This window comes from Mchenga conophoros, linkage group LG23 (genome assembly GCF_057382185.1).
Source record: "Mchenga conophoros isolate Kocher_MC1m ecotype Shallow Benthic linkage group LG23, M_conophoros_male_GT1.1, whole genome shotgun sequence".
In the NCBI taxonomy this organism is placed as follows: domain Eukaryota; kingdom Metazoa; phylum Chordata; class Actinopteri; order Cichliformes; family Cichlidae; genus Mchenga; species Mchenga conophoros.
The window spans coordinates 26,359,987-26,463,264 of NC_140547.1; the positions used below are offsets into that span (position 1 = coordinate 26,359,987).

Consider the following 103,278-nt stretch of genomic DNA (forward strand, 5'->3'; position numbering starts at 1 on the left):
TTCCACCAAATCCTAGAGGTGCTCTATTGGATTGAGATCTGGTGACTGTGGAGGCCATTTGAGTACAGTGAACTCTTTGCCATGTTGAAGAAACCAGTTTGAGATGACATGGTGAGTTATCCTGCTGCAAGCAGCCATCAGATAATGCCATCAGATATTGGTACACTGTGGTCATAAAGGAATGGACATGGCCGGTGAAAACAGAGAACTGCTCAAACGCAGCCTCAGTGGCCTAATGGATAAGGCACTGGCCTTCTAAGCCAGGGATTGTGGGTTCGAGTCCCACCTGGGGTGTCCCAATGCATTACAGCCACTATCTGTTAGATCTTTTAGATAGCCACTTGTAATTGCAGGTTAAGAGTTTAAATTTCAGCTTGTCCAGCTAGCTTTAAAGCACTGCTCCAGTATGTGAGGAGTTCGCACAGGTCTAGAATCTGGTTGGTGACAAATGTGTTTTCAGGTGCTGGTTGTGAAAGTAGTTGTAGAAAGTTGCTTGCTGTGGATATTTGAAACTAGTTACAAAGAAACATATAGTGCTGCACCAAAAACATCCTTGCAAGTGATTCGGTCACTAGCAGAGTGGGTCACAGTTGACTGTAGTTTCTACAGAAAGCACCAAGTTTTTGCAAACTCTTACCGATCACTTGCTAAACAATTGTGAAGCTATGATGGAGGCAAACAAAACCAGAAATGGAAACCATTCGCCTTCAGTTTAAAAGCTGCAGCTTTTCAAATGTGTTGGTTTCAATGGTAAGGCAAAACTTTTACTTTGAAGTGTAGAATGACATCAGTTTCAGTCAAACATTGCTATACCACCATTTGTCACTCTGTGATCCTATAATTTAATATTGGCATTTAGATGTCTTCAGACCAGGACTGTTATCAAATAGAGGTTGGAGCAGACTGGACAATGTTTTTTCGTGTCACATCAAAACACTGAAGTTGGCTTTGGCACCACCATCGTGTTGTTCAATGAAAACTCAAACTTTCAGAATACTTTGGTCACCCAGACTAAATGAGATGTTTTGATGATGGCATGAATTACAATAGAACTTGAAGAGAAGAACTTAGCAAAAAACTGATTAAATCCAAAGTGCCAGTACCACTGACAAATATGTATTAAATTTTGGTATCACCAACATAAGTAAGCAGCTTTTTTTTTTTAAACTGACACCATCTAAACAATTTGTTCAAATTAATCCAGTTAATTAATAAAGTTTGCAGAAGTCGTAAGAGTTCATTTAACTCACAGTTTTAATGTGGTTCAGGAACTTTTGAGTGTTTATTAGCTCCTTCTTGGCTTCTTTTGTGATTAGTTTGTGCCCTTTCTGCAGTCACGTTGTTAAAGTCAGCTCTTCTACTGCATCAAACTCCCACTGCTGAGTCACCAACTGACAGCTTTCAAGTCGGACTGTCACTGGGATTTAAACCATGTTCGTACTAATCCGGGTAATCCATGAATCTTCTTCTCTCTGTTTTGACCCTCCGCCTCTTTCATAACAGCATCTCTTTCCACTTTTTAAGTTCATAAATCTGAAAAGGGATGGTTTGACAGGCAATTTAGCTCTTCTGGGGTAACAGGGAGATGCTTGTAGACACTCATTCATATCATTGAGAAAAACAATTGTACCATATTTTAGTGTTTTGTTTTTGTTCTTTTTACTGTAAATGATTTTAAATACTGTTTTCATTGTTCCGTGATATTGTTAGTGAGGAACATGTTGCAAAATTTCCTCAACTACAAATGAATTAATTTTAGTCTGGACCACTACAGTCAACATTCATTCCTATTAATGGGTTGCAAAGTGGCTTGCAGAGGCAGCAGCAATCATGGGGAGACTAAAGCAGCCTAAATAACCAGTCTTAAATTAGACCTGCACATTGGATGTGTAGAAGGGTGTCAGTGGAGCTTTCAGATAAGATGATCTGCCACGACTGTCTTGAGCTGGACTTCACAGCCTGACTGAACTAACATTGTAGTGTGAGAGCAGATGTTGATTACATGATGATCTCACGCACAGAAGCTCTGGCTCCGAGCACAGAAGCCACACCCACTTAGTGTTCCAACCTTTAGAGATGCAACCAATCAGAAGAAAGTTGGCTTCAGGGACGTGTGGGTTTGTAGGGGGAGGAGCTACAATGACTTTAAATAGACAGTAGATGACTGATGACTGAGGGTAAAGGCCCAGTATAAGATTTTTTTAAAAGGGTCATTTTAAACTGTGAACCATCCAAACCTGCTCTAGCATACGATTTGATCCCAAGTGACTTGAATACCTTTGTCACTCTTCCAAGGTAGAAGCATTATTTCATGTGAACATTAAATTTCATGACCTTTATCAACTTCTCGGACTTTGTCAGGGTAGCTCATGGTTTGGAAAACTTTCTCGGCATATGCTGAGCAGCGTTCAAATCAGGTGCCAACATGTAAATCAACATCCACGGGGCCTCTTGTCCTTAATGCATCCGTGGCATTTTAACGTAGTCAGTGATATTTACAGAAACAAGTTCAAACATCTGCTGCGGACGCGTACAAACAGGATTTTAATGCCAGCTGTGATTTATACCTGCACAATATCAACAGAATTAAAATGTCACAGGTGCTGAAACCAACAGAGGTCACTGACGTACGTTCCTGTCTCACGTTCAGCTGGAAACTATCAGGTACTGAAGCCTTCAAATCACATTTACTTTCTGTGCAGTTTGAACGGCTGAATTGATCTAAAATTAACTGACTCATAAGCTTGGCTGACTCAGATTAATTCCCACCTTACACTAATGGAGTAAAGAACTGTGTGGTTATGAACATAAATTATGGATTACAATTAGGAGCTCATCACTCCCCCATTAACTCTTTTATCTTTACTTCTTCCCAGCCTCTTAAACTCTCAAGTGATACAGTTGGAAAGCTTTGGTTGCCATGGGAAGCCTGTGGACAGAGAGGGTTGTGGGTAATTGGTGTTGAACTCAAGTGGACACCGCTGAGGTTTCGGAGATAATGAGTTTACAAAGGAGGCCCCACAGAGAGGAGATGTGAGCGGGTCCAGCTCTATAGTGCTGATTTACATTACCGAGGTGGACTCTCTGGCCGAGCTCTGATTGATCGCAGAGTGAAGCCCCACATGAGATTTAGCCCCCAGCTGTAAAGTGTCTGCTTTTGCACTGAGGTAAGCGCCTCAGACCGCAGAGGAGCACACAGTCGAAGACAAATATTACCTTTTAAAAAGAAATGCAATCTTTAAAGCTGCAGTCATTTTCCCTTTGACATTTTTCAGCCCAGAATCTTCACATAAAGACTCACAAATCAATTTGAAACTTCATTTGGCGGCTGCTGGTAAAGAGAGTTTTATGTCTGTATTAAGTTAAACATGTATTTCATCTTTGAAAGCTAAAAGCAGAAATATTTGCTGGGTTATTATTTTGATCTGAATAGATGGGTAACTGTTTTTAATACTTGGATTAAGTCCTTGATTGCCTGAAGTCGAGAACCCATGAACATCACCACACCTCTCTTTAGATCCTCATCCATTCCTTTACCACAGCTGCCTTCAGTTGCTATTAACCCTCTATATTTCTATTCATGAAGCCATCTCTTGTAGACCTTGGCAATGATACTCTTTTCTCGTCCAGAGTGGCTTGGTTAGATGGGAAGTTCTCAATCATGGAGATAATTCTGTCATCATCAATTTTAGGTTTCTTCTCCGGACTTTCCTTCATTTTGCACCAACATGTGAGAGTTCCAGTGAAAAACTATGAAATGCATATTCAACACTTGGAATGAACTCCTGAATCAACCAAGATTAATTTAACAAATAAATCTAAAATGTTAGCAGTTATATAACGAGGTTCATTGACTATCCACTTGTTAAGTGATGACATATAAACCGTGCATCCGGTTCCAAATTACACTGTGTTCATTAAGGCTGTTGCCTTTTTAACATGTTTAATGCTTTGATTTGAACAAGCCCCTAAAAATAGTATATTTTACTACATATACACTATATATACAGTATATTAATGACTAACCTCATGTCGGGGATGGATTATCTCAGGTGTTCTCCTCACTGAAGTTATGTTTGTTTTCAGCATCTTGTTCCTGCCATGCAATTGCATGTGTCCCCGACCATTGGGAACCCTCATGTTAACTTTTATTGCAGTTGGGAAAAGTTAGTATTCATCCTCCAACTTTACTATGCTAATGTAAGTATATGTTTTTTTAATATACTTTAATATACTTTAATGTACTTATATACTTATAATATAGTTATATTTCATGTAACTCTAGAGTAAGCATATAACACAAGTAGTCAATATGAAAGTATTTTTCTATTAATGGAATCAGTTATATCCATGCAGTCCTTACTCTCTGTGACGAGATTCAGTCTTTAAGATTAGATTACAAAAATAAATGGATTTATTGGAACTTGTTAGGAACATGTAGCACTGGCAAAGGAAAAAGAAAGTAGGAAATACGTCTAGTGTAAGTGCATGTACTTATAAAGTTATGGCCTTTCTGAGCTAAAGTGATAGGACATGTAAAGGTTGATTTAGCGTCCAAATAATCAGCAGCACCTAATGAATTGATTAAAATGAAAGACAGGAACAGTTTTTATCCTTGAAACATTGAAAAGGTTGTTTATAAAGCATAAATAGCACCTCACCAGTCTGAGCCACAGTCTGTGTAAACCTCATCACACATGGACTCTATTCAGACCTATTTAAACTTTAAAATATCAAAATAGACACATTTTCTTCGGTTTTACAGAAATCTGCTAGTGTTATTTTGTCGGTCAGCTGATATGAAGAAAGGTGTTTCTTGAGCCCAAACAACTTTAGCAAGCCTTTCTTACAGCCTCTTAACCTTTAAATGAAACAAACAGGAATTAATCTGAATCTTAACTCGACTGCAGGAACATTGATAAATCTGTCAAACAAATACTTAAACATAGCTCTCTCTTATAAATGGGCATTTACAAGGTTATTCTATCTATTTACAGGGGATGCTTCAAAATGAATGGTGAGCTTTAGCTTGAACTGAGCAAGCTGCAAATGATCTGACACATTCAATAACAGCCATCCCTCATTTTCATTTTCCGAGATGAATCTGCATCTCTTGAAGCTGCTGCCAAAGGAGTATGCATCCATTTATGTGGGAAAAACATCATTACCCTCTGTTGCTCATGTTGCATCTTGACTGAGTGTCCTTGAGCGAAAATCCAAATCCCTTCCTGCTCGCTCTCTTTGTAAGTTCCTCTGCATAACAGCACCACAAAATGTGAAACGTGGTTGATGCAGAGGATCTAGGGAGAGAAATGGTAATCATTTACTAACCAGGGATTTGTGGATTTAAAGATTCAAAGGCTTCCCTTTCAACGTGGCATCATTTCATCATGTTGACAGAGTGGGTTTTGTCTGTATTTAAAATTGCAGATGGAGCTTTCAGTTTGCAATTGGATCAAAAGCAGGAGCACTTAAAAAAACTGAAAAACAATAGATATTTGTGGGGGGAGGAGGGGTTTCCAAATCTGGGTAGTGTCCAAACCTCAAAGGGATTGTTGAAATGCTTTATGGTTTGCTTAAATGCAAATTTACTACCGAGGAATTATTAGTAAATCCTGAAAAATGCTGCCTAAGGACAGAAGAAGCTACATCCACATTTCAGGTGTGTATTTGTGTGTTTGCCTGAAGATACAGGCCTTTAATCCACGGCCTTTCCATAGCTTCAACGGAGGAAATGATGAATAAGTAATTTCCTGTGAACAGGTTGTGCAGCCTCAAGTGTGGAGTCATCGTAAACGGACAGCTGGAAGCAAGAGAAACAGAAATGGGTTGTGAAAAAGAAGAAAGGAAGGGAACGTAATAGAACGAAGACAGCCGGAAGATGAATTATCTTGATGTCTCTGCAAAAAGTTTTATACAGCTGTAAAGAATTCCAGTGCATTTACAAGGCATCTGTTTGCATAGATAATAGAGTTTACTTTGTCTTTATTGTACCATGTGTCTACTATCGCCTCCTCTCAGGAATAATTAAACAACTTCTACAAACTAAACAAGGAAGCTTAACTGACCTTATTTTTTCAAATGGCAATAGTTAACTTTATCATGAAGGGAAATTAGTTGGGATTGAATATTTCATATAAAAACTGTGAATTTTGCAGACCAATCTATCAACCAAGATCTCCTCCAAGAGATGTTGAGTCTTTTCCATTCAGAGATCTGAGTATAATTGTAGGGAGCACAGAGATCTGCACAATATGAGGAAACCCAGCCAACACACAGTGGAGAGCTAAGAGAGGAAGTGAGGAACACAAAGACGTGACTCCGGCCACGAGCTAAAACGTAGCTAAAACGTAGCTAAAATGTAGCTAATGTGCAAGTTCAAAAAAGAAAACCAGTAATCAGTCATCTGCCTGTTTTTCTGTTCTCTTCCTCACTACCTTTTCCTCACGCTGTCAATCTCAATACTGTCATCATAACTCTAGTCCAACTATCTTCTTGCCTGCCTTCTTTGGACAAATCAGCCTCCACTTTGCATCGTTTAAATCTGTGGTCTCTCTCCCTTTCAGACTCTCCTTTGTGCAACCCACCTCCTCCCCATCTCCACCTCACAGACACCTCAGTCAGAGCTACATCTTTAGTGTCTAGATTCTGGGGGGGCTGTCCTAAATCCTATCTGGTTCCATTTAGCTAAAAAGGGTCATCAGAGTCTAATCACCAAATACCAAATACATTAATTTCTCTATCTTATTCTCAAGGAATAAGACTGGATATTTCAATGTCCATGATGGAAAGTCACAAATTCATTAGTTTTGTACCAAAATGACCTGCAGTGCAAAAGCACTAAGATTAAATTTTTTTATAACAACTGATAAACCCTGCTTATTAACTACCTAAATAACAAATAAACATCCACCGCAGACTGTTTTGTGGTTTTATGTTTATTATGTAGTTTATTCGCGCACCGGGAACTGTTGAGTCATATTAGTGAACCGACACAAAGTGAGTCCAGACACTCCATTTACATTTAACCAAACCACAAGACTTCGTTACAATAACCAAAGCAGTGCTTGCTGCCTAAAACAGAAGCAGGAGCTTGGTTCTGTGAGCCCTCCATCGACCCCGACCACCAAGTCCAATGCAGTTCATAGATGTTGAACTTAGCAATTATGTAATTGCGTAAAGGAAATGCAAAAAAAATATTTTAGCTGGATGTCCATTAAAGAGAGCTAAAGTCGTGGAACAACATCTTGCATGTACTCTTTTCCACGAGCTTCTGTAGCTTGATTTAATCACTAATTCAGTGATTGTTATTTGTCATGCTGTGGGAAAAGTAAGCCTGTGTCCAGGGGTTTTCCACAGTCCATTCATTTTCATGACCCTATATATGCTCATTCATTCATAAAATTAGCTAGGTATATTTCCCTATGATTCTAATGTTGTAGTATTTTTTCATCCATCAGAGTATGAATGAATTTGAATGTTAGATAGGAAGCATGTAGAAAAAAAAGTGCTGGCTTGAATGTATAAAGTGCTTTGAGTGCTCAGAGTAGGAAAGAACCAGCTATATAAGAACCAGTCCATTTTACATTTTAAAAATTTTCAGTAATTAAAAAAAACAAACTATTTTTCTATATTTATACATACAGAATTACAACATCTCTGACTATTTGGGAACACAACTAATCTTAAGAGAAGCTCTGCTGCCTTTTCTTTTTCTACTTTAAGCTCCTGCTTACTACATTTTCTCCAGGCATTCCTGTTTTTGCATGTGGCATGTGAAAAAACCAAATTCCTGGTGTTCCTTCCCATAACCAACCTGGCTGACAAGCAAACGCTCAGTTATTCTGATGCAAAGTGAGCCATGCTGATAGTGAAGCTCCTCGATAAAGCCATGAATAGAAGCCTCCTTTTCACGTCCCACAGTTCCCATTCAACCCACATGAATAGACGCGTCCAATCCAGCCTCGGTCTCTAATAAGTGCTGAACTACAGGGCAGCAACGGCTGCTCTGAGCGTGTCGTGTCCAGAAAACATTTACCTCTTCATGCAACTCCCAGCGTTCAGGGCCAGATTTCTCAGGGGTCGTCTCCTGTGTGGGAAAAAAAACCCTCAGTGTTTAATTTTTGCCTTTAATGTTCTTGAAATGTGCAAAACAAACTGCGCTTTTAAAATTCCATTAAATAATATCTTGCACTGCAATCAGCAACCTTTGCAGAAAAACATGAGGTGCTTTTACTGCCTCCCAAGACAGAAAATAATCTTCAAGAGAAATATTTACCCTGCTGCAATATATTTATACAAATTAAACAATAGACATCAGCAGACCTCATGGTTGCCTGTTGTTTTTTGTTTTGCTTTTTATTTTTGCTGAGGAGTTTTACCTTTATCTATATTTAACATCCCTGCTGGAAAAATTTGCTTCTAGTCATGACTACAATGATTGCAAAGGTAGATTATCCATCCACCCACCCACCCATCCATCCATCCATCCATCCATCCATCCATCCATCCATCCATCCATCTATTCTTATCCAGTTCAGGGTCACGGATCCTCTAGTGCAAGGGTGGGGAACTCCAGGCCTCAAGAGCTGGTGTCCTGCAGGATTTAGATCAGGAGTGGGCAACTCCAGGCCTCGAGGGCCGGTGTCCCTGCAGGTTTTAGATGTGTCCTTGAACCAACACAGCTGATTTAAATGGCTAAATTACCTCCTCAACGGCTGTGTCCCAATTCAGGGTCTGCAGCCTTAAAGGCCGCATTTTAAGGCCGATTACGTCACCGCGACGCGACGAAGGCTGTCCCAATTCGAAGGCTGCTCGAAATGCGGCCCTCAAATGCGTCCTTAATTCCCCTGAATTTTAAGAACGTGGCGGTGTAGACTTCATGGCCCAACATATCCCAGAATGCATAGCGCGGCGGTGGGTGTGGATAATTTTGCCGAAAAAAAACGGCGGATGAGGGGCGCCCGAAGAGTAAACTTTAAATACTGAATATTATGTCACTTATTTATGTGCAAATGTTTAATAACGAAGAACATTAAAACATTACTGTTGGCCACATGTCGGCAAAGTTATGTGACATTAGTGACGTTTGTACTAACTTGGTTTTAAAGCCTTTACTTTAAAATATACGCCGTTCAATAGCTGAGCTTAATCTTACAGAGAATGATCAAAGCTCATGTAGAAACAAACAAACAAATGAACAAAAGATTTTCTCCTTCATTTCTGTCAAACAAAGCTGTATGACACGTTTCCAGCTGTTAGTATCATGGTTGCTAGGCAACCTTTGCAGCGCAACGGAGGCTAGACCGTCCCATTTCACAAGCCTCGCACTTCCAGCCTTAGCGGTCTTTAAGTACGCGGCCCTTGAGGATCGTTGAGGCTGCGTACTTTAAGGCTGAAGACCCTGAATTGGGATACAGCCAACATATCTTGAGGTTCTCCAGAGGCCTGGTAATGAACTAATCATTTGATTCAGGTGTGTTGACCCATGGTTATATGTAAAACCTGCAGGAAACTGGCCCTTGAGACCTGGAGTTCCCCAGAGCATCTTCCAGTTTTCACAGGGTGAGAAGCGACATATACCTTGGGCAGGTCAAAAGTCTATCACAGGGCTAAAACAGAGAGACAGAAAATCATTAAGATCTACAACCAATTTAAAATCACCATTTGACCTAACGTGAATGGTTTGGATGATAGCAGGAAGCCGCAGTACCCGGAGAGAACCCAGATAGACACAGGGAGAACACAGAATTCCACACAGAAAGGTCCCAGTCTGTATTCAAACCCAGATTAAGGCGTTTTATTGGTAGAGGCTTCTACTTAAGTGAAGCAAATTACTATCATTTATTTTTTAAAGTTTTTCTACTGTAATTTTTCCCCAGGAAAATACTGTAAAAATCTCATGATGTTGTTTTTATTTTTACAGTATTTTTACAGTAATAGTGCAATTTTCCTCTATATAACCAGTAATTTGTGTAGTTTCTTTTGTGAAGAAAAATACTTCATCATATCTAAGAGATGACTGCCAATTGCACGAAACACTTCTAGTTAGCTGAAATCCTACAATGCATTGGTAAATTTGACATTTACACTATAGTACATTTGATCTAATTAGCTGATGTGGGCTCCCAGAATAAATTGCTGTTAAAAGAACTTGCAAAGAATATACAACCAACACCATGTGATTTTTACAGCGATGAGTTACAGCACATGCATGTTGGTAAAACGGCCATAGGTCTGAATAGTTGCTGTCTCTCTCTCTCTTTGTCTTAGCCCTGCAACAGAGACTGTCTGCAGGGTGTACCCTCTCCCCTCTTGCTCGAACAAGCTCCATTACCACCACATGGCCTGTTCTCATGCTGTCCTACCATGGAAGCATAGCATGAGTAGGGGTCTCTTTTTTTCCTCTTGTACTTTCCCCATTGTAGTGTACATTTCAATGTTTTTTCTCTGATTCTACCAATCTCCGACCTGTATCCCCATGTAATGTTTGTGCTATATGTGTAAGGGGGGGGGGGGTCCCATTTCACTGCAGGGCAACCTGCATGTGACGAATAAAGCTTTGATTGGTATTGGTATTGATTGGATGGATGGTCCTTGGTGCTTCCTTGATGACATGCAATTCAATGAAACACCAAAAGCTATGATTGGCCAAGGAGTTTGTCCAAGTCACTGCAAAAATCTTAGGAATCCAATCCAACATCTCTTACTGTACAAAAACTCTGTGTAGTTCAACTTCTATGTATGTTAGGACCCAAAAGAAACAAGCAACCAAAATAAGATCAATGTCGATCTGATTTATTCCATGTAAATAGCTAAAGTGTGTTTGCTTTGAAATAGATAGATCTGTGCCGCCATTTAAAGTGTTTCCCAAGGTGATGCACATGGAGAAAGTTTGCCTGGTCAATGTCAAAACTAGTACATAAAAAGAAACAAAACAGAAACATAACTCTAAATTCAAGGTCATCTTTCAATGCAAATTTCTCACTTTCTAAATCTTTTGGAGCATACATTTAAATAAAAAAGAAAACACACACACACAAACAAAGATAAATGTGAATAATTCATTGTTCAAAAAACAGTTCAGATTCAGTTTCCTGTAGTGCATCATGTGTTTTGTCATGTGGAAAAAAATGAAAACTTCAGCCTGTATGATTTAACTGCAGTTATTCACAGTCTGAGACACTGAAAATGTTTTTTAGAAATGCTTTTTGAAATGTGAGGGTCCAAGGTGACTTCAGCCCGCTTTATGGATATCAGCATTGCATTGATCTCCAGTCACTTCATAGCTCGCCTTACAGATATCCATCGCACCCCCGTCGGCCCCTGACAGAGCAGAGTGAGAAAGCATGCGATGTTTGGTCAGATAAATCACAGCGCTTTCATGTTTCTGAAGCTGCTGCAGCATTCATCATGCACAGAGCGATGCTTTCTAAAGTCCTGCCGGTTGTTTCTTTTTCTTTTTTGGGGGGATGTGACCAAACTGTGAAATAAGACGTGAATGCGAGAACTGAATAAGATAAAGAACTCGTGAATAAAACGTAATGATTCATCCTATCTTCGTGTTCACATGTGAAATGGATTCACACAATTAGCATGGCGTGCAAAGGTACAAATATGACGCTTTGAGGTTTGAGTGATAAACTGAAGGCAGTGGATACAAATCTGATGGGGTTTTTTTCTGAGATTAATTGGGGCATTGCATTTTAATTTCCTCCCTTTCTCCTTCTCCAGCTGTTGATCTAATTAGCGGGCTTGTTGGAGACTTTGGGTGCTGCCTTTAAAAGCTCCCTCAGGCATGACTGCAGGGGGAGCAGAGAGGCAACAGGATACCTCACTGCAGCATGTGGGCGTTTATCTCTTCCACTCATCTCCTCTGTTCATAAAGAGCTCTGAGAGTCCAGTTTGCTCAGCTTTTTGATCAAAGTCAGATCTTTTTGTGTTTTTTTCCTCAGTCCACTTTATATTCAGACTGGTAAAGGTGTTTGATTTGATCTTTTGTGTGTGATGGTGGACTTAGTCTTAAAAGTAGTCAGTCAGTGGGCTTTGGAATAGTTTAATTTATGACTGGTTAATTTGCTTGCTGGCTGACTAGCTGACAGTATCTCAACTACTGAGGTTTGGGATACAGAATAAATGCTATATCACTATATAGCATTTATTCTGAACTAACTAAAGCACAGTTCATTTTTTTCTGACTTTTCTGAATGTTGATCGCAATGTCACCCAGACCCCAGCAGCCACAGAGGGATTTTAGCTCGCTTACAATATTCAGTCACCAAACCATCTATGAATCGCGGCTCATTAGCAGAGGACCATCCTGCTCTATGAGTCATTAAGCCATCAGCTTTATTTATAGACAGCCTCAGTCAGTGCTGATCATTACTGACTCCTGGGACAGTTTTATTGTGTTTATTGACATTTTATTCTCTATTTATGGAAATAACAACAGGTTCATTTTGTTTACTGAAAATTGAAACATGTGTTGGAACTAAATAGATGAAACTTGGCTTCCTTTTATGTCACATGTATCATGGACATGGTAAGGGTTAGTCAAGTGGCATGCCACATTTATTTATATATTTATATTTAATAATTCTGATTCATTTCATGATTATATTTATTATACTTTTTTTTAAATTTTTTTTTAAATTTTATTCATTTTATTACTAATTTTCTTTTTTGCATTTTCTTTGGAATTTCTGTTTAATAAGATAAACTTTTTATTTATTATTTTTTAAAACATATTATGTTTTATTTTTTTTGTGCTTTATTATTTCTCTTCATCAGTTCTGTTTATCTTCTATTTTTTACAATTTAGAATTCATTTTACTACATTTAAGCTTTTTGAAGGTTTTATTATCACAAATTTGCCTCTTTTTCTTTTGATTCATTTTATCTAATAATTTATGTGTTTTGTTCCTTTTTACCTCTTAATTTTTTACTTTTGCCTAATTTTGATTAATTTCATTTTATGTTTAGTATACACTCTGCACATTCTAACTTTAAAGTTAAATGTAACTTTTTATTTAATAATATTTACTTTTTTAATTTCTAAATGTAATATTTATTTGTAGTTTATAGTTTATAATTTATAATTATTTATAAATATTAGCTTTTATTTAAGATTTTTCCATTATATTTAAGTTTTTACTTTGTATTTTATTATTTTACTTTTTTTTATTTTTAACTATTATTGATACTTTGATTACTTTATTCTATTTCTTCTACTATTGTTTGACAGTTGTTATTTTCATAATCTATTTTTTAATTCAATTTCTTAATTTTTGTTTCAAACTTTTACCTTGTATTTTTTATTCCATTTTTAATTTCATTTTAGTTGTGAACTTTACATTTCTGTTTGAATATGTGACAAATCAGACGAAAACAATTTTCATAAGACTGCTTCAGTAAAGTAATAGATTACTTTAGTGTAGCCATCCAATGTGCGCATGTATGTGCATGTGTTATGGCCCCGCCCCTCGTCCTGACGTCACCACTCCTCTCCAGCGTCTGTCCCCAGTCCTCCGGCAGAGCGGAGCAGAGACGGACGGTTCAAGGGAGTTGAGATCGCCTGTAATCGTTAAAAACTTCTCGGACTAGAAACAAGCTCTTACTTTTTCTTCTCACTAATTTACCGTTTATACAAACAAAAAATTGTTTTTTTTTTAAGGCAAATGTCGCTGGAAAAAAGGGGGAAAAGCAGAAGAAGAACCGTCGCGCGGCTCTCCATCAGCTCCACTCTTCACCTTCACTCGGACCGTTCTCTGAGCGCACGGGAATTCCAGCCAGCCGGGAGGTCAGTTCACATTACAACCAATTTTAGAATTACAGCCTCTGACTCTGTTTCAAAGTACTTAACCGCTCAGTTTAGTGGCTACCTCAGCAGAACTGTGCATGGAGACAAATTCGGCTTTACTCACATGATGATACACGTTATATATATTTATTCAGTTGCGCTGCTTCACACTGACTTTTTATCCCCCATAATGACTTTCTATAGTGTTTTACTAATATTTAATAGCATTTTCTCTGATAAGTTGTTTTAATGGTGTATAGTGTATATTGTTATTTTATTTCCTCCAACATTTTCATGTTTTCCTTCGTGACCTTTTTGTCTTATTATTTTATATACTGTCTTTAAAGCGGTGGTTCAAAAGGAGAAGTTCAGCAGCAGCACAGTAAAAAGTGACTGGAAATGGCAATTTGGCGATTAGAGCTTATTGTCACGCGTGCACACGCTGTTATGCGCGTGCACGGCCCTCTCCAGCACCTCTTTAGCCCTGTAAGTAAGGTCATCTGATAAGCTCAAAATCCTCTCCCTCTCAGCTTCAAGGTTTAACAGGAGTGTTTTCCATGTTAAACACTTCTGCAAGAGACCTTTTGTCCTGTTTTCACCTATTCCTCTTCATCTGCTTGTCCTCCTCCTCTCTTTTTGCCTCAGCATCCTCCTGACACATCTTCCTCCTTTTGCACTTTTTCCCTGACTCTTCTCTTGCTGCATTCTCCCTTTTCCCCCTTTCTTTTCCCTCTGGTATTCTCCCCCTCCTGTTCCTTCCCAGCCCTGCTGCATCCTTTTTCCCTGCTCTCTTCTCCCACTTGATTTTGACTGCCTACTCTTGATCCATCTCTTTACTCCCTCAAGTCCTCTTTCTCTTCTCCTCCCTATCCTCTTTTGTCCTTTTATTCACCTCTGTCTTATAAACCTTCACTCCCCCTTTGTATCCTCCTCCTCTGTCCTTTCCCTTTCCTTCATTATTTCCTGTCTTTTCCTCCCTCTCATTTTCCTCCTCTTCCGAGCCTCCTCCACTGAATCTCAGTTAACACACCTTGCCACACGAACCAATCACAATTAAACTGACATCACGTTCATGCTTCCCACACCATAAAACATGGCATACTTAGTTTTTATAGTCTGCAAATTGGTCATCATGACCTCGTGGAACGGGTTGCTGCCTTGAAGTTAGATAATCGCGTTTTTACACCTGAAGCTCTTCGGGTTGGTGAGGAAAAAAGTCCAAAAGCAACCAATTATATTCTCATTATCTCCTTCCTTTTAAAAATGGAGCTCTGTCACATTAGCACATCCTCTATTATCACTTTAAAATGAGCTAAACTCCTTCATGGAATTATAAATGCTGCTAATATCACCATTAGCTCCTTTTGCATTTTCCCTGAATAATAACTTTTCCCCATCACTCAACTCTTAATGCTTTGTAAAGCACCGCTTGGCTGTTTTCCTGCTGGAAATCGAGACATCGGAAGTGAGTTATAGCAATCAAAACACAAATTTAAGCGATTTGCCGCCCCGAAGCTGACCGGTTGACGTGTGCAAAGTGCCACTTCTTCTTAAACAGCCGTTTGCTGAAGAACCTCCTTCAGCGCGGAGGAGGAAGTGACACTAAAACTGAGCACTTAGCGGGCCTCGTTTACCTGGAAATTCATCCCGAGGGGGCGAGAGAGTGGCGATTGTAATATTTTATGGATGAATTTCTCCGGTGATGAACGGCGGCATTTGAGGGCAGAGCATTTCTGCAGACTAATGTACTTGACCACATGCCAAGAGGAAGGCTTTTTTATTTATTACTTTATTTCTGCGGGGCAGAAATGAGCAGGTTGGCGGAACGTGGTGCTTCTCTGTGTGCAGACTTAAAGAAAAGACGTTTTAAATGTTTTCTACAAAACAGAAGAAGTCCCAGTATTATGGTTGCCCATAATACTCCTTTATTTGCCTCGTCATCATATTATTTGGAGATTTTTCAATAAAGAGTTGAGCCTTTAATTTGATCATTGATGTTGTGCTGGCTCATTTTAAGCTAAGAGAAGATTAATTTAGGTAAATAAAAGATCCCTTTAATGTATTTAGCACACCGTGATATAACAATCAACTGTAGCCTTCGGTCTCATTGGTAGTTCAATCACTCGCCTTGAAGTTCAGAAAAGCTTACATTGGGATCCGCCCACTTTGCTTAAGGTTGCTGAAGATCATTGACTTCTTTTCCTGTGTGGATGCCCCCTGATCCATCTAGGGTTAGGGGTAGATTTAGCATTGTCATGTTTGGGAAAAAATTGATTATTTAAAATGTGGTTAAATTACAAGATAATCCTACTCTTAAACAGGTGGTTAGAAGTGACTCAGGTAGATGGACAGGTAGGTAAGAAGACTGTTTGGCAGACAGGCTGATAGACCGATAGGTGGGTAGATAGTCAGATGGATAGGCAGGTAGGTATGCAGAAAGAGTGATAAACAGGTAACTAGGCAGTTAGGTAGACAGATGAACATACAGATAGGTTTGCATATAGGTAGGTAGGTTGGTCGACAGATTGATAGATGGGTAGGTAGGTAGAAAAATCACACACATACCATAAAAAGTAAACAGATTAAATACGCAATTAGTTGCATATATATATATATATATATATATATATATATATATATATATATATATATATATATATATATGTATACAGGATCGAGGGATTACTGTAAATGGACTGACAGGGACATTTCCACTTACACTGGTGGATCAACAACTCAGCATCCAGAGTATCTTAATTATTCCCAGTAATAGAATCAGAATCAGTAAAAACAGAAAATAAATGGATGCCTTGCAAGTGTGATTCACTTCCACATTGGCTTCACTTTATACAGTCTTTACGATCAGCATTTTTTGGGGGCAGTTTAATTCCCTGTCCTTTCAGGCTCCTAGAAACATCTACGGTGGCCCACAGAGACCAATCATTAAACTCCTGTCCAATCAAACCAACTGAAAGAGAAGGTGAAACCACTAATTAGTGGTGACCGTTATCCTCATTCATTTTTAATTTCATTTGGCAGCATGCAAACTTCCAAGGACATCTTTGCCCCGGAGTTCTTGCTTCATTTCGACCACATCGCAGGTGTAAACACACGTCCCCTGGTGCATGCTGGGGGCAAAGCTGCATCGCCTCGGGCAGGCCTGGTCGCCACTTGACTCAACTCGACCTAATGTGTTTGCGTCTCGAGGTTGGCACTGAATTAAACCCGAGAGCCTGTTCTCAGTTTCCTGCAGAACAGATGAAAGAGCTGACATTTAGTGGAGCTTAAAGTCGAATCAGACTGGCTTTTTGATGGCTCCAGCTTCACTCTTTTGCCGAAAGAGGTGTTTATTTTTCACATTAATGGAATGTGGAGGTTTTATCTCATGTTTACTGTTTGAAGATTTAGCTAACAAGCCTATAAAGGTGTTTTTATTTCATCTTACTAAACTGATCTCCGAGAATTACAGCACAAGAGGAAGTGAGGAGCTTACTTTGGGGTGCTTGATCTTGATTTAGGAGACTTTTAGTCCTGCATTGATCTGACATTGCTGCCTACAAAAGATATTGTAGGTTAAGTTTAAGGCTTTGTTTTCCTGCCAGCAGATGTGTGCTGCCCATCAGAAACACCGATGATGGAAAAATGATAAAGTCTCCATGAGCATATGGCTGCTGGAAATAGTCATTACAGTTACATTCATCCACAGGGATTTGGACCGGCCCACTCTCGGCTAATTAAACTTTCGACTCCCCGATGTGCTCGCCGCTCCTGCGCTCCATCAGCCTGACCGAAATGTGTGGATAACTCGTAAACATTTTGACAACTCGCATGTGAATGCAATGCAAAGGCTGGCCAAGAAGCGCGCCGGCAGCTCACTGCAAAGCCTCTAAAAGATGCTGTTTTGGCATTTTCACTGCCTCTGAATTGGAAATTTATCTGCAAACATGAAGTAGAACACAAGTGGGAGAGATCATTTTGCTCTCTGTAGTTGGAGTTATTATTTCTGTATCTCCTCGGTTCTCAGAGGCGATCAAACAAGCTTGTTTCTCTCTTGTCCTTTTAATGACTTGTGTCATTTTCCTCATCAGATCCTAGATGGGGGTTTTTCTTCCCTGACAAAAGTTTGAGCTTCTAGCACTCCATTTTTCTCAGAGCTGAACCTCCTGCAGTGAACTCCCCCTCCCTCACCTGTATCTGTCAGAGCCATCCTCACCTCCCGCAGCATTTAGCACTGATCGTCGTGGCATTATATCAAAGAGAGGACACGGTATTTTTGTCTGCTGGCTTGTTATTGATAGCAGCCGAGCCGGCTCGCTGAGTGCTCATTTTTGAACAGGAAGGAGGGGTTTTATCGATGAGCCGCACGCTCAGGAAAATTAAATGTCACCTCAAAGGAGTTTGACCGGCTTTCAGCGGGAGCTTCCAGGTGAACATTTGCAGCCATTAAGCAATTCCCCCACTTTCTCTTCCCTGCACACTCCACATCTGAGAGTCCACCTCCGCTGCAGTTTTGTTTAATCTCCAGAGAGGCAGATGTGAAAATATCAGCAGGTTTGCAACGGAGCAGCTGAAAAACTCAAGGATAATAAACACACGCATGAACCAAAAGACTAGAGGAAGTTTTGGGGGTTTTTTTTCAGCTTTAATGGAGATAAAATGATTGTTCATTAAGGTAGAGTACTTAGTGTTTGAGCCACTGTAGTAGAGCTGAGCACAAAAAGAATAACCAGAGAACATTTCAACCTTGACAGTGGCGAGGATGCAAGAAGCCCTGCTGCTCAATATGCTACTGCCCAGATAGATAGGAGACAATGTGCACCCCCCTCCCTCCATCACCACCTTCAGAAACCATGGTGGGTATTGGCAGCCTCAAAGAATACAATAGGACGATCAGACTATTGAAATCACCCAACCCTACACTGCAATATCTTTTGTTCGCTCGTTCCTCTCCTTACATTCATCCTTCTTACTGGCACTAATCACTGACTTGGTTTCATCAGTTTATACTGTACTCTAGTATTCAATTGGGTTTTTGTCCCTTATTCCCAGTGAAATGCTGGCGTGTCTTAGTCCACCCCAAGAGTTTAGCTTTGTTTTCTCTCCTGAGAATCAGGCTAGAGATGCTTTTTTATCCTCTGAGATTACTAGGCAGTCTTCTTCTTGTTATAGTTTTGCTTTTCTGTCTTAGTGCAGAGTTTTTAAAACTTTTTTGTGCCTAAGGCCCATTTTCACAATTTCAAGACTTGCTTGTATTCATATCTGCACAAAATATCCTCAGATCACATCAGGTTTCAGGGAGAATACTGGAGCCTCTTTTTCACTGGAACCTATTCAGTTCGGCTCAACTCGACTTGGTTTCAGTCGTTTTCCATTACAATTGTGTGTGATGTTTGATGATTGAGAGTCTGGGCAGATCCTATGTGAAAAAGGTAGGTTATTCAAAACATTAGGAGCCGCACCTGTAAAACCTCTGTCATCTCTGCTTTTGAGCCTGGATCTTCTGTTGTCTTATGAAGGCATCTTTGACTGCCCTTTTGCCAGATCTGGATCCAGCAAGATGCCTTGTCGCCAGTCTACTAGCATTTACCTTGCCTCCATCACCTTATCCAACACTTTCACACTGTTCACAAATGGCATATCTGCCTCTGGAGTGGGATCTAGCGCTCTTTAAAATACATTTTTCCACACGGGGATTTTTACTTTGCAAGTGCCTTTTCAGCTTGTTTGGCGACTTCCTCCATGGTCTGAGAGCTGCTGATGTCACGAGACAGAAGTTGCATCGCCCTCTGCTACCAGTTTTTCTCCTTGCTTTAGGTGGTGGGACTTGTGCACTGGTGGTTAGTCGTGGTTTACTCCACAGAAGTGTTCATTACTCCTCACTGTCAATCAGCGGCATTGATGTGTCACACTTTAATAAGTCCTACCATGCTGTAACTGCAAACAGTCTGGGTTTAGCTGGACTTCCCCTAGAAAGGATTTTTAAAATACTAGAAACTGGTTGCTTCCTTGCCTTTTTTTGCAGTGTTATATCAAAATTGGTTGAGGCAGGACACTCAGACACAGCTGCATTTGGCTCAAAGCACACCATTTGGGAGATCCTTATCATAGGGTGTAGTTGGTAATGGCTGGTTTCCCCCTTGTGCTTTAGAGCGCCTCACAGTCCCTGATTTAGAAACTAGTCATAATCTGAGGCTGAAAACACCCCTCTTTGCTTAGAATAATATTCTGAATTCTGACTCATTCTCTTAATTCTGATGCTTCCTGCTATCAAATTACTGCTTAGTCAGCAGTGTTCGGCGAAAAACTGACACACAGCCATGTTTCTGACAGGTGAACAATGGCTGTAGGTTGATTTAGTCGAACAAGCCCCTGATGAGTCCATCAAATCCACCTCAGCTTCATCTGAATACTTCCTCAGTGGAAGGTTATACAATAACGGCATGTAACAATAATCGTCAATGCCAGACATTGTTCAAAGAGAGCTGAGATTTTCACATAGTTGAAAATACAATAATTTCAAAAGGAGTAGGGACCTTAGACAAAGTACTCAGTGTGCACAGATACACTGAAGTTGTGAATATCACAATTTTACACTGAGGATTAACCTCCAACCCAGATGAAGCTCAGTTTTTGATGCTTTGCTTTTGGTTTTCTTTCAGTTTGCAAGCTTTGATGCTGCGTGATGAGAGGGAAGACAGTTTTTAGAAGAAGTTTTATGTTTTAAACCAACAATTTTGTCCTCCAAAACTAGTATTGAGCCCTCTCAGGAACCTCTTCCAATAGTCTTTTTGGTTGAGCAGCTGCTCAGAGGAAGCAAAAAGCTGGTGTACTCTCAATAATGCATGTCAGTAGCTGCTAATAATACTGCAGCTAATTTGCTGTGTTGTCTTTAGTTGTGCGTGAAAGCTGCAAAGCATTACTTTATGAAAATGAGCTGCATGGAAATCCACCTGCACACATTACAGCTCTAATAATGACAATCAGTGAAAGGCATTTTCATGGCGCCTCCTGCAGTCTGTGTTGCTTTAATCAGATTAAAATGGCATCATTAGTGTGCAAATGCAAATGTCCCCACTGTCGCCGCTCGCCACGTCCTGCCGGAATAATAAAGTCTCGTGGGACGTTTTTGCTGCAAAACAATTTCTTGCCGCCCCTCTAATCAGATTATAGTCCTCTGTTGCCTGTGTGTGTTTTTCAAATTTAATCACAGCTCATTTCTGACAAGGAAGTTGGTAACTTGCTTGATGTGGTCTGAGATATAAAATAAGCACTGTGTGCAAACAGCCTCTGAGATTGGCCCGCAATTTTTTGCATTTCTGTATGTGTATGTTCAAAAATGCTACATGTCCTGAAGTATGTGAACAGAACTGTCCAAATATTTGATAATTAAATCAGTCTTTGTAGTTTTTCTGCATTTTTGTGGTTTTGTCTCAGAACAGGATTGAATGCAGGTATATTTTAGATATTCTCAATACTAAATGATGCCACCAGTACATAACAGACGCTTCAGTTTACAATTTTGTTTTGTTATCATCCATCCATTCTGTACCGCTTATGCATTTAAAGGTCGCGGGGGGTCGCATCGATTTAATCAGAGGTTTTGTAATGTTGGATTGCAATGTGAATATGGACCTGAAGCTGCATTAGTTTGGTGTAGAAAAACTCAACCACTACCTTTAGCCCACTCACACAACATAAGCTGTAGTTTCTGGCTAGTGTGATGACTACAGTTTCTTGGACGCTGAGTACTAGCTAGTTGTGAAACTCTTCCATCCATATTCTACCACTTATTGATGTCCAGGTCACGTGGGTAGCTGTCTAAGCAAAGAGGCCCAGCCTTTCCTCTCCCTGGCCTCCTTTAGTTCTTCTGAAGGGGAATTGAGGCAATCCCAAGCTGGTCAAGGGCTCACCTCAACTCAGGAAGCACTCAGGATTCATTTAGTCAGATACTCAAACCGACTCCAATACACTTTTTAGTGTATTGGAGTAAGGACTCTACTCTGAGCCCTCTCAAACGGTTGAGCTCCTCACCGTATCTCTGAGGGAAAGCTTGAAGGAAGCTAATATTGCCACTTATATCTGTGAAGTATCATTGAGCTCATTCTTTTGATTGTGGCTGTATGACCGGTCAGCAAGACTCCTGATATACAGTAACAGATCGATTTAATTTTTTTCCGTAAATCCTACGTCTAAAGGACTCCAGATGAAATTATACACATGCACACTTGGTATTAGTATTCTCTATAGTCATTTCAATTGTATAAATGTGCATTACACCATTTCAGTTTTTTAGATTACTTGTTCTTTTTGTGCGTGTGTTATTTTTAAGAGACTCCTTATTTCTTTAAATGTATTTAACTCTCTGTTAAATGAATATGTTACAACACTACAACGCTTCATGAAGCACTTCAGTCAGTCCACACTAAGTTTCCTCTTTTACCAGCTCACTGAGCTCATCCATGTTATTGTCCAAACACCTCCCATTCCGCATGATGATCGCTGGAACAGCTCCAACTCTGAAACCTTGTTGTTTCCTTCTTAGCTTTTGAGGATTGTGTCTCATTTCATTTAATAAAGATGGGCAGGGGAAACATATCTCCAAGCTAGTCAGTGAGCCTGTTGAGTTAGTTGCTAAGGGGACAATAAGTTTGCAGTGTCTTTTCAAAATGTTGCGCCATCTGTTTGTGTCTTGTAAAGGGTCTAGATTTAAATCTGGGTTGGAAAAGGTTTTTACATCCATGGTTTTGAGCAATCAGCTATCACATAAAGGATATCTAAATACTCTTTGTCTTTGGATTTGTGTGTTCTTTTTGTAGTTTGACTCGCTTTTTAGAAATATCTACTGTTTCATGCTGCAAAGTTTTGAGGATTTGGAAGCGATAGAGGTGGTATAGCATGCAAAGAGTTTTCTACACTCTGTTATTCCTGCGAAGAAATAAAAGTGAGGTTCCCTTGTTCTTTACAATATGTTCCTGACCTTCCTCACTGCCACTGTGACTCAGAACTTAAATCTGTTTTGGATTTATTTCTTTATTGCTTTTCAATTGTTCTCATGAATCACATCTCTTTTTCTCCCCGACTTCAACACACTTGCTCTTTGCATTGATTCAGAAAAACACTCCCTGTTCATGCTGGGGCTCATTTCTTTGCCAGCCTTATTTTCTGCTCCTGCAGCTTTGACCTTTGACTATGCTACTGATGTAGAAAATTAGCATTGCTTTTGGAAGTTGCACCAGATTTACTTGAATGCCTAAGTGAGTGTTCTTGAATGTTTATAATTGGCTGGGTGCTCCCATCCAGTCCCTAAATCCTTTATGTTTGTTTCCCATTCAGTTGAAAAGCTGCCGATGAGCCAACATTTTTTTTAAGTACCGGCCATGGCTGCCCATCGAATCATCAGAGTGACTAACAACAACCACATCCTGCCTCGATGTAAGTCTGAGGGGACGCTCATCGACCTCAGTGAAGGGGTGTCCGGGGCCAGTCTCAGCGATGTCAAAGGTCAGTGTCCAACTGCAGCCACGCCACTTTTGTGCAGTTGCAACGCGTTTGTTGCCCTTTGAGGTCCAAACCCATGATTCGTTTAAAAAAACGTTTCATTAAATTTCACTTGAAATCTGGAATTTAAATAATTTGTTTTAATTTTTATGCTTTTCATCTTTTTGCAGTTAAATTATTCAGCTAAAAATAGGTTTATTCATTTCCGAGTTCTTTCACTTCACTGGTTTCATCTCATTACAGCTTTGTTTACATGCTCCATATACGCTAATGAGGTGATCTAAATATAGTAAATTATGCAGTAAATTATGCGCTTCATCTGATCATACACACCTGAGAAAATATAGTTGGATTCAGATTATTAGAGACAAGCTTTTGGTTGTTCTGTGGGTACTGTGGCTATCTTATGATCTGTTTTTACTGAACCACTGACCCATTTGGATACAAGTCTCTCAGGGAGATCCAAAGTACGACTACCTAATTAGCTCAACTGGTTCATTATATCTGTCTCTGATTATGAGACAAGCACTGTTAACTACAGCACAGTGATTAAGTGCACTTACCTAAAGTAGGGCCAAACCAGTTACAAAACTCTTTGCAATCAGGACAACTACAGTGTAATCTCTTTTCCTTTTCAGTGCCTTCTCCGAGTGCCTTAAGGCTGGACACTTCAGCCTCCTATGGAGCTGCACAGGAAGTTGTTGCCATAAAGGATTATTGCCCGAGCAGCTTTACCACTCTCAAATTCTCCAAAGGTGATCGTCTGTATGTGCTGGACACATCAGGGGGAGAATGGTGGTATGCCCACAACAACACAGAAATGGGATACATCCCAGCCGCATATGTCCAGCCGGTCAGCTTCAGGAACTCTTCGCTGAGCGACAGTGGGATGATTGACAGTGCTGGGGAGGGGTATGAGGATGGACTAAAGGAATCTGGAGGTCTCGGAGAGTGGACAGCAGTGAGCCTAAGGCCCTCTCCAATTTACAACAACAGCCACTTTTCTGCAAACCCCTTTATCTGTCCCTTAGATCAAAACTGCAAAGAGGCAGATGTGAGACACTCCGCAGATCTCAATTTCTTTGATGCTCTGGCATCACCATCGACATGCTCCACCTTTAGTACTAGTACAATCGTGAACAATGGGTTTCACAGCTATAATTTTAACGGTACTAACCCTATCAGCCCCATCCAAGAGATTACACCTAACCTCCACAGGGATAATCCATTTTTCAGGAGTAAGCGTTCCCACAGTCTGTCTGAACTGTCCGTGCTACAAGCACAATCAAATGCAACCTTACCTTCTTCTGGATTCTTCACGGGCCTTAAGGCTCCGTCACCAGAGCAGTTTCAGAGCAGGGAGGACTTCAGGACTGCATGGCTAAACCACAGAAAACTAGCCAGGTCTTGCCATGACCTTGACTCTCTTGGTCAGAGTCCAGGATGGGGGCAGACACAGCCGGTGGAGACCAACATAGTGTGCAGGTTGGACTGTAATGGAGGGGTTGTTCAGCTTCCAGACACCCACATAAGCGTGCACATTCCAGAGGGACACGTTAGCCATGGAGACCACCAGCAGATCTCCTTGAAAGCCTTACTAGACCCTCCTCTGGAACTAAATAATGATCACTGCTCTACCATAAGCCCTGTGGTGGAACTCAAGCTCAGCAACATGGAGACCAAGTCTTTCATCACGCTGGAGATGAAGGTATCAGTAACTGTGAAGAGAGAGAGCTGTCACACTGCTGAAGTGGTTTGTGTTCGTAGTGATTTTAAAGAAGGGCCTTATACACCAATCCCTAATGCTTACATATACAAGGATACAGTGCAGGTACAGCTGGATAGTCTCGAGCCCTGCATATACGTGGCTGTTGTGGTTCAGTCACAGTACCTCAGCCACAATACAACTGTTTGGGACCACGTGCAGAAGAAGGTAACTTTGGGTGTATATGGACCCAAGCACATTCACCCATCCTTCAAGACAGTTGTGGCCATGTTTGGGCATGACTGTGCTCCTAAAACCTTGCTGGTAAATGAAGTCGGCCGGCAGTCTAGCTCAACTCCGCCAGTGGCCCTCCAGCTGTGGGGGAAGCACCAGTTTGTTTTGGGATACCCTCAGGACCTCAAGGTTGGTTTGTACTCCAACATGTCCAACTACCAGGTAAAGGCAAGCGAGGGCGCTGGCATGATTCGTGGATTTCAGGTAAAACTGGGGAAAGTGAGCAGACTCCTGTACATGATCACATCGCACAACCCCAGCAGTATCTCAGACTTTACTCTCAGGGTCCAAGTCAAAGATGCCCTCGATTGTATCCTGACTCAGTTCTGCGTCCAAACCCCACAGCCACCGCCAAAGACAGGCGCAAGGATTACAGGCCAGAGGAGGTTCTTGAAAAAAAAAGAGGTGGATAAGATTGTCCTCTCACCTTTAGCTGTCACCTCAAAATACCCCAAATTTCAGGAGCGGTGCATTACAAACCTGAAATTTGGGAAACTGATAAAAACAGTTATCAGACAGCACAAAAGTACCTATTTGTTGGAGTACAAGAAGGGGGATGTTATTGCCTTGCTCAGTGAGGAGAAAATCAAACTACGAGGGCAGCTGCGGACCAAAGAATGGTACATTGGATACTATCAGGGGAAGGTGGGGCTTGTCCACGCCAAAAACGTTTTGGTTCTGGGTAAGGTCAAGCCCATTTATTGGTGTGGACCGGACTTAACGACCACAATGCTGCTGGAGCAGATCCTGAAGCCTTGCAAATTTCTTACTTATATTTATGCGACTGTGAGGACGGTTTTAATGGAGAACGTTGGTAGCTGGAGGGCATTTGTGGATGCACTTGGATATGGGAATTTGCCATTGAATTATTTTTGTCGGACTGAGTTGGACAATGAACCAGAGAAGGTGGCATCAGTTCTGGAGAAACTCAAAGAGGAATGTACCAATATGGAGAATAAGGAGAGGAAGTCCTTCCAAAGGGAACTCATGATGGTAAGACAGAGTCATGGAAGTTTTGGTATTAATGTTACAGTATAACGATATAATGGATGATATTCTTGTTTGTCTATTGATAGATGGCTTAGACCAATCTTGGTGAAGCTAAATAGCTTAAAGGATTTTGTGACAGTTGGTGGAATATAACTTTATTTCTTTGTTTTCTGTAAACTGATTGAAACCTGAAATTTCCATAACTTACGTTGTTTTTGTAGTCCTTTATGTGTTGCATTTTTCAAGAACACAGACCGGTCATTTCCCACTCATAAACCTAGCTTGATTGATCTGCCTCACATAAGTATATCTGATTTTTATTGGCTTCATAATATAGACATTTGCATAATAAGCAAAAGATCCCTGATTTAATGCCAGGAGAAGACAAAGATTGTGGCTATCAGGGTGCTATTAAGGGTATCCAGTTTTTTAAAAATCTGCTAACCTGATAACCAGCTAACGAAAGCCCTTCCTGTCTCATGAATTACTACTTTTGTGGCAGTCCTCATTAGGGCTGCTGAATTATGGCAAAAATGCTAATCACGATTATTTTCACTGAAATTGAGATCTCGATTATTTGACGATATTTATTTAACAATAACAATGTATTGAATAATGACTTTAAAGATTGTCAAAAAATAATATAAAATAGTGTGCAAATACCGATAACAGTGCAAATGTTTGCAATATAAATGAAATGAAAAATGTAAACATTAATGTTTAGTGAACTTTGCAGTGTTGCTCTGTGGTGCAGCTACGACACTGTAGCTTACACACTATGTCTAATTGATCCACGTCTGACTCCCCCAACCCATAATGTTTCCACACCACTGAAGGTTTTTTTACCTCTCTTTTCAACAACGGCAGTCACTCTCCTCTCCAAATAACTTCTGCTTAGCTTTCCGAGCTTCCCTCGGGTCCTCTTAATCAACGGTTCCCAACCCCCGGGCCTCGGACCAGTACCGGTCCGTGAGTTGTTTGGTACCGGGCCGCGAGAGTTAAGGCTCAGGTGTGAAATGTATAGTTTTCAGGGTTTTTATCGGTTTTCAGCGTTATTTTGTTATCGTTTTGATCGTTAACTCGGTTTTCCTGGGTCTTTTCACGTGTGTTATGAATAAATTTCATTTTTTTCGGTACCGGTACTAGTTTTATTTTGTTGCATTTATCCGCGACACCTTAAAGGCCGGTGCATGAAAATATTGTCGGGCATAAACTGGTCCGTGGCGCAAAAAAGGTTGGGGACCGCTGCTCTTAATTGTTGTGACACGTGTTCGAAATGCAAAGAGGTGCGCTCGATTTGCCACACGGAGCAGCGTGAGAGTAAAGCACGAGGGAGGGGCTAATAATCGGCTCAGTCATTTTTAATGATCGTTGAAAGCCCAGATCGTAATCGTGATTAAAATTCGTTTAATTGAGCAGCCCTAGTCCTCATCCTGCTGCTTCTCCAGTGAGTCTGTCATCCAGTTTCACATCCAGTTTCACTATCTTGCTAGTGTTGGTCCTTGTTGGTCTGGAGATCTTGAGGAACCTCCAGCAGATGGACGACTGGTTCATAGTCAGCTACTTCAAGTTTACTGAGGCTGCAGAGCAAAAACAGGATGTCCAACTGCAACAACAGTGCTAATGAATTTGGAGTTTTGGACACTTGAATACCTGCCTAGGTATTCTGTTTGGCCAAAAAAAAAAAAAGACTTGCAGGGAATGTTTGAAAATGCTCTTTTCTCAGGCACTGCCTTTGAGTGCAAGACATTTAAACTTGAGTGCCTCCCATTTTCACCAACGTACCATGGCCTCATTCTCCAGGACTGTGCACTCAACAGTTGTGAAACTCCATCCTTTTTGTCTACAAAAGGTGAGCTTAAAAAACAAAAATCTTACACTGTCTATTAGAGAATGAGGTCTTGTCCACAATGGGAAAGTCATTTAGCTACAAACGTATTCAGAAATAGTAATAATGCTGATGACAAGTTTTGGAGCTCAAGGTGACATCTTGAAAAAAAAGCAGCAAATTCTCACATTTAAGTTGGAGGAAAAATGGACGCTTCGCTGCATAATCCCTTTGGAATAATGCAAGTTCACAATCGATACATTTTCCGTTATCAGAGCTATAACATAAAGGCGTGAAATGAGTGCCATTCCTCTAATCCTCCAACAGTTATAGACTATTGAAGAATATATTCAAGCTCAGCAATTCATGCACTTCATTAACATATCAATAAGTATGGGCTTTTATTCTGAAATGTGGCATATTACAAAGTGTGAGAGGGCTGTCAGTTGATTGCTGCATCATTAGGTTTGCTCCCCGTCCCTCTTCCCCGTTGTTTTTCTTTCCCTTTCTTTCTCCCCTTTCTTTCCCCAGTCAAGTCTGTCCCGTATTTAATAAGTGAAAATAAAATAAAATAAACAATAAAAGGTGAATCAAATAGACCATTACGGCAAGGCTGGGGTGGTCCATTTGGTAAAGTAAATCCGTAAGCCAAACGGGACAGGCAAAAAAAAAAAAAAAAAGGTTTGCTCTGTGGTGGCAAAAAGAATCATGTCTCTCAGCCAATCAGAAGAAGTCGCCATTTGATTTATTGCTTCTTTGCTGGAACAGCCATCAACATTATGTCTATGCACTACTGTAGTAGCCCACAGTGTGACACAGTCTTGGTGTGAACTGGAAGGATTTGAGAGTGTGTGCTCACGCACATGAATGGTAAACAACTCATCTTAGAGCCTGAGGTGGGCTCACAGTGGAAACGGCCATCACATGAAAAATGAAGGCGAAAATAAGGAAGAAAATCCTGTAAAGGGAAAGCACTGAAATGAACCTTAACATCTGCAGTTTGGGGTAGGAATGGCTCTGTGACGCACATGCAGGGCGGCCTTGATGTGTTTTTCTTCTCCAACATTGCTGGCACCCTGGGGGAAGCAAAAGTAGTCCTGAGACATTTCCATCACCAAACGGCATTATTCTGAAAGTACTTCTGCGACTGCTGCTTATCTGAGCAGAGTTGATGAAGCGTGCACGCGCTGTTGCTACAGCTCGGTGCGACTGCAGGTCACGGCCGCCGGAGCAGGTTGAGGTGAAACGCCTTCCTAAATGGGATTTAGAAGTGTAGCTGTTGCTCATTTTCTCCTGATGCATTCTCACTCACTGTTTTGTTTTGGGTTTTTTTTCCAGGGTAACTTGATTGTAGCTGTATGGCTGTAAGTCATATCATCAGCCCCATAATCAGCCATCCTGCAGAGGAGGAGCGCTCTTTTATGTTTCATAAAAGGCTTTTATTCTGGTGAATACCTTCAGCCCCTGTTTAGAGCTGGGCGATATAAGATTTTTTCATATCACGATATGTTTTTTTTTTTCATTTCAGGCGATAACGATATCTATCACGATATAAGCCAAATAACTATATTTGTAAGATTTAAATGTGCCGTTGCTCACAAGTAAAATGTGAAATAATCAGCAGCTTGTTTTTATTTAAATATTTATTTCCCATAATAAGTTCAACAGGGTAGATGTACTTAAGGAACATGAGACTTTTTCAGATAAATAAAGGCAAATATTGCAAACTACACAAAAGGCAGCCGCTAAAGCGTTTAAGTTTCAAAATAAAACAAACAAATGGTAAATGGCCTGTATTTATATAGCGCTTTACTAGTCCCTAAGGACCCCAAAGCGCTTTACATATCCAGTCATCCACCCATTCACACACTGGTGATGGCAAGCTACATTGTAGCCACAGCCACCCTGGGGCACACTGACAGAGGCGAGGCTGCCGGACACTGGCGCCACCGGGCCCTCTGACCACCACCAGTAGGCAACGGGTGAAGTGTCTTGCCCAAGGACACAACGACCGAGACTGTCCAAGCCGGGGCTCAAACCGGCAACCTTCCGATTACAAGGCGAACTCCCAACTCTTGAGCCACGATCGCCCCACAGACTAAATTGTCAATTCCACTTAGAAACAAAATATTAATTCTAAAAATAAATCTTAGTTTGTTTTACAGAAGAACAGACAAAATTTACTAACTTTTGTCAATATCAAATAAACTGAGAACTAAAAGGAAATTCTCAATCTCTCCTTGTTGTATAGCTGAGCTTTTCAAACAGTTTTAACAGTTACTTTAGTCTGACAAAAGCCGAATGACGAATTAGCGCTTCCAGTCAGAGACTGAGGCTACGTCCACACGTACACGGGTATTTTTGAAAACTGAGATTTTCCGTTTTCGTTTTAAAAAATAATCCCGTCCACACATAAAGGCAGAAATGAAGGAAAACGCTGCTATGAACATGCCAAAGCAGCAGGTGGCGCTAGATTCCTAACCGTGAAGAAATGTTGGCCAATCAGAAGTCTAGAAGCCTCGGTGGGAAAAAGTAAACAAAGCTGGGGCATAGAAGCAGAACCGAGTCGTATGTGTGGACGGACAGTAACTGTGTGTATATGTAAGCATTTAAACACTGCAGAGAGTAGAATTAACAGTAACAGTATTGTAGAAATTCATTTCACCGAAACAATAACGTGGCGCACAGTGTGACGCATGCACCAGTTTATTGTATTTCCAGACTTGCTTTCGGCACAATTTACAGTGCACGCTACTCTGTTTTTTGTCAGACTTGAAATAGCCGAAATACCTTCACACTACGGAACTTCTATGGCTCTTCCGTTCGACAATCTCTCCGGCATTGGAACCATCATCTGTTTTCTCTTCGGTCACACTCGGTTGATTTTTCTCACACTCATTTCCTCCATTACCCGGGTGGTACGGTGGCTGGCTGCTTCCCAAACAAATACACATGTGCGGCTTGGCACTTGTGCTGTACGTAACAAGTCACGTGACGTGAAGCTGCAGCTGTGATTGGCTCGGCTCTGCGCTACGTAATTTGGATTGGCTGGTTTTTTTTTTTTTTGGTTTGGTTTTTTTTAAGAGGACAAGAGCGGCGAGGTCTATCGCGATAGTTTAATTTTTCTATCGAGAAAAGGTTATATCGCGATACATATCGTTATCGTTCTATCGCCCAGCTCTACCCCTGTTGAAGCTTTCCAGTTTGCTGTGTGGACAAAGTGTGTCTTGGCTTTCTTATCTCTGAGCCAGACTTCATCCTTGACTCCACTAAACTTTTTTTTTTTTTTTTAAATCTTCGCAGAAAAATGAAACAAATACACGCACGTCTGTCACTGAAGTCCAGCAATTTCCTTTCATCACCAAGGACAGTTAGAAATGTGTCCCGCTGACCTCAATAGAAAGATTTGTCCACATGGTTTACAGAGTTAGACTGATGTATTATAAGGGTTGTTTTGTTTTTTCTGTGTGATCTAGCTGAATGCTGCTGCAGAAAAACAGCCTTTGACCTGTTTTGACCAACAACAACCTAAAAATGTCTGATTGCTAAGCTCTTTGAACTGAATTACACTTAAAGTCTCTTTGAAAACTGAAATCTCATAAAACTAGCCTGTGTCTCAGGCCTAAAAGCTCACTTTAAAAACATATTTAAAGATTTAAATAATACACTACCGTGCAAAAGTATTGAGCCAGCCTTGAGCTATTGTCTTGAGCAATAGTTTCTGGCTTTCTGAAGGTGTTTCAAGGTTTTTTGGGGACATTGGTTACTTTTTCACTAATTTCCAGTCCAGTCGTTGTACTTGCACATTGTTTGTTTAAGCCACTTAACAATTTAAAAAAAATATGACAGGGGTGACATAGTGTTGTGTTTACACATAAAAGACAACTTGGCAAAGAACCTTTTTTAAAATTGTATCTTTAGGCACTTTGTCAATAGCAGCCTGTCACAAAAGCACAATTTTCACGTTTCCCAAGTAGCTGTTACTAAACAAGGCAAACAGGGGGGAGCTGAGGTATCCCAAATTACACAAGAACTGGAGTGAAAATCTGTGGCAACAGGTCTGATGGAATGATGAATAAACATTTGATGTTTTTGGTACAGATCATCTTCAATATGTACAGAGGAGGTGAGGATCTAAAAACAGTGATCCCAAACACACTGCCAATGCAGTAAAATCATACCTGGATAGAAAAACACACAGTGGAGCACTATCAGTCATGGATCGGCCTCCCTGAGCCCGGACCTCAACATTATTGAAGCAGTGTTGGGTCATCTTGAACAGAACAAAAGGCAGAAACATCCAAAGAAGAGCTCTGAATGCCCGTCAAGAAGCCTGCAGAACTATTCCTGAAGACGACTTAAAGACGTGACAAGAAAGCTGCCTAAGAGAGTTTATGATGGTGCAAAGAAATTTAAAGAACATTTATACCTTTTAAGTACTCATTCATACTCTAGGTCAGTCTGATATTTAAATTTTGACTGTAACTTTTTGTGTTCCTCACTAGAAGAGGTTAAAGTCTTTAAGTTTCAATTTTCCTCTCTGTAAATTTTACTGCCTCTTTTTGCCCTCCACAGTGGATTTAAAGCATGGGCTTCTTTATAGTTTGATAATTCACAGGGAGCTGGTTGATGTTAATATGAGGTTAAGTATTGCTGAAAACAGCTGGCGGCAGTTGCAGCAGCTGGTGATGAACTGTGAAAACCAGGATAAATTAGGTTTATGTGGCAGAGAAACAGAAAACCCATCTCACAGATCCAAAATGATAGTAAATATTCCTCGTTTACATGCTTCAAATAATTTGTGTTTATGTATCAAAGAGTTTTTTTCTTCTCCTCTCGCTTAAACCAAAACATGTTGTTGACTAACTCTGCATTTGGATGATGGTAGCGTTGAAAAACACGAGTCTGATCTCAGTCCAAGCATAGAAACTGCAGATCGTCTTAGTGCCGGTGTTGGTATGCTTGACACCCTCATCTTTCATCAAATAAATAACCAAAGAGATACTTTATCTGAGTGAATACAACTTTGAAAGTTTAAAAATTTACAGATGATAAAAGGTGATGAAGTCAAAATATATGTTATTGCAGTACTCATCATATCACAAAATGCTAAAAACTACAGTAATATCGTATCGTGGGTGAAATATTGCGATAGTATTGTATTGTGGTGTGCCTGGTGATTTCTGCTTCTATTGCCATCAGTGATTCCAGTGAGGAAAACATTAGGTGGGCTACACAATATGGAAGATAACCTGGAAGTTTGAATCTTTCTTGGCAGGCAGGTTTTTATATATATATCAATGAATGGACAGATTTCCAATATCCAAAATGTCTTTTCTTGTTTTGGACTTCAGGTAATCATAGCTTCTGTGGGTTTGGATAAGGTTTGGCTGCACAACAAGATGGCTCAATGAGTAGATATTTCAGTATTTAACCAGCTGCCTGAAGTGGTGCTTAATTTTTTATGTGCATTATACCGCTAGTCATTATCTTTTATCTTCCAGAACAAAGGCGTTTGACTTTGGTACTAAATTTACATCTTTTATGGTTTTGCCTCATAGCATTGGTTTTTTTTATTGGACAAATGAGACTGAGTATTATGATGCTGTCACCATTTGTTTGCCTAATTTGTCTGTTCAGTTGATGAGGTTTTATGGTGTATTTGTCATCATACCCTGAACACAGCTCATGGACTCCTTAAAACTATCTCTGGGCTTTATGTCCAGACTCATCTGGACCTTATTGCCTCCTGTTTTGAAAAATTCCTGCTGCAAGGTTTTCCCCAGAGAGCGGTGAATTGTGTTAATCAAGCTGCAGGAACAAAAGACCTGAGGCTTGAATTACCAGATCTTCTCCTCAAAGGAAAAAATTGCTCGTCTTATGTAATTGTTACTCAACAAAACACTGAATGAGAACCAGCGGCTTCAAAATCCTCGATTAACAAACAAGGCATTCATTGTTTTCTCTGGCTTTTACTTTAGCTGGACGAGATCTGCAGGAAAGAATGCCAGATCCACAGTAATCGGTGTGTCCGAATCAGGATACAACCAGCAACACAGGGATTATATGACTAAATATGTTGTGGGTTTCCTATAATCAAATTTAGGTCATACTAAAGGTCACTTGTGTATGTTAATGACTTCCTTGGACAGATGTGTGAGGAAAGTAGGATGAACAAAGACGGGTTAAAGATTGATGATCGATGATGGGTACAAACTCTGGAAGTAAGTATCTACATCTTGATGGGATGTCATTGGTTCATTGTGCTGCCCTGTGGTTTCTGTTATAAGAGAGGAGGATGGAAATGATCCTTTGAGGGAACAGTGTGAGAGCTGATAAAGTGAAGAAGAAGAATTTTAGACATGAGTTGGTAAGAACAGGTTCCTTAAGTGGAACAAGTAAATTTAAAGTTCCAAATGATCTGATTTTTGATAATAGCATTTGAAATAACCCTTCTGAAATGTCACATTAACATGATTCCTCTTTATAACTGAAAAAGAAAAACACTCCACGTAGCTGGTACGAGGGGTAGTGGAGGCTCAAAAAAACACCTGACAGTTTGGAAAAAAGTACATCTTTTTACTCTGTGGTTGGTTAGGCATCAAAAGCATTGCGGTTAGGGTTATATTTCAGCGTAAAAAAGAAGATTCTCCTCGACATCAAATGTTTATTAAAAGTTCTAACTCGTGTAAAGGTGACAATACTGGTGCACGTTTTACATACCCTAAAGCTTGCTTGACTTTGAAATGTAACTATAGGCTGCAACAGCTTGCACAAACAAGTGGGACTGCTTTCTGCTTCACTGATTGATGCCTCTCGTGTCTGTCAGTAGATAAGTGGTGAGGCTTTTAGCTTAACCTTTAAAGAGCCAGCCTGGCAAATTATAGCACACAGGTATTCCAAGTCCTTTTATAAAATTAAACATAAGCAGCAGCCAGGTGCTGCTAATCAAATGCACTTGATTAAGTGTGAGCACCTCTATGAAAGCAGAAGGTTTGGCAGTTTGCTGGTCTGAAGCATCCAGGAATGGACGTCCCAGCAGACCGTCAGACTGTGCAGTGCCCAGAGAAAGTGCAAAAATACAAGAGCTACATCTTAGACTCTACATTTAACATTTAGCATGTTAAATGTTAAAGTTCACGACAGCTTGTTTAGGAAAAAGACTGAACAAGTATGACTTGTTTGGAAGGAGAAAGGAGAAAGGTTCATCTTGGTAAAAAGAACATGGGAGCACAGCTTAGGTTTGCAAAGTACAGACAGAAAACAAAGTGGAGATGTTTGGCTACAGTACACAAACCCAACTCAGCTTATCAGCACAAACACCTCATACCAGCTGTCAGCACGGTGGTGGAGGGGTCATGATTTGCGTCAGACTATGAAGTCCTCTGTATACCAAAGTATTCTAGGATCATATGCGAGGCCATGTGTCTGAATGCCCAGACCAAAATGGGTCACGCAACAGGATAATGATCCAAAGCACAGCACCAAATATACAACAAAATGAATGAAAAAGAAAATAATCAGAGTGCCTCAGTGCCCCAGGCAAAGTCCAGACCTCAACCAGATTGAAAGGCTGTTGCGGCACATACAGCACCTCTCATCCTGTGACAGCTTGTATAGGCTTCAGTCTAAATGCAAACCTAACCAGGAAGTGAAAGACAAACTAAAAAATCTATTTGTCTGAAAACAAAGTGCCAAACAAAACTACTGAATCATGGAGTCCAAATTAGAGCAGGGCGATATGGCCAAAAATATTTATCACGATATATATTTGAAAATTTGCGATAACGATATAACCGACGATATAATTGATGCGAGACAAAATACAACTCCACAACATTACTAGTGCAAAAAGACAACCTTCCATTTATTTTCACTTAAACAAGAAGCTGGTTTTTATGTACATTAAAGCTTTATAAAAATGTAACAGTGCAAATGCAAATTCCTTGCTGAAAGTTTAACCAAAAGGCATTTCCAGTAGAAATGGGCTGACATATCCTGAGCATAACCATGTATAATATCCACTGAAGTTAAAAAGAGGTGCTTTGCAACATTAAACTGCAGTGTGCAGTACACATTTTTCGGACCATAAGGTGCACAGGATTATAAGGCACATTAAGCGAAACAAAGCAGTCAGATAAATCAAACTTTATTAAACTCATTCTTCTTGCTTCCTCCACTTCTGTAACATTGATTCATTAATGTTGAATTCTCTGCAGCTGCTCTATTCCCATGTTGTTGCAGTATATTAATAACTAACCTCGTATTGTGGATGGATTATCTCAGTTGTTCTCCTGACTGAAGTTTGGTCCGTTTACAGCATCCTGCCATGCGATTGCATTTGTCTCTAACCATGAAGAACCTTCACATTAACTTTTATAAGTGGAAAAGTGTTAGTGTTCGTCCTCCAGCTTCACTGCTTATGTTATGCTAACATAGCTGTGTCGCTAGCGATCACGTAGCACATCATTATATACCAGCTAGCCCAACTTCAGTAACCCTACAAACGTCACTGCTGTTTAGTTTCCTGTCTTCATTTATGTTGGAAGTGATAGCAGAGCTGTACGTTTGATTTTTTTTCAGAAATCTCTCAGTCAGAACATGCTATATCATGCTTAGGTAACTAGCGAAACTAGCGAGCTAACTTCCGCTAGCTTCCTGCTAACTTCTAACTCCGTTAAATGTAATAACTTTTGTTTTCATGGATGCCTGGAAGTTAAACTTTATAGTTACACCTGGTAAAGCAGCAATGCTGATCGTTTTATTAAAGATGAAAGAATTTAGACAGTTTTTAACTCTAAGTGATGCTGCAGTGTTGTTTGACATGAAGCATATGGAGCTTAGGACCCAGATTACTCCCAGATTTAAGAGCATCTTAGTCCGACAAATACGACAATAACGATGGCCGCTTGCATGTTCTGCAAAAAAATGTGCTTTGTTGTGTATCTGACGGACAAACACCAAACCAGTTCCACATCACTGAAGTTGCACCATTTTTACAAACCAATTCTGGTTCATCTGTTTCACTCAACGACCGGCCATGTGCGTATGAAAACAAAGGCACTGCGCATGCGCGTTTTACTCCCATTCTATCGCGATATTTCATTTTCCTATCGTTGCCTAACATTATACCGGTATTATCGTGAACGGTATAATATGGCCCAGCCCTAGTCCAAATCACAGACTCCAGGCTGTTGCTAATTTGAATTAATGCCATTAAACACAGTGTTCATTTTGTAAATTATATTCCCTTTTAAGGTGAATACCTAGTGACTGACTATTAGGCATGTAGCTTTTCTTCAGTTTGTGACTCATCATGCCTGGTTTCAAAAATCAAAATGCAGAAATTCAAGATGAGACTTTGCTAAGCAATGTTTAATGTCACACTGGCTGGAATTATCTTTTAAATTAAGTCACAAGATTGTTCAAAGAAAGAGCGTGTGCTTAGCTCCCATAATTCTCCTCTCACTCCTAATTAAGGTGCCATAATTGTTCCACCAACATTTTCTTTTAATCCATTTTTTTGGATCTATTACTACTTATTTCTCTTCCTGGCTCCCTCACTCTCTTTATTTTCTTTGTGAGCCCACACAGCAGCAGAGTTGAAAAGATTTCTCAGGATTTTTTTTCCCTTTTCGCTCTTATTTCTGTTGCTTTTTCTCCACAGCAGCAGTCATTACAGGAGGTCTGAGATGCAGCAGGAGGTCGAAACAAGAAAGAAAGAGTGAGGGGGGCAAAATATAAAAGGAGGAACAGAAAAAAGTAGTAGTTTATGAACTATCCCCCAAACTCCCTTTGCGTTAAATTGCTCAGACCGCTGCGCAGTTTATCATTTTAGCCATGTGCACTGGAACAACTTTTCATTTCTCTATGGCATTGTGTGAACGTAGAAGGTTCAGTGATGAAGTTCAAGCCGAGGTTTCCTCTTCAGGGGAATAAAAAAATGGCCAAAGTGGCAGTTTCCCCCCCCCCCCCCCCCCCTTTTTTTTTTTTCTCCAACTGCTGTGTCCAGGGTATGTTGCCAAATAAACGCATCATAATGCACTTCTCAGTCACAGGGGCACATTTGCACCAAGGCAAGACATAAGCAGTTTCAGGCGTGCTGGCACAGCTGGATTTTTTTTCCTGTATGACACAATCACAGTAAAAATCTTTTGATGATGTGCACAAACTGCAGTAAGAGCCTCCTGCTACTGCTCTGCAAATATCCCGCTGTCTGCAGCTTTCTCTTGAGTTCCTGCTCTGCAATACTTAAAGCTGAACTGCTTATGTAATCGCTTAAAATATATCCAAATCTTTTTATTATCTTAGACAGTTTTCATTGAACAATAGCTGCACAAACAAAGCCCCGCTAATCTTGCCGTCTTTAGTCTCCAGCATGACCGCACATGTGTTCAAGTAATCAGTTTAATGCAAGACAGGGAGAAAATTACACCAGAGAAGCAACAAGCTGCAAACTAAAAGGGGGGAATATGGCAAAAAAACACTAGAACTTTTTGTCTTTAAGAAAGTCAGAGATTTCTGCTCTAATTTCCCAGCTCCCTAAAAAGGGAGAATATTCCTGCAGAATAAGCACTCTTGGTTCAGGATTTACAGCAGCCCTCTCCTCCACTGGCCGACAGGTGTTCCCATGTGAAATGCGAGCACAGGCATTGATCAGGATGGAGCTGGAGGGCTTGGGAGCACCTGACACCAACCCGGCAGATCTTTTTAACGCCCTGTATCGAGTTGCAAAGGCAAAGGACGATATGAGAAAGCCGCCCCTTATTCTTGTCAGCAGGGCAGAGTAGCTCAAAGGCCAGGAGGCCGTCTTTTAATAATAGATCCGTGCATGGAGGCGGGGAGAATCACTCCAGAAGGGGACGTAATCAATCCTCCGAACTGAAACCAAGGCCATTAAACTAAAGAGCAATGGCACCACAGCTCAGAAAAATTAGGCTTCTTCATACATGCACATTCTCTTCCTTCCCCTGTGACAGCCAGTAAAAATCAGCATGTTAATTAAGCGATGAATATTTGAACAGACTGATTAACCAGAACAGGCTGCAGCAGGTTTGTTGGACCTCAAAAGAGAAATGTGTTTGAGAAACATTAGATCCTCTGCAGCTAAGAACCTCACCTCCACACAAACAAAGAGTGTTTTTTTCCAAATAAATCCTGGCCAGTTTGTGCTAAGGACCCTGCAAAGAGAAAAGATCCAAGTTCTTGATGAGTCTAATAAAGTAACTTTAATTCCTGTTGGGGAATCAGCTAGAGGCTTCTTCTTCAACCTCTTAACACCCACAGGGTTTCTTGAGAACTACGCAGAGGTAGCCAAGCTTTAGGACTCAGTGGCACAATCCCAGGGATTGGTCATTCATCCCCTGGCAAGTTGCCAGGTGATAGCAATTGCTGGTATTTCATTTGTTTTAATTTGCCATTTTATCTCTCACACAAGGTGTGCTTTGTCAGTGTTAGATCTTACGATATAATGGTCTCTTTTTTTCTTTTTGAGCCCACATTAATAGGTTGAAGGGTTGGTACTGTATGTAGTAGACCAAGTGAACTTTGTAAGTTAGGATACCTCAGTTCATGTCTCGGTTAGGAGCTTCTTGTTTTACTTTCAGGTTTGGCACCAAGAGCTGTTCACCTAACTTTAAGAAAAGATTGTGATTTGGGTTAATTTGAAACCTCTTAATCACATCAGCCCTGTATATAAAAAATTACTCATTGATTTAAAGTATGATGCCCAGGGGGCCTCATCTGTAATGTTGATAAGAGTTAGGCCAGCCACTTTGACATACTGGGATTATATGACCAAAGTGATAAATTAAAATATATAAAATATTGAGAAATGTCATGAAACAAGTTTATCAGTTCAGTTTTAATTTTTGTGTTTTAAACAGAAACTAATTTCTCAGTTCACATTTAAAAATTAAACCTAACCTTCTATTCAGGGTAAAGCTCACTATTGATCATAAAGTAATCTTTGTGTTGGCAAAAGCTGCTTTTGCTCTTTTAATATGAGGACATTTAATGGTTTTGGCTGAATGTTTATTAAATTTAATGTCATTTTATGATAAAAATGACAAAATTGGGCAAAAAACAACATTTGTCTGTTTGCTCATCTGTCTGAGATACTGTTGTCCTTCAGCTTTTTCTGTTTGTATTTCTGTTCTCATCTGCCTGCCTTGTATTCATTTTCTCTGTCTGGCTCTCTTTGCTACCTGTCAGTATTATCATCCGCCCTGCTCATGCTCACCCCCTCTTTCCCTGCCGCTCTCCTGTCAAAGCTTTTGGAAGTGGAGCTCATTTATCTGACAGCCGCTCGGTCAGCTGTCAGCTCCGTCTGTCCGTCTGCTCCGGGGTCTTCCTGCAGCCCGCTACTATCTCCTACAGTTTCAGTGCTTCAGTCACTCGTGGAGCAGAACGTTTTCTATTTTTGGTTCATAAACACGTTGTTAGTTAATAAGCTGGAAAAACCAAGCTCGACATTGGAATTGGATGAAGGAATGATGCATCAGTTATTTTGTAGCTTTGTAGACTTTGCTGCTGTTTTGCTATCAGTAGTGGAGTTCCTCAAGGATCCAGTCGTGGTCCTCTAATTTTTATGTTATCAGTACCATGAAATGGTACAATTCCTCAGATGTAATTTTACCAAAATGTTTAAACTTAATATTGGTATTGTGCATATTTTAGTTTGTAAACGTCATACAAGGTAGGCTCTTTAAATACTGTATGACTTCCTTCCTGCTTTTATGATTTTAGTTGTTTTTATTAACTGACATAGCTGTATCAGTCAAAGTAGTACATTAAAACTGATGTTTTTCTTTATTATAGGCATTTTTATTAGCGATAAAATAAAAATACAAAGCAGCATTATTTAGTAGAATTAAGTCCAGAAAACAAAAAATGTCCCCAAAGACAAAATAGAGAAGGTAGTGAAATGTAAATGACTCCAGCTGGTGCTGAAACAACAGCTGACAGTGTCCTTGAGCAAGACACTGACCCCTCACCTCCATCTGGTGCACACTGAGCATGTGGTACATATCTGAGAGTTGGATGACTATTATCTCTTTCCAGAAACCAAAAAAATCCAGGACTGCCTAATTCCTTTTAAGATGCCTGTTGCACTCACTGGTTTCCCAGTTTTCTTATGATCTCATGAACCACCAGGTCCTTCCTGCTTTAATCCTTTCTGGCTTAAAATAACACACCTCTCCTACATTTGTAGGAGCTCCAGCCTTGCATTCAAACACATCATGCCATTTCTAGACAGCACCTGACATGTTTGGATAGCCTGGCCTGACCGACACTATATTTAGGCTGAGACCTGCGTGAAGCCTGAGTCAGCAGATGGAGGACGTCACAGTGAAAGGCCAAAGTACTCATCAGGCAGGTGTTAGAGAGAAAATAAATTAACATCTCAGTTTGGTTTGAAAAGACTGACCTGAACATTGTAGGTGATTCAGGTTAATTAATCTTATGGCAGGCCTGTAATCTGCATTAGGAAAGACGGAGGAGGTAAAGAAGTTTAACCTCCTAGGACCTGGCGTCCACATATGTGGACATCACATTTTGGGATGTCTAGACGGAAATACTTAATTTTTCTCTACAAAGGCCACTTACGAGGACATTATACTGCCACCGTTCTATCAAAATTTAAAAACAATGTCCTCATACGTGGATCTCCTTTGACTCCGAAACAAAAATTGGGTAAAAAGAAAAAAATTGGTAATTCTTTGTTTTTACATTCCTCAGGTCCCAATCAACCCAAATAGCAAAGAAAAATTTAAAATGCATGCCATGAAAGAGTTCAGGTCTTAGGAGGTTAAACTAGGTTATTGTAATTACTGGAAGTTACATGGTTCTGGAATTATAAGGTTAAAGGATTAAGTATTTTGGTTTTGCACAAGCTGTAAAATAAATCAGATGGATTATTATAGTAAACAAAAACAAGGCTTTTTCTGGGTTCACCAAATTAAATCAAGGACTTTGGTATTTGTTATATTTAACTGCTTTCTTAAAGGTTAAACCAGCAGGGAGAATTAGACCTGCAGTTATTTCTAAAGGGCATGAATTTTATTAACCTTTATGCTCACATTTTTGCAGCTGTTTACAACAATAATTTCCAACAAGAACAATAATAGTGGCTCAATAGTGGCTCAAGAGTTGGGAGTTCGCCTTGTAATTAGAAGGTTACTGGTTCGAGCCCCGGCTTGGACAGTCTCGGTGGTTGTGTCCTTGGGCAAGACACTTCACCCGTTGCCTACTGGTGGTGGTCAGAGGGCCCGGTGGCGCCAGTGTCCGGCAGCCTCACCTCTGTCAGTGCGCCTCAGGGTGGCTGTGGTTACAATGTAGCTTGCCATCACCAGTGTGTGAATGGGTGGATGACATGTTGTGTATAGCGCTTTGGGGTCCTTAGGGACTAGAAAAGCGCTATACAAATACAGGCAACCTCTGTAGAGTCCAAGTATGACATCATGTTACAAGTAGTGACACTGACCCTACACTGCTATAGGCCCAGTGTCGCTGCTATAAAGTGTTCCTTTTATTTATTTAATTTTTGAGCAGTGCATTTATATGGAAACTTTATTGTCCATCAAAGCTAAACCACATCTAAGTGTAATATTTCAAATATCTTTCTCTCAGCAACAATTTATTGATGTGTTCACTGGGAAGCTGAGATGTGTAATAAGCTGTTGGTATATATCTTATGCACAAGGACTCGTTTGTTGGAAGTGATCATAACCCCAAACTGTCATTTATCAATACGGATGGTTATTCAGTTATATTTTAACCTAAACAATCATCTTTTTCTAAACACAATGAAGCACCTTTTAGTTCCAAAATTTAACCAAGTAGTTGTTGCTGCAGTCAATTAGTTTTAGTAGCTGTTGCCTAAACCTGTCATAGAGTGTAGATAATGGACCCAAATGGAGACTCTTGAGACTAACAAAGCAAAAAAATCTTTATTTTGGTATAGAGGAAATCCAAAAAAGCTAAATAAAACAAAGCCCACCAACATAAATAGAAGTTATACTGTGGATAAAAACAGGAAGAGTTAAAGACATCACAATAAAAGACAAGGCGAAAACTGAGGCCAGACATACAGCCAAGTTGATAAGGGAAATTAGGAGCAGGTGGGTAAACAAGCAAGCATAACTCAAGTGACACAAGGTACAGGAAGTAAAACTAAACACAAAGCATAAGCGACAAAAGACTATCAAAATAAAACAGGAAGTAACAAAACAGCCCAGGTCCACAAACAGAAATTTGACAATAAGATGCAGGGAACACAGGGAAGAGATGATAACTATAACCTATAACTGTCAACAGGAAAAACACTTCCCAAGTAGTTTATCGTACCTAAACTTCACTGGGGTGTTTTTAGAGCCCAACCCTGACCCTGACCCTGACCAAGAGCTTGTTACCACCTAAACCTAACTGAGGCTTTTCAGTGGCTAAACCCAATCGATTCATTGTTGGTCCTTAATGTTAAACAGTGGGTGAAAGCAAACATAAAAGCGAAAACTAAACTAAACAGTGAGTGAAAAGGTTAAACAAAGTGCAAAACACAGAGGTCCAAATGGAAAATGAACCATGGCTGAAGAAGCTCATTTTGGCTGCTGGTATTCCCAGTCTCATTCTTTCGGTCATTACCCAGAGCTCATGACCATCGGGGTGAGATGGAGTGTGCCACAACCAGTAGAGCTGACTCTTGTTGCACCATGAAATAGTAGGAAGTGCACAAATAAAAACTGTTTATATATCTATAGTAAAAAACATCTCGTCTTTCATGTTAGCTCCGTATCATTAAATGTCAGAAATTGCAGAAAGCTATAAGACCTGTAAAATGAAGCCTCTGGGCTGTCTTCTAGCATTTGATATCAATTATTAATCAATTACTCGTAAGAAATGAATAATGAATTAGTTCAGTGGTTTTCAATGGAAACCACTTTCCAGTAGCAGCACAGTGAGAGGTTTTACTTTACCCTGATTACATGTCGGAGGTTTGGTTTCATCTGAGCTGAAGTGAAGCTCCTGCAGTTCCTCATCTCATCATTTCCCCTGTTTTTCACTCCCTGACCCTCTGAAATACCCGATTTATGAAACAGAACTGACAGTTTTTATCCGCAGTTAGAAATGCACAAATTAAATGCTATATGCACGCTCATATATTGAATTAAAAACCAATAGCAGCACATTTGATTTTTTGGGTTGGGGTGTGTGTGTGCGTGGGGGGGGGCTAGTTGTCTAGAGACTACAACCCTTCTCTTTTGGCTAAGGTATTAAGATGCTTAGACTTCAAAGGCTTTGATCTGATATCAGTACACAGATATACAAAGGATGGTCATTTCTTGGGGTAAAAACAGGCAGCTGATGTGTTGTATTTCATTTAAAATGTTATTTAAATGGCTGACTTGTACATCTAATTAGTTTTGGTGGTGTAAGTAACAGTGTTTGTACTCCACAGCTAAAAGTTGTTTTCATTTCTGATCAATCATTTAATTTCTATAATATAAATATCCAGCAGACGTGAAAAATCAATGTCACACTGTTTCCTCCAATGAAAGAAGTATTTTATAATTGCAGTTGAAAAGCAAGAGCACGTTTGATTGGTAATCTAGGTGGCTATTCAGTGTCAGTGATCAAATACCCACCAAGCTGCAACCTCAGCTCTTCTAGTGGCCACTTGAGGCTGGTATTTTTATAAGTCATCCATTTGGATACAGGAGTTAGCCAAAACCAGTGGATATTTTATATACAGTCCCTGAGGAGAACATTATTAGTATTACCAGACGTCCTATTAAATTTCCAGATACTGTATTTGTTACATTATTTGCATGCATGTAAATTTGGATTCACTGTGTTGTGTGGTGAACTTACTTGCCTGGACTGTAACATTCATCCTCTCTCTCCCCCTTTGCTGTCATAAAACTCCAGTTTAACTTTTCTTCCTTTATTTTGATAGAACTGCTCCCCAGTTGTTAGACCTGGTGGTGCAGTAGTTAGCACTGACACCTCACAGCAAGAAGGTCCTGGGTTCAAATCCCTTGGTATTCTGTGACTGTAGTTTGCATATGTCTGTGAAGGATCGTAGTCTAGGGAGCTTGGAAAGAAAAGCATCTGGACTTTTTTTTTTTTTTAAGTTGCTTGAAAACATCTTCAAGCAACTTAAAGAAGTCCAGCTGCTTTTCTTTCCAAGCTCCTTAGACTGTAGTTTGCATCCTTACTCTGTGCTTCCATGCGATTTCTCTAGAAACTCTAGCTTCTTCCAAAAGACATGCAGTGTGGTTACTTGGTGATTCTGCATTGGCACATCTTCATGTGTCAGCCAATATTGCAGCACCAAAACACAGCAGAGTGAAGCTGACCCCCCACCCACTTGAAACGTAAAGGCAAATAGGCGGAGCGGTTAGTGCTACGTTTGTGCAGATTTGTGCAGGTAAAATTAGCGTTTGTGCTGCTACGGTTTCCGAGATATTAAACTTTATTTTATAGGTCATTCAAAGGTCACCATCCCCCCAGACTGCTCCAAAACGGGCCAAAATGGTCTACTTTTTTAGTGCTACGTTTGTGCTGATTTGTGCAGGTAAAATTAGCGTTTGTGCTGCTTCTGTTTTAAAGATATTAATGAAAATGTAAAGGTCAACCAGCCCCCCCACATTACCCAAATCCAACAAAAGTGGTATCAAACGTTTGTGCTACGTTTGTGCTGGTTTGTGCTGCAAAGATTTTCGTTTGTGCTGCTATCATTTTAAAGATATTAATAACAATTTCTAGAGGTCATCAGAGGTCAACCAGCCCCCCCACATTAATTAAATCAAACAAAATGGGTGTCAATCAACTGTGCTACGTTTGTGCTGGTTTGTGCTGCTAAAATTTTCGTTTGTGCTGCTTCTGTTTTAAAGATATTAATGAAAATGTAAAGGTCAAAAGGTCAACCAGCCCCCCCACATTACCCAAATCCAACAAAAGTGGTATCAAACGTTTGTGCTACGTTTGTGCTGGTTTGTGCTGCAGAAATTTTTGTTTGTGCCGTTATTATTTTAAAGATATTAACAAAAATTTCTAGAGGTCAACCAGCCCCCCCATATTAATGGAATCAAACAAAATGGATGTCAAACGTTTGTGCTGGTTTGTGCTGCAAAAATGTTTGTTTGTGCTGCTAACATTTTAAAATGTTTAATAAAATAACGTCTTGATGCGTGCTTAATCATCCAGGTAAGTAAATCCCAAAAGGTTGATTCTGTTCATCTGGACATTTTCAGTTGGAGAAACGTTTCGTCACTCATCCAAGTGACTTCTTCAGTCTCAGCTGACTGCAGGTTTCCCCAACCTTATAAACACCCGTGAGTGAAGTTGCCCCCCCTACCTTCTTCAAATCGAACAAAATTGATGTCAAACATTTGTCCTGCAAATTATTTTGTTTGTGCAGGTTATGTTTCCCTAATTTTATAAACAGTACATGTACAGTGAGAGAGAGATGTTACATCTGTCTTCACTTGCATCCCAGTCATAGAAGCGTTGGAGGTCGTTCATAAGAGATTACAGGATCATCCCAACCTCAGCAACAGGACCACTCTCAGCACTGATCACTTGTGTTTGCTTTTGGAACTGTCTTAATTCCACCTATTTTGCATAAGGGTCAGTACAGGCAGAAATCTAGGTGTGCCATGGGTTCCCACAGGCCCCTGGTCAAAGTCACCAAACCAGTTCGTAAGCAGGTACAGGTGTGGCCAGAAGGGTCCTCAGAGGCACTGCTTTTCCACCACAGGCCGCCACACACGACAACACCACAGACTTTCAGGAATATACAGAAACTGTCACTGCCTACATCCCAAAATGCATCGATGATGTCACAGAGACCAGGACTATCACTGTCTGGGCCAATCAGAAACCATGGCTCACAGGTCAGGTTTAAATGCTCCTAAAGTTGAAAAATGCAAGCCTTCAGAGCCGGGAATTAGGTGAGTCTAAGAACAGCAAGGGCAAACCTGTCACGTGGCATCAGCTACAGCAAAGCTTCAGCGACAGCAGAGATACTTGGAGGCAGTGGCAAGGAATACAAACCATCACAGACTACAAGCCCACTCTACAGACCGTGGTGACACAATCCCCAGACAGTGTGTGGAGATCCCTCCACCATCATTACTGAACCCAAGAAGTCATCTATCTCCTGCTTTAAGGACTACCGTCCTGTCAAACTCACCTCCATCATTATTAAGTGCTTTGAATGGTTAGTCATGCATCAAATCAAATTATCTCTTTCCCCCAACCTGGATCCATTTGAGTTCGCATACCGGTCAAAACGCTCAACCGATGATGGAATTTCAACTGCCCCTCACTCAGCCCTCACACATCTGAACACTAGAGACTCATATGTCAGAGTGCTGTTCATAGACTTCAGTTCAGCATTCAACACCATCATTCCCCAGCAACTCATTCACAAACTGGATCTGCTGGGGATCAGCACCTTGCTGTATAACGGGCTGCTAGATTTCTTGACAGGAAGACAGCAGACAGTACGGGTCAACAGCAACACCTCCAGCCCAAGAACACGGAATACGGGGGCTCCCCAAGGATGTGTGTTGAGCTCCCTTCTCTTCACTCTGCTGACCCACGACGAGATCTACTACAGGGGTGAAGTTAACCATCTGCCAGAGTGGTACAGCAACAACAACCTGTCCCTGAATGTGGAGAAGACCAACAGTGACTCTACAGTGACACCCATTTTGTTTGATTTAATTAATGTGGGGGGGCTGGTTGACCTCTGATGACCTCTAGAAATTGTTATTAATATCTTTAAAATGATAGCAGCACAAACGAAAATCTTTGCAGCACAAACCAGCACAAACGTAGCACTAAAAAAGTAGACCATTTTGGCCCGTTTTGGAGCAGTCTGGGGGGATGGTGACCTTTGAATGACCTATAAAATAAAGTTTAATATCTCGGAAACCATAGCAGCACAAACGCTAATTTTACCTGCACAAATCTGCACAAACGTAGCACTAACCGCTCCGCCTATTTGCCTTTACGTTTCAAGTGGGTGGGGGGTCAGCTTCACTCTGCTCCAAAACACATGTGATGGTCCGGTGTGAGAACCACACGGCCAACCACAGGTTTACACAGTTCTCCAAATGATCCGATTTTTACAAAAACCTTTGAAAACCAGGTACGCAATGTGTTGTATGTGTTGTTTTTAATGTGACCGTCAGTAAATGGGAAAGAAACTGCACAACCTCTCACTCCTGTCATGTTGTTTTGGTAGTTTATTGTGTATCACATAAAGTCAATGCTTTAGTGTTACAGCAGAGTGAGTGCAAGTCAGATAATGTGGCAGCAGGCTGTTGCTTATCTTGAATCTGAATGCGAGCGACAGGGAGAGAATGAGAGAAAGAAATTTGATCTTTTTGATTCAGATTAGAGTGTTTTGGTGGCTGGAGACTGTGTGTGTGTGTGTGTGTGTGTGTGTGTGTGTGTGTGTGTGTGTGTGTGTGTGTGTGTGTGTGTGTGTAAAGCTTTGAAGCTGCAGCTGACTGACAGGCAGGCAGTAGAGAAAGCTTTATCAAATTTTGTGATGCTCTTGTGTTCGATGTTTTCTCCTAACAAACTGAAATAATTATTTTTTTTTGGCTGGATAGTTCTCAATTACAAAGCTCTTTTCTTTGAAACGGCTTGCATAACAGCACAAAACTTGAAATCACTTTACAATATGAGGCACAGATATGATAACAGATGTCGTAGAAAAGGTATCAAAATGGTTTTATTCAAGATAGTGGGTCAAGAATCTTTTTAAAATGTACAAATGATGTTCAAAATCTGATATTGTTTACATTTAAAGTAAAGATTGAGCATAAATTAAAAACAGATTTGTTTGAATAATAAAGTTTTATTTGGGTTACATGCTTTTATTATCAAAGGTACTTTTGTATTTACTATTTGTAGCATGTAATAATATTAGATGTATATTATTAAATATACATTAATAACAAGGTAGCAATGTTTTAAGTAAGTAAAATGTATTTACTTATTTGGCATTTTTCACAGATTAAACACAGGAAATAAAAGTATAGCATATCATTGTAATGTAATACAACAATAAAATACAACATAAAGCAAGAAGTTAACAGAAAAAAGTTTTAAAAGTGCATGCTTCTGTTTAACTTTAATATTTCCTTTTAGCTAATCCCATTTGATTAATGAGCCCCATATTTTACAGTTCATTTCCTAAAAACATTTCCCAGTGAAGTTCCTGTTAAATAAATGGTTATTACTTAGGTAATAGTTAAAAAGTTATCATAGATAGTAACCTGGGTGGCACATATTTTAACGTTAGCTGTTTAGCTACTAGCAATTACCACATTAGCCATCTTATTATTATTCGGGTTGTGGCATAGGCACTATAGCAGATGTTCGTAGCTACGCTGGTTTCTGAAGTCTTGTTTTGAACCCTCGAGTTGGGCGTTTTTTGTCAGGATGGCGAGCTGCTTTCCTATAGACTTCTTGAGGACTGTAAGTGTTTTTGCAGCCACAGCTGTTGCCATCTGGTGGCCTTCATTTTTATGACTTGGCCATGTTTTATGTCATCTGTGGATACCAGCTGCCACCTAGAGCTAATAATAGACTTATAACATTAATTTTGTGGAGTTAGGCAGCAACCATTATCACTCCTGGCTTTTTTAAAGAAGATAATAATTATTTGTGTGTATAAAGTGTTTCTCTTAAAGTCCCAGATTGAACCTGAGAAAATACCAGAAATGTCATGGTGCGGGGTCGTTGACCCAGCGTTTTGTGTTTTATAATTATTTTCCTCTGTTCTAGTTATTCTGATTTTGGTATTCTGTGTCCTCCCCCCTTGTGTCCGGTTCGTGTTCTAGATTTCCTGTTTTATTCTGAAGGTCTCTGTCTGTTGTCACTGTGTTCAGCTTGTGTCCTCCAGTCATCATGTGTATTAGGATCAGCTGTTCTTCCCTTCTGTGTGTGATTACCCGATTACCTTGTGTGTGTATATTTAGTGGGTGTCGTTCTGTGTTCGTTGCCGGCTCGTCTGCGTTCGTCTGCATTTCTCTGTATTCCATGGTGTTTCGTTCCTGTCTCTGCGTCGCTCTGCCCCGCACCCCTTTTGTATGCTCTCAGGTTTGTTATTTAGTTCTCCCAGTTTAGGTTTCTTCAGTTATTTTGCTTGCTTGCCACTATCCCACCTTATAAATAAACGTCACACTCTTCATCAGTCAGCTGCCTGCATTTTGGGTCCTTTTCATTCCACAACACGACTGCTGCCCCAGCCGTGACAGTACGAGCCGACCAAACATGGACCCAGCAGCATCCGCACCTTCCCAGGAGTTTCGGGAGGAATTAATTGACTCTGTTTCAAGGTTGGTTAACCTATGGCTCGAACGTGAGGGAGAGGAATTTCACCGCGCTGTAGAAGCCAGGCTAAAGCAATTACTGTCTCCTCACCCCTGGCTACTGGGCTCTCTTCACCCGCTCTTACAGGACTTCATTCTGAACAAACTCCATCTTCACCCTCCAGCTGCTACCGCTTCCCGACCCAGCCCGGCGGTGAATGTTTTGCACTGCCCGCCGGGGAATCTGCGGCCCGGCCCGCCGGATGTGGAATTACCCGGCCGGTCGGAGCTATCCCCGAGAAGGAAGCGACGTTCACGCCGCCGACGCCCATCGCCACAGCCGGGTCCCGAGACTTCTGAGTTGCCGGCTGTGGTGAGTGCAAAAGACACTCTTTCTGTTTCGCCAGACCTTGTGACTGTTTATACCGGGGCTGTGTTTTTTGAGTTAGCTGCCCAGCCAGAAGCTCAGTTAGCTGCCCAGCCAGAAGCTCAGTTAGCTGCCCAGCCAGAAGCCCAGCCGTCACCTCCATCACATTCAGCCTCACTACCCATAGCCCAGTTACAGTCACAGCCAGACTTATTACAAACTATGTTACAGTCCATTGCCCAGTCAATAGCTCAGTTGGTAGAGGAATCATCAGCCTTATCGTCAGATCAGTCTCCAACTTCACCACCATTATTTTCCCAACCTTTTCTTCAGTCGCCCTCAGCTCGGCCACCTATTCAGCCATCATCTTCACCTACTCCTCCGGTACAGCAAGCTATGTCTATTCAACCCATAAAGAACTGTTCTACAACCTCTAATCCTAAGCAGAGAGACAAACCACACAATATTGTTATCAGTCCTCAAAAACTGGCCAGTTCAGAGACTGTGACGCACTCCAGGGCCTCCCCAGAGGCTGAGTTTCAGCCCACTCTGGACCCCTGGAGGCTAAGAACCCAGCTGAGGACTGCACCCGGCTGTCGCTGCCTGAGCAGGGTCAGTGCTCCGCGCAGCTGCAGTCAGCCATGTGTGTGCCAGGGGCCCCTGTGCCCGCTGGTTCAGTGACTGTTTCCGCTGGGGGTTCTGGAGAGCCCGGCCAGCCCGTGCTCTTCTCTGCTGGAGGGTCCGAGGGACCGCTCCAGCCTCCTGTCTTCGCTGGGGGGTCCGAGGGACCGCTCTGGCCTGCTGTCTCCGCTGGAGGGTCCGAGGGACCGCTCCGGCCTGCTGTCTCCGCTGGAGGGTCCGAGGGACCACTCCGGCCTGCTGTCTCTGCTGGAGGGCCTGATGGACCGCTCCAGCCTCCTGTCTCTGCTGGAGGACCCGAGGAGCCCGTCCAGCAACCTGCCTCGTCTGCTGGAGGGCCCGAGGAGCCCGTCCAGCAACCTGCCTCGTCAGCTGGAGGGCCCGAGGAGCCCGTCCAGCAACCTGCTTCTTCACTTGCTTCACCACCTGCGGCTCCTATGCCTGGTCCAGCTTCAGCCACGCCTGGTCCAGCTTCAGCCACGCCTGGTCCAGCCTCCACTTCCACTTCATCCTCTGCCTTGCCTGGTGCTGTGGGGGCCACGCAGCCTTTGGGCCCCAAACTGCCACCTCGACATCAGTGGTCATCTGCCAGGCTGCTTGTTGTCTGCAGCCAGCCCTTGGAGGGGGGGTACTGTCATGGTGCTGGGTCGTTGACCCAGCGTTTTGTTTTTTATAATTATTTTCCTCTGTTCTAGTTATTCTGATTTTGGTATTCTGTGTCCTCCCCCCTTGTGTCCGGTTCGTGTTCTAGATTTCCTGTTTTATTCTGAAGGTCTCTGTCTGTTGTCACTGTGTTCAGCTTGTGTCCTCCAGTCATCATGTGTATTAGGATCAGCTGTTCTTCCCTTCTGTGTGTGATTACCCGATTACCTTGTGTGTGTATATTTAGTGGGTGTCGTTCTGTGTTCGTTGCCGGCTCGTCTGCGTTCGTCTGCATTTCTCTGTGTTCCATGGTGTTTCGTTCCTGTCTCTGCGTCGCTCTGCCCCGCACCCCTTTTGTATGCTCTCAGGTTTGTTATTTAGTTCTCCCAGTTTAGGTTTCTTCAGTTATTTTGCTTGCTTGCCACTATCCCACCTTGTAAATAAACGTCACACTCTTCATCAGTCAGCTGCCTGCATTTTGGGTCCTTTTCATTCCACAACACGACTGCTGCCCCAGCCGTGACAAGAAACTAGTCTACCAAACACATTGGTTGCCTACCTTACCAATTCTTATTTCATTAGCAATGACATGTGGTGCCAAGTCACCAGAATCACAGCACTGCCTCAGGCAGCCTAAAAATATTTTCTTTTTTGGGCTTTTTAGCGCTATCTAAGATTATACACATATATATATATATATATATATATATATATATATATATATATATATATATATATATATATATATATGCACGGTATGTACCACCGGCAGATAGAGGAGGTGGCTGATATCCAGAAATCCTACCAGTGGCTGGACAAAGCTGGACTGAAAGACAGCACAGGGGCACTAATCATGGCAGCACAAGAACAAGCTCTGAGCACTAGATCCATAGAGGCTGGGGTCTATCACACCAGGCAAGACCCCAGGTGCAGGCTGTGTAAAGATGCCCCAGAGACAATCCAGCACATAACAGCAGGGTGCAAGATGCTAGCAGGCAAGGCATACATGGAACGCCATAACCAAGTGGCCGGCATAGTGTACAGGAACATCTGTGCCGAGTATAACCTGGAAGTCCCGAGGTCAAAATGGGAGATGCCCCCAAGGGTGGTGGAGAATGACCGAGCTAAGATCCTGTGGGACTTCCAGATACAGACGGACAAAATGGTGGTGGCTAACCAACCGGACATAGTGGTGGTAGACAAACAGAAGAAGATGGCCGTAGTGATCGATGTAGCGGTTCCGAATGACAGCAATATCAGGAAGAAGGAACACGAGAAGCTGGAGAAATACCAAGGGCTCAGAGAAGAGCTCGAGAGGATGTGGAGGGTGAAGGTAACGGTGGTCCCCGTGGTAATCGGAGCACTAGGTGCGGTGACTCCCAAGCTAGGCGAGTGGCTCCAGCAGATCCCAGGAACAACATCGGAGATCTCTGTCCAGAAGAGCGCAGTCCTGGGAACAGCCAAGATTACGTGAAGTACCCTCAGAAGGTCTGCTAGATGATGTTAATGCAGCACTACGGGCAATACCTACAACCACGATTACCGACACTAACAAGCTGATCTACAATACGGCAGCAGTGATCAGTGAGATGCTTGGCTACAAGTTGAACAGCCACAAGGGGCAGTACCCTCCATGGAGAAGGAGGCTAGAGGGCAAGATCAAAGTAGCACGGAGGGAGGTTAGCCAACTAACAGAGTTGCAGAAAGGTGCGACAAATAAGGTGCCTAAGAAATACAGCAAGCTGTCCATACCTGAGGCCGTGGAAACTGCCAAGCAAAGACTCACAGCCTTGGCCAGCCGCTTGAGGAGGTACACCAGAGAGATAGAAGGCAGGAGAATAAACCAGCTGTTCTCCACAGAACCAGCAAAGGTGTACTCTCAGTGGCAAGGGAACAATAAGAGAACAGCACCACCAAGGCTGGAGACGGAGCAATACTGGAAGAGCATATGGGAGAAGGATGCAACCCATAACGGCAATGCTCAGTGGCTAGTGGATCTGAGGGCAGACCACAGCGACCTCCCTGAACAGGGTCCAGTAACCATCACAGTGGCAGATATCCAAGAAAGGGTCTCCAGTATGAAGAGTTGGACAGCACCAGGGCCCGACATGGTTCACGCCTACTGGCTGAAGAAGCTGACTGCACTCCACGAGCGTCTGGCAGCACAAATGAACCAGCTGGTAGTTAACGAGAGACACCCGGAATGGCTAACTGAAGGCCGGACGGTCCTGATCCCCAAGGACCCCAAGAAGGGACCGGTCCCCTCCAACTACCGACCAATAACCTGCCTCAGTACTACATGGAAGCTCCTGTCAGGCATCATATCGGCTAAGATGAACAGGCACATGGGTCAATACATGAGCGGGACACAGAAAGGAATTGGCAAGAATACCAGAGGTGCAAAACACCAGCTACTGGTAGACAGAACAATCAGCCGAGACTGCAAGACCAGACTGACCAACCTGTGCACTGCCTGGATTGATTACAAGAAGGCCTATGACTCAATGCCCCACAGCTGGATACTGGAATGCCTAGAATTGTACAAGATCAATGGGACCCTAAGAGCCTTCATCAGGAACTCAATGGGGATGTGGCGTACAACACTAGAGGCCAACTCCAAGCCCATAGCACAAGTTACCATCAAGTGCGGGATCTACCAAGGAGATGCTCTGTCCCCACTGCTGTTCTGCATAGGCCTGAACCCCCTCAGTGAGATCATTAACAAGACTGGCTACGGATACCGACTACGGAACGGAGCAGTTGTCAGCCACCTCCTGTACATGGATGACATCAAGCTGTATGCCAAGAGTGAACGAGACATCGATTCACTGATCCACACTACCAGGCTATACAGCAATGACATTGGAATGTCGTTCGGACTGGAGAAGTGTAGTCGGATGGTAACAAAGAGAGGGAAGGTAGTCAGAACTGAGGGGATTGAACTACCAGAAGGCAACATTGCAGACATAGAGGACAGTTACAAGTACCTGGGGATCCCGCAGGCAAATGGGAACCATGAAGAGGCCGCTAGAAAGGCTGCAACCACCAAGTACCTGCAGAGGGTCAGGCAAGTCCTGAGGAGTCAGCTGAATGGTAAGAACAAGATCCGGGCCATCAACACATACGCCCTGCCCGTGATCAGGTACCCTGCTGGGGTAATAGGCTGGCCAAAGGAGGAGATAGAAGCCACTGACATAAAGACAAGAAAGCTCCTGACCATGCATGGAGGGTTTCACCCCAAGTCCAGCACCCTGAGGCTGTACGCTAAGCGGAAGGAAGGGGGCCGGGGACTGGTGAGTGTCAGCACCACAGTCCAGGATGAGACAACGAACATCCAAGAATACATTGGGAAGATGGCCCCAACTGACCGAGTGCTCAGTGAATACCTCAGGCAGCAGAAACCCAAGAAAGAGGAGGGAGACGAGGAACCATCATGGAAGGACAGGCCCCTGCACGGTATGTACCACCGGCAGATAGAGGAGGTGGCTGATATCCAGAAATCCTACCAGTGGCTGGACAAAGCTGGACTGAAAGACAGCACAGAGGCACTAATCATGGCAGCACAAGAACAAGCTCTGAGTACAAGATCCATAGAGGCTGGGGTCTATCACACCAGGCAAGACCCCAGGTGCAGGCTGTGTAAAGATGCCCCAGAGACAATCCAGCACATAACAGCAGGGTGCAAGATGCTAGCAGGCAAGGCATACATGGAACGCCATAACCAAGTGGCCGGCATAGTGTACAGGAACATCTGTGCCGAGTATAACCTAGAAGTCCCGAGGTCAAAATGGGAGATGCCCCCAAGGGTGGTGGAGAATGACCGAGCTAAGATCCTGTGGGACTTCCAGATACAGACGGACAAAATGGTGGTGGCTAACCAACCGGACATAGTGGTGGTAGACAAACAGAAGAAGACGGCCGTAGTGATCGATGTAGCGGTTCCGAATGACAGCAATATCAGGAAGAAGGAACACGAGAAGCTGGAGAAATACCAAGGGCTCAGAGAAGAGCTCGAGAGGATGTGGAGGGTGAAGGTAACGGTGGTCCCCGTGGTAATCGGAGCACTAGGTGCGGTGACTCCCAAGCTAGGCGAGTGGCTCCAGCAGATCCCGGGAATAACATCGGAGATCTCTGTCCAGAAGAGCGCAGTCCTGGGAACAGCTAAGATACTGCGCAGGACCCTCAAGCTCCCAGGCCTCTGGTAGAGGACCAGAGCTTGAAGGATAAACCGCCCGCAGGGGCGTGCTGGGTGTTTATATATATATGGGAACAGCTAAGATACTGCGCAGGACCCTCAAGCTCCCAGGCCTCTGGTAGAGGACCCGAGCTTGAAGGATAAACCGCCCACAGGGGCGTGCTGGGTGTTTTTTTTTTTTTATACATACATATATATACACACACACACACACACACACACACACACTAGGGGTGCAACAATACATGTATCTGTATTGAACCGTTCGATACAGTGCTTTTGGTTCGGTACACATATGTATTGAACGATAGAGCAGGGCGATATGACCAAAAATATTTATCACGATATACATTTGAAAATTTGCGATAACGATATAACTGACGATATAATTGACGCTAGACAAAATACTTTACAACTCCACAACTTTATTAGTGCAAAAAACCCCATCAATGTATTTTCACTTAAACAAGCAGCTGTTTTTTATGTGCATTAAAGTTGTATAAAAACGTAACAGTGCAAATTCCTTGCTGACAGTCTAACCAAAAGGCATTTCCAGTGGAAAATGGCCGACATATCCACAGCATAACCATGTATAATATCCACAAAACTTAAAGAGCTTATACACACACAATACGGTAATATTATGTTGAAGCGCAGTACGTATCACTCCACGAGGCGCCTGCCTACGATAACCGTAGTGCTCTGACAAGCCATCAAGCGGTGCGGCTTTGTAGCTTAGCAAAGTCGTACTCAAACATTTTTGACAGATTTTTGAGCAGGGTACCACATAAAATCGGTTCGAGGTCAGTAAGCACAACCAGAATTCATACATAAGGCGCACCAGGATATGAGGGGCACTGTCGATTTTCAGAAAAATCTGTGTATCTGACCGACCAAAGCTAAACCAGTTCCACACCACTGAAGTTGCAGCATTTTTACAAACCAATTCTGCTTCATCCGTTACATCCAACGAACCGCTTTCGCTCTTCTCATCCTGTGTCGTAAACATCCTGTATGTAAACAAAGGCACTGCGCATGCGCGTTTTACCCATATTCTATCGCGATATTTCATTTTCCTATCGTTGCCCAAAATTACACCGGTATTACCGTGAACGGTATGATATAGCCCAGCCCTATTGAACGATACAAAATTTTTAATTTATTTGATCAACTTTTCTCCTGACGATGCTGTCTGTGTTGAGAACTCAGTGGATCTGCGCTCGACAATGCAGCCAAGGCGGAGTAATCGAAGTATGAGTGCCGCCCATATGCATTCACTCAAGTTAGCATGGCAACTGCCTCAACGCTACCCAAAATTGAACCTCATCCACCGTACTTCAGATCTGGTGTTTGGAACTATTTTTGTTTTCATGTGAAGTATGACCCTACTTAAGCGCGTCATGGACAAAAGTACAACAGTATGTCGGATGTGCCACGCAATGCTCAGTTATATCGGTCGGAGCCATTTCTCTGTAATAAACTCTCTTTTCCACAGATTAGTGATTTCTCCATCAGATACATTTCTTTTTTAAATTATTTGATTGTTTCAGCAACATTTAATTTAAAAACTGTACTTTTGAGTTAAAAGAAATATTTGTAATTTTAATAGCTTAAAAAAGGCATGAACATTTTTTTGTATCGAAAAATATCAAACCGTGACACCAAAGTATCGAAACGAACTGAACCGTGAATTTTGTGTATCGTTGCACCACCTGGCGCTATGTCATCATTAGTAATAATGTTGTCCTAAATGATATTGTTACATTCTTAAAAATATTTTGAAATTTTAATAATCTTTAATGATTTTCTTTCCCTTGTTGTTGAAAATAATTTTGAGTATTTTCTGCACTGAGTTTGAAATTCTAGTATTGTGACAACCCCCCGGTGGTGCTTCCGTTTAAATAATAACTGCACGTTCCCATGAATGCTTGTATGGCAGCTTTCAAGGAGTAGTTCACATTAAATTCTTTTTGAACTAAAATGTATCTTTATGCACGGAAATATCTTCATGTGAAAATCCTAAAGATGTGTGCATTACATTCCTGCTGTTACTCATTAAAGTCATAGCGGAAAACACAAAACCGTAAATACCTCCACACATTTCCACTAGGTTGTTCTTTTTCTGGGGCTCCCAGCAAAGGAGAAAAAATAAAACTTCCTACAAAGAACCTGAAAGGTATCACCACGGGACAGTGCCTCACTTTGATGCCCGGAGCTTCGTCTTGAAATAAACACACATGCACACACTGCTGGGTTTTTTTTGGGTGTGTGTCATTAAAACAGAAATAGTCTTTTTGGCTATTGTGCCTCTTTTCAGGAAACAAAAAGAAAATCTCCCCTGGAGCAAATTTTCCAGTCAGCTGCGTTCATTAAAACTCAATACATTTTAACCCTCATTTAACTGGGTTAGCTGAGTTAGAATGTATTTACAGCAGCAGGAGCCCTCAGGGACAGGATTACTAAGAGGATGGTAACAGATTATATTTATACAGAAAGCCCTGTAACTATTTTCAGCTTTTGTTTTTACTCTTCAGCTCACAAATCTTAAAAAACAACAACAAAAAAAACCTTATTTGTTCTACATATTCCTGACTTCTGTTATCTTTCCCTCTTTTCCCATGACACAATGGATTCACCGCTTTAGTCCTCTACAATCTAATTTGTTTGAGGTCTTGAAGACTGAAAAATACTTTTAAATGGAGAACAAAGAATGCAGTCTAACGCAACAGCCCTGCAATAAATCACACCTCCTGAAGGTTAAATCTTAGTTAGTATTACAGAAACACCTCTCTATAAATTGCATTACCTTTCAGCAGCCTCCAAAAGGATCAGAGTTACATCAATACCTCTCTAAAACATTGTGGAAAACAAGTCTGAGTGTAGATATGTATTGTTCCAAAGGGAAAAAAAGGAGATTCTGTGTTGGAAAGGGAAAAGGAAATGGATAGGATGTCTGCAAAACTATGACGATAATAAAGATCATTATAGACCTTGACAGTTTCTAAAACAAGTCAACTGAAGACACATTGGCTTTGGGTAGGTTTTCCACATAGATTGTGTAAAAAAGATGGATCTGAAGCCAATGTGGAAGTGCCTTGAACCTCAAAGTTTGATGTCCACTGCAGAAAACACTGTCCTGATGATCTGATTATGGTCTTAATTGCTTGTTTCAAGTCTTATTTAATACAGTGTTTTAATACTCGTTTTGGAAAGTCATTTTCCAGAGGGACGTGCAGCTTACAAGCCATAAGCATACATGCATATCTCCCTCTCCTCGCCCCCAACCGGTCACACTAGATGGCTGCCCCTTCCCAAGACTGGGTCTGCCGGAGGTTTCTTCCTCTTAAAAGAGTTTTTCCTTCCCAATGTCGCCAAAGTGCTTGCTCATAGGGGGTCGTCTGATTGTTGGGGTTTTATTGTAGGGTGTTTACCTTACAATATTAATCTCCTTGAGGTAACTGTTGCTGTGATTTGGCACTATATAAATAAAACTGAATTGAGTTGAATTTCTCTCAGTTTTTCAGCCATAACTTGTGACATTCTGGTTTCAGAAATGGTGCCACTGAAAACTTTCCTAATCAGTGGGCCACGACATGGTACCTATGGCTTGCTTTTATGCATGATCTATGGCTTTTCACAGGTTTTTTAAAGGTCTTATCCAAATTTTTAGACCTATTCTATCACTTATCTAGAGTTGGGTCTTTATAGCAGCACACTACACAAATAGTCCAGATGTCCTTTTACCGGTTTGTTCTCCATCTGCTCCTCGAGATTATCTCAGGATAGATTAGATAATCTCTACAGAATATCTCTTGCCGATTGGATGTGTCCAGAACACCTCCAGTGGAATAAACCCGACATGTGTCCTCTAACCTTGAAATTTTAAACCATGTTTATGCTCGAACTAGAAGTGGAACTATGTAGTGTGGTTGTGTTTATCCAGTAATGACTGATCTTGAAAATGGTTACCCTGCCAACAGGGTCCTTGAATATGGAAAACACTATGAAATGTCGCTTGATTTGACAGATGTTGCTGTTTCACAGGACAGAGCCAAGTCTCAAATTTCTTTCAATCGGTGAAACAATACTGAAGTGGTTAAGTGATTTGTGCTGTGAATGTATTATTACCAGAACACTTTCACGATTTACATAAATATGGATATAAATTCTCATTCCTATTCTTTCTCCATATAAATTTTGCATACATAGTGATTTTAAATTGATGCATTCCTTCCAATCTCATCCAAGTCAACATGCAGATATTTCTTTCTTTGCTCCTTGCTCATGCTGACTGACCATTTCTTTAACCCATCAGGCATTGCTGAAGATGGACTGCCAGGGTCTGGTTGCCAGGTTGGTCCTGGATTTTGTCTTGTTGACTACAGCAGTAGAGGTGGCATCCCGGTGGAGGGAGCTTGCTGAGAAGCTGGCCCGAGTCTCCAAACAGCAAATGGAGGCTTATGAGGCTCCACATCGAGACAAGAATGGTCTATTGGATAACGAGGTGAGAGGCCTTTAGTCAGTGTTACTATTTACCGGACAACTGGACACTGTCAATGCTGTGGATCACGTCATGAAGTCAATAAGTTAACACATGTACTACAACCAGTTTTTTTGTGTTTTGGGCAAAGCATTAAAAGCTTGCTGAATTAGAATTTAGGAGTTTTGGCTTGACGTATACCTGGATGTACCAACAACAATACATGAATTACTTTAACACCAAAGATAACTTTTAAGTTTGTTTCTTATTTCTTTGATTTATCAAATGTATTATTAGCTTTTATTCACAATTTACATGCTGTATGAGTTAAACTGTGTCTAAAAATTTGCATGTCATGTTTGTAAACTTGAATTTTAAGTTATATGACTTATATACAAGATGTTTTAAGGTTTATGGTACAGTAATTATCACTATGCATCTCATGGCCTCTAGCTCCTGACCATATTTATTCTACACTCACATCACTTAAATATATATATAAACTATTTTATATTAAATGTCTTTATATCAAACTGCCCTGTGATCCACAAACAGTATATTTGTCCGAGTTACTGTGCTTGGGTAGAAACTCTTCAAGAAAACACAATACTACTCAAAACATTTCAGAATTTCAGGAGAATTAGGTCAAAATGCTAACAAGTAGCTCACGGCAGCCTTCGAAATACTATACTAGGTGTGGTTTATGGAAAGGAGTAACATAGATCATCTTTAACCTGTCAGCTCTTTAGTACAAAGACCTGCTAAAGTTCAGTCTAAATGGGTTTGAGATTTCCGTCCCTACATGAACCTCTTTTGTGTAAGTCTTTGGCAAACTCTTGCCTTTTGTTCTTAAAAAGACATTTTCTTTCACTTCCCATGATCCCCACCCTGAACCCTTTAGTCTATGTGGAAACCAGCCTATGACTTCCTGCTGACGTGGGCTGCCCATGTTGGGGATAGCTACCGAGATGTGATCCAGGAGCTCCACCTTGGCCTGGACAAGATGAGGAACCCCATCACCAAGAGGTGGAAGCACCTAACGGGCACACTTATACTTGTCAACTGCCTCGATACCCTTCGCAGTGCGGCCTTCTGTCCTACAGGATATGGAGATTTTGCTGTGTGAAATGTGTGACAGAAGATTTGATGGCTGGTATAGTAACTAAAGCTCAATTCTGGGATTTGTGTCCAGAGTTTTGTTGACTCGTGAACGGAAGTTGTCGAAAGAATGGTACTCACAACATGTCTGGAGTGGATATTTTCTTTGAAAGAAAAAGAAAACGTGTAGTTTTAGGGCAGTGTGAAGAATCTAGACCATCAGGTCTACTGTGCACATCCTGCTGTCTTGTCTGGACTCTCGCATCCACATCATAGCAGCACTGATTGGTTTTTGATTAGTTACACACCAGAAGTAGCAACGCCACTTTCTGGCTCAAAATACATTGTAAAAATAGATAATCTGGCTCTTTGTGTTTTTTAAGCATCATGTTGTCCCTTTCTATCCCTTTCTTGTGGTCTCTACCTCTTATGTTGTTTCCGCTTTTCTTTCCTATATTCTTCTTAATCTCTTTTCTACCTCACACTTTGTCCTTTCAACTACGTTTTGATGGCTTTCAGAATTACATGCTGCTTTTTTCTGTGTTCCTCTCAGCTTCCCCTTATGCTTCAGTAAATGGCATTTTCAGGCTTCTGTCCTAATGTTTTTCTGTCACTGTGTATTTCCTTGCTTGACCCTCAGGACAGCATCACTCCTCATCGCTGCAGTACAGTGACATTTCCACCTCCTTATATGTTGTTATTTTGTTCATTTGACTGTATCTCACAAGCATTTTTAATTATAAAAAAGTTCTTTAATCAAAATAAATGAGAAAAACTTTCATATATTAAAACAGTACAAGAATTGCCAGTGATTAGCTTGCCAAAAACTATTAGCTTGCTGACAGGGACTGTCTATGTAGTAAAGCTGCAGTACATCTGTTAATGCAAGTAATTTTTATACTTACATAAACATTTGTTTTTCTTAGTTTGGATTTATTCTTGGTGGACTCCACTTACATAACAAACTAAAGATTTAGTTGCTCAATATCCCTAGATGAAATTGATCCCAAAGAGCATACTGTACAAAAAACTCCTTGAAATTGCTTTGGTCACTACAGCAGTCACCTGTAGTTTGCATGGAAGACATCTACCTGTCTGCAAACACTTCCCAAAGTAAAAGATTTACTGAGCAAGCCAACATATTACAAAGGTCTCTATTTCTAGTTTGTATGATACTTTTCACAGTTTTGCTGGCACTTGTCGAGTAAAGACAATCCAATATCTTCCATCCAAACTAGACAAAGACACAACAGTAGTTGTGTACAACAGCTAGTAACCAAAGCAATGACAAGGAGATTTTTTGGTGAAGCACTGTTTACATCTTTGTAGCTAATTTCACCTAATGATTGCCGGCAACCTCCAGCAATCATTCGCCAATACAGTTAGCTAACAATGTTAGCATGCTGCATGTTGACAAAGGGATCCATTATTAATTTTGAATTCCAAAACCAAATTGCAATGTTTCAGTGTTAAAATCCAGTCAATTGGGAAACAGTATCTGTTTGTTTACTCTCACATCACCAGCTATTTTTTGGTCAGCTATTCTTTGGTCCAAATGCTTAAGCAGCATTGAGAGTTAAAGACATCCAATTACTTTCAGCTCCAGTACTCAGTGGGACTGTTTTCCCATGTGTGGTAGTTAGGTTTTCATTACTAGGCATCCATGAAGAAGATGCAAAGTTTACTGGAACTGGAAGATATAAGAGAAAGTTAGCTAGCTGGCTAGTTGCTATCTGGAGACGTTATATCATGTTCTGACTGAAGTATTTCTTTTAAAAAACTGAACTGCTATGGCTATTGACCTTAACAATAAAAGAAAACTAAATACCAGAAATGTTTGGAGGGTTAGTAAAGTTTGGCTAGTTGACAGAATTATATGTTACTTACAGAGCCAACGTTAAGCTAATTTACCACAGGGACGATGCAAGATGAAACTTACACTGTTCTCTAACTTAAACACTACTAACACTACTACAAGTACACTAATTGAAAAAGAAAAAGGCTTAGGGGCCAAGAATGACAGCTGAATTTTGTTTTGGAGCTCTAGTCATTTCAGCAGATAGCATTAGTTTGCTTGCTAGCTAGCATAGATTAGCAAATTCAGTTTTCAACATGTAACATGGCTGCAAATACAAATAGTTTCATTAATTGAGACTTGAAAATAAAGTGAAATGCATTTTCCTTTATTTGTTAACCTTACTGAAATCCAGAATACTTATATGTATTTTCAAAATGTATGCTTTTTTTTTCAGATGGCTGAAAATGTTTCAGTGCATTCTCACGTCCTAACCCCATACTCTTTATTAGTTACACAAAAATGTCAAATGTGTTTGTTTTCATTAAAAGAACTAGACAAACTAAACCATCAGAAATATCTTTTTAAAGCTTTTATTTAGTTTTTGTTAGTTTTTTTTGTCTTTTCAGATGTTCTTGATTCTGTGACTTTCAGCACGAATAATCAATCCACTTTGATGCTTTTTGGCGGGGTTTTGTGCTTTTGTTGTTTATCTCCATTATGTTTTTGTGACCGCTGCAATGTTTAGAATATGAACGTTTTCCGAGCAGAAAATTTGCAAGTTTATATATTTGTACCAAACACCGACTGAGTATTGACACATTTGTAAGTGATGCTTTATCACATGTGAGAATTTGCAGATCTGTTCAGTGTTTCTGTTCAGTATCAATAAAACCAAAAAACATATGAAAGTCTTATACGCTTACAGTTATTCTACTTACACTTATATTCATGTGTGCACAAATGATTTCTGCAAGACTGAAAACAGCATTTAGACATAACTAAAGTTCGCTCTTTAGGCTTGAGGTTTGGACTTTTACTGGGCTATTGCAGCACCTTGATTGTTTATCATTCATTTTGTTGCAGATTTGCTGCTGTGCTTGGGATTGCATGACCCAGTTTGGGCCAAGCTTTAGCTGTCAGACAGATTACCTCAGACTTAGACTCTAGAATACTTTGGTTTACAAAGGAGTTCCTGGTGGACTCAATGACTGCAAAACCAGGAACTCCTCTGTAACTGCAAACTCATCACCCCTCCACCACTGTCCTGACAGTTGGTATGAATATGTTTATGCTGATATCCTGTGGTCCTTTGGATTATGGACAAACATTTCCACTTTGTTTTTTTATATTTCCAAAGGACATTGTTTCAGAAGTCAAAACAAGTTCAAAAGAAGCCACATGTGAACAGTCTTTTTCTAATTGTACTGTCAACTTTTTTTTGCTAATTGAGTGTATGCAGTGTTCAGTAGATACTTCTCAATCACGAAGATTGTGGCTTTGTGTTAACACACCTGAAACTTCCAAAATATCTGCTTTTATAGATGTGGCCACTGTTATGGATCTCAATCACATCAACAAGCTCTATAAACTGCACGTCAAGTGCATTTTTTCTTATTCCAGAGTTAAGATAATTTGTTTGTCGCATAACTAGAAGATTTTGAATGTTATGGCAGCAAAGAGATGTGTAGCAACCTAGCAATATAAAAAAGACATACCTAAATAGAAAAAGATCATAATAACCAGTAAAAAAATATTTAAAACAAGGAAAAACCTAAAAAAACATTAAAGATAGACAGAAAGACTGTTTAATAATGGCTAACACTGCTTACAAGGGCGACCGTGGCTCAGGGGGTTGGGAATCGCATCTGTAACCGGAAGGTCGCCGGTTCGATCCCTGGGCTCTCTGTCCTGGTCGTTGTGTCCTTGGGCAAGACACTTTACCCTACTTGCCTACTGGTGTTGGCCAGAGGGGCCGATGGCGCGATATGGCAGCCTCGCTTCTGTCAGTCTGCCCCAGGGCAGCTGTGGCTACAACTGTAGCTGCCTCCACCAGTGTATGAATGTGAGAGTGAATGAATAGTGGCATTGTAAAGCGCTTTGGGTGCCTTGAAAAGCGCTATATAAATCCAATCCATTATTATTACATGAGGTGGTAGTTATTTCACAGTATAAGACATATTATTTCACAAGTGCAGTTATGTCAGTGTTTTATTGTTTGATTTACTGAGAGCAGTTTTGACCAGAACAAGAATGAAGGACCTAGATCTCTACTTCAGACACAGCAGTGAAGGATCTGCCCAGTGATATCACTGTGCCGTCAATAGGGTAGGAAGTGGTGTCGATCAGAGTTGATTGCCTTTATTTGTTATTTTGTTACTTTATGAGTGTTGAGTGTTATTCTGTGCTGTACCTTTCAGTAGGCGTGTAGTCCTCTAACTTCTCTAGTTCTTTTAGCTCCTGTCTCTGTAAGGCTTCCCTACCTAACAGCCCACTTTCCTCTGATTCATCACTTTCTGGAAGCCAGCTGAGGGGCAGCACCTAGTGCTTGTGAGTTGTCTCGACATTGTGGGATTTCTGTGGCTGTAGCAGGTGACGGTGAGAAGAAGAATCTTTGGAAACTGAATATTCACGGCAGTCTGAAGCCTGAGCTTATGGCTCACGCTGATTGACACATAAGGCTGAAAAATAGAAAAAGACAGTATAATACTCTATTTTTATCTCTTAAATACACATACATACATACACATACAGAGAAGACATGATTTCAAAACATGGGCAGATTTAGGGCTGTCAGACCTCGTGCTTTTCTCTCTTTCCATGACATTAAACACACGCAAGACCCAACATTTATTTTCTTTTCCAACTTTTTTCCCAAAATACTTCAATATACCTTTAATGTGAGATTCTGTAGCGATGCACCAAAGAATTCATGAATTTCTGCACCCGGCCCCAATTGGGATTCTCTCTGCGCATGAGCTCTCATTGCAATGCAAAGTTTATTGTGTTGAGTGTTGCGTGACGCTGTCATCATGAAGCCCACAAAGACAATGCAGCAGATTACAGCGTGTAAACACACACACACACACACACAGAAAAACACATTCAGATATCACACATGGATGCACACGCTGGATGCATGCATGCTCAAGCACTGCACGTGAATGCATACGTCTTTCTGAGCACGCTCTTTTAACCCACCCAAGCATAATCCGCCTTAGACACACACACAGACACACACAGTTTAATGTACTTAATTAAAGCAGATAATTATTCTCCCTCAGAGGACCGGCCACCTTGACAGTCTCGTCCTTTGCCTCTCACTGACTCACCCTTCACATTCCTACCCGTCTCCTGGATACAAGTCGAAACTCACAACAAGGCCATGAATATGTGTGTGTACATGTGTGCACTTTTTGTCCTGTTTTATCTAAGAATAAAAAATAAAAAGTTTAATTAGTTTTTCATGGTGGATCAAAATCTGAAAGTACCACAGGAGAGAAGAATAGACTGTAAAATGCTCTTGCTGTGTGTTTTAGGGAAAACACACAGCAATGCATTTTTGCCTGCAAGGAAATCCGCTTTTATTGCAATGCTGCTGCCATCTGATTGGCTCACAGGTTGTCTGCTAGTTGTTACAACATCTGGCTCTTATGTGCTGGAGTAGTAGAAAGTAACCTAGGATTCATTTGGCATTATAGGGACTATTTTGTGTTATTTGTTTTATTTGAAACCAACCAAATCTTTTTAATTAAAATTTGAGCTTTTTACTCACTCAGCAGTTTTCCTTAATCTGCATTGGTTTAATTAACCACGCAATGAGCCTAAATCTTGATGTTTACTTTTTTCTGAAGATAGATGGTGTTAAAAACACTATATAAGCAACCCTCTTGGGCCTGATGTTATGCCAGAGGAGTTTTGAAGCTGTGCAGTTACTGAGTCAGCAGAGCATTGGTGACTTTAATACACCTCAGCTCTCAGCAGTCTGTAACTTTATGTGACTGAGTTGCTGTGGTTCGTAAAGACTTCCACTTTGCAGTAAAACCACTCTGATGGTACTTTTCTAGCAGGCAAAAAATTTAACAAACTGACTTGCTGTAATAGTGTCGTCCCATTATAGTACAACCATTGAACTTCAGTGAGGTTTTTAAAGCGACCCATCCTTTTACAAGTGTTTGTGAAGGCCGACTGCATGGGTAGCGGCTTGATTTTATACACCTGTAGCCATGAGACTAAAGACGCCTGAATTCAATGATTAAGAGGTGTGGGCCAGTACCTTTGTCCATTTGTGCATTGTATCTCAATCTGATATGGAAATCATCATACAATAATGTGCATAAGGCTTCTTGAAGGACATTCAAAGCTCGTCTTTGGATGTTTCTGCCTTCTGTTCTCTGTCAGCATGATCCCACACTGCTTCAATAATGTTGATGCCCTGTTGAGGATTGGGGAGGCCAATCCATGACTGATACTGCTCCACTGTGTGTTTTTCTATACAGGTATGATTTTGCTGCATTGGCAGTGTGTTTGGGATCATTGTTGATGAAAGATGAAGTTATTGCCAACCAGATGCTTTCCAGATATTTCATGGTGGATCAAAATCTGATAGTACTTTTCTGTGTTGAACAATGTCCGGTCCAATACCACTGGCTGAAATGCAGCACCAAACCATTGCAGAGGTCCAGATGGATCTCTTAGGTCCTGTGTCAGGTCTTTGCGGGATTTGTTCCTGTTTCTTTAGGTCATAACTTTTAGATAATGCCCTGCACTTGTCCAGTTTCCTTAGTTTTTTTTTAGGACAAACTACACACCATGCTGAGATATGGTGAGTTTTTAGCTAATATCTCTTTGGGAATCCCCTTATTAGTGTAAATATATTATTTTATGTCTGTCAAACTGTGCTATATTTGGTATTTTTCACAGATTCAACTAAAGAAATTGGAGCAAATTATTTATTTTTGCAACAGGCTGCTAATACCAAAGTGGCTAATTTAAAAACTGTTCTTTGCTAAGTTGTCTGTTGCTACCTTGAAAAAGAAGCTTAATACCCACCTGGGTAAGTTAGCTTTTAGTTAGCTTTAAACTTCATTTAAACTGTTTTAATTGTTGTCTTTTTGCCTTTTAATTTATTTTATATTTACATATATTTTGTGACTTTTGTACTGGAAAATTACTTTGTAAATACACTTTCCTTCCTGTGTTTTTGGTTTCCACTAAACTTCTAAAGGAAATATCAACTTCTTTAGGTTTCCTATACTTACTAGCTAGTCCCTCACGATATCAATTTGCTGCTGAGCAAATGTATGTGGTGGCATTTTGCAAGATTTTGTCTCTCAGTTGCAGGCAGCTGTGGACAAAAATGACATAAAGCAGTACAACTGTTGCTGGGCAACCAAAGAAATGTATTAAAATGATATATAAATGTCTGTAAGGATCAGAGATGCTGCAGATGTAGCTAATAATTCTATTTAGAGTACATGAATAATTGATACAGTGGTATTAGAAAAGTTAAGACTCTTATCCTGTTGTGTGTGTGTGCACACACCCAGACACACACTCTCACACACACACATGCACGCACACACGCGCACACACACACATGCACATATATATATATGTATGTATATATGTATATATATATATATATATATATATATATATACATATATATGTGTGTGTGTGTGTGTGTGTGAGAGTGTGCTAAATGTATATACTGTATATACATTTAGCATCACTTGTTGCCCCTCTGCAGGCTGCTGAAATTTGTCTAATCAAAAGAAAGTGGGCTTTTGGGGAGGGCTCCTTAAAGAGACAGAATCTAAGACACGTAATGGTTGAACTGGAAGGCTGCATACAAGGCACAGTACAAGATAAGTAATGCTCTAGTGACTAACCTTATTTATGCAGCACACTGTTCATGCCCTGAATCCATGTGCTCGTACCATGTACAGTCTGAACTGCTTATTAAAAAGTGCAAATTTAACCTGAATCTGTGCGATAATGTTTCTACATCGCCTTTGTGCAAAGACACGTTTGGAGGGAGATAAGCTTAAATGTAAAAACTTAATCTTCTTCAAGGAAATGAATGCAGATCAGAGTGTTTCTATCACCTGAAACATATCCTAAACAATAATCTGCCATCATCCTGAGAGGTTTAGAAGCCGGTGTTATTGCCCTGGTCTGGAAAAACAGAGGAACAGAGATGTACGCAGTAAGCAAGAGATCTTCTCTTCCCTTTGTTAATTCCAGACAAATTGGCCTGCTTGGAGCAGCTTTTGAAAATGCAGAACAGGTGGCGAGATGAAAAGCTCAGGGACGAGCCGCCGCTCTGTTTCATCTGCCGTTCCTTTTCGGAGGTTTCTGGAGGATGTGGGGAAACAGGCCAGGCTGGTTTCACCTCGTGGGCCTGACGAACATAAAGAGCCCTTGAAAGATAAAGAGAAACACAAAGCAAAACTCCCTTCATCTGCTCTTTCTCACGTCTTGGGCCTTTGGCTGCACGCTGGATGCAGGGGAGCTGCAGATGTAGAAGCCTCGGCAGTGATCATCAGAGTTTCAGTGTCTCTGATGTGCTGCTAGCTGTAAGAACTTATCAAGCTAAAGATAAACAGAGCTGTGCCCCTTCTTTTCTTTCAGGCTGAAGCAAAGAGTAAAAAGGGGCCTTCCTCTTTATCAAAGTAGCAGATGAAAATCTTGATTGCATGTACATTTTGGCACCTGGGTGCTGAAAACTAGAGCAGCTCGACTCCTTTCTATAAACACAAACTCACAGGACTTCACTTTTAAGGAAGTGCACACATGTTTGTAAGGTGGACCCTCTACACCTGAGAGACAGAATAATAAGGAACTATAATTTATAATTTACAAGGTTAAGTGTAATTATTGTAGATAAGAAAAATCTGCTACAAAGAATACGTCTGAAAAATCCATCTACTAGCTGCTTATCTCCATATACATGTCAATTTTACATGTCATGGTCTTTTTTGGGGGGAGTGGTTTTGCCGTAGCTACCTGCTTTAAAGCCTGTAACCTACCACCTTATCCACTTCATACAGCAAAAACAGGTACCTTTTTTCCTCTGAGTGAAGAGGAGATGAAAGCAGCAGTGGTCAGCAGCAACAGCTCCATGTTATTTTATGTGAAGGAAAATAAGGCTTGGTAGGAAAGAGGAAAGATGTCTTTTTACTGACTATAACAGCTCCCTTTTGTCCTTTAAAATTACCAGATTTTACTCCTGGTGAGGATATTATCTACCAGCTCATTTGTCGAATATGTAAACAAAACTATAAGAGGGTATCTGTAAAAGCAAACGTTTTGGCAGTGTGCTGCTCTGGAGCATTTAGGTGTCTGTTAACACAATATCACAATCTTCCCCGGAGTGGACATCACAGAAAACTCACCCTCAGAAAAACTGCAGACTCTACAGGCCTGAGTTAGCATGTTACATGTTAAAGTTCATGACATCACAATTAAATGTGGACTGAACAAGTTTGGCTTGTTTGAAAGGGTGGCAGGAGAAAGCCGCTTCTATTTAAAAAGAACACGGCAGCTCGGTTTGTAATGCTGCATCTGAACAAAACACAAGACATCAGGAATGATGTCCTTTGGACAGACGAGACCAAAGTGGAGATGTTTGGTCATCATGGAAAACCAAACTCAACATATCAGCACAAACACCTCGTACCAGCTGTCAGCACAGTGGTGGAGAGCTCATGATTTGGGCACCTTGAGGTCACTGAGTCAACCATGAACTCCTCTGTATACCAAAGTATTCTAGAGTCAAATGTGAGGACATCTGTCTGACTTGTAAAGCTTGGCCTGGGCATGAAACAGAACAATGACCCAGTCAAAGTCCAGACCTGAACCTGACTATTGCTGTGGTAGGACCTTAAGAGAGCTGTGAATAAATGAATGCCCGCTAACCTCGATGAACTCAAGTAACCCATTCTTTCACATATGTTCCTAGAAGCGATCTGCATGCCTTAAGTGCTTCATTTCATACACCTGTGGCCATGGAAGTGATTGCAACACCTGAATTCAATCCTTCAGGTGTGTGACTGAATACTTTGGGCAGTATAGTGTAGAGATGGCACGATACCACTTTTTTATGTCCGATACCGATATCATAAATTTGGATATCTGCCGATACCGATATGAATCCGATATAGTGTTTTTTAATCAACAAAACTGTTTTTTTTAAATATCTTGCTGCATTTTGTATAAGTTCATACTCAAGTTTAAAACAACAACTACACTAAAGCTATTCTGTTATACCTGTATGCAAAAAAAAATATTTCATAGTTCAGCAATACTGATCAATCTAATAAACTTAAACCTACACCATCCTCCCTATTCTGGTATTTTAAAGAGTACTTAGCATAAATATTAAGCAACCTAACTAATAGGGTTCCAACTCCCAGCAACAACAAAAATAAATAAATAAAAAAATAGGGAACCACCCCTCACGCTCCACCTCATGATGCTTAATCGACGTAACCAACCTTAATTTGATGCAGTGTGAAAAAAAAATGCACAGAAATCAATTATTTTTCAAGAAATATTAAATAGATTCAACATCTTTCTTCAACAAAATTGCAGACTGCACAGATGGTACCTTCCCAAAGGAAAAAGTACTATAGCTTACTAGGGTATATATATTAGACTTAATAGTTACTATATACAGTAATGGACTTCTATTTATTTTGCATCAAATTAAAACTTTGGGTGTCAGATAATTATTTATTAAAAGCTCGACATTTTAAACGAGAATAAGAAAGAAAAGTATGTCTTTGTGCCCCCTTTTCCCTGTTAATGCCCTATCGGCCCCCCTGGCTAAACTTTGCTAGATCCGCCCCTGCACAGTTACCAGCGTCAGCTACATAGAAAAAGATCCTGGAGTAGAAAGTAATAATAAATAAATTCTAACAACAGCTGATCAAGCTTAAACGTGCTGCTGTTGTTCAGCCGCTGGTTTCCTCTTTCTGGTGCAAAGTGGGCCAAAAGCAAACTAGAGAGACGGACTCGCGACAGAAAATCCGATCAGCTGATCGTTAAGCAGTTTCATGATTGAAGTAGCAGCAAGAAGAGGCAGTCGCTCCATATATCGTTTGTTAAGCTTAATGCAGGAATGCTTTACAAACATTCAGAGATGGACTTACACACTTGCTTTACTTCTCTCGGGGATAACTTTGTCGGAGATGAAATGCCGGGTTGCTAGCGAAGCTCCAAATGCTATCCAGACCACCGACAGGTCCCGCATGCCACAGCCGCTCTATCACGTGATGCATACTGCTCCGACGTGCTAACGTTCTGAGGTGAGTTACGGCGTGTTGCAAGTTTTGTTTCAAATATTTTTTTTATTGAGAGCAAGTATCATGATTGTAGTTTTTACAAATTGACATAACATAGCTTATGCTCCTTTTTTTCTCTAAACTAACAAGGCAAATAATTAAACAACACCAACAACAAAAAAAAAAAAAAAAAAAAAAAAAACCGCAGTCACCCATAAGGGGTCCCAATACCCCGGCTGTCGGCAAAAGGGAAGAGAAACAAGTAAACAAAGTTTTATATTTTCCCAAGGTATATAAGTAAAGGGTGCCAGATTAATTCAAAATCTTTTACATTGTCATTCATACTATATCTTATTTTTTCAAGGTGAAGAGTGTTTATAAGTTCAGTAAGCCACATTTTTAATACAGGAGTCTCATTGCCTTTCCAAAGCTGCAGGATCAATTTCTTTGCAATAATCAAAGCATATGCCATAAACCTTTTTTGAGAGTGTTGTAAATTTTGTGTTTCGTTGGAAATCCCAAAGATGATTACTGTCGGATTTGGTTCAATCTTACTTTTAAAAATATTAGACATATAAGTAAAAATATCATACCAAAAACCCTGAAGCCTTGGACATAGTGCAAAACAATGTAACAGATTTCCATAGTGTATCTTGCATTTTTCACAGAGGGGGGAACACTCTGGATACATTTTGTGAAGTTTTTCCCTTGAATAGTGTAGTCTGTGTATAATTTTGTACTGAATTAAACAGTGACGGGAATTAATAAAAGGCGTATTTATGTTGTGTAAGGCCTCCTGCCAGAAATCTTCTGATAGGAGAGTCCCAAAATCTTTTTCCCACTCCTCTTTGATTGAAGTAGTTGAAGGTATACTCATCTCCTGTATTGAATTATAAAATAATGAAATTCTCTGTTCAAACCCCCTTCCATCACTAAGACATCTGTCCAAAGGATCGGACGATATGTTTTCAAATTGTGGCAGGTATGTACGGATATAGTCTCTTAGTTGAAGATATCTAAAAAAAAATGACTGTGAGGCAATCCAAATCTATCTTTTAAATGTTGGAATGACATAAAAGTATCATTTAGGTATAAATCTTTTAATTTACAAATTCCCAATTCCTGCCATATATTGAAAGCTCCGTCTACACATGATGGAAGGAAAGAGGGGTTAGCTGTAATAGATGTACACATTGATAGTTTTTTCAATTTGAAGTGCTTAATTATTTGTCTCCAAATTTGTACGGTATTATAAATCACTGGATTCGAATTGTAGTATGAGTTTGTCAAAAGAATAGGAGAGAGTAGTATTCCACCAACACAGTAAGGAAGGCAATCCTCCCGCTCCATCTGTAAGCCGTTAGGGAGTATTGCTGTGTCATCCAATAGAAGGGAAATTATTCTTAAATTTGATGCCCAGTAGTAGTACATAAAGTTAGGTAGTGTAAGTCCACCAAGGGATCTATGTTTGCATAGGTGGTCTTTTTTTATTCTATGTGTTTTGTAATTCCATATAAATGGCATAATGATGGCGTCCATCTTTTTAAAAAAAGATTTGGGCAAGAAAATTGGGATGTTTTGAACCAGATACAAATACTGCGGGAGGAATACCATTCTTATTGAATTCACTCTCCCTATTAAAGAAATAGGAAGTGTCCTCCAGTACTGAATGTTATTTTTAAGTTTCTCCAGTAAGGGAAGAAAATTCTCTTTCATTAGGGAGCTGTATTTTTTTGGTATTGTAATGCCCAAGTAAGTGATTTTTTCATAGGATATTTTAAATGGGAGAGATGTAAGCCATTGTTTATTCTCTAATTTAATGGGCAGTATTTCGCTTTTTCCCCAGTTAATCTTGTAGCCTGCGAAAGTACTGAATTTATCAATCACGGAGAGAATTGCTGGGAGGGATATTAATGGTTTTGTTATGTATAATAATATGTCGTCAGCATAGAGCGATATAGAATTAGAAGTGTATGTTGTATCATAACCGTGTATATCCATATGGGTTCGAATTGTCTGTGCTAAGGGTTCCAAAGCCAGGGCAAATAATAATGGACTAAGAGCGCATCCTTGTCTTGTACCTCTGCTGAGTTTAAACTGAGTTGATAATGTCTGATTTGTAAGAATTCTGGCTGTGGGATTATTATAAAGTAGTTTTATCCAAGAGATGAAATCTTGTCCCAGTTGAAATTTTTCTAGGACTGCAAAGAGGTAGGACCACTCCACATGATCGAATGCCTTTTCGGCATCCAAGCTAAGTATAAGTAGGTCCTGTTGTACCTTGGGGGAATAGATTATATTAAATAGACGTCGGAGATTATTAAAAGAACTCCTGTTTGGAATGAAACCTGTTTGGTCTGAATGCACCAATTTATCTATTACTGTATTAAGTCTACTCGCTAGTATTTTAGCCAGAATTTTTTGATCAGAATTTAATAGAGAAATAGGTCTATATGATCCCACTTCCTCCGGTGCTTTGCCTTTTTTTGGAAGTACTATAATAGTTGCTTCATTCAATGTTGGAGGTAGGGTGCTCATTTTGTATGCATGGTTATATAATTTAAATAGATATGGACTTAATTTGATCTTAAAGTATTTATAAAACTCATTCCCTAACCCATCAGGGCCTGGACTCTTGTTGTTTTTTAGTAATCCGATAGATTTTGTAATTTCTTCAATTGTGATCTTAGCGTTCAAAATATTGGCATTTGTCTGGTCTAACACAGGAAGATCACATTTATCTAAAAATTCCTGCATTTCATTAGGCCCTGCAGTGGGATGAGAAGTATAGAGGGATTCATAAAACTGTCTAAAGTTATCGTTAATATCTTTGTGTGATGTGACCAGATTTCCGTTACTTGTTCTGATTTTATGAATCGCTCTATCATTTTCTAGTTTCTTTAGTTGTCTGGCTAGCAACTTATGGGGTTTATCCCCAAATTCAAAATAGTTCTGTCTCACAAAAGTGAAAGTTCTATTAATATTAATAGATAATATTTGGTTTAGTTTATATTTTAGTGCACAAATAGTATTATACTTATCTAAAGAAGGAGCCATTGCATTATTGACGTCCAGTTCGTGGATTCTTTTTTCTAAATTTAGCTGTTCTAATTTATTCCTTTTGTTCCGTGACGCTTGATATGATATTATAAACCCCCTGATATAAGCTTTAAACGTTTCCCATAGTATATCTGGAGAGGTCTCAGCATTATCGTTTATATCAAAGAATAAAGACATCTGAGAGTTTATATATTGTTTAAATTCTAAATCGTTCAGTAATTGTGGGTCAAATCTCCAATTTCTGTATGTTTTAATGGGGTTACTAAGTGCAAAGGAGCAAGTAACGGGGCAGTGATCAGAGATAATAATATTATGATAGGTTGCATTTCGAATTAGGGGGAGCATTTTTCCATCCACCAAAAAATAATCAATCCTGTGTTGCAAGTTTTGTGAGGTGCTTTCGTGATATTTAATGGATCGGATTACATTTTTTATTTTTCTCCGATATCCGATCCAGTAATTTAGGTCGGTATCGGACCGATACCGATAGTAATATCGGATCGGTCCATCTCTAGTATAGTGTAAGTGGTTTACATCATTTGAGTTGGCAGTCCTACAGTGTGGTCAGGGCCACGTTCACACTGCTGGGTCATGGGTAACCTAAAAGCCTCCCAGTGCAGCCTAAAGAGATCAGGTTTGATGTGCCCACAATGCATCCTAGTTTTATCATGTTTACATATTTTACCTTGGTAGTACTTTAATTTGGTGGTACTTTTTTAAGGAAATCTTTTTTGCAAGGACTCAAAATCCTCTGAGATGTAGATCACTTCAGCCTATGTATCTAATTAATTTTACATCATCTGAGTTATAGATGTGTTTTTTCTCTTTTTCTTCTGAAAGTTGGCAGTTGATAGTTAAACAGCTTGTTTGAGGCTCTCTCAGCATCTGTCTGCAGCTCGTCATCTGTTACCTGTGGAACATGGAGGAGACGGTGGAATAAATGAGAAGTAAATCAGAGAGGGAGACTTTTGTTTTATGGATGAGAAGGCGGCGTGGGCGGTGGGCGAGAGACATCCAGCCTAGTTAGAGAGAGGAAGAGAGAGAGGAGCGCAATTAGAGTGAGTTGTGGTCTTATAAAGTTAAGCTGTGTGCATGTGTGTGCGCACGCGGGCGTGTCCACACCCTGTTTATAATTCGTTTTATTGATCTTGAATGCAGTAATAAAAGGGAAATCAATAAAGGAGGAGGACAGCGAGGACAATTAGTCGGGTCTTGATGACTCAGGTTGTGTTGTCGTTTAGGGACTGGCTTTCTTTCCCCTCTGCTAACACTGCTGCTGCACACACACACTTGCTTTCACTTCTTCTGGCTAATTAGATGAATTATTTGTGCCCGGGGGGGGGGGTGGAATTTAATGAAGGCTCACAATGAGAGCTGTTATCAGATCATATCCGATCAGCAGCAGGTACGACAGGTGCTGTAAAGATGCAATGTGAGCGATTGTTGTTGCAGTCAAACTGAAGAATGAGTGTCAGTCATGACAAAGCAAACGTATAGTCATTTATATCTGGAGGGATGCTGTGCTATGCTGTGCTCTCGTATAATAAGATAGATAGATAGATAGATAGATAGATAGATAGATAGATAGATAGATAGATAGATAGATAGATAGATAGATAGATAGATAGATAGATAGATAGATAGATAGATAGATAGATAGATGATCCCGATGTAGTTCTCCCTCATCCTGGATGTAGGTTTGGACTCATCATAATCCATGTTTGTACTGTTCTGACGGCCACTCCTTGTGCTTCTTGGACTCCCTCTGTAGTTGTTCCTTGGCTGCAGTTGGCTACCATGAAGGCCTGATTCACACCGTCTCCTCCTAACAGCAGCAGAAAATGGGCACATGGACCGATGGATGGATCTTGAGAGCTATCTGCTGCTTGAACTCTGGGCTTCGATGTGGACTCTAATCTTAGATGCTGTTAGTCGGGGATTGATGATGGTGATTTTCTGAAGCTGGTAACTCTGATGAACTCCAGTTCTTGATGCTCTTTTCCGGAGGCGGCCCTCTGAGGGAGCCACTTTCATCAGAGCGTTCGATGGCTTTTCCAGCTGCACTCGAGGAAGCTTTTAATTTACCCAAACAAATTAACCTTTACATCTTAAAGTAACAATGGACTGTTAATGCTTCTTATTTAGTCGAGTTGAGTCCATCACATATAGGGCTGTCACAATACTGACCATGATACGTAAAAACTTTAGACTATGAAAATTAAGATCAACAAGTTTGGGGACTCTTTTTGAGCTTTGAAAAGATGCGTCACTAGCACGATGTCAGTCTGAGTGAGTGTTTGTTAGAAGCTTTGAATGGAGGATAAGATTTTTTTATGTGAATTAACTTTGCTAAGTTTACATCTTTTTCCTGAAAAAAAGCAGCTTAGATTTGGACTGATCGTGAAGAAAAAGAACAGCAGTTTGATTTTTTTGTGTGTGTGTGTGTGTTTGCAAACTTTTCCTCTGACTACAGAAAACTGCTGGTACTCCAAGGAGAAACTCTGCCGCCATCTAGTGGTACACATGTTAAATGATCACATGCCTTATACTTTTAACACCAGCAACACATGTATGTAACAAAGTTTATGGGAACAATGGGTTTATTCTATAGCATAAAAAAGCCAAAATGTAATGATCTCCATATGAAATGAAGACAGGAGAATATTAAAGGAGCATTAATTCTGGATTATTGTTGCTTAAAAGGCACATTATTATTTTCTGTTATCCTGAGATGACTTTTAATGTTCATTTAGTTTTACAGATGAATTAAAGACAGCATAGATCAGTTAGATCATTAGTGTAAACCAATCAGGTGTCAGTTCTGTTACAGATCCCAGACCTGCTCCAAACCAGAATCTGAGTCAGAGTCTGCATTCCCTCCAACATGAACAATGTAAAAATAATTTTACCTGCAAACCACAAAAATTTCAGAATCGTGTTAAGCAATCTGACAAGGCATGTTTATGTTGTTTGATGAGGTGCGTCTTGTATTTTCTTATGGAATACCAAAGCTGCCAAAATTGAAAAATGTAAACAGTTAAATAAACAAGGAACTAAACAAATAAATCACTCAGAATTAATAAATGAAACAATCAATACAGACGCAGATAAAAGAAAGAAAGAAAACAGAGACATATAGAATAACTCATTTAATAGCATTGATTCTTTGTTTTTTATTATTATTAATATTATTTTGGCAGTTTTCAACCTCTATATTTTTAAGACGCCAGAACATGCAGTGCAGTGTTCACGTTTGGATTTCCAATATTTAAATGGTAAATGGCCTGTATTTATATAGCGCTTTACTAGTCCCTAAGGACCCCAAAGCGCTTTACATATCCAGTCATCCACCCATTCACACACCCATTCACACACTGGTGATGGCAAGCTACATTGTAGCCACAGCCACCCTGGGGCGCACTGACAGAGGCGAGGCTGCCGGACACTGGCGCCACCGGGCCCTCTGACCACCACCAGTAGGCAACGGGTGAAGTGTCTTGCCCAAGGACACAACGACCGAGACTGTCCAAGCCGGGGCTTGAACCGGCAACCTTCCGATTACAAGGTGAACTCCTAACTCTTGAGCCACGATCGCCCCAATCTGAGAAAAAACCTTATCAACGTCCCAATATTCTTTGCAATGATTGATGATTTTATTTTGCGTAGTAACGTGTATAAAGAAAATTACATCTAAATGATGAAATTACATTAATTTTGCTTTTAGTTGTTTTGTTTTTTATTAAACCATAGTTTATGATTTAGTTAACAGCTGATATACATAAACAAAAAGAGAGAGGAAACTGTTTTGGAACATTTTTGGTGAATTTTTCCTTCCATAACTATAACTCTATATTGAACACTACACATCTGTATGTCACTCAGCATTTCAACAAAAAATAATCAATGAAACTTTGGATTTATTTATTGGAAAATTTGTGCATAGAGTAAAAAAAATTATAATAATAATTCTGCAGAACAATCTTCATCATCACTGTTAAATTATTTATTTATTTAAATGTTTTACTGTAACTGCTGCATAAGTTAAAGGTGGATCTCGTTTTAAGTACTCTATATTCCGTTACTTACATTTGTAGTGGCTGTCCTGTGAGGACCACGTATCTCTGAATTTTTAAAGAAAACAGGCCTGCTTTTTGATTTTTTTAAAAAAAAGCAAAACAGCTGGCTGAACATATTACATTCAGTCATTGTCACAGATGCTAATCTGAAATTGCTGCTGAGCTGGCATCTGGTCAGCGTCACTGTTTTATTAGATGGTTAGCACTGACATCACCTCTCCATCATCGACGCAGCTTTCCTTGCTAATGTACTAAAGAAGTTGGTCATCTACATCTGGCAGGAGACTAAAGGTGATCATACCAAATATTGACTTTCAAACATGTTAGAATTGCCTAGTATGCTGTGTTTCCATGTATATTTGCACATTTTTCAATAAGTTGCTCCACCTATTTTCCGTTTTCCTAGAAACATATAAAGAAATGAGTTGAACACCTGTTTGGAACCACTGCTGAAACGCACAGTGAAGATGAATCCTGCTCCATGTGAGTGTTGCTTTTGGTTGAAACTAATTACTGACTGCTTGGAATAACTTTTAGCTGCTTCTCTGTGAGTCCGTCTGTTGGGGCCAGCTGGTGCTTCATTCTACATGTTTCCAAATTTAAGGGCCATGTTTCATGACTTCAAGCTGTGCTGGGTAATATTTGGTCGATATTGACTCACTCTCCATCCTTTCCATCTAATCCCAGGCTTTATTTGCCTTCTTCTTTCTTTTGTTTTATGGCGCCAGAGGCAGTCACTTAAATTACTGACTGCAGGCTGGGGGAAACCATTTTTGATATGTATTTATATTTATATATACTATCTTACAATTAGTGTATCTTTATATCTGCACTCATAAAGTCACAGCTGCTTGTAGTTGCGCATTTTTACCAGCAGGTGTCAGAGTCTCACAGCTGAGGACGCCTCCCTGCGCAGAGGAAAGGCGACTGAACACCTTTCATATTAAGATCCTTTATCCAGCCCGCTGGCAGGTTTGCTCTCACGAATGTGAAAGGCTTTTATTTTTTAAAGCCCTTTCGCGTAACCGGAAGCCAGATTTTATTGTGTTTTTCCCGTCTGACTTGACGCGTCTCTCCATGGCAGCGTTCAGTGGCTGATCCACGCGTCACGCTTCATCGCTTCGTGCTTGTGTTGTGTGCCACTACATGAAGGCAGCTGCTCGGAGACAAGCGGCCAGATGCGGAGACGAGTGTGGTGCGCGAGAGTGCATGCAGCCGCTGTACGTGCTGTGATTTGACAATTTGTGGAGGGCAGATGCAGTTGGAGTGAGTCCAGGGATGCTGCGGCGTTTCTTGCTGCCGGAGTGCCGCCGCGCAACGAGGGGCTGTGCCCCCAACTTCTGCTGAGAGAGGAGAAGCCGTTTTAATTTTTACGCGTTTTAATAACCCACGATGGATCACTCCCGGGACCTTTAAGCGTCCCCTGCGGTGATCTCGCTCGCTGCTGTGGGGCTGTGGGAGTGCACGCTGTCTCTCCTCCCCAGCCTGCAGACATGGGGAATAGTTTCTCCAATCTGGCTGCCTTCCAGTCCCTGCACATAGTCATGCTCGGCTTGGACTCTGCGGGCAAAACCACCGTTCTCTACCGGCTCAAATTCAACGAGTTCGTCAACACGGTGCCCACCATCGGCTTCAACACGGAGAGGATTCGGCTGGGAGGCGCGGGGGCCTCAAGGGGCATCAGCTGTCACTTTTGGGACGTCGGGGGCCAGGAGAAGCTGCGGCCCCTGTGGAAGCCTTACAGCCGCTGCACGGACGGCATCGTGTACGTGGTAGACTCTGTGGACACCGAGAGGCTGGAGGAGGCTCGCACCGAGCTGCACAAGATCACCCGGTTCGCCGAGAACCAGGGGACCCCGCTGCTGGTCATCGCCAACAAGCAGGACCTGCCCCGGGCTCTGGACGTCGGGGAGATCGAGAGGCAGCTCGCTCTGGCGGAGCTGAGCCCCTCAACACCGTACCACGTCCAGCCGGCCTGCGCCATCATCGGAGAGGGACTGGACGAGGGCATGGACAAGCTGTACGAGATGATCGTGAAGAGGAGGAAGTCACTGAAGCAGAAGAAAAAGAAGCAGTGATGCCAGGCTTTGGCTGGATGATGGCTAATAAACTATGACGTATCCCATCTATAGAAACAGAATGGATTAAACAAAAAAAAGAAAGAAGAAAAAACACCACAGAAATACTGCAAGTCTCCATATAGGAGGAAAATATACTCATAGAGATGCAAAATGAGCTGAAAATGCATATCATATAAACTAATTAGCATCCATACTTTCCTGTAGGAATGCGTATTTGCAGATGAAATCTATATAGTATATTCATGAATAGCATAAATTCTAAAAAAAAAAAAAGTCATATTAAAGTCAGATTCATGGGAAGAATATTGATTGTTTACCTTGGTAGATGACTGTTTTAATGTTCTTCACAGGCAGTTGTGTCTGTGCACACTGTGGCTCTCGCTGCACTCTCCCTGATGGAGGAGTATTAATAGGACTGTTTCATTGGGGATGTGTGTATTGTAGCGGAGATGTTTTATAAAGTGTATTGATCCACTGGCAGAGCTCCCTGTTGCTGTGCTGTGCACAGATGTGAGAAGGCAGCTGTAAATGTGATTAGGGATGCACTCATGCACAGATCAGTGTTTAGAGCTGCGAGGTGGTGTTACACCAAAGATGATTCCCAAGAGATGACACAGAAACTCTGCTTTGGTGGGGTTTTTTGTTGTTGTTGTTTTTTACAGCCTTCCCTGCCAAACTGAGATATATATATACCTGGTATGACTGGCTTAGGAGTAAAAAAATTAAATAAACTATGTTATATAGAATGCATTTGAGCTAGGGCTGCTCAATTATGGCAAAAATGATAATCACGATTATTTTCACTGAAATTGAGATCTCGATTATTTGACGATATTTATTTAACAATAACAATGTATTGAATAATGACTTTAAAGATTGTCAAAAAATAATATAAAATAGTGTGCAAATACTGATAACAGTGCAAATGTTTGCAATATAAAAAATAAATGAAAAATGTAAACATCTATGTTCAGTGAACTTTGCAGTGTTGCTCTGTGGTGCAGCTACGACACCGTAGCAAAGTTTACACAATATGTCTAATTGATCCACGTAATGTTTCCACACCACTGAAGTTTTTTTTACCTCTTTTCAACCAACGGCAGTCACTCTCCTCTCCAAATAACTTCTGCTTAGCTTTCCGAGCTTCCCTCGGGTCCTCTTAATCAACGGTCCCCAACCCCCGGGCCTCGGACCGGTACCGGTCCGTGAGTCGTTTGGTACCGGGCCGCGAGAGTTGAGGCTCAGGTGTGAAATGTATAGTTTTCAGGGTTTTTATCGGTTTTCAGCGTTATTTTGTTATCGTTTTGAATAAATTTCTTTTTTTTCGGTACCGGTACTAGTTTTATTTTGTTGTATTTATCCGTGACACCTTAAAGGCCGGTCCATGAAAATATTGTCGGGCATAAACTGGTCCGTGGCGCAAAAAAGGTTGGGGACCGCTGCTCTTAATTGTTGTGACACGTGTTCGAAATGCAGAGAGGTGCGCTCGATTTGCCACACGGAGCAGCGTGAGAGTAAAGCACGAGGGAGGGGCTAATAATCAGCTCAGTCATTTTTAATGATCGTTGAAAGCCCAGATCGTGATTCGATTAATTGAGCAGCCCTAATTTGAGCTATCTGAAATCAGTTCTTCCTCATCCCTCATCTTGCTCATTTTCTGTGTCTTCCTCAGTGGAACCACCTTTGATTATCCCTCCTCTGGAAGTCAAATTGAAGGCCTTCTGCTCTGTGACAAGCTGATTTGATCTGTTTTGGAGAATTTTACAAATGCTGCATCTTTTTTTCCCCCCTATTTTTAACAGTTCAACTTTTTTCAGCTATATATGCAACTGTTTTATGTATTTAATGCAATATTGCCGCAAGAATAATACGGCTTGATGGTACAAGAGTTGCACATGGACACTGTGGGTCCATTTAAGCCATTACATGTAATGTTGGCTATAGTTCAAGATTAATTTTACCTAATAAAAACTGGACATTGCAGATTAATATAACTCTTGTTAGTGTTGGCTGATAAATACAGCAAACACTGATTATATTATTTGTGCATCCATCTACTCTTACTTTTCACACAAAATTCTCTCTTAAATTCTCAAACTTAAATTTAGTTATAGCTAATAATGCTGAATGGAAGGGAAATCACACAACCAATTAATCAAACTACCATCAGAAATCTTACACCAAAACATGACATAGTCATCAGCATATAGAGTCATTTTTAGCTCCTTTAGTTGCTCTAAAGCAAACCAGCTGCCCCTCAGAGTGCTTGAGAAGTGTTATGAGTGCATCCCAGACTGATTCAACCTCCTGGCAGTGAAAGGACACGTGTTCAGAACCTGTTTTCATCTCCAAGGTGCCAAAAATCTACATCTTGTCAAAGCTGCTGGTATTTTGGAGATGCCACAATTTGGCATTGATATCACAGGAATGGATATTTTTAGTCAGCTGTTTGGAAAAAACAGCAAATACAATTTTTGTTCCTCAAGCGCAGAATGTTTTAAAAGTCCCAATGTTGTTGTTTTAAATAACAGCGATACTAATAACAGCCATACAAAGTCAAAATTTTAACTCAAATATAATAACTCAAAACTAAAACTTAAATAACTCAAAACTGTAGAAATAACTTGACATTTTGAGGTAACTCAGCTCTGCTGATCTGGAATTGTTTTCCCCCGTAGTCAAACAGTCCTAATTGAGATGTGATATTTCATCCCAAATCAATATTATTTTTAGTCACCAAATGCCATGTAAAATAAAAAAATTAAAAAAAAAACAGGAAATGATAAAAAGCCAAACTAACCAAAAAACCACAAAGTTTGATAAACCTCTGTTGAACAGCACTGTTGGCTTTTGCAGAGGACAACCTGTGTGATGCTAGCAGCTTTGTCAAAATTCCCTGGGGTGACAATGGGTGGACAGTCGAGAAGCCGAGTGTCTTCCTGTCACAGTGAAGAAGTGAAACAAACCAACAGGCTGGAACCTGTTCAGCTGCTCATAAAATATTTTACAGAGTGAGAAATAACCATAAAGCTTAACATCAACATAATGTTTCACATACCTGAAAGCCAACTTGCTGAGGAGCCCATAAAAAGTCACTGACATTAGCATTTGGTCTTAAATGACAAGACTGTTGAATGTCTTGTACAGACTGTTCTCTGATGCCACATTCACGATGAAAGACAAGAAGAGATGAAGCAGCATTATTGTGCTGCAGCTTGATGTCTACAAAGTAAACAAACTGTCGAACCTTAGTCACACTGTAGAGGTGACTGTGTTGTCATACCTGTAGCTCAAGTGGGAAGACATGAATGTTAACTTTTTTTCTTTCTTTCTTTCTTTTTCTTTACAGTCAGGATTTCTGATGTGAACGTGGCATCTTTCTGCTAAGTCGAGCTGTGTCCAACATTGCATGACAGCCACTACTTCAGACAATGTAAATGATACAGTACTATAGCGTTACAGCCACGATACAGCAAGACCAAACTATGTATTACAAGCCAAAACAGGAAAAAAGGAAAAAGTATTTTTGGGATTAAACTCTTTGTAATTCAACTTGTGTGTTGTTTGACTTGTGTTTGGTTTCCAAAGTTTTAATCAGGGTGGGAAAATCCCAGCAGCTCCCAGCTAAAAAATATAATTTAAAGGCTGTATATCTGCAGTAAAACTTCATGGCCTTTGCACGTTTCACTGCTGTTGTGCTTCCTGATTTAAACTCAGATTTAGGTAGTTGCTCTCTTTTTGAGCAGCCTGATATTGTTTCGAGGTTTTTACCTTTTTACTACTAACAATGCTAATGGTGTGTAAATTTAAAAATATAAATAAACTATAAAGTCAACAAAAACAACACTCATTGGCCACTTCAGTAGGTAAACTTGCATGTATTTAGCAACTGCTGATCTACTGTGATTTCCCCACACAATCGCCTAAAGAATTTACACAGAATGGTCCAAAACAGAGAGAAAAAGTCCAGTGAACAGTAGTTCTCTGGGTGTAAATGTGCTGTTGATTTCAGAGGTCAGAGGAGAATGGCCAGGGTGCTTTGAGCTGTTAGGAGGGCAACAGTAACTAAAATAAACACTTGTTACAATCAAGGTTTGCAGGAGAGCATCTCAACAGCAGTAAAAGTGCACACTGCCACTGCTGTCAGCTAAGAACAGAAAACTGATGCTACAATTCACCAAAACTGGACAAGATTGTAAAAACATTGTTTGGTCTGATGAGTCTCGATTTCTGCTGCAGCATTCAGATGGCAGGCTCAGAATTTGGTGTAAACAACATGAAAACATGATGGTGTAATGGACTGAGAGATATTTTCTTTGACATAATTTGGCCTCCTCAGTATCAGTATATTTAAAAATTCTTTCCTGTCATTAGACAGTCATAAGAATGCAGTGACGTGGACAGTTCCAGGTGTCCCAGGAGCTTCAGTGCTAGTTTATCCAGGATCAAAGGCAGAACTGAAGTCAACACCAACAATTCAACAGCTTTAAACACCACAGCCTGAGTATTGTTGCTGACCACAACCATCCCTTTATGACCACAGTGTGCCATCTTCTGTGGCTGCGTCCAGCAGGATAACACACCGTGTCACAAAGCTCAGATCATCTCACTCTGGTTTCTTGAGCTTGACAGTGAGTTCTTTGCACTCAAATGGCATCCACAGTCACCAGATCAGCAAGTGTGATGCTGTCATGCCAATATGGACCAAACTCTTAAAGGAATCTATGCCATGAAGAATTAAACAGTTCTGGGGACAAAAGCAGGTCCAACTCAGTATTGGCAAGGTGTACCTAATGAAATAGTTGGTGAATATATGCTGTTCTGCTACACAGTAGCAACAGTATATATAATCTGTTTTATTGTAGTACATGCTGCTATGGCATGCAACTCAACAAAAATGAATTGGTCTATCGATTAAAGTGCCATATTGTTAATTGAAAAGACTGAGGCCATGTGCTTAGAGGTTGTTGCACCAATTAATTTACACTATATGAATATTGTTAATAGCTGAAGGTTTGCCAAGTCAGCTGGATTACCCCACTCTATAATTAAGGCCAATAAACTCTCTCATACACTGAGAAATAAATTGTTACCTTAAGCTGCCATGTTTAAAAAACAAAATATTGTGTACTGTATGGGTTTTGCTTCCTCCATTTAACTTGTGGCATTTTATGTTTAGGGATTATGAATAGGAAGCTCTGAAAGCAGGCTGAAATGCCATGTCCAAGGATAGAGCACAATCAAAGTGCTTGTTTTCCTTCTTTTTGTTGATTCGCTTTCTGTCTAGTGCCAAATATACCTTCCTCCAGTCATCGTGTTTACAGCCAAATGGCTTCCCGTCTTATTATTATGGTTTGTGTCACTCATGTAACTCAGTGTAATTGCAACACACACACTGTGCTCCTGAAATGAGACGGTTGTTATCTCTCGACTTTGGTTAAACTGTCTGGAGGAAGAAGAATGTATTCAGTGGTTTATCTGAGTATCAGACATGCTGTATCTGAGCTAAGAGGAGAACTGGGAGGCAAAAGGTCACTGTTTCAAGTCGCAGGCAGGCATGGGAATCCAGTGCCCGTATACGCAAACAGATATTTTAAGCTTTGATTGGATCTCTGAGGATTTAAAAACAAGCCTATAACAACACATGTGAGTAATGGATGATGATGCATTTTATTCTCATGGAGCTCGTGGAGCTTCTCTTAATGAAGAAGTTAACAGAAGTTCTCTTACTGCTAAAAGAACTACACAAATAGTACAACTAGTTTGCACATTTAGTCCTCCTTGCTAAAAACAGTTAAAAAAAAAACTGTAGTTCTTAATATTTCTGTTTAAATGATTGTCCTCAAGTGTCCATAGTAATTATAACAGGAGAAAAGGTGAAAAGGACAGTTAAGAGCTCCAAAATCAGCACAGGGAGGAGGTTGGGGTTGATGTGTGGGTCAGCATCGGACATTGCTTTTTACTGTGCAGTGTCCCTCTGTTTCTCAGTCGGATCAACTAACAACTAACTTTCAAACTTTATGATAAAATACAGCGCTGCGCGAAAGGCTTAATCCAGTCCTCATTTATTCATGTTTTACTAGTGCAAACACAGCATGCAGTATATAAGGAAAAAAAGAGTTTGTAAAATTCTAATGAGCCTTAAAGTCAGTGTTTGGAATGGCCATATTTATTCCCCTCTACTCATTCATTGCTTTTTCTACTTCACAAATCTCCCTCTTCTATGCTCAGTCAAATAGGATTCTGTCATGTCTCCGTTCAAACTGTTGACAGAGCAAAGAGGTTCCAGCCCGGTTTGTATTTATCTGTCTTGTTTTCCTGCTTCCTTTTCTGCATGTTTCTGTTGGTGGGCCATCAAGGGGATTTCATGTTTTAACTGTGCATGCTGATAATCCTCCACACTTCCACCCTCGCCGTCCAAAATGGATGGCCGTGACATTTTTGCTTTGCATGCGAAAGCTTTGAACGCCAACGTTAACATGCTTAAAAATGGTGCTGAATGTGCACGGGTGGGATTATTTTATGTATTTAAAGTATTGCCAATGTTGTGTTGTCAGATTTTTGTTGACAGTTCAAACCGTTTGTCTAAACATGCGCTTGAATTACAGCATGTAGTTGAGTTACTGCAAATCACCAAGGATTAGAGTTCTTAAAACAACAACAACAACAACAAACAATTATATGGGAAAAAGCTATACAAATACAGGGCTGTAAAGGCCATATCAAGCACTCCCAATTAAATTATAAATTTTTTAAATTTTCAGTTTAAAATTGAAGCAGCTTTGCAGAAAAAATTTATATAGCTGCCTGTTTATATCAATATTAAATGTTTACATAGAAAGCATTGGTTTGTAAACTCTATTAAATCCTTGACTTGAGCATTATAGCCATGGTTGGCCACTGGTTGTTGGGGAAAAATGTGTATTCACCAATCGGTTGGCGAGTGGTTGCTGGAGTTTTCTGACTGTTCCCAAAAAAGTGCATTACAAAAACCTACTTGCAATTGCTTTGATATCTAAGGGATTACCTCAGTTGAACACATTTTGCATGAAAGACACTTACGTGTCTGTAAAGACTTGCCAACTAACTGCTGAGCGGCAATGAAACTCAAGAGAGTGCAACACAAACCAGAAACGGAAAACTTTGACTTTTAAAGTTAAACTTACGCCTTACTAACAAACATATTTATACAAGTACAACCTTTACTTTGAAGGTGAACGGTGTTCCTTTTAAGCTTGTATCGAATATTTTAGTTTCACTGCAGCTTGGTGACCAGTCGGTGAGCATTTGCAAATAGACTGATACAAACAATGGGCCACTGCAGAAACATGCTAGCAACCAAACAATCACAAGAAAGTTATCACTTTTTGCAACCAATTGCACCCAGCAAATTTCACCAACCTCCAACTACCACTTACAAGTGGTCGGAGAATATGTAACAGCTGGACTCTGTGGATATGAATATGGATGCAGTAATGAATGAGACTGCAAGGTGGTGCAAGTGTGTACTTCTCTGGCTCTATTTTGTAAAAAGTTGGTGCAGGCTGTTATCTACACCTTACTGTCATGTGTGAAAAGTTAATATAGTGCAATGAAGAACTGGTACCATAAAGTCTTTGTTAAGTTCTGCCAAATAAATGTGCTATGTGTCTCTCTAAGCTAATCTGGTAATCACTAGTGCTAATAGCTAACATTGCTAGCTTCTCCACCCTCACCAGCTCATGTTACAAATGCATATTTCTACCTCATGTATGGTGTTTACCAGGGGTTCACTGATTGGTCTGTATGTTTGTGTGACTAAGGCCACAGCAAGTTAATAAGTAAATAATATACAAATAAAATACTAGGATTTTTTTCAGCAAATATGCAGCACAAACCTCTTGGACGGTATCACACAGCAAACCAGTTACAGTCAACCGTTCAGTGATTCAGATTCTGAAGCCTAGCAGAGACAGCTCTGTCAATCAAAGCACCTTAATAATGCATAACTTTATAAGAAGTTCACCTCCTCTTCGTGTATTATGAGAAATATGAAGTAGTTAACTGTAGAGACTTGAAGCAGGCTGTAAACATGTTTATTTCTGTTGTACAGCTGGACATGTTAACATGGAAGTCTATGGGGACTGATTCGATTTAGGAGCCAGACTCTAGTGGGCACATGAGTGACTGCAGCTTTTTGGCTTCATTTTTCAACTGTGTTGGTTTCACACTGAATCAGCCACAGCTGGTATTTTCAATTACAACCTTTGACTGCTACTGAAATGTCTCCTGCTGTAAAATGAAACACCCATAGTTTGTCTCCAAGGGCTTAGAGCCAATTTGTGTTTTCTGCATAAACACTGCAGGTCATCAAACAATTTCAAAACTTCAAAAATAGGATTAAAAGAATTCTTTAATTAATCAGTGTGGGGAAGTTTTCTCAATATGTCTTTAAATCTTCCTTCACTGGTGTCCAATCTGCCACAGACAGAATCAGTTGTTGTGTGATTTATTGTTGAATGTTGTTAGGGTTAGCTGCTGTTGAGACAACACAGGCTTAGAGGTTTTACTTGTTCTGATGATCAAGTAGAAAGCTGTTGAAACACTAAAGCTGACTTTAGTCTGGCCTTTTAGTCCTCTTTCTCCTCTGAGCTGCAGGTCTGCGACTTCAGGCCTTGATCTTTTTCGGTCTTTTGAGTCCATTGGTTGTAAAATCTTCTTGCTCAGCCAAAGATGTCAAATCTGTCTTCATCAGTTTTTCTGATCAAATCTCAGGCATAAACCAGATCTATCCTTTTAACATAAATATCCATAGATGGTATAGAATACATGAACTGCACATATATGTATCAGCGGACAGAAGGAAACATTATCTGCTTTGTGGCAAAGTATCAGAGGACATATGGAGCATTCTTTGATAAAGTTTCCACTTTACCTTAGGTGACTGAAATTGTAGCACTATATTCATTTGTTACTCAGCATTAATGGTGCGTGCCATTTGAAGTGGAAAATACGAAGTCCTGATTTCCAAAACTATGACCAGATTCTATCGATGAACATACTGCAGCTGTCTTTTTTTTAACCAAAAAAATAAATAAATTTACATTCAGCAATATTTACAGCAACTACCACTGGAATGCACTTAACTAACTCCCAGTTCAGTAGTAACTGCCAAGGCAAAAGGAAAGCTAGTAATGATATCCGATATCTAGTATCTGTGTTAGTGCATTGCAGTGTTACGATTCAGGGATGCAGCTTGCATTGGGTCATCAATTAGTGCTCTTCCCACCGTTTCAAATATAGTCATTTCTGGCTCCAAAAATCTACTTAACGGCATCCAAATTGCTAAAGCTGAGGCTTCTAAATGTGGCTTTGCCCAATTTTATATACAATACATTTGTGCTGTTCCTAATTTGGTCTCTTAGCCTTTAGTTTTATCTCCCATCTGAATACACCTGCAGCCATAGGACTGAAGACACCTAAATTCAAGGATTAGAAAGTGTGGGCCAATACTTTTGTCCATTAAGTGTGCGCTGTATCTCAGTCTGATATGAAAATCATACAGCACACACTGTGCATAAGGCTTCTTGAAGGACATTTAAAGCTCTTCTTGGATGTTTCTGCCTTTTGTTCTGTTCTCTGTCCACATGATCCCACACTGCTTCAATAATGTTGAGGTCCGGGCTCTGGGGAGGCCGATCCATGACTGATAGTGCTCCACTGTGTGTTTTTCTATCCGGGTATGATTTTATTACATATTGTTCAAGACCACTTTAAAAACATACGAAAATCTGTTGCTCCTTGGAAACAAAATATAAAGAGATGAGAGGTACCTTAGGACTTTTGTGCAAAAATCTTAAGCTTAGTTTATTAAAGCCCATGTTCTGCTTGCTTCACTTTGCTCGCTTAAATGTGGTCTTAAAAATATTTTCGGGCATGTTTTCTTTCTTTCAATGTAGTTTGCCATCACCAGTGTGTGAATGTGTGTGTGAATGGGTGGATGACTGGATGTGTAAAGTGCTTTGGGGTCCTTAGGGACTAGAAAAGCACTATACAAATACAGGCCATTTACCATTTACCATTCTTTTAACTTTTGCACAGATGCTAGCTGAGCTAAGCTATGAAGAACAACTACTTTTTTTCTGTAATTTACAATCTCATCATCCTGAAACATCCTTTTGAATGGTCTTTTTTTTTCATGTTGAATCAAAAACCATTTCACAGTTTCTACATCTGAAGTGGAGAAAAATGCATCATTTATTAGCAAACATTAGTTGAAAAAAAATATGTGAATTGTATATAAATACAAATAAAATCTTGACCCTGACTACAAAAAAAACCCATTATTATTATTATTATGATGATGATGATGATGATGATGATGATGATCATCATCATCATCATCATCATCATCAAAGTGCCACAAATCTAGGCTCTAACTTAGGGCTCCATAAAAACCTTAAAGAAACCCAGTCATCATGTTCTGCACCTCAACATTGTCCCAAATTACGGAAGAATGCAGGAGGAATTTCCACCATTCATCACATCTGGTTCTCTCTCGGCACATCATAATTTCTATCCTTCTGTTCAAAATGGATCAATAGCACACTGGAGATGAGCTCTTGCTATTAAAATGCAAATTCCGCCTATGCGCTGCTGTTGCAGCCGGTTCTCAATCATCCCTCATTCACCGTGTTTGGGTTTTTGTGAAGCCATGAGCCGGTTCAAGAGGAGGCTAATCCGGCAGCGTTTCCACCTGCACAGCACCAAGCCGGGTGAAACAAGAGTCACTGCTTACGTCACGACTGAGCCTTTATTTGCAACAAGGCTCATTATCATTTTAATTACAGGCTTGGAGTCTGAGAAAGAGAGAGAGTAAGAGAGCCATCAGCAAGTCATTTAATATCAAATTAAGCAGTGAAATGCAGACGACATATGAAATCTGCTTTCGGATTGGGCAAGAGCAAATCAGAAATTAAATATTTTAATATACCATAGAGTAAGACAGTTAAAATATGGAAGTAGTCTCATTGTGTTTGTATCTGTTTTACTCTAAATGGGATCATAACTTATAAAATAAACCTAAGTGAGAAGTAGGGTAATTCGATATTAATACCATCAAAAACAGTCGCCCCTTGCTGGCCAATAGAAAGAATGCAGATTTGATGCAATTCTGAGGCTGCGTCCATTTTTTTATACGCACAGAGTCTACAATCATTTTATTAGCTATATGTGTTCAGCAGCTCATTAATGCAAATATCTAATCAGCAAATCACGTGACAGCAGCCCAGTGCCTCTAAACTGAGCATCAGAATGGGATACTAATCTATTGAGCTTTTCCCCTCATAACCCTCTCTAGTGTTGACAGAGAATGTACCAAATAAAGAAAATATCCAGTGAGACGTAGCTCAGAAGAGAATGGCCAACCTGAGGAGAGAAACAGTAACTCAAATAACCACTCGTTACAACTGCAGAAGAGCATCTCAGCAGCAGCAGAAGACCACACCAGGTGCCACTCTTGTCAGTTTAGAATAAGAAATTGAGGCTACAGTTAAGCAAAACTAGACAATAGAAGACTGGAAAAATAAAGTTGCCTGGTCTGAGTCTTGATTTTCAGTATCTGAGGACTTGATTTCAGAATTTGGTGTAAACAACATGAAAGTTTTGTAATGAGTATTGTCTTGGCTCACTTTGGGCTCTTTAGTACCAACTGAACAATGTCATTCTGTTCGTTGTTTATTTAATATGTTCTCAGAGATTGTACAGATATGGAAAGCGCACAAAGAACTATATAAAAAAATAGATTTTGCAAAATAGCTTTTCTACTGGTAAATGTTCCCTTTAGAATAGTCACAGACCACTTTGATTACCTTGGGATATGTGTCACAAAGCAATTTAATTGTTTGTTTAAGAAGAATCTTCTCTCCCTGCTGGAACAGTGCAAGCATATGCTGTCCAGATGGTCCCCATTATCCTTATCTTTAATAGGTAGGATTAACTCAGTGAAAATGATGCTACTTCCAAAATTCCTATATGTTTTTCAATCCCTCCCTATCCTGATTCCAAAATCCTTTTTTAAATCTCTAGATTCTCTAATCACTTCATTTATTTGGAATGGTAAACATCCAAAATTGAAGAAATCTATTCTTCAAAGGCCCAAGCCGGTTGGAGGTTTAGTCCTCCCTAATTTCCAGTACTATTATTGGGCCGCCAATATCAGGTGTTTGCTGTACTGGAGACACTACCATCTAAAAACGTCAACACCAGTTTGGGTTGCCATGGAGTCATATTCAAGTGGGAAAATTTCTCCACCTGCGACTTTAGGTTCATCACTCCCTTTGGCATTGCCTCTACCCAGTAACAATAGAGTTGTCCAGCAGTCTCTTAGAATCTGGTCTCAGTTTAGGACGACTCTGGGTCTCCGGGCTTTCTCACTTCAAAGCCCAGTTGCAGCAAACCACATATTTGTTCCCTCAATGACAGATAATGCTTTTCATATCTGGCATAGAAAGGGCCTAAAAACTTTTGCAGACTTATATGTAGATGGACAATTTGCAAGTTTCTCTCAAATATCCACCAAATTTGGCATTGCTGCAGCTCAGTTTTTTCGTTTCTTACAGGCCAGACACTACGTGCAGACTATGACAGCACAATTCTCCCAAATACCTCCACACAATCCAGTAGACGATTTCTTAATGGTCAACCCAACCTCAAGGGCATAATATCAGCCTTGTATAATTTAATTTACAATTTACAATGCTCTTCAGTAGCTGCTATCAAATCTAAATGGGAACAGGACCTTACCCTTCATATTACAGATGAACTGTGGGACTCTATCCTTGGCCAGGTTCACAATATATCAATGTGTGCTCGAAATACACTTATCCAATTTAAGCTAGTTCATCAGGGGCATTGGTCTGGGGATAGGCTGGCACACATATACCCAGGGGTGGGCGCAGCCTGTAGAAGGTGTGGGTGTGCTCCTGGTACATTGTTTCATATGTACTGGTCCTGTCCTTTGTTGATCACCTTTTGGAAATCTGTTTTCCATACATTGTCTGATGTCCTGCAGCATCAAACTGAACCAGAGCCACTCTATGCTATGTTTCGTGTGGTCCAGAATCTGAATCTGTCCAACTCCAGACTTAGAGCATTAAACTTTTCATTACTGCTGGCCAGGCGAGCTATTTTGCTGAAGTGTGAAGTGGAAAGACTCTTCTCCCCCCTCACATGCACAATGGCTAAAAGCTACAATGTCCTTTCTGTGTGGAGTTTGCATGTTCTCCCTGAGTTTGCGTGGGTTCTCCCCAGGTATTCCAGCTTCCTCACACCGTCCAAAGACATGCACTTTATGGGGATAGGTTAATTGAAAAATCTAAATTGCCCATAGTTGTGAATGTGAGTGCAAATGGTTGTCTGTCCCTGTGTTAGCCTGTCCAGAGAGTACCCCGCCTCTCGCCCTATGACAGCTGGGACAGGCTCCAGCACCCCCTGCGACCCTGAAAAGGATAAGTGGATGGATGGATGGTTTAGTTGGGCAGCAGGCTGCCAATTATTTGTTGTTTAATGGTCAGAATGGGAACAAGAATTTGAAAATTTTGAAAAAATTTGAAGCACTTTGTATTATTGTATACATTGCATTGAAACCTTTGTCTAATAAAAAGACTTTTGAAAGAAAACATAGCTTTTTTACCATAATACACACTGCTTGTGTGCAACTCCTTGTCTACAAGGAGAGTGAAGGGAACAAAGTGAGACCCACAGAGGCAGAGGAGCATAATATACATCTTGAGTAATTGCTTACAGCAGAAAGGGAAAGTTGCATATTAAAAATAATTTAAGATTGATGATCCCGCCAACAATAATTTCTTGTACATGGACTTCTAACTGTCATCATGCAAACACGTGCAAAGCGATCGTGTGAAGCCTGATTTCTGGTGCGAAAAAAAAGCAGCAGCTCCTTCAGAAACCTCAGAAATCTGCTCAGATATGTGTAGGTGGCATCCAAGCTCTGATTCTCTCTTTGCTGCTGTCAAAGCAAATTATTTCACATGTAGCACACCAACACACACATGCTGGAGGATTCACAATAAGGCTATTTAAATGCAAATCTGACAGCTTGCATTGTCCTTTCAGGTCATGTTTCAAGAAGAAATCATAAGTTTTCATTCAGTGAATAAAAATTTGCAGGTCAGTGTAAAAGCAGCAGGTTGTTTTCTGTGTCAGACCCTACACCCGATCTCAATCTTTTATTCATGCTCATGCTGCTATTAATATAACTATATATCAAAAAATTAGGGCATACGAGGCTACGACAGAAAGACAAAAAGCAACCCTGAAACAGAATTTAAATGCTGACTGTATCTAAGGTTAAGACCGAAAATGGAGGGGTGAAGGTCTGGGGGAAAAATGTGAAATGGCGTCAGATTTATAACTTTACTGGCAGCTGTTTGGTGGAGCGTGTCATTAACGTGTTAAATTACACATCTTACCTCTGTAATCCAAAGGGTGGGACACTCTAAAATGGGAATCTCCCAGAGGTTACTGGGAGAATATGTGAAGGTAAGACACTGAAAGCATGCACGGGATGCCAGGCAGCATTGGTCTTGGAATTGGTTTTGTAGTTATTTTGAGTAAAAGCAGTCTGTATGTATGTATTCCAAGAGGGGAAAGATTTTCAGTTCGTAGACCCTGTGAGCAGTGGCGGTCCTAGCCTGTTTGGCGCCCTGGGCGAACACTCCCTGCTGAGGCTGAGGCCCATCATGTCCTCTAATGACGAACCATCTGGACGGCCTTAACATTTAAATGTGCGGCTAACTGGTGTAACTGAAATGCTAACATTAGCTTTGGCTGAATACCATCAGTTAACTTGACAACTGAGTATTTTGTGTTCATTATAAATTGTAGTTTTTACAATTCTTCTAGTATACGTATAAACCCAAAGAAAACCCATTGCAAGATGGCGCCGATGTGTATGGCTTGCCGTCTGTTCCTCCTGTTTCCTCTCTGTTTTATATTTGTAGCATTTTGGTCAACATTGTTGGATGTAAAGTGAGTTATAAATAAAGATGCTATGCTATGCTATTATGCAGCTAGCTTAATGCTAACTTACCATTTATGGTGCATGCAGTTAATTAGCTGAGCAGTGCTATAAGCTAAAACATAGCTGAAGATTATGCTTTAGTAATCACTTGTTTCACATTATAAACTAGTTCTTAAAAGCTTAATAAGGACTTTCTGTACAAAGAATACTCAAATTTTAGATTTGAGTATGTTTTTGCATGTTTGGCAGCATACTTTTAGGTCATGAAGCTAAACGGTGCATCATCTTTTGTTAACATGATATTTTGACTCCAGTTGGAGCTGAAAGGATTTTGGAAACTTTGAATGTTCTTATGTAACTTTCATTTTAATCCAAGTCAGTGAGTCTGAACTTCAGTTGTAGTAAATGGGTCATACATTGAAGTGATTTTGGTCGTAAATAATGACAAAATGGACCCTGTAACCAAAAGTTATTTGTGTTTTTTCTAATGTTTCATGGTACAAAAAGGAGCATATGTACCTCAGGCATAAAAGTAGACTCCTAAAGTGCGCTAACAGAGCAGAGCTGCAGAGTCCCCTTCTCTCTGTTTATTCAACCTCACAGACTGACAGAAATATGACTTTACAACACTGCTAACATGCCATTAGAATACCTGGAACATTACATAAATATCACAGAATACTTTATTTCAGTATTCCAGGTTTTATATCATTTCCTGTGAGTGTTAGCACTAGGTCAGATCATCAACTTTTTCCAATTACTCCAAGCATTTTTCTTCCTCACATGCCCTCAAGCTCTGACTTCTTAATTGCCAAGTAAGTAAATAAAAGTGGTAGTTTCCTCAGTTGGAACATGTAAGCTGTACTTATGTAGGGCAATGATCTCACAGCAGGCATCAAGTGTGGCTAAAACATTGGCAGCACTCTTTAACTGTACTCCCCACTTTCCTGTTTGATAGCGTTTCCACTGAAATATCATAGAGTCTATAATGACACCTCAGAGCCGATGAGCACAGCCAAATTTGAGTTTACCAGCTAAACTGTAACTGCAAGTTTATACTTTAGGTTTTGACCCAGCAGCAGTAGCTTCCTGAGACATGTGATATGAGGTCAGCGAGGCTAAAAGCCAGATTTCCTCAGCTGGAGATGAACCGAGTGATAGAGAGCTGAGGAAGTGGAATCAGATCTGCAATAGGAAGTAAAGGAGGATGGGAGAAAACGTTTCTACTGGGGATTTGTTTATTTTCAGCTGATGAGAGAAGATAGTCAACTGACAGTAACCCTAAATAGCTTTATGTGATGGGAATGGGAAACAAAATCCCCAAAAGTTCTGAATGGCAGGTCTAGATTTGTTTTTTACATCAGAGAGTACTCACAGATAAACACTTTATTTAAAATGATGTAGGGTTTGTTTGAGAATTGAAGGTACACATTAGGCAGGAGGTCCTCACCCACATAAGTTTGAACTTCACACAATTCATTTTCTAAATTATGGTGATCTTTATGTACCGGTGTGGACCTTTGATGGATCAGTTTATGACAGAAAAGTCTTTATTTTAAAGGAACCACAAAAGATTCAGTTGTGGTGTGAACCTAATAATTGCATTTTGGGTGTAAAATGGAGATTTCATTAGAGAGAAAAGTCAGCGCAGGTTGTCTCAGTAATGTTTTAATGTTTTTTGCTATTTTCCTAGTGCCACTAACAGAGACAAATGCCTTCTAAACTCTGAAAATAAATCACTAACCAGCTTCACGGTGGTTTGGTTGTGCTGCTCCTGGAGCCAAATGTTAATTTCCTTCCCTTTAATTATTTGGATCATAAACGCCTGACCAATTAGCCTGTCTCTTTTTGTTTCAGCACAACTTCTTGCACCAGAAGCACTTTCTTGCAATGCTGCCTTTGTACGAGCAGTATACAATTGGAAGAACAAAAAAAAAAAAACCCTGCCCACTTGTATGAGCTGTTTCCATTAACTTTCAAAACTTATCTTCTTAAAAACTTTTCATACCTGAATGAAAGAGCCTTTTTAATAAAAGTGGCATGAGCCTTAAAATGTGAGAACTGTAGGGGTTATCTTTGAGCCATTTAATGTTTTTTGGCTCAAATTCCCGTAAAAGCTAAAAAAAAAAAAAAAGAGCTTTGGTCTAGACGAGTACATTCACTGGACAGCCAACAAAACAAAATGAAGAAGATAATGCTGCTCCAAATCCTGACTTTCACATGCAGGCCTGTCCAGTTAGTTTGAGAAATCAATTATTTAGAGTTTGTATCTATGTTATATGTCATCTACTTCATTAGTTGCACCTTGCTTAGTACTGGGTTGGACTCCCTTTTGCCTTCAGAGCCGTCTTAATTCCTAATGGCACAGATTCAACAAGGTCCTGGAAACATTCTTCAGAGATTTTGGTCCATGTTGACATGACAGTTTTACAGTCGCTGCAAATTTGTCAGCAGCACATCCATGATGTGAATCTCTGGTTCCTCCACGTCCCAAAAGTGCTTTGTTGGATTGAGATCTGGTGACTGTGGAGGCCGTTTGAGTACAGTGAACTCATTGTCATGTTCAAGAAACTAGTTTGAGATGATTTTGAGTTTTGTGACACGGTGTGTTATACTGCTGGAAGCAAGATGCTACACTGTGGTCATAAAGGGATTAACATGGTCAACAACAATACTCAGGCAGGCTGTGGTGCTTAAACAATGCTCAGTTTGGCTCAAAGTGCGCCATGCATTCATGTTGTCTACACCAAATTGTTACCCTTCCATCTGAATGATGTAGTAAAAATGAGACCAGACAATACTTTTCCAACATTCTGGTTACTCTGTGTTAATCGCAGCCTCAGTTTGTTGTTTAAATGGAGTGGTACTTATGCTTTTCTACTCTAGTTGAGCACTGAAAGTATTTTCTTACTACAAGTCTCATTCACACATTAATACAAGCATCTTTGTCTGTGTTTAAGCACTTTTAACTTTAATTTAACCGATTAACGCAGCTCTGGATTCAGTATCTGAGAACTAGAGTCTGTGTTAGCAGATGAACTGCTCCATCTCCTGAGCCACCCGGTGTGGTCTTCTGCTGCTATAGCCCACCTATAGCCCTTCAGAGATGCCCTTCTGCATTCCTTGGTTGGTGTATCAAGTGAAAACTAAAGGATTTTATTGAACAGAGATTCATTTTTTGTCATTCTTTAATGACAACAGGACTGTAACCATTTCTCCTTAATAAAAATATTATTTATCTACCAACTGGCTTTAATCTACTACGCCTATTACAATGACTTATTCATCACTTTAAGTTCTTAATTACCATTGTTTTAACTCTGTATTTAGGTTTTTAAAAAATGTATTTTATTGGCTAATTATTTTGTATTAACTATTTAATTCATTTAACACAATTTTTTTTAACTCAACATTTTTAAGCCATTTGTCTTCTTTCTGTTGGATTTATTTGTCTTTGATCGGTTGAATATCTGTTGAAAACACTTTCCACAGTGAGTACACCACTGCAGTTAAGAGCATGGAAACTGAATTTCAGCTCTGTGAGGGCGTGCCTGTTTGTGTTGTGTTGTGGTGCCCCAACGCCTTTGGCTCGGCTGCTCGGTCTGAAGCTGTAAATCTTACAACTACACATGCTGTGATTTGTGTAAATAAACCAAATCCCACCGACAGACTCAGGAGGAATGTGTTCAAGTCCAACTGTGGAAACAGTTTGCAAGACTGAGGAAAATATGCACATTAACCCACCAGGTCTGGAGGTCACAAAGCAGAAATTGGCCTCGGCTCACACCGATCAGGGGCTCAGTGGAAAAGCCGGGCTGTAAAGTAACACATGTTTGGTTTGTCTTCTGAAGGCCTACCTGTTGTCATGAGTCAGGAAACTTGAGTCAGTGAGAAAAAGGTAGAGCTGTGTATGCTAAACCTGGAGTGAAAGCTGAGTAAATAAGCTAAGAGCGATCAAACAGGGGCAGGGATAGCTTTCTCACGCTCAGACTGAGGTGAGGCGCTCCTTTATGAGCACAGAAATTTATTTTTGCACTGTACCTTAGAGTTAGCTTAACACCATTAATGGAGACGTTTGGAGTGGAAATGTGGGACAATATCACATCTACAAAAAAATATTCTTAGGAAATAAAAGGAAATAATTAAATTTTCAGATAGTGAAATTTTCAAATATGTGATTACAGGCATGATAGTTGTATCACTGGCTTTGTTTCTGTCTCACTATGGGTACTTATACAGGAACTGTTTTATAGCTTTCTAGTAAGGGTCGTCCTTTGTAGCTTTCTTAGAGTGTACTTTGCCTGACAGCAAGCACGCAGGGTGGTAAAAATACAATATAAAGACTTGTGACATCCTACAGCAGACTGATGCTGGTAGTGTTAGTATAACATCTCATCACGTTGTTAGGCCTCTTGCCCCTCCTGGAGCGGAGGCTATCGGCAGCTGCCCCTCAGCACTCTCAGTCCTGAGTTGCCTTTATCGCCCATCCTATCCCTGTTATGCTGATGTGTGTCCCAAGGGCTCGAGGTCAGGGACTGTTTTGTGTTGCTGGATGTCGGCTTTCTCAGGGTGTCCTGAGCCATCCCCACCTCCTACTTGAGATCTTTTCTTCCTGGACTGTTGCTCTGTCTGCTGCCAAAGTTGATTTTAATTCAACTTTTCTAGCCAGTTATCTGGGAAGTGTTAGAGCTGAAACTGTTGTACGAAAGTCTGGACTTTACCCGAGGAAGCATTTGTATACAGACTGACGTTTGGGTTGAACAAATACAGCTTGGTGCACCAGACTTGGGGTCTTGCTGTTTCTGGTTCATGAAAAGAAATGAGAGGGGAATAAAACAAAAACTAAGTTTTGAAAGAAGCCCATAAGCCCACCTGAAACCCAAATCATCATTTCAGAGGCACTTTTAAGACATAAATGAAGCAGTGTGGCACAGAAAAGAAACATGTCTGTACAATCATTACTCACCTTCTTCTTTCCGCTTGTCCACGTTTGATTTTCCTCTGCAGCTTTTCTTTAAATGTTTTCCTTACCTCTAGCGCCCTCTTGTGGCTCTTTACCTAACACTAGGTTTTTCCCTCTCTTATCTGCTCCTCCTGAGAAACGATGACAATGTATTAACAGCAATGACTGTGCAAAAAGACCAATCTATAAATGATTAACAAAAACAGAAATAAATGTAAGGGCCAAGGATAGGTCACGAATCACCTGATGTTTATTTGCCACTGTCAGTCATTGCTGTATGGCTAAAGATTTTTTTTGTAAATCTGCTATATGTGTATCAGATTGTTTTATTAGTTTGGTGTTGGACTCATGCTCAATTCTGATACAGTTTTTTGCTTTCTCATTTTATGACCAGAGTCCAAGGCAACCCTAAGAAAATATTTGATTTACAGCCTTGTTTACTTTCCATCAGATTTCATTCATGTGTTTCATCTCTGGATGTGCAAGAGAAAGTGTTTAAAAGGTGCTCATAGTAAAAAATAAATAAATAAATAAATAAATAAGAAACTTAACAATTAAGGAATACTTCGGGAGTTACAAGTCAGTCCTGCAAGTTGAAACTCGATGGGTCAGAAAAACACCACTTTTTGGGAATAGAAGTCAAGTCTTATTTCATTTTAAAGCTTTGAGTTATTCTTTTTAAATGTTTTTTTGTTTTCCAGAAAGGAAAAAAAACTAAATAAAATTTCACAACTGCTTATGCAATTCACCAAAACACCCAGAAAGCTCAAAACGATGAAATTTTATTTCTAAAAAATTATTATGTCCTATTGTAAACATAAGTAATTACATGCAAATTAATTTGAGTTTAGTTCATTTGTATTAAGTTTAATTAATTGGGTTTCACGTCACTTTGAAGTGTACCAAGAGAGAGTTGCTACACAAAGAAACCAGAATAAAGCATCTTATTTTGAAAGTGTCGGCAGACGGAAGCGCTAAGGGGTACTGAGCTACCTCCTGGAGATAAAGTCGTCGTCACGGTCTTTAGTCACGCACTTGAAAGATGTCTGCAGGAAAACAAGGAGACGCTCTGTGCTTCTTTATCAACGGGAAAAAGGTAGGTTTAGAGTTTTTTTTAATGTTA

At 40.4% G+C, this 103,278-nt stretch overlaps 3 protein-coding genes and 1 non-coding gene across 7 annotated transcripts in view; all 4 read left to right on the forward strand.

Moving 5' to 3' along the window:
- The first annotated feature begins 221 nt into the window (after positions 1–221).
- Positions 222–294, forward strand: trnar-ucu (transfer RNA arginine (anticodon UCU)). The gene has a single exon. It is a non-coding gene; the product is annotated as a tRNA-Arg (tRNA).
- Positions 295–13,490: 13,196 nt separating this feature from the next.
- LOC146547380 (SH3 domain-binding protein 4-A-like) lies at positions 13,491–64,569 on the forward strand. 3 transcript variants are annotated; one of them, XM_085264740.1, is made up of 6 exons: positions 13,491–13,798; positions 14,146–14,284; positions 23,132–23,299; positions 23,935–26,288; positions 60,606–60,794; positions 61,672–64,569. In XM_085264740.1, exons 3-6 carry the CDS (start codon positions 23,176–23,178, stop codon positions 61,894–61,896), a joined length of 2,892 nt encoding a protein of 963 aa, XP_085120866.1. In that variant the 5' UTR covers positions 13,491–13,798; positions 14,146–14,284; positions 23,132–23,175; the 3' UTR covers positions 61,897–64,569. The 3 variants fall into 3 exon arrangements, with proteins under 3 accessions (XP_085120866.1, XP_085120864.1, XP_085120865.1); XM_085264739.1 differs by lacking the exon at positions 14,146–14,284 and having other exon boundaries at positions 13,536–13,575; positions 13,673–13,798; XM_085264738.1 differs by lacking the exon at positions 14,146–14,284.
- A 16,549-nt stretch (positions 64,570–81,118) lies between these two features.
- Positions 81,119–85,722, forward strand: LOC146547381 (ADP-ribosylation factor-like protein 4C). The gene has a single exon (XM_085264727.1). The coding sequence runs from the start codon at positions 81,583–81,585 to the stop codon at positions 82,165–82,167; it is 585 nt and encodes a 194-aa protein (XP_085120853.1). The 5' UTR covers positions 81,119–81,582; the 3' UTR covers positions 82,168–85,722.
- Positions 85,723–103,127: 17,405 nt separating this feature from the next.
- Positions 103,128–103,278, forward strand: part of aox6 (aldehyde oxidase 6) — a 34,310-nt gene continuing 34,159 nt past the window's right edge. For both annotated transcript variants that reach the window (XR_014890869.1, XM_085265951.1), the window contains exon 1: positions 103,128–103,251. Coding sequence is in view for 1 of the 2 variants with exons in the window: in XM_085265951.1 (XP_085122077.1) it covers positions 103,198–103,251 (54 nt within the window). In the remaining variant the exon portion in view is untranslated. The remainder of the gene's footprint in view (positions 103,252–103,278) is intronic.

Bases quoted from the DNA above. Each gene is read 5' to 3' on its own strand.
- LOC146547380 (XM_085264740.1), top strand. From the start codon at position 23,176: ATGGCTGCCCATCGAATCATCAGAGTGACTAACAACAACCACATCCTG. The intron at 26,289-60,605 runs GTAAGACAGAGT...TTAACCCATCAG, and splicing joins TCCAAAGGGAACTCATGATG to GCATTGCTGAAGATGGACTG. The intron at 60,795-61,671 runs GTGAGAGGCCTT...TGAACCCTTTAG, and splicing joins ATGGTCTATTGGATAACGAG to TCTATGTGGAAACCAGCCTA.
- LOC146547381 (XM_085264727.1), top strand. From the start codon at position 81,583: ATGGGGAATAGTTTCTCCAATCTGGCTGCCTTCCAGTCCCTGCACATA.